A 107,450-nucleotide genomic window follows, 5' to 3' on the forward strand; every position below is an offset into this window, starting at 1 on the left:
TATTAAGCCTTCTAGGGTTCTTTGAGGAGTATATATGATGGTATATATGAAATACCTGGCATATAGTATGTGCTTAGTAAACATTAACTTCATTCCACCCCCTCCTTTGTTCAGTGTGATTGAACCTCAAACAGTTCCCTGAAAAGTTCCCATTAATTGGGGATGAAGAAATCCACCCAGGAATTAAGTGCTTATTTCATCCCCTACATGTGGAAAACACAAGGCTCACAGCACCCTGATTGGTATGGAACTCCACGCTGCCCAAGAATGAGTGCCCCTTAGACCTTGAGCTAACCAGCTGGTGGCAAGGCCCTTGCTTCACACCCTCCCAGGGTACTCAGTAGCTCCACTGGTAACAAAATTTCCCCAAGTGTCATGGGGACGCAAGATGCTTAACTGACATGAGACTAAATCTGGTCTTTATGGTTTGAATTTCATTTTAAAAATTATTTGTCTTGAAGAATACAAATGTAAAGACCATTTCTATCTTCATATGAGTCTCAAATTATAATCTTGATTCTATAATAAATCTTCTTTAGCTTTCAACTGGCATATTCAACCGGAAATGGGAGATACCCATTTCCTCTATAATTTCAAATTGACTTTCATATATAAAAACCCATGAGTTCATAATGATACTTGTTTTTAAAAACTTCATGATTCACCTTTGTAAGTTCAGGCTAGGACATCAGCTCATTGTTTTGAAAACTGATGAAGGGAAGCAATCAAGCATTTGTACTCCTTTCCTGTATGCATTCTATTTCGGGGCCACCAAAGAGATGATGAGGAAAGTCCTTCACAGAAATATTCCTGGTAATAAATTGAGATGGAATGATGGAGTTAGAAAAATTGTCATTTTGCAAGACCTAATGAAATCATAGATCTAGGTAACAATCATCAACTGATGCTGAAACTATCGGGATGGTGGTTTTCAACCTCACCTGCCCCCAAGAGCTGTTACAAGCCTCAGTGTGCAGGCTGCACTCCAGACCAAGTGAATCAGAATGTCTGGGCTGATTGTAAAGCTCCCCAGGTGATTTCAGTGTGCAGCCAAGATTGAGGATCACTCACTAGATGAAAGGGGCATGGGGAAGTTTATAACAGATGGATCAGACTGAAAACACTTCAACCTCCTCACCAATTCTAACGTTGGTATGAGTGGGACAGCCAGACACTGTGTACATTAGCACAATGTCTAATACACAGCACTACCTAGGAGGTGTTCTAGCAAAAGCCTTCTCCCTTACCCCTTACCCCTTTACACACATAATTGAACCTACATGTAGTCAGTCCTTCGGGTCTAATTTTCCAGTTTAGATGAAACACAGGCATAGGAGAAGTTAAATGGCACCATGAAGAGGTAATCAACTGACTCATGAATGTGAGAGATTCAACAGGATAAGTGAATTGGATTTTTCCACAAATAACTGAGGAGGAAAGGCAGAGGGCTAATGTTATAAATTAAAAGAGATTTAAATTACCTATCAACTAAATGCAATGTGTGAGTCTTGTTTGGCAGCTGATTTTTAAAAAATGAATTCACCTTGAAGAAGGAGTCTGATTTAAACAAACAAAATGTTTTTTAAAAAGAAAGGCAGAAAGAAAAAAGAAAAAAACTATGACAATCAGGAAGTTGTGATTCGGCATTAGATTACAATAAAAATAATTATTTTGTGAAGTGTGTGGCTGGACGTGGTTGCTCATACTTGTAATCTCAATGCTTTCGAAGGCCAAAGAGGGAGGGATCAGTTGAGGCCAAGAGTTCAGGACCAGCCTGGGCAACATAGTAAGACCCCATCTCTAAAAAAAAAAATGTTTTTAAAAATTAGTGGGGGAGCCAGGTTTGGTGACTTGGCTCGTGCCTATAATCCCAGCACTGTGGGAGGCTGAGGCAGGAAGACTGTTTAAGCCCAGGAGTTCGAGATCAACCTGGGAAACATAAGGAGACCCCATTTCTACAAAAAAACAAAATACAAATATTAGCTAGGCATGGTGGTGCACACCTGTGGTCCCAATCTTGGGAGGCTGAGGCAGGAGGATTACTTCAGCCTGGGAGTTTGAGGTTACAGCAAGCTATGATTGTGCCACTGACCTCCAGACTGGGCAACAGAGTGAGACCCCATCTGAACAAAAAATTTTTAAAAAAATACTAGCTGGGCATGGTGGCACTTGCCTGTAGTCCTAGCTACCCTGGAGGCTAATGTAGGAAGATGGCTTGAGTCCAGGAGTTCAAGGTTGTAGTAAGCCATGATGTTGCCACTGCACTGCAGCCTGGGTGGAGAGACAGAATAAGACCCTGTCTCTGAAAGAAAATTCTTTTGGTTAAATCTGATAATGGCATGCATGGTAGTTATACATTTTTAAAAGTCCTTATCTATTAGGGATATATGCTAAAACATTTATAAGTAAAGTCATATGTTGTCTAGGATTTGCTTTAAAATACCCTAGGGAGTCGCACCATTACACTCCAGCCTGGGCGTGCTGGAGTGCAACGAGCGAAACTCTGTCTCAAAAAAAAAAAAAAAAAACCCTAGGAAAAGAAGTTGGGTGGAAGTTAGATTATTAGAAATATGTTGGTAATTGTTGAAGCTAAGCTATGAGTATATGGGGGTTCAATATATTGTTATCTCAACTTTTGTGTCCATCTGAAAATTTACATAACAAAAAGTTATATGTACGTGTGTGTGTGTGTGTGTGTGTGTGTGAGAACTACGTGAGGAGCGGTGAGGAACGGTGAATAGCCTTATGTAGCTGATGCAAAATATATAGGAGGTAGGGGAATTTCATGCCCTCAAATTTGCTAACTACTATGTGAAATACAAACGACATCAAAGAAGCACTTTCTGTTCTCAAGGAATATTTTCCTTGAGGAACATGTACCATTGTACAATCAAAGAAAAAAAACTAAATAATGACATGAATCACGTAAGACACCAACATCAAGGGCTACAGTTGGAACTGCTCACTGTTGGGGAGACGCAGTGATTTTGGCTTAAGATAGTGAGTGAGGTATAGTAGAGAGATAGACCTAGATTTAAACCCTGACTCTGCTGTTTCCTGGTTTTGTGACTGCCTGCAAGTCATTTGACCACCTTGAGCCCCAGCCAGTCTCAAAGCCAACGTTACATGTGTTAGATTTTTGTTACATAAGCACTCCAGTTCCAGGTACGTATTTTTATTTCAGTTATTGTTTTATAACAAATCACCCCAAAACTTAGTGGATTCAACCAAAGCCATTTTACGTCCTCATACTTCTGTGGGTTGGGCAGGGCTCAGCTGGACAGTTCTTCTGCTGGCTCTGCTTGGTATCTCATGCAGTTGCAGTCAATGGGTAGCTGGGGCTGGAACCTCCAAGACGATGCTTCACCCATATTGCTAGCACCTTGGAGGTGAGGCCAGGAGCTGGACTGGGCTGGGACATGGTTTGTCTGGGATTTTCTCTCTCTCCATGTGGCCTCTGCAGGTGGGGATCCATACTTTCTTTCTTTCTTTTTTTTTTTTTTGAGACAGAGTTTCACTCTTGTCACCCAGGCTAGCATGCAGTGGCTCGATCTTGGCTCACTGCAACCTGCAACTTCTGCCTCCCAGGTTCAAGTGATTCTCCTGCCTCAGTCTCCTGAGTAACTGGGATTACAGGAGTGCACCACCATGCCTGGCTAATTTATTTTATTTATTTATTTATTAGTAGAGACAGGGTTTCACCATGTTGGCCAGGCTGGTCTAGAACTCCTGACCTCAGGTGATCCACCCTGCTTGGCCTCCCAAAGTGCTGGAATTACAGGAGTGAGGTACCATGCTCAGCCCCATACTTGTTATTTGGCAGCTCAAGATTCTCAAGAGCAAGCAGTAGAAGTTGCCAGACTTTGTCAGGCTGAGGACCAGACCTGACACAGCATCACCTCCACCTTATTCTACTGGTTAAAGCCACTCATGGGGCCAGCCCAGATTTAAGAGGAGGAAACTATGCAAAAGCATGAATACCAGAATGCATGGCTCTTGGGGGCTGCTAACGTAACAGATTACTATACAATACAGATTTTATTTTTGCAAGTTTTAAAAAAAGCATTTAAAAGCCTAGCTATACATGAGACCACTTAGCAGTACTTATGAATACACACTTGAGTCAGATGACATAGAGTCCCAGCTCGGCCACTTTAGTAGCTCTGTGACATGACCAAGCTAATCTCCCTGAGCCACATACGTGGCTCATCTATAGACGTGTCCTTCATAGGGTGATGGTGGAGTTTAAGAGAGATAATGAGGCCAAGAAACTTGCACAAAGTAGGTGTTCTGCAGGTGATAACTGTTGCTATATTGTTAAAAATTGCCATTGTTGTTGCTTATTATTAATTACTGAGACATCTTGCCCTCAATGCAGAGATAAGCGGCTAGTGTAACACATTTCCCATAAACTAAGGAGGCATGAGGCAGCTAATGTAACACACTTCTCATAAACTAAGGAGGCATGTTATTTTTATTATTTTCTTCAATTTCAGTTCACCATTTTACATCTTCATTTTGTCAGTTTTTTTTTTTTTTTTTTTTTTGAGACGGAGTCTCGCTCTGCCGCCCAGGCTGGAGTGCAGTGGCCGGATCTCAGCTCACTGCAAGCTCCGCCTCCCGGGTTCACGCCATTCCCCTGCCTCAGCCTCCCGAGTAGCTGGGACTACAGGCGCCCGCCACGTCGCCCGGCTAGTTTTTTGTATTTTTAGTAGAGACGGAGTTTCACCGTATTAGCCAGGATGGTCTTGATGTGCTGACCTCGTGATCCGCCCGTCTCGGCCTCCCAAAGTGCTGGGATTACAGGCTTGAGCCACCGCGCCCGGCCTCATTTTGTCATTTTTTATCAGTATGTTGTATTAACAGGTTTTAAAGTCATTCTCAAATTTAAATTCGTTGTAGGTTCACATTCGCCAAGCAATTGAGAAAACAAATTCTTAGATCAAATTTGGATTTAAAAACTCCTACCTTCCACAAAGTCATGAAAACACATATTTTAAAGGAGATGGTGATATATCTTGGTTAATTTACACACACATACACACACATCGCAGTTTTTATTGTTGTTGTTATTAAGACAAGATCTTGTTCCCTCATCCAGGCTGGAGTACAGTGGCGTGATCTTGTCTCACTGCAGCCTTGACCTCCTGGGCTCAAGCAATCCTCCCACCTCAGTCTTTCAAGTAGCTGGGACTACAGGCACACACCACAGCTCACAGCTAATTTTTTTGTATTTTTTGTAGAGACAGGGTCTTGCCATATTGCCCAGACTGGTCTCGAACTACTGGGCTCAGGCAATCTGCCCGCCTCAGCCTCCCAAAGCTCTGGGATTACAGGCGCGAACCACCGTGCCTGGTCACTGCAGTTCTCATGTAGAAAAATATGTTTTATCATCACTGTGTCTTTCCATGTAAGTTCAAAGATGTTTCAAATTGGGACTACAACATCAGTACTATGACTTTTTCAGTGAGAAAAAATACCTGTCACTGTTGTCATGGAGTGTTGTGAAGTAAACACTCCCTAGACTTTTGGGCAACTTAGTATTGAGTATAAACTTGAAGACTTTTTGGCATTTTGTGAGCTCATCTGCACGTTAAAACTTTAAAAATAATTGCTTTCGAGTTAAATTCAGCTGTGGTAAAAACTTAGTAAGTTTTAATGGTCTTTGACACTAGAGGTTTTAGTGGAAAATTAGTTCAGAATATTATTAATCAACATGAACAATGTATATTACAGTTTCTTTCTTTCTTCTTCTTCTTCTTCTTCTTTTTTTTTTTTTTGAGAAAGACTCTCCTACTGTCACCCAGACTGGAGTGTAGTGGCATGATCTTGACTCACTGCAGCCTCCACCTCCCGGGTTCAAGTGATTCTCCCACTTCAACCTGCCAAGTAACTGGGACTATAGGCACATGCCACCACACAGGGCTTATGTTTGTATTTTTTGGTAGAGATAGGGTTTCACCACGTTGGCGAGGCTGGTCTCAAACTCCTGGCTTCAAGTGATCCTCTTGCCTCCGCCTCCCAAAGTGCTGGGATGACGGGCATGAGCCACGACATCGCCTACAGTTTCCTTTTTGAAGCCTTGAGTTGTTTATCATTTTTATTCTTCTTAAATGTACTTTGTTACAAATCACCACAGTTGCTTTTGACATGATGGCTAGATAGCCTTTGAGGCTGAGCAGTTGTCTACCACGTAATTCTTGAGGCGGGGCAAGAATACATGTTAAAGCAGGAAGTGTCTTCAGCCAACATATAATTTACAGGGTTATCTAGGAACTCCTTAAAATGGGATTTGTAGGTACTTAAAAGCTTAGTGTGGTGAAAGAGCATAGTCTCTGGGGTTGGACTGACTTGGGCCCTATGAAGCCTTGGGTAAATTATTTGACTTCTTTGAACCTCACTTTCTTCGATTGCAAGCAATACAGACCCATCTCTCAGAGTCATTGTAAAGATTTAATGCGTTAGCAGTGAATACATTGGAACACGTCAAGGATTCATGCTTTAGTGCCTCCTATACTTTGAATTCTGAATTAAACTTTAACCAGCCTGGACAACATGATGAGACTCCATCTCTACAAAAACTATTTTAAAAAATTAGCCAGGCATGGTGGTGCATGCCTGCAGTCCCAGCTACTTGGGAGGCCAAGGTGGGAGGATCACTTGAGCCCAGGAATTGAGGCTGCAGTGAGCTGCGTTCACGCCACTGCACCCCAGGCTGGGCTATGGAGCAAGACTTTGTCTCAAAGTAAAAAAAAAAAAAAAAAGAAAGAATTAAACTTTAAGAAATGATTTTTAGTAAGATGAAAATAGAAACTCAGCTAAAATGTATAATATGAACATTTGTAGAAAATACGGTAGAAGACAATTCAACTTGTGCAACGTCAAGTATGAAGAAATTCACTCAGCAGTGAAATATGCATTTTAAAAATGAGTTTCGTAAAGTCAAAACAAATGAATTTAATTAGATGTGACTGGATTAAAGATGACTGAGGCTTTAATTTATGAACGACTTTCCAAGATAGTATGGCATTTGAAACAGCAATGGTTGGGAGCTATGAACAAAAGGAACCAAGTTTATGAGATATGAGAAGCTGGTTTGGAAATAGCCTTTCGCTTACCTGGCCCTCTTGCTGTTTTTTGTTCACATACTTCCTTCTATTCTGAGGTTCTGAAACAAAAATAAATCATAGGCCCTGCAACAACTGAAGAAACTTTCCAATGCTCTCTAGAAAGGAAACTGACTGGACTTAAGCAAGTACTTCCTGCATGTGCCACACCTATTAAAAATTAAGAAATGACCTTGGTGATATTGTGCTCAGAGGAGTTTTAGAGCAGTGAAATTATTCCGTATGATGCTACAATGATGGTACATGTCAAAATCTGTAAACTGTACAACATTTGTCATTTTGACATTTGTCAAAATCTATAAACTGTACAACACCAAGACTGAGCCTGAATGTAAACTATGCACTTCGGGTGACTATGAGGTGTCAATATAGGTCCATCTATAGTAATTAATGTATCGCCTGATGCATGATATCAATAGTGGGAAAGTTGTGCTTGTGTGGAGACAGTGGGTACATGGAAACCCTCTGTACGTTCTGTTCAAATTTGCTGTGAATTTAAAACTGCTTTAAAAAATGAAGTGTGTTAATTTAAAAATCAACAAATAAACAAATAAATGAAAGTGAGGAACCTACCTCCAGGAGAGGAAATTGACTTTACCTAACCAATGTGCTTCCTTTGTGAGCTGCACCTGTTAAAGATCAAGAAACCACCTCAGTGGTACAGTGCTTAACTACAGAGTGTCCTGACATTTGTTGGTGGGGTTGCAAAAGATGTCATAATGTCATAATGTCACCATTTATTATGGTGTCTGTAAGGTCTATATGAATCACTCAGATGTTGTTAAAAAATGCAAGTATAGGCTGGGCACGGTGGCTCACGCCTGTAATCTCAGCACTTTGGGAGGCTGAGGTGGGTGGATCACCTGAGGTCGGGAGTTCAAGACCAGCCTGACCAACATGAAGAAACCCCGTCTCTACTAAAAATACAAAAATTAGCTGGGCGTGGTGGCGCATGCCTGTAATCCCAGCTACTGGGGAGGCTGAGGCAGGAGAATCACTTAAACCCAAGAGACGGAGGTTGTGGTGAGCCAAGATCAAGCCACTGCACTCCAACCTGAGCAATAAGAGTGAAACTCTGTCTCAAAAAAAAAATGCAAGTATAGGCCTGGCATGGTAACTCACTCCTGTAATCCCAGCACTTTGGGAGTCCAAGGCGGGTGGATCACTTGAGGTCACGAGTTCAAGACCAGCCTGGCCAACATGGCAAAACTCTGTCTCTACTAAAAACACAAAAAGTAGCTGGGTGTGGTGGCGTGTGCCTGTAGTCACAGCTACTCAGAAGGCTGAGGCAAGAGGATTGCTAGAACCTGGGAGGTAGAGGTTGCAATGAGCCAAGATCACGCCACTGTACTCCAGCCTGGGTGACAGAGCAAAGCTTTGTCTCAAAAAAAAAAAAAAAAAAAAAAAATGCAAGTGACCGGGCATGGTGGCTCACGCCTGCAATCCCAGCACTTTGGGAGGCTGAGGTGGGTGGATCACCTGAGGTCAGGAGTTTGAAATCAGCCTGGTCAGCATGGTGAAATCCCATCTCTACTAAAAATACAAAAATTAGCTGGGTGTGATGGCATGTGCCTGTAATCCCAGCTACTTGGGAAGCTGAGGCAGGACAATCTCTTGAACCTGGGAGGCGGAGATTGCAGTGAACCAAGATTGTGCCACTGTACTCTAGCCTGGGCAACAGAGTGAAGTTCTGTCTCAAAAAAAAAAAAAAAAGAGAGAGAGAGAGAAAAGAAAAGAAAGAATTATGCAAGTATAATTCGGTGGTTTTACCATTGGGTCTGAGATTCCGCCTTTTTAACAAGCTCCCAAGTGATGCTTGAAGAATTTAGAGGGCACTGGGCATACATGCGTCCCCTTCCTCACCTAAATTACTGCTATTGAAGTCAAATAAAATATAGAGACAAATCTCTGAATTTAAAACATTGTAATCTGTGCAGGAGGTGGGTTTAAATATATATGTATAAATATATTTTAAAAAACCATTTTATTTGAGAAGCAAGAACTGTAATGTGGGGCATACAGAGAGAGCAGTTGGTCTTCAGTATGCCAGAAGAACAAAAACTTCAGAAGTTTTATAAAAAGGAGAAATGTTACAAATTGTTTTGAAAGTAAGTTTATTGACACTAGTAAAGTTTTGGGGAGCCGGCAAGCTCAGAGATTGGTGAGTGACAGCGATAACTAAAACTACTCTTAGAGTTGTAGCAGACTGTTCAGTAACATGGGTTTCAGATTACAGAAGCCAAGCTAGCAGAGGATTATATCCTAGGTGCAATGCTGTATGCCCTGAGTGCTTTTATTCCCTGGCCTCTCCACCCTGTTTTCGTTGAGTATGACAAGAATGGCCCAATTTGTATAATCAACTTTCATTGGGCCTTTTTTGCATACTTTTGCTGCATACCCAGAGATTCATTATTAAAGAATAGTTCCTTTGGGTCTTGGACACATGATCTGTCCAGCATAGCTCTCCCTTCTCTAAATCTCATTAGTGCTTTGTTGTGGTTCTCTTATGGAACCTAGGAGGTTCTTTTGCTATACTTATGTGTGTATATCTTATACCCCTACTCTGCCCTTCTCCACCTCCACTATCCCCAACCCTCATACTAGATTAAGGCCCCACTATAAAGTGTTCTTATAGATTTCTGTGCTTTTCATTAATAGCAGTTATAAAAAATCTAATTTAGTAATTATATAATTTTTGTGGGTGTCTCCACTACTAAATAAAAAACTTCATGAGGTCAGGGATCCTGTATATATTGCATAACACTGTATCCCCATCATTACCACATTATCTGGCACATAACCGGTGCTCAACGAACTGTAAGGTTCATGAAAAGGGAAACTCTGCATTCCCTGAAGAACCCACCATAGAGCCCTGTATATCATAATCATTTGGCAAATAATTATCAACTTAATGGCAATAATCTTAGGAGATAGTAACCATTTTCTCATTCACTTGTTAATTCCTTCAACAGCAATTTATTGACTAGCCACTGTATGCCAAGCATGATTCTGTCATCAAAGATCTAACAATATCCAGAGAACACAAATGTAAAAACAACTCAACTGCTTCAAGATGAAGTTCTCTTTCCTTGATTTAAAGTGAGTTACTTTTTGGACTAACAGGTTCCCAAGGTCATGCTTATGCCTTTATGAAAGCTTTTAGGTGAGAAAGAGACATGGTCCAGTCTACACTTTTAAATGGTATATTATTAACTCAGGATAGAGAAAGGATGTGAGGAGGGAAGACTAAAAGCAGAGAGACCATTAGAGGATCGTTGCAATCATGCAGTTGAGAGATGGTCTGGACTACAGCAGTGGCAGTGGGGAAGGAGAGACTTGGGTAAATTTGGGAGAGATTTAGGAAATCAAATGAACAGGACACTGTGATCAACTGGATTTGGTAGACGAGGAACATGGAGACTTAAATAACATAAGTCTAGATTTCAAGAAACAGGCCTAGGATGGAGATACAAATCCAGGCACGATCAGCTTGGAGCAACAGGATGGAAGAGATCACCCAGAGACTGTAGAAGAATCTGAAAACATCCCGTTCAGAACAAAGGCTGAGGAAGGCCCCCATCAAGGAAGAGGTAAATTAAGCGTACATTGCAAAGTAGCCTGCAAAGAAGACTGAGTGAATGGCTAGAATGGTAAGAGTAAAAGAAAAGCAAGCACCTGTGAGACAATAAATGTGGTATCAAGGAAGTCGAGAGACGCCGGACACAGTGGTACATACCTGTATTCCCAGCTACCTGGGAGGCTGAGGCAGGAGGATGCCTTAAGCCTAGGTGTTTGGAACTGTACTATTTTTATAACTTTTCTGCAAGTCTACATTGGTTCAAAGTGAAAAAGTTTTAAAAGACTCAGAGCTCCTTACAATTTTCAAGTTTGTTTTATTTTCTCCCATTGGTTAACATACACTGTCAACCTTGACATTTTGGGAAATCTGGAAAAAAGTCTTTAGAAATAGGGGCAGGGAAGGACATAGATTTATTTATTGTCTGAAGACTGTTAGCATTGTGACATGTTTCATCTGGACTTTTTTTCCCCTAGAATTTTTTTTTTTTTTTTTTTGGCAGAGTAGTAATTAAATAATAGTGGACTTTTTTTACATTTATTTTTACTGAATTTTTTTACATTTATTTTTACATTTATTATAGAAGTAATAGGAGACTTTTAAGATGTGACAGCAAAGACATCTCTGTTCCCTTTTTTGCAATACCACAAATGAAAAATAAGGTATGAGACACCTGAAACCTCGGCCCTGATTATGTGGGAAGAAGGGCTAAGCCTGCCCCATGCAGTGGAGGTCGAGGACACTAGGAGAGAAAACCTGCCACTACAGATGTTGGACACAGTCAGCAGAACACAGGGTGGTCTGTAGACCCTGGGCAAAAAATTCCATGACTACTTGTTTGGAGCAACCAGACTGAAGGGCAGAGAGGGCTTGGAGTTTCCTTACCCTTGTGTTAATCACGGGATTGGCAAAGGACACATCATCTTTGAAATCGGCCTTCAGGGCTGAAAAACATCTGTGAGTGACAAGCAGCCCGGACTAATATCTAGCCTGTGAAAAGAGGAAATCCGCAATAATCGTCAAAACAATTATATAACCCTGTACCCTATGCAACTTCTCTGTGAATCAGAGAGGCTTTGGCACCCCCAAGCCCTGCCCTGGCCCTGTTCCCACGCTATAGGATATCCTGCAAGCAGCTCCTTTAAGGAAGTAAGGATTCACCCTGGGAGAAGAGCCCTCTGGATACATGTGAAGGAGAGCCCAGGATGACAGCTGAGGGTGGGCCCAGAGAGCCCCCAGACAGGATCCAAGGGCAGAAGGCTCAGGGGGACCTTCCCTTGAGGATACAAAGTTGATGGCAGACTTCATGTACTTGATTAACAAAAAAAAAAAGTTGCGAAGCAAGCAAAAAGTAAGATGATATGAATCCTGAGGAAAGCAGATAGTTGTATGAGAAATGAAATGCACCCATAGTACCTCACCTAGCACAGCTGTGACTACAGAGATTCATAACAAGGTGAACATCGAATATTGTTCTAACCCAAAATGGTGATAAAATCATCTTAGCAGGATGTGGGAAGAGCAAAATAGGGAGGGAATGTAATTGAGCTAAATCTTCCGGAAATAGATAATATCTAGTTAAACCTCAAAATGGCACCACTTAGAGGTAAGCACCAAAAGAAACATCAAAGTGATGGCCCCTAGGAGCATGATGGGGGCAGGAGCAGGAGACTGCTGGTGTTATACTGAGCTCTGTGGAACTCTTTCACTTCCAACACTATGTGCATGCACCACTTAGATTTTTAAAATTTATAAAAATCTGAGAACTATCTGGAAAGTGGTAGGCAATGTGTCTCCTCTTACAGAACTTTTTCCTCCATATAATTGGAGGAAAAACCCCCAGCAGATTCTCTGATAGATCGGCATTTCATAGACCCATATTCATGCCACTCCTGTGGATCTGAAACACAAGATCTATAGTCCACATAATAATAATCCCATCCTGACCTTTGCCTTGCATCTTCTAAGTTTTGAACTCTGGGGTGTGGCATTTGTTCTCTCCAAAATAACTAGTGAAACTTCAGTGCTTAGCTCTGAAAATTACAGACCTGGGTGGGGAAAAAACCCAACTCAGCAAGGTAAGTAGACAATGTCTCTCTGACCCATTAAAGCTGCAGAAAACTAGGTATGATTTCGCTTCTTAAAATTGTCTTTCCAAATGTTATGTCTAGCAAAGGAAAACTGTATAAAACATCTAGACTTCGAGAATACTATTGTGTCCTATGAAAGTAATCACTAACTGCTACCAAGTCTGTCATCCTGAAGGCTTGTTTAACTCTAAGATGTGCTGTTCTGATAACATTGAAATGAATGCTTTTTCCTTCATTTCCTGCCCATGAAGGGCTATACACATAAGAACTTATTTTGTCGAGCCAGAAGAGAGAGGAAGAGCTCTTTCCTGTTTTCCCGTATGCACAGAGATCATAAAACCTATGCTTCTGTTTAATTTGTTAAGAGTTTAGGAGTTTGTGGTCCATTGAAATGAACATTTCTTACCTGGACACTGCTTCCTTGTCCTAGAGCTGACCATCCCCTCTGGCCTGGCAGCAGAAATTTTCACTCCATCCCTAGATAATATGAGAAATTAGTCCCTTGTCCCACTCAACGCACACCAAGTAACTGCCACCTGCTGGTAGCCCCAACCCCACCAAACAGCGGTTATTCCGCTGTTCTTTCCTACAGCCTCTATTACTCTCTTTTTTTTTTTTCTTTTTTAGACAAAGTCTCCTCTGTTGCCCAGGCTGGAGTGCAGTGGTGCATTCACAGCTCACTGCAGCTTCAATCGCTTGGGCTCGAGATCCTACCACCTCAGTTTCCCAAGTAGCTGGGACCACAGGTGCATGCCATCACGTCCAGCTAATTTTTTGTACTTTTTTGTAGAAACGGGGTTTCGCCATGTTGCCCAGGCTGATCTTGAACTCCTGAGCTCAAGCAATCCGCCCACCTCAGCCTTCTAAAGTGCTGGGATTATAAGCATGAGCCACTGTGCCCAGCCTACCATTTTTTTAATGTTAAGATTTTATTTTCAAGGCTTCTTGTGTTGTAGTGAAAGTAAAAATGGTGTTCCAACCTCAGTGTAATTGGCAGCTGTGACTGGCTATGACTCACACGCCAATCACAGCTATCCACACTACCAGTCTTACGTGAAAACCTGGTAACACTTAAAATTTTGGGGGGTGAATTCTTCAAGCTTGGTGGTGGATTTCCAAGAGGTGCAAATGGAAGAAGGCAGACTACCACTCTTTGGGTGGGTGGGTAGGTATCCTGGCATTTGTATCCCAGGCACTTCAGCTACCAAGCAAATCCATATGAGCAGTAAAACCAATCCTGAACAGTCCCAGCACTTTCCCTTCCCAGACTCCTCTGCTTCCAACATCCTCAGCCCACCTTCTATGCCCCCTGACCCAGACCCTGCCCTAGAGGCTTTCTAGTTCCCACATCCCCAAGCAATAGATGGGAAAGGAAATCTCTTTTCACACAGACCTCAATCTCTGGGAACTGGTACCCAAAAGGAATCGAATTGATTATTGATTGTTGATTGATTGATTGCTTGAGACAGGGTCTCCCTCTGTCACCCAGGCTGAAGTGTGGTGGCATGATGAGGGCTCACTGCAGCCTCAAACTCCCAGGCTCAAGCGATCCTCCTACCTCCACCTTCCAAAGTGCTGGTATTACAGGCACAAGCCACTGCGCCAGACCTAGTTGACCTTTGAGGTGGGATACACTGGGCTCTGTGGGCTAGCCTGGGTCCTGCCAACCCCATCCCATGTTGTTGCCCTACAAAGATTTCCACCACGCCTGCTCATACACAGGCAACCATGGGGAACACAACCCCTAGCGAATAATCTCAGGAACCTGTTTTTACCCAAGATACAATACTCACCTACTTGCGCAGAACCTAGAAACTTGGCTCATTGTGTGGCTGTTTTCTGTGAAATATTTCATGGTTATGAACTGCGGCGAAATCTATTGTCTTGGTATTTAGGTGTATTGGGTTTTGGACTTCCATACTAGTAGGTGAACAGCCCACAGACCTCAGAACCCCAAAGATCAGGGCCAGAATGATTATATTAAACAGTGCATAGAAAAGAAAGGTGTGGCCGAGCACGATGGCTCACGCCTGTAATCCCAGCACTTTGGCAGGCCAAGGTGGAAAGATCGCTTAAGCCCAGGAGTTCGAGAGCAGCCTGGGCAACATGATGAAACCCTTCTTTACCAAAAATAAAAAAATTAGCTGGGCATGGTAGCATGTGCCTGTGGTCCCAGCTACTCAGGAGGCTGAAGTGGGAGGATTGCTTGAGCCCAGGAGGCGGAGGCAACAGTGAGCTGTAATCACCACCACTGCACTCAAGCCTAGGTGACAGAATAAGACCCTGTCAAAAAAATAAAATAAAATTGGTCTGGGTGTGTTTATTTCCATCAAGCTTGAAATGTGCACTTTTCTGTGTAATGCCATGTTTCACATTGTAAAAGCTTAATTTAAAAAGTGAATAATACCTTTCTCTTAGAGTTGTTGTGAGAATATATAAAATAACGGATCTAAAGCAACTTTTTCTTAGTGTAGGAATAAATGCTATTCTTATATTAGTAAGAATATACTATGGCATAAATTCTAATTCTAATAAAAGTATACCATAGAATAAACGCTATTCTTATACTAATCAGAATATACTGTAGGATAAATGCTATTCTTACACTAGTATGAATATATTATAGAATAAATGTTATTCTTATGCCATTATAATAAGAATATACTGTAGAATAAATACCGGTCTTATACTAATAACAATATACTATAGAATCAATGCTATTCTTATACTAAGAACCAGTTGCTTCAGATCTGCTATTTTATGTATTATCACAACAACTCTGAGAGAAAGATATTATTCACTTTTTAAACTAAGCTTTAACAAAGTGAAACATAGCATTACACAGAAAAGTGCACACATCTCAAGCTTGATGAAAGTGAACACACCCAGACCAAAACTTCGAAGCTGCCATGGTGCCCCTCCCCACCACTAACCTTATGCTCTGCTTGCAGGTAACCACCATCCTGACTTCTAACATCACCTACTAGTGTTGCCTGGTTTTGAACTGGTATAAACAGATGATTCACTATACGGTGTACTCTATTAGGTCCAGCTTCTTTCCCTTTAATATTATATTTGTAAGTCACATCCGTGTTGTTGTACTTAGCAGTAATGTGGCATTTACACTGGTGTATCATCTTCTCCTGTATCCATATCAGACAATTTTTCCATTTACTATGGACACTGGGGTTATTTCCATTTGGGAGCCATGATGAAAAGTGTTCTCTTTCATTGTGACACACATACACAAGTACATATTTCTGTTGGCTGTGTACCTTGGAGTTGCTGGCTATGCATATGTTCAATTTTATGTCAAGCACTTTTAGGGGATACTGCCAAATACATCTTCCTAAGTTTTTGTAGCAATTCATATTCCCATCTGCAGTGTATAAGAGTTCCAGTTATTCCATATTCTCACCAACACTTAGTTTTGTCAGCGTTTTAATTTTTTTTAATTTGCTTTTTTTTCAGACAAGGTCTTTGTCACCCAGGCTGGAGTGCAGTGTCACCGTCATGGCTCACTACAGCCTCAACCTCTAGGACTCAAGCTATCTTCCCACCTCAGTCCCCAACTCCCAGGCAGCTGGGACTATAGGCATGTGCCACCACACCCAGCTAACATTTTTAATGTACTCTTTGTAGAGACGGGTGTCTGTACAAGTAGCTTGCTTTGTTTTTTGTTTGTTTGTTTGTTTGTTTGTTTTTCGGAGACAGGATTCCCTTTGTTGCCCAGGCTGGAGCGCAGTAATGCAAATCTGGCTCATTGCAGCCTCAACCTCCTGAAATCAAGCAATTTTCCTGCCTCAGCCTCCTGTGTAGCTGGGAACCACAGGCACATGCCACCATGCTTGGCTAATTTTTAATTTTTTGTAGAGATGCAGTCTCAATTTGTTGACCAGGCTGGGACAAGTTATTTACTGATTAAAAGTTTAGCAATCTCTTTCCACTCTGTGGCTGACTTTATTACTGTCTTAATAGTGTCTTCTCATGAATTGAAGTCTTAATAATGTCTTTTCATGAATTGAAGCTCCTATTTAATAAAGTTGTCCTCTTTATCAACATTTTCCTTTATGGTTAGTGCTTCTATGTCTCATTTAAGAAATACCTGCCTCCTCCAATTCATGAAGATAGTCTCTAGTGTTACCTTCTAGAATATTTCTTTTTTATTTTTTTAAACTGTCTAGCCCTATGTCAAAAGAGTATTTCTAGTTTTACTTTTCACATTTAGATCTCTAATCCACCTGATGTTTGAGTGTGTTGTGAGGGAAGGGTTAAGTTTAATTTTTTTCCATATGGATAGCTAGTTGACCCAATATCATTTGTCGAAAAGTTCATCCTTTCCCCACTGTTCTGTAGTGTGATCTTCGTCATAAGTCAAGTGCACATATATGTGTGGGTCTATTTCTGAATTCTCTCTTCTGTTTCATTGGTCTATTTTCACATTCTTTTGCTGACATCATACCATCTTAATAACTATGACCTTATATTAATATTCACGGTTAGTCTTCCAACTTATTCTTCTTTTCTTTTCTTTTTAGTTTAAAAAAATATGTAGAAATGGAGATTCACTATGTTTTCCAGGCTGGTCTCAAACTCCTGGTCCCAGGCAATATCTCCTGCCTAAGCCCTCCAAAGTGTTGGGATTACTGTGAGCATGGGCGTGAGCCACCATGCCTGGCCAAACTTTATTATCCTCCAAGATGGTCATTGCTATTCTTGATTCTATGGCTTTTCATAAACATTTTACAAATAACTTATCAATGTCTGTCCCACCAAAAGCCTCAAAGTTTTATTGGGCTTTCATGGAATCTATATATCAATTTGGGGAGAATTTATATCTTTATAATGTTGTCATCCAATCCATGAATTTAGTAATATCTCTCTATTTATATGAGTTTTCTTTTATTTTTGTAAATAATATTTTATAGTTAGAATTCTTAAACATCTTTCATAATTTATTTCAAAGCATTGATGTTTTATGATATTACAATGGCACCATCTTTAAAAACTTAATTTCCTAACTGTTATAGTTATGTAGAAATACAATTGATTTTTGAAAATGGACTTTGTATCTAAATTCACGTATTGGTTCTAACAGTTTGTAGCTATCAGATTTTTTACATGTACAATTCTGTCGTGTGAATAATTTAAAAGTTTTATTTCTAAGTTTTCAATTTTATGTTTCTCTTGTTTTTCTTCTTTTTATATTGTAAATTGACAATATAAATTTGATTGATGGGTTCCATGAAGAGGGAGTTGCGTGGGGAAAAAGTTTATGGGGTACAAAATGATGTTAATGATTTATGAATGCAGTGTGAAATAATTTAATCAAGCTAGTTAACATTTCCATCACCTCAAATACTTAACATTTTTTCTATGGCAAGAGCATTTGAAATTTACTTAGCAATTTTGAAATGTACAACACTCTACTATTAACTATATTCACCATGCTGTACAATAGAATGCACAAAAAGAAAAATCTTATTGTCCCTGCTTGAAATACCCTATGACCATCACCTCCCCATTTCCCCATCTTCCAGCTTCTGTCACCACCATTATACTCTCCACTTCTATAAGTTCATTGTTTTAAATTCCACATATAACTGAGAACATGTGGTATTTATCTTTCTGGGCCTGACTTGTTTCACTTAGCGTAATGTTCTCCAATTCTGTCAATGTTGTCACAAATTTCAGAGTTTCCTTCTCTCTCTCTCTCTCTCTCTCTTTCTCGAGATGGAGTCTCACTCACTCCATCACCCAGGCTGGAGTATAGTGGCACAGTCTCAGCTAACCAAAACCTCTGCCTCCCAGGTTCAAGCCATTCCCCTGCCTCAGCCTCCCAAGTAGCTGGGATTACAGGCATATGCCACCACACCCAGCTAATTTTTGTATTTTTAGTAGAGACGGGGTTTCACCATGTTGGTCAGCCTGGTCTCAAACTCCTGACCTCAAGTGATCCGTCTGCCAAAAGTGTTAGAATTACAGGTGTGAGCCATTGTACCCAGCCCAGAATTTCCTTCTTTTTAAAGGCTGAATAGTATTCCATTGTATATATGCAGTACATTTTTAAAAATCCATTCATCTGTTGATGGACTGAGGTTGATTCCATTACTTGGCTATTGTGCATAGTGTTACAATGAACATAGGAGTGCAGATATCCCTTCGACAAACTGATTTTGAGTCATTTGCATTAATACCCTGAAGAGGGATTTCTAAATCACATAATAATTATATTTTTAGTTTTTTTTCTTCTTGGCGAGGGGATCTCCATGCTGTTTTCCATGATGGCTGCACCAATTTACGTTTCCACCAACAGTGTACAAGTGTTCCCTTTGCTCTACATCCTCACCAACACTTATCTTTTGTTTTTTCATTTGAAAACACTCTGTTCTGAGATAAAGTACAGGATGATTAAAAATATAATAATAAATATTCTGACAAGTGAGAGATTATATCTCATTGTGGTTTTACTTTGCATTTCTCTAACAATTAGTGATGCTGAGCACTTTTTCATTATCTGTTGGCTATTTGCATGTCTTCTTTTGAGAAATGTTTTTATCACTGCAATGCAAGGATCAATAAATGTGATATGCCACATTAACAGAATGAAAGACGAAAACCATATAATCATCTATTAGACGCCAAAAATCATTTGATAAAATTTAATATCCTTTTATGATAAAAACTCTCTCTTATCTTCCATTCCCTAGGCAGAGAGTCAGAGCAAAAGAAAGAGAGAGAGAGAGAGAGAGAGAGAGAGAGAGAGAAAGATGACCAAAAAAGTTCACCAAATTAGATGTAGAGGCATATATCTCTTCGAGGATAACCCTGAGTGCAAATTTTTAAAAAAGAAACGTAACTCGGCACAATAAAGGTCATTTATGAGAAGCCCACAGCTAACATCACACTCAAAGCCTTTCCTGTAAGATCTGGAATAAGACAAGGATTTCTACTGTTTTAGTCTGTTTGTGTTGCTCAACAAAATACCTGAGCCCAGGTGATTTATAAAGAAACAAGGTTAATTTGGCTCGTGATTCTGCAGGCTGTGCAAGCTTCTGGTAAGGGCCTCAGGAAGCTTCCACACATGGTGGAAGGTGAAGGGGAGCCAGAATGTGCAGATTACACAATGAGAGAGTGGAAGCAAGAGACAGGGGCAGGAGGTGCCAGGATCTTTTCAACAATCAGCTCTTGGATGAGCACAGTGGCTCATGCCTGTAATCCCAGCACTTTGGGAGTACGAGATGGGAGGATCACTTGAACCAAAGAATTTAAGACCAACCAGCCTGGGTGATAAAGTGAGATTCCATCTCTACAAAAAAATTAAAAAATTAACCAGTCATGGTGTTGTGCGTCTGTGGTTCAAACTACATGGGAGACTGAGGTGGGAGGATCGCTTGAGCCCAGGAGGTCAAAGCTACAGTGAGTTATGATCGCACCACTGCACTCCAGCCTGGGCAACAGAATGTGACCCTGTCTCCAAAAAAAAAGAAAAGTGAATCTATAAACAAAATTTTAAAAAATCAGCTCTTGTGAAAATTAAGAGTGAGAACTGACTCATTATTGCAAAGATAACATTAACTTATTCATAAGGGATCTGTCCCATTATCCAAACACCTCCCACCAGGCCCCACCTTTAACATTGGGAATCAAATTCTAAAATGAGATTTGGTAGTCAAACAAATCATATCAAACGATAGCACCTACTCTCCCTTCTGTTCAACATAGGATTGAAGTCCTTTCTAGAGCAATTAGGCAAGAAAAGAAATAAAAGGCATCCAACTAGGAAAAGAAATGAAATTGTCAATGTTTGTTGATGGCATGATCTTATATATCTTATATATGGAAAACCCTATAGACTTCCGCAAAACAACTGTTGGAACTAATATGTGAATACAGTTGCAGGATACAAAATCAACGCACACAAAAAATCAACAGCTTGCTTTTGATTACTGTCAATATGTTAAAAATTCACAAGAAAAAAAGAAATAATCAGTAGCATTTCTATACACTAACAACAAACTTTCTTGAACCTAGGCTTGTGAAAGAAAAAAGAAGAAATAACAACAAACTATCCAAAAAAAGAAATAACGGGAACAATCACATTCATGATACCTACAAAAAAATTTTTTTAAATTAGGAATAACTTGGCCAGGTAGGTGTTAAAATCCATACTACCCACCATGACCTGTAGATTCAATATAATCCCTATGAAAATCCCAACATCATTTTTTATAGAAATAGAAAAAAATTCTAGCCTGTACTCCCAGCACTTTGGGAGGCCAAGGTAGGAGAACTACTTGAGCCGAGGAGTTCACCTCTACCAAAAAAAAAAAAAAAAAAAAATTAGCCTGGTTTGGCAATGTATACCTGTGGTATCAGCTACTCCAGGGGCTGAGGTAGGAGGATTGTTTGTTTGAGCCCAGGAGTTTGAGGCTGCAGTGAGCCATGATTGTGACACTCACTCCAGCCTGGGAAAAAGAATGACACTCTGTCAAAAAAAAAAAAAAAAAAAAAGCCAAGGCAATCACAAGCAAAAAGAAAAAAAGCTGGAAGTATTTGCTTCAGAGCTCTCTGAAGTTGAAAAAGCTGGAGGTATCACACTGTCTGATTTTAAACTATACTACAAAACTATACTAATTAAAATAGTATGAAATAATCACTTCTCCGTCTTTTGGCTAAGATCAAGTAAGTGTAAAACAGCATGGAATTGGCAAAAAAGAAAAAGACACATCAACCAATGGAACAGAACAGAGAGCCCAGAGATTAATCTAACTGGTTTTCAACAAATATGCCAAGAAGAAAAAGACCACTTTTTAAAATAAATGGTGTAGAGAAAACTGAATTTCCACATGCAGAAAAAGAAAATTGGACCCTTATTTCAACACCATATACAAAAGTTAGTTCAACATGGATTACATACTTAAACATTTCTCTATTAGTTTGCTCAGGAAAATTGCCAACAACAACAAAAAAAGGCAAGAAAGAAAAAAAGAAAAGACATGTTTAAGACCAAGAACCCTAAAACTACTAGAAGAAAACATAGGGGATCAGATGGCAGCCTGAAAGAAAGAAAGAAAGAAAGAAAGATAGAAAGAAAGAAAGAAAGACAGACAGACAGAAAGACAGAAAGAAAGAAAGAGAGAGAGAGAAAGAAAGAAAGAAAGAAAGAAAGAAAGAAAGAAAGAAAGAAAGAAAGAAAGAAAGAAAGAAAGAAAGAAAGAGAAAGAAAGGGAAGGAAGGAAGGAGGAAAGAAAGAAAGAAAGAAAGAAAGAAAGAGAGAGCGAGAGAAAGAAAGAAAGAAAGAAAGAAAACATAGGAGAAATATGCAAAACATTGGTCTGGGTAATGATTTTTTGGATTTGTTCCCAAAAGCACAGAAAACAAAATTAAATATAGACAAATGGTATTAATCAAACTAAAAAGCTTCTTAGTTCATGATGTGTAGCTAAAACAAACAAACTAAAAACCTTCTGCACAGCAAAAGGAAACAATCAACAGAGTAAAGTGATAACCTATGAAATATGAGAAAATATTTGCAAGCCAGACATCTGATGAGGGGTTAATATCCAATAGAAGTAAAGAGCTCAAACAACTCAATAGTAACAAAACAAAACAAAAAAGCAATTAAGACCTGCTTTCTGCTGACCAAGTCTTCTTCCTTACCCCTCCCTAATAAGAAGAAAAAAAGGCAATTAAAAAATGGGTAACCCCTCCTTAATACAGTGGTAAAATTTAAACATTAAAAAAGTTTTGGGACCAGCTTGGTTGCTCACACCTGTAATCCGAGCACTTTCGAAGGCCAAGGTGGGCAGATTGCCTGAGCTCAGGAGTTCAAAACTAGCCTGGGCAACATGATAAAACACTGTCTCTACAAAATAAATAAATGAATTAGCTGGGGTTGAGCCATGTTTGTGCCAACGCACTTGAGCCTGGGAGACAGAGCAAGATCCTGTCTCAAAAAAAAAAAAAAGCTTTAAGTTGTAAAAATGGGTAAGATCAAAAGAGAAGGAAAGAGAAAAGCTTATAAGGAACCTGAATAGACATGTCTATGATGTTTTTAAAGCCATGAACCTTTTTTGGCACAAAGACTTTATCATATGCAGTCACTTCTTTGTAAATGATTTTTTGTAAAGTCATCGGATAAAAAAGAGTGATTTTCCTCACCTGAGTAGATGACAAGAAAATGCTGAAATCAATATATACAATATATAAATCAAATCATCTGTTCTGGCACTGTTAATCTACAAGAAAGTGATTGCACAAAGAACAGTAAGAACATAGACTAGCTTATTGAAGTAGGAAAAGAGAAAAAAAAAGAGCTTCAGAAGTAGGCTTTGCCTCTTGAAAAAATTAAAAATATAAGTCACTGTCTGTGTTGTGCTTGGGAGTTAGCAGCAAAAAAAAAAAAAAAAAAAATTGAAGTCACTGTCTGTGAAAGGAAAAGAAAAAAATGATAAGAGTTTGCATCCATTGAAGCATGTAGAAAAAGAAAACAATTTTTAAAATAAAATAAAATGAGTATAGTTGGGAGCTTAGCAATGGACATACAGAGTGGAGTAATAGACACTGGAGGCTCCAAAAGGTGGGAGATGGGTGAGGAATGAGGGATGAAATCCTACTACTGGGTACGATGTTCACTATTCTGGTGATGAGGATGCTATGCGATATGTTTTACCACTACGCAATATATCCATGCAACAAAACTGCACTTGTACTCCTAAATCCATAAAAACAGAAAATTATCTTGGCTCACACCTCTTTCAAAAAAATAATAAAATAAAAAAATAAACATTTTAAAAAGAGAGAGATAGTAAGAGCAAGCAAGGACATTTAGTCTATACTTTCAAATGGGCTTAATCATTTGAAACAATAAAGTTGTTCATTGAATCTTCATAGAGTATTAAAAAGAAAGCTGCTCTTTGGCAGAATTTCCCACTGAGTTAGTATAGATTACATATGCTCTTGATAAAAGCCACAAATAAAGTTAATTGTTTTTTTTTTTTTCTCTTTAGTATTTGCTTTAAGAGAAAAATCCTAAACTCCTTCAGAGGAAGGAAAAAAGAGATGGTGAGAAATCCTTAAAACTTGTAGGGATTTCCGATGCCAGGAAACCATGAAATACGAGAGTATATTTAGCAATCATGGTGATTTAGCTCATGGTAACTGGCATATGTATCATTATAATTTGCATTGCAGTTATTTAAACTGAGATATTCTTGATCAGGTTGAACACATTGCGAGTAGAAGATCTCTTTTTCCAAGAAATAAGATGGAGAGAGTCTTTGGAGAACGGCCTCACTGAACCGGTAAGTCAGCTTCCTCTGGATTTTGGTAATTTCCTCACTTCTTCCATAATTTCTCAGTGCCCTGGCCATTTTCTGATAAGTCGTGGTCTCCCGATTGTCTTTCCCCCCCGCCCCCCAAAGCTCGGCAAGTTTTCCTTTGTTTTTTTGATACAAACGGAAAGATGCCTTTGGTTTTATCTACCCACTGAATACAAGGTGCCATCTCCGGATTACACAGGGATTCGTGAAGGTATTCAAACAGTCAGAGCTTCTTCTTGCCTTTTCCCCACTTTTGCTGGAGAATAGTGGGTTGTACCAGCTGGTTTTCAGTTACGTTCTGCAGAGATTGATGAATATGATGAATATTTCCTTCAAAATAGAAGACCGCAGCACTATTGATTACCATTCTCCAATTATAGACAGGTTCCTCTGTAGGCAACTCTCCATAGCAGCAGGAATTTCCTTTGACATGAGGACAATGATTGATTAAAGCCAGGTAGTTTTTGTAATCTGGTGAGTACTGAAGATCTCCAGTTGAATGTTGCCTCAGTACCTCAAAAGCATCCTCAAATGCTTGACCCAGCTTGTCTTGTTCAACACACATCATGTTTCATTAATAAATTGACTATTTTGTTCCTTGGCAATTGTGGGAAAACACTTCAACCTTTTATAGACATATTTCATTAATATCAGAATTGTAAATTCAATGGTAGGCTGTCATGAAAATAAAAAATTATTTTCCAGCCTGATGGTTCTTTCCATCAGTGTCCAATGCAGCACCCACTTGCAAACGGTGGAAATAGCCTTCCCCTCCCCTGAAACACAGTCTGCCTCCCACTTGCCTAACCTGTAACCTGCCATTTTAATAACAGTCATGTTTGGCCAATTTTATGATTTTCATTTCCTTTTCTTGCCTTATTGTATTAGCTACGCTCTTCAGTACAAAGTTGAATACAATTGGTAATAGCAAGTATTGTTATCTCATTCTTAATCTCAGGGAATAATTAAATATCACAGTGGCTGTAGATTTTATACCGATAAACTTTATCACATTAAGGAAGTTTCCTTCTATTTTTAGTGTACTGAAGAGTTTTATCATGAATTTTTTTTTTTTTTTTTTTTTTTTTTTTGAGACGGAGTCTGGCTCTGTCGCCCAGGCTGGAGTGCGGTGGCCGGATCTCAGCTCGCTGCAAGCTCCTCTTCCCGGGTTTACACCATTCTCCTGCCTCAGCCTCCGGAGTAGCTGGGACTACAGGCGCCCGCCACCTCGCCCGGCTAGTTTTTTGTATTTTTTAGTAGAGATGGGGTTTCACCGTGTTAGTCAGGATGGTCTCGATCTCCTGACCTCGTGATCCGCCCGTCTTGGCCTCCCAAAGTGCTGGGATTACAGGATTGAGCCACCGCGCCCGGCCTCATGAATTGTTACTGAATTTTGTCAAAAGCTTTTCCTACCTCTATTGAGATAATCATATTATTTTATTCTTTATTCTGTTGATGTAGTATATTAGTTGATAGTCTCGTGTTAACCAATTTATTATTCCTAGAATAAACCTAACTTGATTAATGTGTTGTCTTTTTATATATTGGTGGATTTAGTGTGCTAGTATTTAGTAAAGGATTTTGTACCTATAGTCATAAAAGATATTGGTCTACAATTTTCCTATAGTGTAATGTTTTTGTTAAGTTTTGCTATCAAGCTGTCCTCATAAAAAGAGCTGAAAGTGTCCTTTCTTTTATCTTCTCTGGAAGGGTTTGCCTAAGACTGGTACTGTTTCGGCCAGATGCAGTGGCACACACCTGTAACCCCAATGCTTTGTGAGGCTGAGGTGGGAGGATTGTTTGAGCCCAGGAGTTCAAGACCCACCTGGTCTTTACAAAAAATAAAAAATAAAAATACTTAATGCATCTATAATATCATAGTGAATCTCCATTTCTACAAAAAAAGAAAAAGCTTTTTTAAAAAGGAAAAGAAAAAAGAGCATTAAGTTGGAAGACTAACAGTGAATATCAGTTACTCAGGAGACTGAGTGGGAGGATCACTTGAGCCCAGGAGGTTGAGGCTACAGTGAGCCATGATCAAGCCACTGCACTCCAGCCTGGGTGACAGAATGAGACCTTGTCTCAAAAAACAAAAGAAAACAAAAGAGTGGCATTGTTTCTTTCTTAAATGCCTGTAGAACTCACCAGTGAAACTAAATGGGCCTGAGTTTTCTTTGTGGGAAGGCTTTCATGACCATCGTTTTTGTTATTACAAACACAATTTATTCAGTAGGTATAACACTATTCAAATTTTCTATTTCTTCTTTTAGCAGTTTAATAAATGGTCTCTCAGACACTTAAACCTCTGTGACTCCCAACCTCTGCTAACAAATTGGCAAACATCCCAAGTGGAATCGACTTTACTATAAAGTTAAGCTCCCTCCTTGGTGCTTCCCTTTTTGCTGGTCTCACTGCCTTAATGGCTCTCGGTGCCTTAAACAGATTACATTTTGCCCAGTTTTTCCATGTTTGTATGTCAGGGTATTGTTTTGCCACAAGTTACTATTACTAGGAACAAATTCTTTATTATTCTTTATTATTCTCAATAATTACTCTACCTTTCACAAATGAGAAGACTAAGAGTCAAAGGGGTTAAATTTTTATAAAGTGTCATTTTGGAGATATAAACTTTAAAATTGTATGCTTCTCGGCCGGGCGCGGTGGCTCAAGCCTGTAATCCCAGCACTTTGGGAGGCCGAGACGGGCGGATCACGAGGTCAGGAGATCGAGACCATCCTGGCTAACACGGTGAAACCCCGTCTCTACTAAAACATACAAAAAAAAAAAAAAAAAAAAAAACTAGCCGGGCGAGGTGGCGGGCACCTGTAGTCCCAGCTGCTCAGGAGGCTGAGGCAGGAGAATGGCGTAAACCTGGGAGGCGGAGCTTGCAGTGAGCTGAGATCCGGCCACTGCACTCCAGTCCGGGAGACAGAGCGAGACTCCACCTCAAAAAAAAAAAAAAAAAAAGTATGCTTCTCAAATTGCAAAGGATTAATATGATACAGACCAAGTTATCTGATAGCAACATACTTCAGTTAAAAGTAATGATAAAAATGATGAATTTTTCCATTATATGTTGGGAAACTAAGAAACATACCTCTAAGGTATTCATAGGTTTTCTGTAAGAGAATTGGTTGGAAAAACCTGGAAAGTTGGCAGGTATTGGCTGTTCCTTGATGGTTTTGAGCAAGCTACCTCAATAAAGAGATGATCTCAGGTTAGCATCGGTCTATTTGAAAGCATAGATGAAAATAAATAGGAATCTGCAAAGAAGGGTCCTCTTATAAGCAATGGTGACTAAGAGTCTAGGATGGAAAAGCCAACCAGTTATGTAATCTAGGCAGTGGGAAACAAAGGTATTTTTCACAGCTTTTCTTAAAGGCCTCCCAAGGAGACTTAGCCAGATAGTAGACCAGTGGCAAAAATCAGATGAAGGAATTCAGCTTTCCTCTGGATCTTCTTGGATTGTTTATAAAATATTCATGTTAAAGAACGTGGTCGCCCAGACTGGGCAACATAGTGAGACTCCATCTCTAAAAAAAAAAAAATGTTTTTAATTAGCTGGGGGTGGTGGTGTGTGCCTGTAGTCCCAGTTATTCAGAAGACTGAGGTAGAAAGATCACTTGAGCCGTGGAGACCAAGGTTGCAGTGAGCCATGACTGCACCACTGCCCTTGAGCCTAGGTTACAGAGCAAGACCCTGTCAAAAAAAAAAAAAAAAATTCCCTGCAATCCAAACAAGATGAGCTTTATCTAACTGGCCCTGAATGCCACTGGCAGATGTAATCTCATGAGAGTCAAAATGAGTAAGAGTGTGGCCCTACCTCTGAAAGAGTTTTGTTTTGTTTTTTTTTTTTGTTTTTTTTTTTTTTGAGGTGGAGTCTTGCTCTGTCACCTAGGCTGGAGTGCAGTGGCCGGATCTCAGCTCACTGCAAGCTCCGCCTCCCGGGTTGCCATTCTCCTGCCTCAGCCTCCCGAGTAGCTGGGACTACAGGCGCCCACCACCTCGCCCGGCTATTTTTTTTTTTTGTATTTTTTTAGTAGAGACGGGGTTTCACCATGTTAGCCAGGATGGTCTCGATCTCCTGACCTCGTGATCCGCCCGTCTCGGCCTCCCAAAGTGCTGAGATTACAGGCTTGAGCCACCGCGCCCGGCCAAGAGTTTTGTTTAAAGGAGCTAAATACACCCACTCAAGCCCACATATGAGAAAAGAAGGAAAGAATTTGACAGGGGTCAAATCATGCTGTTTATTGATGATGAATGTTGTATATATTTTCAGAAGGGCCACACCTTTTTGAATGTTGTCATTCTCTATCATAATAAGGATATGATGAGTATAGTTTCCTGCTGTGAAACAAGCCCATGTAAGAGTTAGTAAAATGTAGGCTGTATGTAAAGATCATTAGTGCAGAAAAGATCTGAGAAACTAAAGTTTTAGTTCTCTAGAGGTACAGCAGGTATTATGTTGGATTTGGCCCATACCGCAATAGTGCAACTTTCTGATAGTCTGTCTCTTTTCCAGGCATATGTACACTTACACTTACTACACAACAGAACGTTGTAAATTGTTTTCGTCAAGGACCATAAATCTAAATGTCCCACCCTTTACCCAATGCTGAGATCAGAACTGTTGACCCTTCAATAAATGTAGGTAGAATTGGGACATACCTGAGTGACAGTACTAGATCTTAGCTATCTCAACCATGCTAAAAAGGCAGTATTAACAGAGAGGTTCTGATCTACGGCACATTACTTGTGTCATTCTTTTGTGGCCAAGCCTGACATAAAGAACATGTTCTTTGATCTGCCCAGGGTACATTCTTTTGTGGTGGCACACCTCTTCCATTAATACCCCTAATCAGTTCATGTCAATTGAACAGGGATAAAGCTCCTTCTTAACCTAGACTTGTATATATGACCCAGGCCTGGCCAATTAGCATTCCACCTCTGAATATGATTGGTTCATAGATGGAAATGTGACCTGAGACATAGACATATCAGAGTCATTCCTGGGAACTTTGCTGAGTTATTGAGAATGCTCTTCTCTCTTCTCTTCCATAATGAACTATAACAGCTATGTAAGCCTGGGGCTGCTGGGGACTGCCTTTCCTATCACAGGGAGAGAGCCCACTAGGGAATGAGATCAACCTATAATAAATAAAAGACAAGACATGGGGAGGGAAAATGAGAGAGAGAAAGAGACACATCCATGGTGATGGCATTTGAAACTCTGAATCTAACAATGTCAGACCTTCCCTGGATGGCCAAGATATATGAGCCAATGAATTATTTATTTTTTGTTTGAAGATGATCTTATTTGTATTCGTCATGTCCATCTTGCTTGGAAGACTTTCCCAAGCAAATTGCAGAGGTCATGTCTCACTGTTGAACATAAAGTCTATTTCCATCACAGTGAAGTGATGGGAATGGGCACAGGGCTGGGACAGAGCACCGAAGGTGAAACACACCGTTCTGAACAGACTGATTCAAATAGTGTGGGAGAGAGGTCATGAAAACAGCACAGATCAGCATCCAAATACAACAGCATTAACCTTTATATGCACACACCCGTGAGTTCCTACCTTACCACAAAATCCATTTTCCAAAATATAAATAACTTCAACCTATTATCCTGGCCTTCAAAATGGGTACAGAAAGAATGATCCAACCTATGTTCTAATCATGGGTGAAAATTATTCTTGGAATTTCTGAAACTTGACAGATGTAAGGAGATAGGAAGCAAGAGAGAGAATGAAACATCCAAACTCTGTCAGGACAAAGGAGAAGATTCACAACTCAGGGAACAGTCAAGTCTTCCATTTATATTGAGACTTCATTGTCACTGCTATGATCCCTAGATGACCCGACACTCCAGGAGAACTCAACCCAGGACTCTGCACAGTACAGGACCACTCCCAGCATCCCTGAGGGTCCCTGTCTAAGACACTGGTTTAATGAAGCCATAATCCATGCACTTGATGAGACATTCTCGGGCTGTCTGAACCACTTCTGCCTTCTTCTCATCTGGCTCCTGTTTGCCCACCACAGTCAGGATCTCCAGCAGCTCACTCTCCACCAGCTTTTTGGCCAGCTCAGCATCGGCTGCCAGTAGGTTGTAGGCGATGACGAGGCCCCGGTGTTGGACAGACAGCTGGTCGTGCAGGCAAAGCCGCTGGAGGATCTCCAACCACTGGGTTGTCTGGAGGCAGGAAAAAAGGTAAGGAGGGTGCTAGGTTTGAGTGTGTCCCCAGAGTTCATGTGTTGGAAATGTGGGTCCCCGGTGTGGCAATGTTGGGAGGTGGGGCCTTTAAGAGGTGATTAGGTCATTAAGAGGAATTAATGCTGCTGTCACAGGAATGTGTCAATTCTTGCAGCAGTGAGTTCTCGCTCTCAAGGGACTAGATTAGAAACCATGACAGCCAGTCATGGCCCCAGTTGCCACCTCTTGTGTTTTATCCTTTTCACACATACACATTTCCCCTTCTGCTTCTAAATCATGCTATGACACAGCATAAGACCTTCACCAAAAGCAAATCAGATGATGCTGTCTGATCTTGGACTTCCCAGCCTTCTGAGCTGTGAACCAAAATAAACCTCTTTTCTTTTACCTAGTCTCAGGTATTCTATTATAGCAACAGAAAATGAACTAAAACAAAATAATTAAAGAAATCAGCATAACTTAGCTATGGTCACACATCTGGAAATAGTAGAGGATTCATATTCCACATCCATTTATTTCTTAAGCAGCTTAAGAAGCAAAGGGCCATGGCCGGGCACGGTGGCTCAAGCCTGTAATCCCAGCACTTTGGGAGGCCGAGACGGGTGGATCACGAGGTCAGGAGATTGAGACCATCCTGGTCTACACGGTGAAACCCCGTCTGTACTAAAAAATACAAAAAACTAGCCGGGCGAGATGGCGGGCCCCTGTAGTCCCAGCTACTCGGGAGGCTGAGGCAGGAGAATGGCATAAACCCGGGAGGCAGAGCTTGCAGTGAGCCGAGATCGCGCCACTGCACTCCAGCCTGGGCGACAGAGCGAGACTCCGTCTCAAAAAAAAAAAAAAAAAAGAAGCAAAGGGCCAGACCCACTGCAAACCTGAGAAGAACAGGTATGCAGAGTGTTCAAAAGGAGGATTCTCACCCTGGGCACATGGGCAATGCCTGCTTCTGCCAAACCAGGTGCCCTTTGAGACATCAGCTCCAGACATGCAGACATGCTCTCCCCCAGCCCTGTCTTTAACTGGAATCAACACAAGAGTCTTAAATGTATCCTCACTTCCATTCTTCCTCCATTCCCAGCTATGAAGCAACCCAACTACTATTCTTGGGAAGGTAGGACTCTAGACCCCTCTGATCATCCCAGGAGGCAGAGATAATGCTGAGAATAGAACCAGGAGGCTTTACTCCTGTATCATTCAACAGATATACTTGGGGCAGCAGAGTAGAATGGTCATCAGCATGGGGGTTTGGAGTCAGAGAGGCCAGTGTTCAGGTCCCAGCTCAGCCACTTACCAACTACATGGCCTCAGCTAAGTTATTTAACCTCTATAAGCCTCAGGGTCATCTTCTACACCTATCTCTAACATTGTGGTGATTTAATGAGAAAATACATGGAAAGAGCTTAGCATGGGGGCTGCAGCACAGTAAGTGCTCAACAAGTAGAAGTGGATGCAGGGCAAGTAGGTGATGATTTAAGACACCAACCCAGGCCGGGTGCGGTGGCTCATGCCTGTAATCCCAGCACTTTGGGAGGCTAAGGCAGGTGGAGCATGAGGTCAGGAGTTCAAGACCAGCCTGGCCAACATGGAGAAACCCCCTCTCTACTAAAAACACAAAAATTTGCCAGGCGTGGTGGCACGTGCCTGTAATCCCAGCTACTAGGAAGGCTGAGGCAGAAGAATTGCTTGAACTCAGGAGGTGAAAGTTGCAGTGAGCCAAGATTGTACCACTGCACTCCAACCTAGGCAAAAGAGCAAGACTCTGTCTCAAACAATAAATAAACAAAAATAAAAAAAAATAAAAAAAAAAAACACCAATGCAAAGGTTTTCCCTTGGGCTTCTTTGTACCTGTTACCCTCACCTGGCATTTGTCAGCAGGGCTCGCTTTCCACAAGCACATGGGAAGACAGATGCAGGGGGAAGAAAAGGCAAATTCTTGGCTTTTGAGCATCTAACCCAACTTTTGTAAACTCTGCACTGAATGTCCTATCCCAAGGAAAGAACATGAAAACTTAGCTAGCTGTGGCACGGTTCTAGGCTGGAAAGTTTATATGCTGAAGTATAACTGATAATGGGTCCTGGGCCCATCAGTCCCTGGGATGAGTCACTGAGGGTCAAAGGAAGCAGTGATAGAAACTCAATAAGGATGGGATTCCAGGGCAGGAAGCATAGCCCAGGGCATAGCCCAGATGACATGAGACTGTAGAGATGTCCAGCATCCAACATGGCCATGGGGTGGCACAAAAGATGAGTCTGAGCAGCTTCACAGAGTCCCCAGGAAGCCCCGTGTCGGAACAAAAATGCAGCCAAGATTTCTGAGCCCCACAAGGAAGAACGAAGAAGTGGACAGGAGTGGGTTGGCAATCCTGAAGCGTTCCAATCCCTTCCCAACTAACAGGCTGTGTGGCCTTGGTCTAGTTGCTTTTCTGCACCTCAGTTTCCTCATTTGTTAAATAGGGATGATGATAATAATAATACCCACCTCACAGGGTGGCTTGGATGATTAAATGACTTAATAAATGTAAACACTTAGGGCAACACCTGGCACTCAGTAAGTGCAAGGAGTCACAGAGGGTCCTGTGAGGACCTGCAACAAGAGTTATGTGCCCAGTAACACCAGAAGAGGCTGCTCTAGGGCAGTGGTTTCAAAGTGTGGTCCCCAAGCTGCTAGCATCCCACCCCCAATCTACTAAATCAGAACATGTGGGGAAACTGTTTTAACAAGTTGCCTAGGTGATTCTTAAACACATTACAGTTTTGAGAACCTTGCCTTAGGGAAAGAGGTTGAAGTCCAAAGACCATGCAGGATGAACTACATTCAACAGATACACCCTTGCCAGATGCCAGGACAGCATAACCCCCCTTGGAACTTAGAGAACACACCCGCTGATACATACACACCTTACACTGACTATCTAAAAGAGCCTGCCTTTAAACCAGACATGAACACCTTTGAATTGAGATGTCCACATTTTTCACCACGGGGAGAGATGAGTGCCCACAAACTCTTCAGTTTGGTGAAATAAGGAAAGTTTCGCTGTGCACTCCCACGTTTGTAACTATACAGATATTTCCATTACACTTGCTGCAATGGAAACAGTCTCATAGGAGCTGGTCATTGTGTCCACTTAAGAGAATCTGCAGCTTTTTTGCCAAACCGTAAGCTCCTTATGGCATCCCCACCACAACCATGCTTCTCTTGGGAAGCTCTGGAGCTCCACAGCAGTGATTAGCATTGCTGTTGTTCTTAAGCAATGAGGTATATGCACCTCTAAAGGCAATGGGTGAAACTCCAGTGGGAGGGGTTGAGCTAGCACACTTGGGAAGACCAAATAATGAATGTAAGGCACTGAAGGGAATAGACAGTCCTCTCCTTAGGCAGTAAGAACAGATGCCCAGCGGCTGTGAGAGGTTTCTTTAGGAGCTGGTCTCCCCAGAGGATCATCCAGTGTGGTCTGAGAGTGGGGAGATTCCCTGGAGCCCATCCAACCTTTCCTATCCCCAGGGCCAGATCTTACCACTTGAGTCATCTTGAAGCACAGTTTCTTGTGTGCTGCTGTCAGCATGGCCAGAGCCCCTGCAGCCGCATTCTGCACCTTATCATCATCCTCCCCGCAGAGCAGCACCACCAGCTTCAGCCGGTCGTTCCCATCAGCCAAGAACCTTTCCTGTACCTGTGGGAGGCAGGAACATGGCTCAGAGAAAACTGTCCCCAATCTGCCCAGCCTGAAGAGGGTAAGATGCACCTGAAGTTCTCCAACCCAAGATCCCTCAGTGTTTCCCTCTGAGCCCCTCACTCATGCTACCTCCCCCAAGAAGCCTTCCCAGAGTGGTTGAATGAAGGGGCTACAAATTATTCCAAATAAAGAAAACAAAGAATTCCCCATCTAGTGTGCTTCACCACCTCTGTTCGCATTCAGCCTCCACACCAGGGGAAGGAGGCAGTCACAGATTCCTTCAGGGTAGATGATGCCTGAGGAACCGTATTTCCCATCGCTTTGGGGAAGCTTGGAAGGTTTCTCCCACAATGGATGGGCCTTCAGGGTCTTCCATAAAATGATTTTGCAGGGACTGGGGCAGAAGCAGGGAACAATTAGGTGGTTTGCTCAGTATTAGAAAGCTACAGTGCCGTCTCCACCAGGTGAGAGGTGAGGCTTCCCAAGGATCTGAAAACCAGGAGAAGAGCTTCCAGGGGACCAGTACCCTGACATGTCTCAAAGAGGTATTAACCCCTCACAGCATCTCATCCTCAACCCTCTGCACTACTGTAAAATCTAGGTGGTCAAGTCTCAGAGCATTCTACTGGGCCAGGTTTCTTAGAAGTGGAACTCCAAAAGGGGACCAAGATCACAGCTTCCCAGGTGTGACCCTCTGTCTTCATCTCCCTGAAACTGGAGGAGTGGTCATCGGAGGTGAGAGCATGGCAGAGGTCACCATATATCAGAGGGGTCAGCATGGCCCCTTCTCATGGAATACAGTTGCTTCTGGGAAGCAGCTGCCCTTACATGGACTACATTCCCCCATTTCTCACATCTCGATGTGGTGGTGGCCTAGTTCTCATAGATGAAACACGAGCAGAAGTGATGTGTGTCACTTTTAGGCACCTCTCCCTCTGTCTGTCTCCCCATTCACCATCAGAGTGGAATCCACTCCCAGTGTGGCAGAGGAGAAGGCAGTTCTTGATGATCAAAGGAGCCTGGATCCCTGAGTCAGCTTGAAAGTGAGCCACCCGGCTGGGCGCAGTGGCTCACGCCTGTAATCCCAGCACTTTGGGAGGCCAAGGCGGGCAGATCATGAGGTCAGGAGATCAAGACCATCCTGGCTATCATGGTGAAACCCTGTATCTACTAAAAGTACAAAAAATTATCCAGGGCTGGTGGCATGCACTGGAGTCCCAATTACTCGGGAGGCTGAGGCAGGACAATCGCTTGAACCCAGGAGGCGGAGGTTGCTGTAATTCGAGACCACACCACTACACTCCAGCCTGGGTGACAGAGCCAGACTCCATCTCAGAAAAAAAAAAGTGAGCCACCAAATCCAAACAAGACTTTGACATGGTGAGCAAGAAATGAACTTCTATCCTATTGGGACCACTGGACATTTTGACTTGAGTTGTTGTAGCAGTTGGTGCTCCCATAGGAAAGGTTGCCTCCCTCCTCCCATTACCTCCCTCAACCTCTCAGCCTCCCAATCCCATCTCCCTGGATACACTCTCTGTCTCCCCCATGGCTTCCAGGCCCGCAGCCCAGCCTTAGGCCAGCTCCCTGGTAGACCCTGGTAGCTTCATTTCCCCTGACTTTAATGTTTTTTGTTTTTTTTTTTTTTGTTTTTGAGATGAAGTCTTGCTTTTTCTCCCAGGCTGGAGTGCAGTGGCATGATCTCGGCTCACTGTAACCTCTGCCTCCCAAGTTCAAGCAATTCTCATGTCTCAGCCTCCGGAGTAGCTGGGACTACAAGCACCCACCACCATGCCTGGCTAATGTTTGTACTTTTAGTAAAGACAGGGTTTCACCATATTGGCCAGGCTGGTCTCAAATTCCCGACTTCAAGTGACCCACCGACCTCGGCCTCCCAAAGTGTTGGGATTGCAGGCATGAGCCACTGCACCCGGCCTTTAACAGGCTTTAATGGGTTAGGTTTTCCCCCTAAAACTGTGAGAAGATCTAAGGTTCAGGCATTGAGGGTAAGCAGACTGGGTCTCTCACTAGTCCCTATATGGGGGCCCAGGAGGGCCATTCAGCTTGGCCCTCATGTTAATGAAGGGCCTCAAATTTAGACCCTGCTGTTATATCCGATGAGATTATACCTACAGGCACAGCAGTACTCTGACAGGATGGAAGAAGAAGACATTCACCAGATAGGTATCATTTGTCCCATGACTGGACCATGAGGCCTACAGCATGTTCTGAATTCATTTTATTTTTATAAACGTATAATTATTATGTGATGAGTACAGTTATATTGCATTGCAATTTCTATGGGAACAGTGGTAGTTCATTAAATGCTGACATTTAAGACATCCTGAAATGGTTGATAACTGTATTTGGCATTTCTTCTTTTTTTTATATATGTGGAGTTTCAATAAATGCAAGCAGTCTAGCCTTCCTTGACCTCTGAGAGGCCCTGGTCTCATATCCTGCTTTGTTTTAAGTTTATTTAGGCCTAAGTAACTTAGGGAAATGGTGTCTTCCACCTCATCTAGCCCAGGGTTTGGATTCAAAGCCCTGGCTTTGTATTTTTTCCTTTATGCATATCTGTCTCTCAGGGCCCCGACAGGGAGGGGGACTGTAATCTAGGAAAGATTTAGGGATTCCTGGATTTTCTGCCCAAAATGCTACCTTAATGCCATCATAACAGCCCCCGATCTCACCCCAGGGTCTAACGCTGGCCTGTCTCTCCATGCCTTGATCATGCCCAGGTCTCCGTCCTGAGCCCGTGCCTCACCTCCTTGTGGAGCACCATGTTGCACATGCACTCGGTGGCCGCCTGCCGCAGCTGATCATGATTCTCAAACATGTAGTTCTCGATGTCCGGCAAGGCCCTCTCCTTAAAGATCTTCTGCCTAGGGTAGGAGGGTGGAGGAAGACAGACCCTTGAGTCTTCTGCAGTGACCATGGGGGTTTTCTGGCCATCTAGGGACCATTCTTCCATTCTGGTGCTACCCTTCCCACATCCTCAGCCAGCATGGTTTATGTGGCATCAAACAGCCCCCAGCTCTAGGAGGGGCACCATGGGCCTAAACTAAATGATATAGCATGGCATCCTGGCCACAGCAGTGGGTTCTGGATGTCACCCAAGTGGAAAGCCTCTGTATTATTGCAGTAAAGAAATTCTCTCTCTCTCTCTCTCTCTCTCTCTCTCTCTCTCTCTCTCTCTCTCATCCTGGATGTAGATCCAAGAAGATGTAAAGGCCAGAGCTGCCCTCACAACTATGAGAGAGCAGAAAAGCCCATTGAGAGTTAAAACAATACAGAAAGGAGAGAAGAGACAGAGAGAACAGGAACCTAAGACAGCTTTGTAAGCCCTGCATCAAGCCACACCTGAATCTTGCTACCCCAGACTTCTTATCTACATGAGCCAATAAATTTCCTTTATGCTTAGGCCTATTATAGTTGAGTTTTCTGCTACTGGCAACCAAAAGAATCCCAACCCAGTACATGCTGACATACTCCTGCTTCCACAGAGGAATATATTTTATCCTACTATCCACCTGGATATCTTTTTTTTTTTTTAATACTTTAAATTCTAGGGTACATGTGCACAACGTGTAGGTTTGTTACATAGGTATACATTTGTCATGTTGGTTTGCTGCACCCATCAACTCATCATTTACATTAGGGTATTTCTCCTAATGCTATCCCTCCCCCAGCTCCCCACCCCACAACAGGCCCCAGTGTGTGATGTTCCCTTCCCTGTGTCCATGTGTTCTCATTGTTCAACTCCCACCTATCAGTGAGAACATGCGGTGTTTGGTTTTCTGTCCTTATGATACTTTGCTCAGAAAGATGGTTTCCAGCTTCATCTATGTCCCTGCAAAGGACATGAACTCATCCTTTTTTATGGCTGCATAGTATTCCACAGTGTATATGTGCCACATTTTCTTAATCCAGTCTGTCATTGATGGACTTTTGGGTTGGTTCCAAGTCTTTGCTATTGTGAATGGTGCTGCAATAAACATATGTGTGCATGTGTCTTTTTTTTTTTTTTTTTTGAGATGGAGTCTTGCTCTGTTGCCCAGGCTAGAGTGCAGTGGTGCAATCTCAGTGCACTGCAAGCTCTGCCTCCTGGGTTCACCCCATTCTCCTGCCTCAGCCTCCCGAGTAGCTGGGACTACAGGTGCCCACCACCACGCCCGGCTGATTTTTTTGTATTTTTAGTAGAGACAGGGTTTCACCATGTTAGCCAGAGTGGTCTCGATCTCCTGACTTCGTGATCCACCTGCCTTGGCCTCCCAAAGTTCTGGGATTACAAGTGTGAGCCACCACTCCCAGCCATGCATGTGTCTTTATAGTAGCATGATTTATAATCCTTTGGGTATATACCCGGTAATGGGATTGCTGGGTCAAATGATTTGGATCCTTGAGAGCCAAATCATTAGTGAACTCCCATTCACAACTGCTACAAAGAGAATAAAATACCTAGGAATCCAACTTACAAGGGATGTGAAGGACCTCTTCAAGGAGAACTACAAACCACTGCTCAACAAAATAAAAGAGGACACAAACAAATGGAAGAACATTCCATGCTCATGGATAGGAAGAATCAATATCGTGAAAATGGCCATACTGCCCAAGATAATTTATAGACTCAGTGCCATCCCCAATTCTTCAGAGAATTGGAAAAAACTACTCTAAAGTTCATATGGAACCAAAAAAGAGCAGGCATAGCCAAGACAATCCTAAGCAAAAAGAAAAAAGCTGGAGACATCACTCTATCAGACTTCAAACTATACTACAAGTCTACAGTAACCAAAACAGCATGGTACTGGTACTGAAACAGGTACATAGACCAATGAAACAGAACAGAGGCCTCAGAAACAATACCATACATCTACAACCTTTGACAAACCTGACAAAAACAAGAAATGAGGAAAGGATTCCCTGTTTAATAAATAGTGCTGGCAAAACTGGCTAGCCATATGTAGAAAGCTGAAACTGGATCGCTTCCTTACACCTTATACAAAAATTAACTCAAAATGGATTAAAGACTTAAATGTAAGACCTAAAACCATAAAAACCCTAGAAGAAAACCTAGGTAATACCATTCAGGAAATAAGCATGGGCAAAGACTTCATGACTAAAACACCAAAAGCAATGGCAACAAAAGCCAAAATAGACAAATGGGATCTAATTAAACTAAAGAGCTTCTGCACAGCAAAAGAAACTATCATCAGAGTGAACAGGCATCCTACAGAATGGGAGAAAAATTTTGCAATCTACCCATCTGACAAAGGGCTAATATCCAGAATCTACAAAGAACTTAAACAAATTTACAAGATAAAAACAACCCCATCAAAAACTGGGCAAAGGATACGAACAGACACTTCTCAAAAGAAGATGTTTATGCAGCCAACAGACACATGAGAAAATGCTCATCATCACTGGTTATCAGAGAAATGCAAATCAAAACCACAATGAGATACCATCTCACGCCAGTTAGAATGGTGATCATCACTATTTTAGAAAGAAGTGCTGGCTGGGTGCAGTGGCTCACACCTGTAATCCCAGCACTTTGGAAGACCAAGGCCGGCAGATCACCTGAGGTCATGAGTTTGAGACCAGTTTGGCCAACATGGGGAAACCCTGTCTCTACTGAAAATACAAAAATTAGCTGGGTATGGTGGCACACTCCTGTAGTCCCAGCTACCCTAGAGGCTGAGGCAGGAAAATAGTTTGAGCCCTGGAGGTGGAGGGTGCAGTGAGCTGAGATGGCGCCACTGCACTCCAGCCTGGGCAACAGAGTGATACTCAGTCAAAAAAAAGCCTTATGGTATCTTTTGGCTTTGGTATATTCACTGTGTGGTTTACTAAGTGCTAACTCAAATCCCACACCTTGCCTTTGATGTTGTCTTCTGAAAAGAGCATTCTCAGCACATTATGTGAAATTTCAAAGAAACACTTTTTGAGCCACCTCTCTCCACCCCTGCCACGCTCACCACACTCACCGGAGTTTGTCACTCCGCCCAGACAGGTTGGTGAGGCCTAGGAGAGCCTCATAGTTCTGAAGCCCATCCCTCTGTGTGTCCAAGAGGCTTACAAGGGGCCGCACCACCTCATACACCTGTTGGGGAGGGGTCAAGGGTTTGGTCAGGTGAGGACTTTGTTCCCTGAGTGCCTTACATTTATAGGTGCCCAGCTGCAAAGTTTCCAAAACACTTTCTCATACATTGTCTGATTTAATCCTCACAATGATCCTGACAGGCAGGATTATTTTCTTTATAGACAGGATAACTGAATTTTGGAAAAGGCAATCCTGTTTGTCAGGGGTAGAACCAGGCCTGGAATCCAGGTGATCATTACTACTCCAATGCATCACCCTTCCTGTGACAGTACCATGCTCCTCTCCCAGGCTGGAGGTATAGTGACAAGGGGAAAGGCCTCTAGGAGCAGAGGAGACTCCTCCCATCGCCCTATCCCATCTACCCAAGCACCTACCCGCTCCCCGGGGAAAGCAATGTCCGGATTGGAGACAGCAGCGATCTTTGCTAGAGCGTGTGCTGCTTTCACCTTGCCCACATCTGTGCCCTCCAAAGCCAGGGGAATCAGGGCCTGCAAGAAAGGGCAAGGTCACTACTTAGTCACAGACATCCAGAGGCTTCCCTCCTATCCTCCTGCTCCAGGTGCTCTCTGTCTGTCCCGGTCCAGGAAGACTCTGCCATATAATGAGCCCTTGCACATCATGGAAAACAATTAAATCCTTAATCACATATTCACTCCCCTTGGTTCCCAGTGCACATCCAGGTCTTTGCCCAACTTCCTCCCACCCACCTAAATGTTCCTTCAGCTTTTGGAAAAATAAATAATTCAATCAACAAATTTTTTACTTTCTGCCCAAGCCAAACCCAATCTTTTTGTTTGTTTGTTTGTTTTGTTTTGTTTTTTTGAGACAGAGTTTCACTCTTGCTGCCCAGGCTGGACTGCAATGGCATGATATCGGCTTGTTGCAACCTCTGCCTCCTGGGTTCAAGCAAGTCTCCTGCCTCAGGTTCCTGAGTAGCTGAGATTACAGGCGCACGCTACCATGCCCAGCTAATTTTTGTATTTTTAATAGAGATGGAGTTTCAGCCAAACCCAATCTTAACATCAGACGTCTATTGAGCACCTACCATGAACCAATACTTTCTATATTTTCTCTAATTCTTGTGACAGTCTGCAAAGTGAAAGTGTGATTTTTTTCCCTATTTTACAGATGAAGAAGCTGTGGCTGGGAGATTAAGTATTTTGCCTGAGGTTATGCAGTCAAAAAGGGGCAGAGCAAGAACTCAACTATAAGTCTTCTACATCAAAGTCCAGGGTCTCTATCTTTGCACGGTGCTTCCTTCCAATAGCAAGGAGGATAGATGGGATTCCAAAGTACGTACCATCATAGCATAAAATCAAGCAGAAATTGGCTTGGGGCTATGAGCACAGACAGCACAGATAAGTGGTGGCCGTATTCCAGGAAGTTGAATTGGAGCAGAGGGTACATTATTCTTGGGCTAGGCAAAGAGCATGCACAAAGGCACCTTCTAGGATGGCAAGGACCATGTCCTGCCCAGTTACCTTGCCACCACCTTGAGCCACAATGGTGCCTCGGTCCTTTGGGTTGTCACACAGTGCCAGGAATACCCTGTGGGATCGAGAAGAAAGGAGAACATTTAATGCACCAGCACACCTTCCCAGGCAGCAGCAGCAGCAGCAGCAGCAGGCCAGCCAGTCGGAGCCAGTGAAATCCTGGGATGAAGAGGGAGACCATGGAAAGTGCCATTTGTGTGTCTGTGCCCCAGAATTAGCCACCTTGGGAAGATGACCCCATGGAAATAATTGTCTGGGAAGGAATGAAGGCCAAGTGAGGCTGCAAAGAGCGCCCTTGCTATCCCTATTTAGGGACACAACCACCCAGGAGAAACTTTTCAACATGGATGTGCCCCAGGGCCTCCATGATCTGGCTCTGGCCTCCTCTCTTGTCTCATCTAGCACCAGCCCCTCCTGTGCATTCCCTGCCCCAGACATATTGCAGGAGAACCCCAAATTCACTCATTCTCTCTCCATCCTTGGTGTCATTGCAGATGCTATTCTCTCTGCCTGGAACCTTCCCTCTCCTGTATTTAGGTGGCTCCTTTCCTTCCTTCAGAGCTTGATTGAGTTGTCACATCCCCCAGGAGGCCTTACCAGCTGCCCACCCACTTCCCCGCCAGTCTGGCTGGTTGGGGGACACTGCTTGTGCTCCAACCAGCCCTTTGTGCTTCCCACATCATGGCACCCATTGCATCGGACTGTAGCTGTGATCTTGCCTGCCTCCCTGGCCAGACTGCACAGAGACTGTGCCTTTAATCTCTGGGAACAAGGTAACAAGAAGGAACAGTGGCCTCCTTTCTCCTGATGCAAACTTCCACCTGTGATGCCCACCATATCACTTCTCTTCCTTCCTTTCCTTCTTTCCCTCTTTCTTTCCTTCTTCCTTCCTTTCTTTCTTTTCCCTCTTTCTTTCTTTTCTTTCTTCTTTCTTTCTGTTCTTCTTTCTTTCCTTTCTCTCTCTCCTTCCTTTCTTTCCTTCCTTCCTTCCCTCCTTTCTACCTCTTTCTTTCTTTCTTTTTTCTTTCTTTCTCTCTCTCTTTTTTTATTTCTTCTTTCTCCTTCCTTTCTTCTTTCTTTCTTCTTTTTCCTTCCCTCCTTCCTTTTTTCCTTCCTCCCTCCCTTCCTTCCTCTTCTTTCTTTCCTCCCTCCCTCTTTCTTTCTTTCTTTCTTTCTTTCTTCTTCTTTCTTTTCTTTCCTTCCTTCCTTCCTCCTTCCTTCCTTCCTTCTTTCTTTCTTTCTTTCTTCTTCTTCTTTCTCTTTCTCTTTCTCTCTTTCTTTTCTTTCCTCTGTTGTAGAGAGACAGGACCTTGCTCTGTTGCCCAGGCTGGCGTGCAAAGGTACCATCATCATTCACTGCAGCCTTGAATTCCTGGGCTCAAGTGATCTTCCTGCCTTAGCCTCCCAAGTAGCTGGGAGTACAGGTGCACACCACCAGGCCAGGCTAATTTTAAAATTTTTTGTACAAATGGGGTTTCAATATGTTTCCCAAGCTAGTCTTGAATTCCTGGACTCAAGTAAGCCTCCCACCTCGGCCTCCCAAAGCCCTGGCATTATAGGCATGAGCCACCACCCCGGTCCCATGTCACTTTTCAAAGCTGATCCCCTCAGACCTTTTTCCAGTCTTTCCCAATATCTTATCTCATTTAGGCCCCCAGCATTTCTATCTCCCTGCCCAGCATGCTACACTCCAGGCCCCTCAGCCCTCAGCCCTAGTTCCAAGCCTTGGTCCACTGCAGCCCCACCTGGCCAGCAGCTCCTTGGTCTGGTCGGTGAGGATGGCACTATCTGCTTTCACCATGCAAGCCAGAGCAGAGATGACACCCGCCTTCAGAAGCCGCTTCACCCGCATATCTATAAAGTCCTTTTTGTCCTGGGGAGATGAAAAGATGGCAATGTAAGAGGGTCCTGGGTGCTAGGCCAATCTGAATTGGAACCAAAGATGGTGCATTTCTGAATTCTTGGGGTCGGTTGAATAATGGCCTCCAAAGATGTCCACGGCCTAATCTCTGGAACCTGTGAACGTGGGACCTTACATGGCAAAAGGGATTTTGTAGACACAATTAAGTCAAGGATTTTGAGATGGAGAGGTAAGCCTAGATTTCTGTGTGGGCCCAATATAATCACCAGGATCTTTATCAGAGGGAGGCAGGAAGATCAGAGTTAGCACTAGGAGATGTGACAATGGAATGGAAGTGAGGTCGGAGTGGTTCAAGGTCACCAGCCAAAGCATGTAGGTGGCCTCTAGAAGCTGAAAAAGGCAATAAAATGATTCTCCTTTAGAGCCACCCGAAGAAACCAGCTCTGCTAACACCTTGACTTTAGCCGAGTGAGACTCATTTTAGGACTCTTGACCTCCAGAACTATAAGATTTTTAAAACTGGGCCAGGCGCGATGGCTCACGTCTGTAATCCCAGCACTTTGGGAGGCTGAGGTGGATGGATCACTTAAGCCTGGGAGTTCGAGACCAGCCTGGGCAACATGGCGAAACCCCGTCTCTACTAAAAATACAAAAATTAGCTGGGCATGGTGGAGCATGTCCGTAATCCCAGTTACTCAGGAGGTTGAAGCAGGAGAATTGCTTGAGCCCAGGAAGCGGAGGTTGCAGTGAGCCAAGATTGCACCACTGCACTCCACCTGGGTAACAGAGGGAGACTCAGTCTCAAAAAAAAATACAAAAAAAATGTAAAAATTGTGTTGTTTTAGGTCACAGTGTTTGTGGCAATGTGTTCTAGAAACAATAGGAAACTAAGACACTTCTCCAGATTCCCTCTTCCCAAACAACTGCCAAGGGCTATATAGCACGCTCTGCTGTCGTGTGTCACTGTCTCTTTTCTTCCTTGCCTTCCCTAATCCCAAGACAGAGCCTGAGGAGCTGATATCGTAGAAAACCAGTCCCAAAGGTTCTCCCATTCACAGAGGAATGAAATAAAAGAAGGATAATCCAAAAGACTAAATGATGCATATATTGTTTTTCTTGGAAAAGGCTGGGGTGGGAGGGGAGGTAGAGGGTATAGGCAGGAGAGAAAGGACACAGTGGATGAAGCCGCCCTAACAATAGATTGGGTTTGCTGGAAACCCAAAGTCAACTCAGGGTTAAAGAGTCCCTACAGACAATCCTCAGAGCGGCGAGTGGTGGGGAAGGGGCTGACAACCCTGGGCAAGCCCTGGAAGCCACATTGGAGCTTCACAGCCACAGCACATGCTCTGCACCCTTGCCTGGATGAAACATCATCCAGCTTTCAAAAATGATTCAGAGGCCGGGTGCGGTGACTCACGCCTGGATTCCCAGCACTTTAGGAGGCCGAGGTGGGTGGGTCATTTGAGGTCAGGAGTTCAAGACCAGCCTGGCCAACATGGTGAAACCCTGTCTCTACTAAAAATACAAAAATTAGCTGGGATTGGTGGTGCATGCCTGTAATCCCAGCTACTCAGGAGGCTGAGGCAGGAGAATCACTTGAACCTGGGAGGCAGAGGTTGCAGTGAGCCTAGATCTCACTACTGCAATCCAGCCTGGGTGACAGAGCCAGACTCTGTCTCAAAAAATAAATACAATGAAAATGATTCAGAGAATGAGATGGCAATGTGGAAAACATATTTTTCCAAAATCTGGCACAAAATGATAAATATATTCTGATTGTAACTGTGAAAAGAAAAAAGATACATAGAAAAAAAGCCCCTGGTAGGTAACATAGCGTCAAAATGCCAACAGCAGTCATGTGGAGATGACGTAATCATGAGTGGTTATTCCCTTTTCTCCACATTTTAACTCATTTTGCAGTATGATTATATTACTTTGATCATTAAAAAAAATCTAAATGATTTTATTGGCTGGCTATATCTTGCATATATTCATATGCAAATCACACACAAATCATATCTTCATGTGCAGGGAATTGTTGGAGAGGGGTCCAGGGGATCTGTGACTTCTGGGCTGACCATGCCTCTCCTCTCATGATTCCTACTTAGCACCCATGTCACAAAACCCAGAAATCTGAGAAAATCAAATTGTTATCTGTTGGAGACATGAAATAAAACTGTCTTTAATCCATAAAATCAACAACACAAATTGCAAAGTGTCCATCATAGCTCCGTTTGTTTTCTCAAATTACAAATTGTTGGATTTTTTCAAAATAGAAAATAAAAACAAAGAAAAAGCATGAGCACTATCTGGTGGGAAAGTTTACCATTAACATCTTCAGTGTATGTGTATCCTACCCCCAACCACCCAAACACACACCACGCTGCTCCTGACACCACTCCTTTTGCTGTTCCGCCTCCTTTGGAGGCCTGGTGGCACAGACCAGATCCCTCCCATGTTGCACCTGACCCTACCTTCGGGTGCTCCTCGGGCACATGCTGCTTGGAGAACTTGGCGAGCTGGACAAGCTCCGGGATGACCTCCTTGACATCGTAGCTGTTGGTGCAGTTCACCAGGGTGGTGGCCACCGAGTACAGGATGGTCTTGTCACTGGTCTGGAAGGCACAGGGTTGGGGAGAGGGAAAACAGAAAGGAAACTTTAGGACAAATCTCTGCTTCCAGGATGCTCCCTCACGTGGCCAGCAGGCTGGTGTGGGAGGAGTGCAGCTGGTAGGGCCCATTCTGAGGAAAGACAGCAGTGCAGGAGAGGCTCTGTCCATAAAGGCGGGCAGCAGTGTCTCCTGCACCCTCCAACAGCAGCTCTGACAGTATGAATAGGAGCTGTCTCACAAAGATCCTCAGTTTGTGCCTATTCCAAAAGCCCAGTCTAACACTTTCCCATCCAACTGGAGATGGGGCAGGAGCTGAACATTCTCCAGTCCTGGCGAAAATGTCTCCCAAACTTTCTTCCTTTACTGGTAGAAAAGAGCCAGAGAGTTGGCCCGGCAGACAAGGAAAGGAGTCTAGGAGGGTCTGGGAGGGGAGGGCAGGTTCCCAGAAAGGCCAGGCACAGCCTCTTTTATTTATTTATTTTCTTGAGGCAAGGTCTCTCTCTGTCACCCAGGCTGTAGTGCAGAGGTGCAATTCTAGCTCACTGCAGCCTCCATCTCCCAAGGCTCAAGCAATCCTCCCACCTCAGCCTCCCGAGTAGCTGGGATTACAGGTATGTGCCACCACGCCTGGCTAATTTTTTAATTTTTTGTAGAGATGGGGTTTCACTATGTTGCCTAGGCTGGTCCCGAACTCCGCTGAGCTCAAGCCATCCACCCGCCTCAGCCTCCCAAAGTGCTGGGATTACAGGCGCGTGCTACGATGTCCCACTTTTTTATTTTATTATTATTATTTTTTAGCTGCCTCAGGTCCTTCAAGACGTCACCTCCTGAGGACCCCAGGTGTGGGGAAAACAGAGGTCAGCCTGTTACTGTGTCTATATAGAAAGAAGTAGATTTAAGAGACTCCATTTGGTTCTGTATTTGAGATGCTGTTAATCTGTGACCCTACCCCCAACCTTGTCCTTGCAAGAGACATGTGCTGTGGTGACTTAAGGTTTAAAGGATTTTGGGCTGTGCAGAATGTGCTTTGTTAAACAAGTGCCTAAAGGCTGCTTGCTGGTTAAAGGTCATCACCATTCTCTTAACCTCAATTAAGAGAAAAACATTGGCCGGGCGCGGTGGCTCAAGCCTGTAATCCCAGCACTTTGGGAGGCCGAGACGGGCGGATCACGAGGTCAGGAGATCGATACCATCCTGGCTAACACGGTGAAACCCCGTCTCTACTAAAAAAATACAAAAAACTAGCCGGGCTAGGTGGCAGGCGCCTGTAGTCCCAGCTACTCGGGAGGCTGAGGCAGGAGAATGGCGTGAACCCCGGAGGCGGAGCTTGAAGTGAGCTGAGATCCGGCCACTGCACTCCAGTCTGGGCGACAGAGCCAGACTCCGTCTCAAAAAAAAAAAAAAAAAAAAAGAGAAAAACATTTGTCTCCTGCCCGTCCCTGGGCAATGGAACATCTCCGTGTAAAACCCATTGTGTGCTTTGTTTACTGAGCAAAGAGAAAATCGCCTTTAGGAATAAGGTGGGATTTGCTGGAGCAATACTGCTAACAGGTTTATAGAGATGTTTGCATATGCATCTCAAGGCACAGCATTTTCCTTGAACTTATTCAGGTCACAAAGATCTTTATCTATATGTCTTACTGCTGATTTTCTCCCTAAAATGATCCTATTGTCCTGCCACTCCCTTATCTTTTTGATGGTAAAGATAATTATCAATAAATACTAAGGGAACTCAGAGACCGGTGCTGGCGTGGGTCCTCTGTAAGCTGAGCGCTGGTCCCCTGGGCCCTGCTTTTCTTTCTCTATACCTTGTCTCTGTGTCTTATTTCTTTTCTCAAGTCTCTCGTTCCACCTAACGAGAAACACCCACAAGTGTGGAGGGGCAGGCCACCCCTTCACCAGGAAAACAAACTGCCCTCTTGTGCATCTTCTCACTCTGGAAGACATTAGGAGTTGGGAGTCCATTTTACAGTCAGGTAAAATGAGGGCCAGAAAAGGGGAAATAACCGATCAGGTTTACACAGGGGTAAGGAGTAGAGCCAGGGGGAAGACTGGGATCCAATCCCTGTGGGTCTGGACCCAGCAGACCTTTCCTGAGGTTTGTGGCCAGGCCAGACTCCTCCACACTTGCCTTGGCCAGCTCAAACATGGCCTGCAGGGCAGGGATGTCCTGGACAAAGTCGTCCTTCACATCAGCGTCCAGCGTGAGGTAGGCCAGGCCCTCCACTGCCCAGCGCCGGGTCCGGGTGTCTATGGACGTATTGCACAGCCATCTGGAAGTGAGGAGGGAGCACACGTGGGAAGGGGCCCAGGGCTCAGGTCAAGAGGGTGAGGCGATTTCAGGGTGGTGAACCGGGGATGAGGTCCCTTTCACACTTCACTGGAGCACACCCCAGAGACTCCTGCCCGGAAGGCACGTGAGGAGGTGCAGGGCCTGGGAAACACAGCCCCCTTACTTGCGACACTGTTTGGCCAGCTTTTCTGTCGACCCTTCCGCAAACTGCCTGAGACCGTAGTCTGTGCCGCCTGCGGAGCCAAGCTTACAGAGTCCCTGTGGAGGAGAGGAGACAGCAGACACATGCAGGGTCAGAGACACCAAGGCTTGCGGATGAAGCCCTGCTCAAACAGGTTTCTATGGGCAGAACACTTCGCCCCTCTTTCTTTGCTTGGATCCACCTCTGTGCAGACTGTAAAACTCAGCTCAGGTGTCACCTCTGCTGAGATACTTTCCCTGGTGCTCTGGGTTAGGGTAGAGGCCCATCGAGTTGCCAGTTCTTGCCCTCCATTTTGACCTCCACCATTTTGGCCCCACAGATGTATTGTGCCTGCCATTTTGAAAAAAACAGCAAGACCAAGTTAACCACATCTGAAGCTTCAATGGGGAACCTTATTATGGCACGGAAACTGGCAGCGAAATTCTATCTTCTGGGTAGATAACAGATTCAGATGTGCAAAATTCTACCCAGAGAAAATTGGACTTTTCTTAGGGGGGCAATTTCATAAAAGTCATTTTTGTCAGAAGCTAAAATTTGTTTTTAAAAAATTGATGCTGACTGCAGTTGCTCACGCCTGTAATCCCAGCACTTTGGGAGGTCAAGGCGGGTGGATCTCTTAGGCCAGGAGTTTGAGACCAGCCTGGCCAACATGGTGAAACCCATCTCTACTAAAAATACAAAAATTAGCCAGGTGTGCTGGCAGGCACCTGTAATCCCAGCTACTAGGGAGACTGAGGCAGGAGAATCATTTGAACCCAGGAGGTGGAGGTTGCAGTGAGCCAAGATCATGCCACTGGACTCCAGCCTGGGTGACAGAGGGAGACTCTGTCTCAAAACATAACAACAATAACAATAATAATAACTTCAGGCCAGGCACAGTGGCTCACGCCTGTAATCCCAGCACTTTGGGAGGCCCGGGGGTTGGATCACCTGAGGTCAGGAGTTCAAGACCAGAATGGCCAACATGGCAAAATCCCGTCTCTACTAAAAATACAAAAATTAGCTGGGTGTGGTGGCACACATCTATAATTCCAACTACTCTGGGGGCTGAGACACAAGAGTCAGTTGAGCCTGGGAGGTGGAGGTTGCAGTGAGCTGAGATTACACCACTACACTCCAGCCTAGGTGACAGAGTGAGACTTCATCTCAAAAAAAAAAACGTAAAATGAAAGTGGAAAAAAAAATGCCTTATAGAAACTGATTAAGGAAACTGACTTTTCAGAATTTGCTCTGAAAATGCATCCTGGACACAAGCTCATCAGTGTTCATGCTGTTCGTAAGCAGGGAGACGAACGTCCTCAGGGTTAAGCAGCAGAGATCACCGTTCTGAATCTATAACCTCACAAGCGCCCTGAATATGCCCTGTTCTGCAGGGGTCTGTGACTGGGTCTGGTGCCCCCTTGAACCTGGTCTCCCCAAGGACAGTGGCCTCAACTCATTCATTTCGGTGTCCCTGGTGCCTGGCATGGCTCCTGGTACCGAGTAGGAGGGTGGTACCGAGCCCACTCACCACCAGTGTGCGGATCTTGATCTTCTCATTTTTGGTGGTCTTGTAGATCTGTTTGAGCAGTGACACTCCATTGGTGATGATGAAGGTGGCACGGCTGAGCTTGGTGGAGGCATGGATGAGGGCCTCCACGGCCACCAGCTGGTCCGTCTCGCGCTCTGAGCCACATAGTGCCACCATCATCTCCATCACACCTTTCAGTCCCAGCAGCTGGTTGCCCAGGTCAAAGGGGCCCTGCAGGATCCCTGACACCGTCTGGATGGCATTCAAATTCTTGTCCATGTCCTGGGGGTCAAACTTGCCCCTAAAACAAAGCCAAGGGTGGTCAAGAGAACTGGTCCAAGAGATTGGAAAGAGTGTGAGATTTGGAGGCAGACGGATTTGGATTTGCGTCCTGGCTCCACCACTCATGTGCTGTGTGATACTGGGCAATTCAGCGAACCTCTCTGAGCCTCAGCTCCTGTAAACTGAGGATAGTACTACTGGTTCTCAGAATTGTGGTGAGGATAAATGACATAACAGATGTGTCACAGGGTGTGCCTCTGGGAAATACACTCTGACTCAGGGATTAACATGCAGGAAGTTTATTTGAGAGAGCTCTTGGGAAGAGAAGGAAGCAGGACTGGGGCAGAGGGAGGCATTTTGCAGTCAACACAAAGCCTCAGCCTCCAAGAAGTTCTGGAGCTGGAACATCCTTCACAGTTGTTCCAAGTTGGAGTGAGTTCTTCTTTTTTTGAGGCTGAGTCTTGCTCTGTTGCTGGAGTGCACTGGTACCATCATAGCTCTTTGTGACCTCAAACCCCTAAGCTCAAGCAATCCTCCCACCTCAGCCTCCTGAGCAGTTGGGACTACAGGTGCACACCATCATGCTCAGATAATTGTTTAAATTTTTGGTAGAGATGGGATTTGCTGTGTTGCCCAAGCTGATCTGAAACACCTGGCCTCAGGTGATCTTTTCACCTGGCCTCCCAAAGCACTGCTATTATAGGTCTGAGTCACCTCAACTAGCCTGGGGCGAGTCTTTGCACACTGGCTTCCCTAGAGAGGGTGAAACAGCTCTCCCCAACTGAGGCAAGTCCCAAAGAGAGATAACAGCTGAGAGCTGTCAGTTGACAGCCTTTCCAGCAGCTGCTGTGTCTGGGAAGACAGTACAGCATCGACAACAACACAAAAAGGCCTAGCATGATGCCCTTCACACTGCATCTCACTGTGACATGGCCTGGGCCGGTCACTCCCCTCTGGTGATCTGGTCTCAGTCCGTCCCCTATCAGTGAGCATGTGGGTTAGATATCCAGGAACGTTCTGCCTTGCTTTCAGAATCTATTACATCTACTCTAGGGGAGAATCTCTGTGTGGGAATGTCAGAGGTGACATGCCTTCTGATGCTTCTCATCTGCCCAGGTTGGTGCATTGTTGGAAGCAGGGCAGATATGCACAGTGGAAATGCAGCTGTGTATAAATGCAAGAAGGCAGCATGGACTGGTCAGGAGAACTCCACACCGAGAGTCCAAGACCTGGGCTCTGGTCCCATGTCTGCCTCTGATTGTTGGAGGATCTCGGGCAAGTTCCCCTGGGGAAGAGGAGTCGGCTTTGGAAGCTCTGAGAGCCCCTCCAGCTTGAGCATCCCATGTCCTGTGCCTCATCTCTCCACTCAGTGCCCAGGGAACCAGCATCCTTCGTAATTAGTTGGGGTCTGACCTTTGAGCTGGCACTGGGTCCCCACGCAGCCCCCGCCCCTGATGAAGCAGGGTGTATTCCACTCTTGCTAGGGGCAGGCTGGGGTACCATTTGATGAAGGCAGTGACCCCTCCTCTCAGCATTCCACAGGCTGACAGGAGAGGGCTTCAATCAACCAGCCCAAATAAGAACTAGCTGCATGACAAGTAATGGAAGTCAATTGGGGACCTCATGAGGGACTCAAGAAGTCAGCAGGAAAAGTTGAAACTGAGATAGAGAAAGAGAGAAGCCTTAAAAAGAGATCAGTGAACCAAAGTCAGGGTGAGTGGAAGCCATGGGGTAGAGAAGGAGTTGGCAAATCCAAGAAGTTGAGAATAGCTTTCACATTATTTTATTTTATTTGAGACAAGGTCTCACTCTGTTACCAAGGCTGGAGTGCAGTAGTGCATTCAGGGCTCATTGCAGCCTTGACCTCCTGGGCTCAAGTGATCCTCCTACCTCGGCCTCCCAAGTAACTGGAACTACAGGGGTGCACCACCACGCTTAGCTAATTTTTAATTTTTTTTATTTTTAGAGATGGGGTCTCTACGTTGCCCGGGCTGGTCTCGAACTCCTGGCCTCAGGTGACTCTCTCACATCAGCCTCCCAAAGTGCTAGGATTACAGGCGTAAACCACCACACCTGGCCAGCAGCTTTTTGCATTTTTTTTTCTTTTTATGATGGAGTCTTGCTCTGTCACCCAGGTTGGAGTGCAGTGGTGGTACAATCTTGGCTCACTACAACCTCCACCTCCTAGATTCAAGTGATTCTTCTGCCTCAGCCTCCCTAGTAGCTGGGATCACAGGCATGTGCCACCATACCCGGCTAATTTTTGGTATTTTTAGTAGAGATGGGGTTTCACCATGTTGGTCAGGCTGATCTTGAACTTCTGACCTCAGGTGATCCACATGCCTCGGCCTCCCAAAGTGCTGGGATTAGAGGTGTGAGCCACTGCACCCAGCCAGCTTTTTGTATTTTAAAGGATTTTAAAAAATATGTTGACAGAGACTTTTATGTCCCACAAAGACTAAAATATTTACTCTCTGGCCCTTCGTAGAAAAGGTTTGTTGACCTCTGGAATATAGAAAGGAAAAGCAGAGTACAGTCAACGTCTTCACCCACGTAAGACTCACCTGGAGTGTTTTTTTTTTTTTTTTTTTTTTTTTGAGACGGAGTCTTGCTCTGTCGCCCAGGCTGGAGTGCAGTGGCCAGATATCGGCTCACTGCAAGCTCCGCCTCCCAGGTTTACGCCATTCTCCCGCCTCAGCCTCCCGAGTAGCTGGGACTACAGGCGTCCGTCACCTCGCCCGGCTAGTTTTTTGCACTTTTTAGTAGAGACGGGGTTTCACCGTGTTAGCCAGGATGGTCTCGATCTCCTGACCTCGTGATCCGCCCGTCTCGGCCTCCCAAAGTGCTGGGATTACAGGCTTGAGCCACCGCGCCTGGCCTGGAGTGTTTTTAAGCATGCAGCTTCCTGAGCCACACCCCAAACTACTGAGTCAAGAGGGAATATCTCAGAAATCTGAATAATTTACAAGTCTTGGAATCACTGCAATAAAGAATTAAAAGGTCATGCACTGGAGTCACACTGATGCTGGAGCGCCAGTAAGGAGACCCAGGAACTGCAGCTGCTGAGGGCCCTAACCCCTGTCTAACTCTGCAAAGCCACACAGTTCTTAGTCTTGAAAGAACCGGGTCTCCCTCCTTGACAAGCTGGCATTTGTTCCTTTCAACCACAGAGGCCAGTGGTCGGTTTAAAATATGTCTGTGGCTGGGCAAGGTAGTTGATGCCTGTAATCCCAGCACTTTGGGAGGCTGAGGCAGGAAGATTGCTTGAGCTTTGGAGTTCAAGACCAGCCTGGGAAACACAGTGAAACAAAAAAATACAAAAATTAGCCAGGCATGGTAGTGCACACTTGTAGTCTCAGCTACTCGGGAGGCTGAGGCAGAGGAAGGAGGATCGCTTGAGCCCAGCAGGCTGATGCTGCAGTGAGCCATGATCATGCCACTGTACTCCAGCCTGGGGGACAGAGTGAGACCCTGTCTCAACAAATAAATAAAATATATCCAAAAATATGTTGACACTCCTCCCTGCAAAAAGTGAAACCTAATTTTTTCCCCTTAAATGTAGGCCAAACTTACTGACTTGCTTCTAATGAATAGAATGTGATGGAAGTGATGACATGTGTCTTTTTTTTTTTTTTTTTTTTTTGAGACGGAGTCTCGCTGTGTCGCCCAGGCTGGAGTGTAGTGGCCGGATCTCAGCTCACTGCAAGCTCCGCCTCCCGGGTTCCCACCATTCTCCCGCCTCAGCCCCCGAGTAGCTGGGACTACGGCTAGTTTTTTTTTGTATTTTTAGTAGAGACGGGGTTTCACCATGTTACCCAGGAGGGTCTCGATCTCCTGACCTCGTGATCCACCCGCCTCGGCCTCCCAAAGTGCTGGGATTACAGGCTTGAGCCACCGCGCCCGGCCGACATGTGTCTTCTGAGGCTAGAGAAGATATCTCTCTGCGGCCTTGCTCCCTCTTGGATCTCTTACTGTGGGACAAGCCAGTGGCATGCAGTGAAGACGCTTCAGCAGCCTCTGGAGAGGTCTGCAGCGAGAGGAACCCAGGCCTCCCACCAACAGCCGGCACCAATGTGCCAGCTGTGTAAGTCCATCATCTTGGAAGCATTTTCTAGCCCCCGTCAAGCCTTCAGATGGCTGCAGCCCCAGCCAGCACATGACTGTAACTTCATGAAAGACCATAAGCCAGAGCCACCCAGCCAAACCACTCCCAAATTTCTGTTCTTGTGTGAGATAATAAAACATTATTGTTTTTAGCTACTAAATTTTGAGATAATTTGTTACATAGCCGTAGATAACTAAGACAGAGCCTGACCCTGTGAGGCCTCCAGGAAACTTACATGATGTATTCCTCGCAGATCTTGCGGAAGTGATCGCGCTCCGGGTCACAGCGCAGGTCATCGTAGAGCTTGTTGATGAGGATAGAGGCCAACATGCGGGTGTTGTCAGTCAGGGGCAGGCAGGATGGCAGATCTGGAACCTGCCCCACGACCTTCAGGATCTTCCTCAGACCTGCAGGGTAGACAGTGGCAAGCCTAAGATTCCTGCTGGGCTCCATCCTCACAAACACACCCCTCACTCAGTGACATGTTATCACCAGCTTCTCTCCAGCCCTGTCTGTAGAACACATGTAGTTCATCCAGAATGAAGGGCCCCAGAATGGGGTCAAGGGACCCAGGTTCTACACCTGACACTGCCCCCACCTTGACCAATTCACCTCCCTCTAGGGGCCTCTATTTTCATATGTACAAAATCAGGACTAGTTGATCTCAGAGAACTCTACCAATGCTGACATTCCACAGGTTGATGTATAGACTTCTCCAAATACTATTTCATATTCTCTTCCTCAAGCCTCAGCTTCTTCATTTGTAAAATGAGAACAATACTACCTACCTCATAAAGTTTGAGGGCTCAATGAGATAACGTATGGAAACCCTGCTGTCAATCTAGACACATCACTATCACTCAACAAATGTTTATTATTGAGTGTGTAATTATTATTTATTTAGTAAATGCCATATTTACATTTATTACGATGATATCTTCTCATCTCTTCTGTTGAAAAATCTTCAATGGCTTCCTATTACCATCAGGCAAATTCAACAGTCATGTCTTTGTTGAATAAATGAGCACCTTTGGGGTACTGGCTACCAAAATAAATGATACGATCCTGACCTCCAAAAGCTCACAATACAATGGGAAAACTGACATATGAAGATTACAATGAGATGTGATAAGTATAGAAGGGTAGCACTGAAAATGGGGTCATTCACTTCAACAAAATAATATCTGCAATTTATTCGGAGCACTTATTACATGCCAAGAGCTTATACACATTAACTTCGTCTAATCCTAACAATACCCCTACTAGTTAGAAATCATTCTTCCCATCTTTCAGAGGAGAAAAACAAGCCTTAGAGAAGTCAAGTAAGTTGCCCAGTGACATAGCAAGGACACACTCCCAAACATGTCTGATTTCAAAGCCTGTGATGTAAGCCGTCACACTATATTGCCTCTGGGGCAACAGACAGGTGGATTTCAGAGCCAGGTTTTAGAGGTAGCTTGGGGCTGGTCAGACCTTGGGTAGTATAAGGAAGTAGGAGAAAGAACATTCCGGGTAAAAGCTGGGAGGCATGAAACTCTAGATGTTAGGAGGGAATTAAAAGTGCCTGCGACCAGCCTGGGCAACATGGCAAAACCCCGCCTCTACTAAAAATACAAAAAAATTAGCTGGGCGCAGTGGCGGGTGCCTGTAGTCCCGGCTACTTGGGAGGCTGAGGCAGGAGAATCGCTTGAACTCGGGAGGCAAAGGTTGCAGTGAGCCGAGATCATGCCATTGCACTCCAGCCTGGGCAACAAGGGCAAAACTCTGTCTCAAAAAAAAAAAGTGCCAGAGGTGGCTTGGTGGCTCATGCCTATAATTCTAGCACTTTGGTTAGGTCGAGGTGGGAGGATCACTTGAGTCCAGGAGTTTGAGACCAGCCCGGGCAACATAGCCCATCTCCACACATGAAAGAAAAAGAAAAAGAAAGTGCCTGGCAGTAAATTTTGTGTAACCTACATTTTACCACTTAAAGGAAAACTTCTGTTTCCTCCCTAAACTCCCTAAACTGCTTCTACTCTTAGAGCTTACTTCTGACACCAGATGGGTATCCTACAATTCAACTCTGATACTATCTATTTGGGGTTAGCACAGACCCCACAGGTGAAGGGCTCAATCCCACAAGATTACCCTCCAGATGCCAGCAATCCAAGTTGCCACCTGTGCTTCTGACTGGCCAAGTATAAATCAGAGACTCCCATGATCCTCTCCCTCGGGTTTGATAATTTGCTAGAATGGCTCACAGAACTCAGAAAACCAGTTCAGTTACTCGATTACCAATCTATTATTTAAAAACAACAACAACAAAAACAAAAACTCAGGAACAGCCAGATGGAAGAGATGCAGAGGGCAAGGGATTGGCAAGGGGCGTGGCACTTCCATGCCCTCTCCAGGTAGCACCTCACCAGCACCTCCATGTGTTCACCAACTTGGGAGCACTTTAAGCCCCTTTGGTTAGGGATTTTTTTTTAAAACAGAGGCTTCATTATGTAGGCACAGTTGATTAAATCATTGGTTAGTAGTGATGCATCCCACCTCCAGCCCCTCTCCCCTCCCTGGAGGTAAGGGGTAGGGGCTGAAAGTTCCAATCCTGTGATTGCATGGTTGTTTCCCCTGGCAACTGGCCCCCATTCTGACATTCTGAGGTCATCTAGGGGATCCCAGCCACCAGCTATTACATGAGCATACAAAAAGATACTTATCACTTCAGAGGTTAGCTGTGTGCCAGGAAACAGCAGCAGAGACCACATATGTATATTTCTTATTATGTCACAACCACACATTTAAAAAGTGCTCAACAGGGCTGGGGAGTAACAGGAAGTGCCTGATGAGCCAACCCAGAGTCCCCAGCCTGGGTCCCAAAAGCCTCCCTCAAATGCACCTCTCCAATGCCATCTCCCACTCTCCCCTTCCATTCTTGCCCACGCCTTGAGCATCTCGTTTCTCTTCTGTTCAAACACTCCAGACCTTCTTCCTGTCAATCGTTGCCCCTTCCCTCACCCAAAAGCTCACTTCAGGTTTGACATCCTGACGGCTCCTTTACCGTACCTCCCAGCCCAGTTTGCACAACACGTAACACCCCAACATTGCAGCTTTGTATTCGAAGATTGGAATTTTTAAATCCACATTATTTTTACCCAAGTGCTATCCATGTTAGTGCCCTTTGCAAAAAGAATAGAATAAAAAATATTGCTCTCCACCTGTCCCAACCCATAACAAGTGGATGAGCCTAGATCCTGCTGCAGAGAGAGAAGGTCTGTTGTTAACGCTCACGTTTCATGATATACGTGTAGAAGACCAGAATGAGGCAGGGAGGAAGTGGGGTTTGGGCGTTTAGCAGTAGAGTAATGTGCTGAAGTCTAAGCACTTGCACATGCACTTTGCTGAGGTCTGTAAAAATCAAACAAGGGAAGTGCAATATCAAAAGATTTTTTTTAAGCTGGGAAATGCTGATCTGAATCTTTTAGAACAAGGGATAGTCTGTGCGCCATAAAATCTTTGGAAGAATTTACCATAGCAGATCATAAAACCACAGGTATGATTCCTTAACAATCAAAGAAGTTGACTGAGGAGAGGGGTAACACCTCGGAGCTGACAAATTGAGTGACTGTCTGCTAGAACATGTGAAAAGAAAATAAAATCTTGGCCCGGTGACGTGGCTCACACCTGTAATTCCAGCACTTTGGGAGGCCGAGGCGGGAGGATCATTTGAACCCAGGATTCTGAGACCAGCCTAGGCAACACAGCAAAACCACATCTTCACAAAACGTAAAAAAAAAAAATTAGCTGGGCATGATGGTGCATGCCTGTGGTCCCAGCTACTCGGGAGGCTGAGGGGGAGGAGGATCGCTGCAGCCCAGGAATTTGAGGTTGCAGTGACTATGATCACGCCACTGCACTCTAACCTGAGCAACAGAATGAGACCCTGTCTCTAAAAAAAAAAAATAAATAAATTTAAAACCTGAAATGAAATCTTGGGATGTCCCCAATTCCCTAAACCAAAGGAAAAAAAATTAAGCTGAAAGCTGAGTCATGCGAGAAACTGCCTTTCCTTTTATTCCTAAGCAGACAGCTACTGATAAAAAATTAAATATCTACACAGGTTTAGTAAATTACTCTAGAGCTTAAATATGTCCACTCTGTGTTCACCTTATCTTATGTACAGTGGTCATTTACTGAGCAGGAGACAAATACGTAATTGACTATTTCCCTGCCTCCTCTTTCTCTTCCAACGTATGCATTCATATAATGTGAACATACCCTTTCTCTTTCCCCTCCAGGCTGCTTTTCCCCTTGAAATATTGAAGCCCTTAAAATCATAAATGGAGAAAGGCTCAGACCACAGACTGTTTCTGTGATTCTGTGTTTCCTCTCTGCGGGGCATGTACGTAACCTTGGCAAAATAAACTTCTAAATTGATTGAGAGCTGTCTCAGATACTTTTGAGTTTACAAACATTCTCACTGTGCTTTATGTAAAGTATACTTGATACAATTTCCTCCCTTTTGTAAGGCCTGTGAAGTATTTTACCAACCATGAGACTTCTGGAATTTTACCCTGCGGTTGGTGGAGTCCTTGTCCCCATTTGCTGGGTAGCTCCACCCACATGTTTTGGGGATGTGTTTGGGCACTTCCTGGGCGTGTTCAGGCTCTGAATTCAGAGCCTTGACCTGCACCTTCACAGGCCCACTGGTGATCCTGATGTGTCAACGCGTTTTCTCACCTTTTCAGTTAGGACTGAAGACCCCTTCAAGAGCCTCACATCTTCCATTTTCTCTTTAGTGCCCTGGTGCCCACTTAAAAGGCTTGAGCAAGCCCCAAACCCTCCCCTCTTCTCACCGTTATCCACCACATAGATGGTGCGTGAGTTGTCGTGAATGGCAAGGTCCTTCCTGGGGACATTCTTATTGAGCAGGTTCAGCGCCTGATCCCTGCCCTGGCCAGATACCTTCTTGCTGACTAGCATGTCCAGCAGGTGGCTGGTGATCTGTTTCAGGTCCTTCTTGGTGTCTGAAAAACAAGAGGACAGGGGTAAGTAGAAAGGGGTAGGAAATCTCACATGTATGTGACCAGGAAGAGCAGCAGCTTCTAGACTCTGGAAATACTGAATCCACTACTTCCTGAATATGTGAATTCCCGGGAGAGTATAGTATTGCCCATCTCACCTGAAAAAAGGGAGAGAAATCCCTAGACAACACCTGCAAACGGTCCTCCAGCCACCCTGAACACTGACTTCTACAACAGCTCATTCCATCCTTGAACAGTTTGGATTCTTAGAAAGTTCTTCAGTACCAGCAGTGACTGGCAGAGCTCCAGGGATGCTTTATGTGGTTTTTAATAAACTGATTTAATAAAATACTTTTCAGAAAGGGAATTTATACTCTTTAGAGACATTTCACTCCCCACAGATTCAGGCATGCTAGGTGCCTGAATTCAAGCTTTTGCCTGTGACACCAGGACTTCCTGCTCACTGGTAGATTTTTTTTTTTTTTTTTTTTTTTTTTGAGACGGAGTCTCGCTCTGTCGCCCGGACTGGAGTGCAGTGGCCGGATCTCAGCTCACTGCAAGCCCCGCCTCCCGGGTTTATGCCATTCTCCTGCCTCAGCCTCCCGAGTAGCTGGGACCACAGGTGCCCGCCACCTCGCCCGGCTGGTTTTTTGTATTTTTTAGTAGAGACGGGGTTTCACTGTGTTAGCCAGGATGGTCTCGATCTCCTGACCTCGTGATCTGCCCGTCTCGGCCTCCCAAAGTGCCACTGGTAGATCTTAAAAGGCAAATGCCTTTTTCTGATTTTGCCCTCCCTGAGACTTAGAGATTTTTGTTCTCATTCTAGGATGAAGCCCAGAGGCAGGCAAACCGAAAAGCAAACCTCTCCAAACCATGTCAGATAAATAATTGATGAAGGAATACAGCTCCATCGCCTAAAGAAGGAAAGATGTAAGTAGATGTGACAGCTCATCTTCAGACAAAGGCATGTCATGAGAGTGAGATAACAGGCTCCTTCTGTGAGACTCCAGAGGGCAGACTTTGGGCCAGAGGCAGATGGAAGCTACATGGGGATAGAGTGGAAATCAATATGTGGGAGAATTTTGTAGCAGGGATGTTCAACCCAAGGAAGTCATAGAAGATTGTGAATTGGTGTCTCCCTGGGAAACACGACTCTCAGTATAAATGCTCTTGGGTAATCTCCTCCCACACTGGCCATGGGCTGCTCACATGACCTGTGGCACAACCAGAGGCTTACATGGCACTTGCACTTTGGGGCTTGTCCATTAGAATCCAGCCACCATGTTCTATAGAAACCCAAGCTGGCCACTAGCAAGGCCACAGGGTCAACATTTCCAGTTAACTGCCAGCCACACAAGCAGGGCCATCTTGGATCTTCCAAAAATTCTAGCTGAGAAAAGGAAAGTGACTAGCTGACCATTATAATAATAGTAAGTCAGAGTCACATCCAGAATCCAGGAATTCAGGGCTGGGCACAGTGACCTGTAATCACAACATTTTGGGAGGTCACAACAGGAAGATCACTTGAGGCCAGGGGTTTGAGACCAGCCTGGGCAAGAAAGTGAGACCCTGTCTCTATGAAAAATTTAAAAATTAGCTAGGCGTGGTGGCATGAGCCTGTGGTCCTAGTGACTCCAGAAGCTGATGTGGGAGGATTGAGCCCAGAGGTTTGAGGCTGCAGTGAGCTGTGACTGCATTACTACAGTCCAGCCTGAGTGATAGATAAGACTCTGTCTTTAAAAAAAAAAAAAAAAAAAAGCCTCTTATAAACAAATAAGAAAAACATTAAAAAATAGGTAACAACGTGAACAAACCATCCAAAGATAAAGGAATCCAAATGGCTAACAAAGATACAGAAAAATGATCAATCTCATGAGTAATTTATTTTGAATCAAGCAAGATAATTTTAATCTACATCCAAGGCAAATATCCTTAAGAAGGATAGCATTCAAATCTGATGAGAATGTGTTGAAATGGGGACTCTCATCATTGCTTGGTGAGAGTATAGATTGATGCAGCCTCTCAGAAAGGAATTAGAGAGCAAGATGTAGAAAGAACATTAGTTATGCTCATAGCCTTTGACCTAGTGCTCCATTTCTAGGAATTTGACCCCAGGAAATAATTATAAATGTGGCCAGGCATGGTGGCTCACGCCTGTAATCCCAGTACTTTGGGAGGCAGAGGCGGGCAGATCACCTGAACTCAGGAGTTTGAGACCAGCCAGGACAACATGGCGAAACCCTGTCTCTACTAAAAATACAAAAATTAGCCAGGCATGGTAGTGTGCTCCTGTAATCTCAGCTATTCGGGAGGCTGAGGCAGGAGAATCACTTAAACCCGGGAGGTGGAGGTTGCAATGAGCTGAGATCATGCCACTTCACTCCAGCCTGGGTGACAGAGCAAGACTTCATCTCAAAAATAATAATAATAATGCATAAATAAATAAATAAAAATTATAAATGCAAGCATAGATGCAAAAATGGCTCCTAGAGAGTTTTGTATAAACATGCAAATTGGAAATAATTGAAATCTCCAATAATATAGAGCTGATTGGTGAATTACCCATACAAGGGAAGATTATGATGTTCTTGAAAATAAAGTTTTCTGAGTGAACCTGGCCAGAGCAACATTTTCTAAGTTGATGCCTAGGACCTGGATGTGCAGGGAGAAGCATGAGTCTGTATGTGCATATGCAGGAAACAAATGTAAAATTAATTATTAAAATCAAAGGAATCCTTTTAAAGAATATTAAATGGTATGCAATATTAATATAATGCTCAATGAAGAAAAGAACATGTAACTATTCATAGCAGAATTCCGATTTTGTTAGATATTGATATGGATGGTTTAAAAAAAAAGACAGGAAAGATACATATGGTAATGGTAATAGTGATTATCTAAATGGGCAATTATAGGCATTTATTCTCATTTTTATATAGGTCTATATTTTCCCAAATGTCTTCAATAAGTCTCTGTTACTTTTTTAAAGTTGTGGTAAAATTTACATAACATAAAATTTACCATTGTAACCATTTTTAAGTGTACAGTTCAATGGCATTAAGTAGATTCACACCATTGTGCAAACACCACAATCTATTCACAGAATTATTTTCATCTTGCAAAACTGAAAGTCCATCCCCATTAGACAATAACCCCCCATTTCTCCTCCTCCAACCCCTGCCAAACACTGTTCTACTTTCTATCTCCATGAATTTGACTACTCAAGTATCTCATATGAGTGGATCCATGCAGTATTTGTCCTTTTGTGGCTGGCTTATTTCACTAGCATAATGTCCTCAATGTTCATAGACATTGTAGCATGTGTCAAATTTTCCTGTCTTTTTAAGGCTATTACTCCATTGTATGTATATACCATATTTTTCTCATCCAGTAACCTGCCAATGGACACTCGAGTTGTATCCGTCTTTTAGCTATTGTGAATACTGCAGCTATGCCTGTTGCTTTTATAATCAGGAAATACATATGACAGGCCAGGTGCAGTGGCTCATGCCTGTAATCCCAGCACTTTGGGAGGCCAAGCTGGACAGATCACCTGAGGTCAGGAGTTTGAGACCAGCCTGGCGAACATGATGAAACCCTGTCTCTAATAAAAATACAAAAATTAGGCGGGCATGGTCGTGTGTGCCTGTAGTACCAGATACTCAGGAGGCTGAGGCAGGAGAGGTGCTTGAACCCAGGAGGTGGAGGTTGCAGTGAGTCTAGATCACCCCACTGCACTCCAGCCTGGGTGACAGAGTAAGATTCCATCTCAAAAAAGGAAAAGAAAAGACATAAAACCAAGCCATCCCCACATACAGGGAATGCCCAGTCTGAGGTGGCAACTGACTCTTTCTTTCCCCATCCCCTTGAACTAAAACTAAAGAATATTTCCTACCTAGAACCAGGGCCTCCTCCTTCCCTCGATGCTCCCGCTTGTCCTCCCCAGACAGGGAGTCAATGATGGCTTGGAGCAGATTGCAGACAGCCAGAGACATCTCCTCATTCTCCACCGCCATGAGGCTACAGATTCGGTCTATCCGCACTGCATGCAGAATCACTGTGGCCTAGAACCCCAGCAAGAAGCATGGTCAGCTGCCTTGCCCTTCAATTCCAGCTGCCATGCAGGTTAGAGAGGGTGTGATAATCCTCCCCACCCCATCCCATGCAGTAGAGAAATCAGCCCAGGCAGCCATTGCCTCATGGGGCTCCCTGGTCCTGGAAACCTCTTGACACAAGCCATGCCCATCTCCAGAGGTAAGAGCTGTGCCATCCAATACAGTGGCCAGTGGCCACATGGGGCTGTTGAGCTCTTGCACTGTGGCAAGACCATATGGAGATGTGCTATAGTGTAAAATACACACTGGGTTTCAAAGACTTAGCATGAGAAAATGTAAAGTATCATAGCCTTTGCATTCACCACTTCTGCATTAAGCACTTTCAATAACTTGTCTTTGCTTAGTTAAACCCATTTCTAACTCAAAGGGAAAAAGAGACTGGAACACCCTTTGGCTTTGGCTGTGGCTTGTTCCACTGATGCCAGCCACAGCCCTGACCATGCATCACCCTCCAGATCCTTGGACCAGCAGCCATCTGCTCCACATGCCCTACAGCCAGGAGCTCACCCTGGCTCGGTGGCCGCTGCACATGCCCGACAGGGTCCGCACTGCAGCCAGCACCAGCTCAGGCTTCTTAGTGTCCAGAAGCTGCAGTAGTAAGGCTACCCCATTGTTCTGGAAGATCTTCTCAGCTCCTGCTTCCTCACGGCCTAGGACAATGAGATTGTTGGCAGCCTGAAGGAGGAAGAGGCAATGAGGGTTACGAGGGAGGTATGGCCACCCAGGCCTGTACCATGGGCCGTACAACAGCCAGTGCAAAGACTGGATCTTCAGAACACTGTTCTATTATCTCACCTTGTAATCCTCCTCCTGGAAACACAGCCCAAGAACATAATTCAAGAAAAAAAGCCAGGTAACTTGCATCAAGACCAACTGGATGAGATATATTGCAGTCATTAAAGTCATGAATAAAAAGACTAAGAGCAATGGAAAAAGCATTGGTATGCAGAATCAGAATCATATGTTTACTCCAATTGCACTTATGCTAAAATAAAGATGTGTATAATGCTTATAGAGAAGGACTAGAAAAATGGTGGAGAAATGTAGTGTTTTTACACGGAGAATCATGTCCTTAAACATTTCGTTGATTTCCCTGTTCAGAGGAATCTGAAGTTCCCAGGAAGTGAGCAGCAGAAACACTAGATGAAAGCCCTGGGTTTGAGTTCTGATTCTGCTCCCTGGTAGCTGTATGAGCTCAGGTGAGTCACGGCACTTCTCTGGACCCCAGACTCCTCATCTGTAAATTTAGGCAGTTGAGCAAGCAGGTTCCCAAGTCTCTTCCCACCGAAAGCCTTCCAAATTAAGGATGCATGAACCTTAAAAGGCTCCAGGTCTCAAGCAGGACCTGAGAACCCAGAGCTGAGAAACACGGGAGGTGGAAGAAGGTGAGGAGGTGGGCAAAGAGATGTTGAGTTGGGTGCTGGGGAGAGGGCTGAATAGAGAATTTCAGGCAAGCATGCCCAGAACCATCACTATCAGCTAAGGGCTTTGCACTTTTCAAAAAAAAAAAAACTTGTTTTATCTATAACAACTCATTATGTTCTCACAAGAGTTTGTTAGGAAAGATATTTGCCTAGTTTATGGATTTATTGACCACAAAACTAACAAAAATTCCCTGGACATTGTCTCTCAAGTTCTTACAGATGTAAAACACTCAAATGTTCAATTTTTTTCTTTTGCAGAAGCACTAGAAGGGAACATAAAAAAAAACACAAGGTAACAAGTTTGGTTAAGAGGACGATTATGTCTGTAAATATTTAAATTTTTCAGAAAGATTTCTTTACAATATTTTTTAATAAAATAAAACGTGATTTTAACAGGCTGTTATTTCTTACGGCTGAAGTTACAATGAGGCAAATGAGGTACTTGCCTTGGGTGCAAAATTTAAAGGGACACCAAAGAACTCAATAATCAAATAATAATCAATGCTATATTTTTAAAAATCAAAATCAATGCCAAAAATAATCCATGATGAATAAAACATCAAAATTTCAAATAAAGACAGGATCCAACCCTGCTGCATGACCCTCCTCACTGGATTCACCCAAATCTCAGTCTTTCTTATGGTTTACACTGTGTTCCAATGTGATTAACCTTTGGCCAATTTTCCTTCCTGGGCTACAAAGACAGGCCTCCGGTCCCCCTTCCCCCTCAGAATGATGTCACTGTCCAGACTGGCGGGTCCTTCTGCTGGCTGGATGATACTGGCCAGCACTTACCTTTTCCCGCTTATCAGCCTCACTGTTTTCGTCCAAGAGGATCTCAAACATCTTCTGTACCCTCAAGTCTGTGGAGAACTGCACTCGGAGCTAAGGAGAGAGGAGAGAGGAAGGAGTGGGGAAGGAGGCAGGCGGGGTCCACGTCATTTCAGCTCCACATTCAGTTCATCTCAGTAAATATCAGGGCGTCTACTCTGGGCTCCCACACATACATTTATTCATGTATTCATTCGACAAACACTTACCGGATAACTATGATGAATGAATAAATACAGTCGAATTGTGGACAAAATCAAGTCCTTGCCCCTGAAGGCTTACCATCTGGTTACATTTGTTATCCCATTGAGACATCGCAACAGTCTGGGAAGGCCTAAAGGGTCTTCAGCCCAGTTTTAGAGTCTAGTAAACCATTTGCTATTAGACATTTAAATAGGGATAAAACAGAAATATAGCTCCATACTCAGAATCCTGAAGCAGCTTTCTTTCTTTTCTTTTTAACATACCTGAAGTGTAGATGAAGCAGCTTTCAAGCTCTGTTTCAAGCAAATCGAACTCATTTTGTTGGGATATCTAGTTCCTCACAGTCCCCACTCCAACCCCACTGCTCTGGGTGTTTCATAAAGTGACTGAACTGATCAACATCCTCCACCTCGCCAGCTTGTTTTGAACCTCCTGCTACTTTGTTCTGGGGGTCCACAGTACTCCCACCTACTTCTGAGCTCATTTTTTAATTTTTTTTTTTTTCTGATATGGAGTCTCGCTCTGTCACCCAGGCTGGAGTGCAATGGCGCAATCTCGGCTCACTGTAACCTCTGCCTCCCAGATTCAAGTGATTCTCCTGTCTCAGCCTCCTAAGTAGTTGAAATTACAGGCATGTGCCACCACGTCCAGCTAATTTTTATATTTTTAGTAGAGACGGGGTTTCACCATGCTGGCCAGGCTGCTTTCGAACTCCTGATGCCAAGTGATTCACCCACCTTGGCCTCCCAAAGTGTTGGGATTACAGGCGTGAGCCACCCCACCCAGCCTATTTTTAATTTATTTTTAATTTTTGATAGGAACAGCATCTCTCCCTGTGTTGCCCAGGCTGGTCTCCAACTCCTGGGCTCAAGTGATCCTCCCACCTTGGCCTCCCAAAGTGCTGGGATTACAGGCATGAGCCACCGCATCCAGCCCTGTGCTCATTTCCTTTGGGGATGCAGAGAGGTCTTTCCTTCGCCTATCCCTCTCTGAATCTCTCCTTAGTTTGTATTTCCTTAGTCCTTGAGTCTGCACCCTGGATAGCATGCTGTGGTCCTACCACAGGGCTTCTCCAGATGTGTAGAAGTTACTGAGTCTTGGAGCAAGGGGCTGAGTGATCGATTACCTTGCCATTCTTACAGAGAGGAAACCAACACCCCAACAGATGCCCCACAAAACTAGCAGCTGAGCCAGGACTAGGGTTCAGGATTTCTCACCTCTGGTCCAGGTTCTCCCTACGCTACTCCATTTCCTAAAAAATATTTTATGCTCCTGGTTCACATCGTAATCCCAGCACTTTGGGAGGCTGAGGTGGGTGGGTCACATAAGGCCAGGAGTTCGAGACCAGTCTGGCCAACATGGTGAAATCCCATCTCTATCAAAAACACAAAAATTAGCCAGGTGTGGTGGTGCATATCTGTAATTCCAGGTACTCGGGAGGCTGAAGCACAAGAATTGCTTAAACCCAGGAGGCAGAGGTTGGAGTGAGCAGCTGAGATCATGCCACTGTACTCCAGCCTGGGCAACAAAGTGAGAGTCTGTCTCCAAAAAAACAATCACGCTCCTAATGGGGCCTGGCTCTCCTCTATCCCTCATCGATGTCCTCAATTCCCAGGTATTTTATAATACTTAGAAAGAGAGATAGATCATGTTGCAGATATGCTAAGTTATAATAATATTTCTAAGTCTCCATCTGGAAATTTTTTTTTTTTTGGGGGGAGGTGTGAGGGACAGAGTCTCTCTCTGCCACCCAGGCTGAAGTGCAATGGCACATGATCTCAGCTCACTGCAACCTCTGCCTCCCAGGTTCAAGCAATTTTCCTGCCTCAGCCTCTTGAGTAGCTGGGATTACAGGCACCCCCACCCATACAGATATTTTTTGTATTTTAAATAGAGACGGGTTTCGCCAGTTGTCCAGGCTGGTCTCAAACTACCTGACCTCAGGTGATCTGTCCGCCTTGGCCTCCCAAAGTGTTGGGATTATAGGCATGAGCCACTGCACCAGGCCCCATCTGGAATTTAAAAGACCTGTGTTCTAGCCTTGGCTGGCTTGTGCCCTCAAACAGGCATCACAGATAGAAGCACCTGCTTAGCTGTTCTGTGCAGCCTGAGTATGCCACTTGCTGTCTCTGTCTCAGAGTGTGGAGGTAGGGCTAGCCCTTCCCTGATGACCCACCTCCCTAACCCATTCCTACTAGGAATGAAGAGAGGGACTGGGCAGCCAAGGGTTGTGGGAAGAGGCCCAGCTCACCTTCTCCTGAATGTTGGTGTTGAGTCTCCTCAGCGTCTCCTGGAAGTTCTGGTTCCGTGGCTCGAGGGTGGCACAACGCTGCACGTCCTTAAAGGCCTGGTCCAGCTTCCCCAGGTGCTCCAGTGCCTGGCATCGCCGATACAGAGCCTTGATGTCTGAGGAGTTGATGTCAATGGCTATCGAGGGGAGACGGAGGATGAGGGCCTTAGGGAGCCAGACTATAGACCACCAGCCCCACTGCCCCAACTCCAGGAAGCATGCTCTTGCTGGGCTTCTGTGTCTTGCCTGGAGATTATCCACCCATGTGGATTCTCTGGCCCATACCTCCCCTTTGTTAGACAGACAGTAAGAGCCACAGAGTTTCAAGGTGGGAAGAGAGCTTGAGGGTCATGTCATCCAATTCCTAATGTTCCAGTCTCTGCTACAGGATCCCTGCCAGGGGCTTAACCAATCAGTGCTTGCATACCTCCAGCAATGGGGAGCTCCCTCCTTCTCAAGACAGCCAGGCAGGCCTGGTGCAGTGACTCACGCCTGTAATTCCAACAGTTTGGGAGGCCAAGGTGGGCAGATCACGAGGTCAGGAGTTTGAGACCAGCCTGGCCAACATGGTGAAACTTTGTCTCTACTAAAAATACAAAAACTAGCCAGGCATGGTGGCATGCATCTGTAATCCCAGCTACTTGGGAGGCTGAGACAGGAGAATTGCTTGAACCTGGGAGGCAGAGGTTTCAGTGAGCTGAGATCGTGCCATTGCACTGTAGTCTGGGCAACAGAGCAAGACTCCATCTCAAAAAAAAAGAAAAAGACAGCCAGCCAGCTTAATCAGAAAACCTTGCCCTCTCCATACCTGAAATGTGTTCCCTGTAACATTGCCCAGCCCTGGAGCCCCTGAGATGAAATCCAATCCTTCTTCCTTGTGACAGCCTTTTAGGAATTTGAAGGCAGCTCTCTGTCCCACCTGCGAGTTGCCTTTTCTGGGCTAAATATTGCCGCTTCCCTGAACTGCTCTTCAGAGGATATGTTTCCAGTCCCTTTTGCAGCTTGTTCTCTCCCTTCTGAAGTCACTCCATACTCACTGTTTCTTCCCCCAAAATGGTAACTAGATTAAAACCCAGGCCATGCAGAGGAGAATGTGACAGGGCAAGCTTGGGGGTGGGAGGGACTCACCTCTGGAGGCATCTGAAGCTGCCTGGACATAGCTCTCCTGAGGAAAGGGGAAGGAGAAGGAGACTCGGTTAATGTGGGCCCAATGCAGAGATGGCCAGAGAGTGTCCCCACTGTGAGGGGAGAGGGTTTGCTGGGGGAGCTGCAGGCTGTCAGAGGCCCAGGGCATGCTCCTTGTAGGCATGGCAAAGAGGACAGGCTTTGACATCAGGCAAACCCAGGTTTGAATCTCAGCTCTGCTACTACTTGAGAGAGCTTGATCAAGTTAATGAAGCCCTCTGGATCCGAGTTTCTTATCTGCAATAGGGGGAGGACAACAACAGCTATCTCATAGCCATTAGTAAGATGCCATGAATAACATATGAAAGCACCTGGCGTTGGGCTGATTCTGCTCTGGATGAATTTCTGTCTTTCCAGGGCATGGGTCAGGGGAGACACCCTTCTCTAACCCCAGGCATCCAGCGGAGCCGGCTGCCATGAAGGGCAATTCCTATCAGGGTGAAGGGGCTGCCACTCAGCCCCAAGGCCCCTCTGCCTCACTCCCGCCCCGTGCCCTGCCCTGCCCTGCCCCAGACCGTTTTCAGGCCACAGGCTGCCCGGTTCCGATAAAGTGTGGCCAGCAGGGCCTTGTCCTTGGTCAGCTTCAGGGCCTGGCTGTAGCTCTTTGTGGCAGCCTTGTAGTCCTGGAGCTGGAAATGCCGGTTCCCTTCCTCCTTCAGCTGTACCGCTTCCACCTCTGCCATCTGCCGGGACAGGAGCAGCTCCGTCTGGTCAGCCCCTCACTCCAGACCCAGGCTGGGCTCCTGGCCTGAGGTCCGGAGCTCCAGGGTCCCCTCACACCAGAGAGGATGGTGGGGATTCTGCTTGGAAGGGATCCACCCCCAAAATCCCCAAATCTATTGTCCCATGAGGACATTAAAGCATCTGCTCAGAGCTTGGCCCAAGTTGAGAGTCCCTGTGCCTCACTCTCTGTCCCTCCCAGCCTGAGCAAGTGAAGCCACTCAGTTGGTGCCAAAGGCCTGAACTCTCGTCGCAGGTCTTAGAAGTACGCCGTCTCCCTCCCCAGTCCAAGGCACACCCCAGGCCCCTGCTCACTTTCTCAGTGAGGACAATACTTTCGATCTGCCCTCCTGTGATGCTGCTCCCCTGAGCACTCCTGCGTCAACCTCCAGCCAGCCAGCCTCAGTCTGCCCCTCCCAGCCCCCACCCAAGAGATTTTCTTGCCTCAGCCAGTGGCTCTGGACCATATTTGGCCACAGGGGCAGGTGCCCCTGGAGTCTGTCACTGATACTCAGGGCCCTCCCCCTCCCCAGACTGGTCAGTCATGACCACGTGGAGGTGCTGACCAGCCTCTACCCAAGCACTCCACTCTGGGGTGTCCTGCGGGGGCTCAGGCACTCGCACCCAAAAGAGTGACAGAAAGATCCAGAAGGGACAGGAACCCCCCAGCAGACTCCCTCCCTGGGCACAGCTCTAAAGCCCCTTTCCACCTCTCTCTCAGATAAACAGCGTCCTCTCCTTCCCTTCAACCACTGCTATTTTTGGGAGCAGAGTGACAGCTGAGGGGCTGACAGACTGGGACACACAGCAGGTGCCCAGATCCCAGACCAACTGGAGACTTCCAGAAATACCTTTCTGGAGGGAGGGGGAAGGAACAGAGGAAGAAAGTTCCTTCCCTTTTCCACTTCTGTGCAACACCTCAACCCACGCTGCTTTCACGTGTTCCAAATGTCTTTGCTTTTCAGAAAGACCGGCAGGACTTGCTAACTCAGTTTAGTGTGAGTGAGTGGTTCATTAGTTTGGGTCCTCATGTGGTCTCCTGTTCCTCCCCCTGTGTATGGAGTGGATATATTCAGCCTACCTCTCCCATCCGACTGGGAACCCCCAGAGAGTGGGTTTTGTGTATCCCCCATCAGGCTGCGATCTCTTAGGGCAAGGGCTGGGTCAGACTGCGAATTCCCCTGAGACCAAGGGTCCCCCTACCCAACTGGGAACTCTCCTGGGACACACTGAGGCTCCCTCCTCAGAAGGGGGTCTTCCTGGGACAAGAACTATGTATTCACCATTACAGAGGAGTCTCTCCTGAGGCGGGAATGTTTCTCCTTAGCTAACTGGGAGTTCCTGAAGCAAATTTATGACATTGTCCCTACTTGGACCAAGAACTCTTCTGCCTTTCAGTGCCCCAAGCCTGGGCTGTGAGCTCCCTTCTGGAAGGTAAAGACAGCATCCCATGTAGCTTGTCCCCCAACCCCCTTCCCTCACAGGTTCTGTCACAGTCGGTGTCCAAAGTGTGTTTCCTGAATGGAACGAATGGATGAATGAATGAACGAGTGGTGTCTTCATGCTGATGATTTCCTCCACTCATCTCTCGTCCCTCTCCCCTCCACCGCACACATATCTTCAAACTTACCTGACCAGAGCTGCGAAAGATTGGTCTGAAGAAAATCCCAGGTGGAACCACTGACACTGGATTCTATTCCCAGACCTGTGACCTTGGACACACAGCTTTGTGACCTTGGACAAGTTCTACTGCCCTGCTGGACACAAAGCCCAGCCCTAACACATGTTTGTTGAATGAGCAAATAAATGAATGAATAGATGGATGAATTTTCTGCCTTCATGTTACGGCAAGCCCTGGGCCCCTTTGTGGGGCAAGCCTTCTGTAGCAATGAGGTAATAGGATAAGGGATCCTGACATTGGCAGAGACCTGCGGTTCTGTGACTTTAGGTCCAAGGGATCTTATATTCAAATACTGATTCAGAAATTCATTCCACAAGCATTTCTTAAACATCTTTTTTGTTGTTGTTGCTGTTGTTTGAGACAGAGTCTTGCTCTGTTGCCCAGGCTGGAGTGCAGTGGCGTGATCTCGGCTCACTGCAACCTCCACCTTCCGGGTTCAAGAGATTCTCCTGCCTCAGCCTCATGAGTAGCTGGGATTACAGGCATCCACGACCACGCCTAGCTAATTTCTATATTTTTAGTAGAGATGGGATTTCACCATGTTGGGCAGGCTGGTCTCAAACTCCTGACCTCAAGTGATCTGCCCGCCTTGACCTCCCAAAGTGCTGGGATTACAGGTGTGAGCCACCATAACTCCCAGTCTCATTTCTTTTTTTTTCTTTTTCTTTTCTTTTTTTTTTTTTTTTTTTTGAGACAGAGTCTTCCTTTTGTCGCCCAGGCTGGAGTGCATGGCACAATCTCGGCTCACTGCAACCTCCACCTCCTGGGTTCAAGCAATTCTCCTGCCTCAGCCTCCCGAGTAGCTGGGATTACAGGCACGTGCCACCACGCCCAGCTAATTTTTGTATTTTTAGTAGAGACAGGGTTTCACCATGTTGGCCAGGCTGGTCTCGAACTCCTGACCTTGTGATCTGCTCACCTTGGCCTCCCAAAGTGTTGGGATTACAGGCGTGAGCCAACATACCTCCCAGTCTCATTTCTTTTTCTTTTTTTTTTCCTTTTTCCTTTTTTTTTGACGGAGTCTTCCTCTGTCGCCCAGGCTGGAGTGCATGGCACAATCTCAGCTCACTGCAACCTCCACCTCCTAGGTTCAAGCAATTCTCCTGCCTCAGCCTCCCAAGAAGCTGGGACTACAGGTGTGTGCCACTACGCCTAGCTAATTTTTGTATTTTTAGTAGAGACAGGGTTTCATCATGTTGGCCAGGCTGGTCTCGAACTCCTGACCTCGTGATCTGTCTGCCTAGGCCTCTCAAAGTGCTGAGATTACAGGCGTGAGCCACCGCACTCGGCCCGCATTTCTTAAACATTTATTATGTGCAAGGAATTGTGAAGCATAGAACACTCATGAGGGCAAGGATTTGTGTCTATGTTGTTCCCTCACATATTCCAAGAGTTTGTAATGATGTGGGGCACAGTGGCTCATGCTTGAACCCCAGAGATGGAGGTTGCAGTGAGCCGAGATCACGCCACTGCACACCAGCTTTGGCAACAGAGCAAGATTCTGTCTCAAAGAAGAATAAAAAAAGAAAAAGAAGGTGCTCAATGTTATTTGTTGAATGAATGAATGAAATAATTCCATGGATCTGTGATTCTGTGATTTCTTTTTTTTTTTTTTTTTTTTTGAGACAGGATCTCACTGTCACAAGTGGAATGCAGTGGCATGATCACAGCTGACTGCAGCCTTGACCTGCCAGGTTAGGTTCAAGCAATTCACCCATCTCAGCCTCCTGAGTAGCTGGGACTACAGGTGCATGCCACCTGGCTATTTTTTAAACTTTTTGTAGAGACAAGATCTCACTATGTTGTCCAGTCTGGTCTGAAACTCCCGGGCTCAAGTGATACTCTCACCTCGGCCTCCCAAAGTGCTGAGATTACAGGCATGAGCCACTGTGCCCAGCTGGATCTGTGCTTTCTAAATGTGAGGAATGCTGGGCGCGGTGGCTCAAGCCTGTAATCCCAGCACTTTGGGAGGCCGAGACGAGCAGATCACGAGGTCAGGAGATCGAGACCATCCTGGCTAACACGGTGAAACCCCGTCTCTACTAAAAAATACAAAAAACTAGCCGGGCGAGGTGGCGGGCGCCTGTAGTCCCAGCTACTCTGGAGGCTGAGGCAGGAGAATGGCGTAAACCCGGGAGGCGGACCTTGCAGTGAGCTGAGATCTGGCCACTGCACTCCAGCCCGTGCGACAGAGCGAGACTCTGCCTCAAAAAAAAAAATGTGAAGAATACCAGGATGTTTTGAAAACATACAACAGGGAAGTACAACATCATTTCAAAGGTTTCCCTGTGTAAGTGATAAATGAGTTAGTATACATAGAACTCCTATAAAAATGTCTGGCAGAGAGTAGGTGCTCAATACATTTATTGGATGAATGAATAAATATTCAAGGCAAGACCTAAATAACGAGGAACTGTTCCTGTATTAGTCTGCTCTGGCTGCCATAGTAAAAAAGCACAGACCAGGAGCCTTCAATAACAGAAATTTATTTTCTCACAGCCCTGGAGTAAAGAAATCCAAGGTCAAGGTACCATAAGGGTTGGTTTCTGATGAGGCCTCTCTTCCTGGATGCAAACAGCCACCTTCTCCCTGTGTCCTCCTATGGCCTCATCTTTGTGTGTGCTCAGGGAGGCAGTGGGGGTGGGAGGGACAGAGAGAGAGCACTCCGGAGTCTCTTCCTCTTTTCACAAGGGCACCAGTTCTGTTTGATTAGGGTCCTACCCATACAAACTCACTTATTAACCTTTATTATGTCCTTACAGGGCCCATCTCCAGGCCAGGCATGGTGGCTCACGCCTGTAATCCCAGCACTTTGGAAGCCCTAAGACAGGAAGATCATTTGAGACCAAGAGTTCGAGACCAGCTTAGGCAACATAGTGACAGTCTTGTCTCTACAAAAATTTTAAAAAGTTAGCCGAGTGTCAGGTACAGTGGCACAGTACCTGTTGTCCTAGCTACTCAGAACACTGAGGTAAGAAGAGCACTTGAGACTGGGAGTTTGAAGATGTGTGAGCTATGATCACACTACTACACTCTAATCTGGGCAACAGAGTGAGACCCCGTCTCTAAAAAATAAATAATAATAATAATAGAGCCTATATCCAAATACAGCCACATTCGGAGTTAGGGCTTCAATATATAAATTAGGGCAGAGGTGTCCAATCTTTTGGCTTTCCTGGGCCACATCGGAAAAAGGATTGCCTTGGGCCACACATAAAATACACTAATGATAGCTGATGAGCTGAAAAAAAAAATCGAAAGAAAATCTCATAATGTTTTAAGAAAGCTTACAAATTTGGGTTGGGCTGCATTCAGAGCCGTCCTGGGCTGCATGCAGGCTGTGGACCAGGGATTGGATAAGCTTTAATTAGGGGAAGGGCACAATTCACTCCCTAACAGTTCCAGACAGAAAAAACTGCATGTGCAAAATCACTGATGCAGGAAGAGCCATGCCTTGTAAGAACTCAGAAAAAGCCAGCAAGATTTAACCTAAAGAGAGGGGTGGCTGGACGTAGCAAGGCTGAATGGACCATTATAAGGAGTTTTCTTTTTTCCTGCACGTAAGGGAGCCATTGCGGGGTTTGAGGGTGAAGAGTAACAGGCCAGATTTTTTTATCTGAAAAGATAACCCTGGCTGCATGGTGGAGAATGGGTGGAAAGAGGCAGGAGTGGAGACAGGAGGGTTCATCGGGAGGCTGTTGTAGTGGTCCAGGCAGGCGATGATGGGGACTCTGACCAGAGTGGGGCGGTGGAGATGGGGTGAGCAGATCCAAGCTGTGTTCATGAGGATGACTCGGCAGAGCTTGAGACTGCCCGAGCAGTAGAGGGAGAGAGAGGAGAGCTGGCAAGGGAGATCCTTCGTTTCAGGCAAGAGAGCTCAAGTTCATTGCTGTCTGCTTCAGTTCCTCATCTGTAATATGGGGAAAAAAGGGTTACAAGAATTAAATGAGTTATGTGGAAAAAGCACTTAGAACAATTCCTGATTCATTGATGTCATTATCACGGTTATTGCTTTACAGGGTTGATGACTGTAGAAATGGTTTGCTTTTTTTTTTTTTTTTTTTGAGACGCAGTCTCGCTCTGTCGCTCAGGCTGAAGTGCAGTGGCCGGATCTCAGCTCACTGCAAGCTCCGCCTCTCGGGTTTACGCCATTCTCCCGCCTCAGCCTCCCGAGTAGCTGGGACTACAGGCGCCCGCCACCTCGCCCGGCTAGTTTTTTGTATTTTTAGTAGAGACGGGGTTTCACCATGTTAGCCAGGATGGTCTCGATCTCCTGACCTCGTGATCCGCCCGTCTCGGCCTCCCAAAGTGCTGGGATTACAGGCTTGAGCCACCGCGCCCGGCAATGGTTTGCTTTTGTACTCAAGTATTAATTGAGTTGATCCATTTTATTTATTTATTTATTTATTTATTGAGACAGAGTCTTGCTCTGTCATCCAGGCTGGAATGCAGTGGTAAGAGCTTGGCTCACTGCAACTTCTGCCGCCTGGGTTCAAGCGAATCTACCACCTCAGCCTCTCAAATAGCTAGGACCACAGGCGCATGCCACCATGCCTGGTTAATCTTTCTGTATTTTTAGTAGAGACCTGGTTTCACCATGTTGGCCAGGCTGATCTCGAACTCCTGGACTCAAGTGATCGGCTCCCCTCGGCCTCTCAAAGTGCGGGGATTACAGGCATGAGCCACCACGCCCAGCCTTAACTTGACCCATTTTTTAAAAGGATACTAATTTCTAGGCCAGGCATGGTGGCTCACACTTGTAATCCCAGCACTTTGGGATGCTGAGGCTGGGGAGTTGGGGAGTCTCTGCCTGAGTTCAGGAGTTTGAGACCAGCCCGGGCAACATAGTGAGAATTCGTCTTTAAAAAAATGAAGAAAAATAACCGGGCAGGGTGTCGTGTGCCTGTAGTCCAGGCTACTCGGGAGGCTGAGGTGGGAGGATCGCTGAGTCCGAAAGTTCAAGACTGCAGTGAGCCGTGATGGCGCCACAGCCCTCCAGTCTGGGCGAAGGAGTGAAACCTTGTCTCAAAATAAAATAAAATTAAAATGGGACTAGAATTCCTGTTGTGAAGAGTCAAAAGTTGACTGTGTCCTCTAAGACCCTGGGAAAAAATAAATGTGAAGGCTGCTGAGGGGCGGGAGGAGCACCAGGTAAACCCATTTCTAATCCCTGAGGCCGTGCGCAGCGGGACGCTTCTCCTCCCCAACAGCAGAGGGCGATGTGGCCGGCGGCGATCCCGCCCAACCACGGAGATGGCGCTCTGTCTGCCAGGCTCTTTCTCCTCCACGTGGGGACGCAGGATGGCGGCGGCAGTGGCGGTGGGTGTGCGTGGATGGGGGCGGGGGGCGTCGCAGCGGGGCGCTAGGGCCCGGGTCCCTGAGGCCGGAGGGAAGCGAAGTGGGGCTCTTCCGGGCGGGCGACGAGACTGACTCCCGCCCCGCTTTCTCGCGCAGGACGAGTCGGTGGCGCGCGATGTGCAGCGGTTGCTAGTGCAGTTCCAGGATGAGGGCGGGCAGCTGCTGGGCTCCCCGTTCGACGTGCCCGTGGACATCACCCCGGACAGGCTGCAGCTCGTGTGCAACGCGCTACTGGCCCAGGTGAGCGGCTGGCCAGGGCGGTCTCGCATCTCCACCCCCGGCGGGTGCGGTGGGGGAATCAGATGACCGAGGGTCTGCGGTTCATGGTCCCCCCCCAACGGACTGTGGTGACCCACCTGGCGTGAGTTCCCACCTATGTCAGAGATGGAATCAGTGGCAAAGCGCTTTAGGCGCCAACCATCGAGGTCCACCTGCGGGGACGGGCCTAGCTTTGAACGCATTGGATACTGTATTTCATTGATTCCTTGTCACAGTCCCCCAAGATGGGACACATTTAATATCTCCATTTTACAGCGTGGCCCGGTAATTATTTGCACGATGCTGTGTAGTAGGTAGCAGATTTGGAATTGGAACCCAAAACTATCCGAATACTCCTGCCTTTTTTTTTTTTTTTGAAACGGAGTCTTGCTGTGTTGCTAGGCTGGCAAGCTGGAGTGCAGTGGTGTGATCTCGGCTCACTGCAACCTTTGCCTTCCGGGTTCAAGCGATTCTCGTGTCTCAGCCTCCCAAGTAGGTGGGACCACAGGTGCGCACCACCACTCCCAGCTAATTAGTAGAGACGGGGTTTCACCACTTTTGCCAGGATGGTCTCCATCTTTTGACCTCGTAATCTGCCCGCCTTGGCCTCCAAAGTGCTGGGGATTACTGGCGTAAGCCACCGCGCCTGGCCTTTGCTTTTAAACTTTAAGCCAGTGTGTTTACTGAAGAGCTGCCCTGGGGACAGAGAAGGTCCTTAAAATTGCAGTTCCTGGACTCCATCCCAGGCTTACTAAACCAAACTCTAGGCTGAAGCAGAAAGTCTACATTTTTTAACAGGCTTTTTGGGTGCTTTTTACACAAATACAGTGTGGTGTGGTAGTTTGGGAAACACTGCATAATGCTATATGTTAATCCTATCTTGGACCTAAAGAACCTGAATTAATCATTGGTAATAGGACATCGAACAAATTACTTAGTTGTTCTGAGCCTCTGCTTTTGAAACTGTCAGTGGGAATATTAGTATCTACTTCCCAGGGTTGTTATGAGATGCAGATAAAGAATTTCAGGCCGGGTGCGGTGACTCATGCCTATAATCCCAGCACTTTGGGAAGCTGAGGTGGGCAGATCACTAGAGGTCAGGAGTTCGAGACCAGCTTAGCCAATATAGCGAAAACAGTCTCTACTGAAAATACAAAAATTAGTCAGGCATGGTGGCAGGCGCCTGTAGTCCCAGTTCCTCAGGAGACTGAAGCAGGAGAATTGCTTGAACCCGTGAGGCGGAGGTTGCAGTGAGCTGAGATTTCACCATTGCACTCCAGCCTGGGCGACAGAGCGAGACTCCATCTCAAAAACAAAAAGAAAAAAGAATTTCCAAGTGCTGTGTAAGTGTCCTACAACTGCTGTTCAGTGATTTAAAAGGTCTTGCTCGGCTGGGCACAGTGGCTCACACCTGTAATCCCAGCACTTTGGGAGGCCAAGGCAGGTGCATCAGTTGAAGTCAGGAGTTTGAGACCAGCCTGGCCAACGTAGTGAAACCCTGTATCCACTAAAAATGTAAAATAGCCGGGCGTGGTGATGGGCACCTGTAATCCCAGCTACTCGGGAGGCTGAGGCAGGAGACTCTTAAACCCAGGAGGCAGAGGTTGCAGTGAGTGGAGATTGCGCCACTGCACTCCAGCCTGGGTGACAGAGTGAGACTCTTGTTTCGAAAATAAATAAATAAATAAAAGGTCTTGCTCAATGGGCAATGATGGGGGTATCCCCAGCACAGTGGCTGAAAAGAAGAAGCTTCGCCTCCCACAGCTCAGTGGGGAGCATCGCTGGCAGATGGTGCCCCTGCACATCCTTTGATGAAGGGTTGCCCTTTACCATTGTCCTTCAGGAGGATCCCCTGCCACTGGCTTTCTTTGTCCACGATGCTGAGATCGTCTCCTCACTGGGGAAGACGTTGGAGTCCCAGGCAGTGGAGACTGAGAAGGTCCTAGACATCATCTACCAGCCACAGGCTATCTTCAGAGTCCGGGCCGTGACTCGCTGCACCAGCTCCTTGGATGGTCACAGTGAGGCAGTCATTTCTGTGGCCTTTAGCCCCACGGGAAAGTAAGGACAGCTGCAGATTCATGGAGGGGGTATGTGGGGGTGCAGCCTCTGCCTGGTGTGGGGAGGGTCCCCCAGAGTTGTAATTGATGGGGCCTCAGGGCTGCCTACTATAGACCCAAGCTCTGGACTCAGCTTGCCATTAAGGGACTTCCTCAGTAGGGCATGGTCCCCAAAGGCTAAGGACCCCTGCCTTGGACAAACCTTTCCTGGACTTGATTTCTCAAGATCTGAGCTGTGTGACTTGTATAAATCACTTAACCTTTCTGAGTTAATTTTTCATCTGTGAAACTGGGATTAGTTGCTTATCTCAAACTTAGGAAGGCAATGAGAACTTCAAAAGCTGGTTATAGCTGTGGAGAGGAAAGAAATGGCCTCCTGGGCTATTCTCCCAGAGGGCGGCATCATTATTGTCTTTCTCCTTTTCAGGGTCGAGGAAAGAGTCCAGTTCCATATTCTGTTCACAGAAAGTGATTGAATAGGTGGCAGGAATGCACATATGCAGTATCAAGCATCCTCTGTTCTTCCTCAGGTACCTGGCCAGTGGCTCTGGTGACACCACCGTGCGCTTCTGGGATCTCAGCACAGAGACACCACATTTCACATGCAAGGGTCAGTATGCAATTAGCCATTTAGGGGATCTTCTTTTTTTTTTTGAGACAGGGTCTTGCTCTGTCAACCACGTTGGAGTACAGTGGTGCAGTCACAGCTAACTTGAACTCCTGGGCTCAAGCCTCGAACTCCTGGGCTAAAGCAGTCCCCCTACTTCAGGCTCCAGGGTAGCTGGGGCGACAGGCACTTGCCACCACACCTGGCTCGTTTTTTGTTTTCATAGAGATGAGGGTCTCACTTTGCAGATTACAGCCCCTTAATATCCAGTTGGCGGCTGTCTGTTCCTAGGTAGAGACCATGTCCTTGAGCGCAGCCAGCTACTTAGACACAAGCAGAAACTGCACCAAGGAGTCGATATGGGACGTGGGGAAAGGCTGACTGACTGGTAGCAAGGAGAACCTGATTTAAGTCCTGCCTCTGCCACAGTGGTTTTCAAACTTGAGCACCAGTCAGAATCACCTCACCTTGGGGGCTTGTTAAAATACACATTGCTGGCCGGGCACAGTGGCTCACGCTTGTAATCCCAGCACTTTGGGCGGCTGAGTCGGGCAGATCACAAGGTCAGGAGATTGAGACCATCCTGGCTAACACGGTGAAACCCTGTCTTACTAAAAATACAAAAAAATTAGTCGGGTGTGGTGTTGGGCACCTGTAGTCCCAGCTGCTTGGAAGGCTGAGGCAGAACGTCGTGAACCTGGGAGGCGGAGCTTGCAATGAGCCAAGATGGCACCACTGCACTCCAGCCTGAGTGAGAGTGTGAGACTCCATCTCAAAAAAATACAGATTGCTGGCCAGGCGTGGTGGTTCATACCTGTAATCCCGGCACTTTGGGAGGCCAAAGCAGGCAGATCACTTGAGGTCAGGAGTTCAAGACCAGCCTGACAGTGAAACCCCATTTCTACTAAAACTACAAAAATGAGCCAGGCATGGTGGCATGTGCTTGTAATCCCAGCTACTCGGGAGGCTGAGGTGGAAGAATCGCTTGAATCTAGGAGGTGGAGGTTGCAGTGAGCTGAGATGGCACCACTGCACACCAGCCTGGGCAACAGAGTGCGACTCCATAAAAAAAAAAAAAAAGAAAACAAAAAAAATACAGATTGCTGGGTCCCACCCCCAGAGTTTTGGTTCTATTGGGCCTGGGTTAGGGCCTGGGAATTTGTGTTTCTAACAAGTTCCCAGGAGATGCTGATGCTGCTGCTCTCGGGACCACACTTGAAGAACCACTGCTATACCACAGATTGGTTGAGTGAACTTGTGTGTGTAGGGCATGTTCCCTTTCTAAGCTTCAGTCTTCTCGTCTGGAAAATGGGGATGATATGTCTTGCTTTGCTCCATACCTTAGAACCCTTGTAAGAATAACAAGGGATGACATGTACGAAAACACTTCATAGTATGTGTCACATAAGGAATCATTAGAGAGTGATGGTGTTATCCGTGCAGCAAGATGCAGAGCTCTAATACTTGGGGTGCATTCTTTCCATTCTCTGAAAGCCTCATCACTCCTTTTGTTAGATCATTCATTTATTCAAATGACTAAGGAGTACCTGGCACCTGCCAGGCACTGCTGGGCACTGGGGATAAAGACAGATGTAGTCCCTTATTTCTCCTTCCTCTGCTTTCTTAGGACACAGACACTGGGTCCTTAGTATATCGTGGTCTCCAGACGGCAAGAAGCTGGCCTCAGGCTGCAAGAATGGCCAGGTAGGTGGTGCTCAGGTTAACTAGGCAGAGACTCAAGGGCGCCTTCCCTAGGGGACAGTTCAGAATCAGGTTCAGGAGTCTTTAGGGAGGGTTGGGTGGGAAGTGGTAGGCAGGGATTTTTGGTGGAGCCAGAGACCTGTTGGGGAGGATTATTCAGTGAATTTCTGTCCTTCAGATTCTCCTCTGGGACCCAAGCACAGGGAAGCAGGTGGGCAGGACCCTCGCTGGCCACAGCAAGTGGATCACAGGCCTGAGCTGGGAGCCCCTCCATGCGTAAGTGACACTGATGGAGCTGGGACAAATGAGTCAGGGGATCAAAGACATCCCCTTTCCCTGCCCAATGCATAGAAGTTTTACGTGAGGGGACGAGATGGGCATGACTCGAATGACCATGATGGCTTGGCAGGTATGGGAGAAGGGTATTCCAGGTACAGACCTGCGTTGCTGCTTGGGAGAAGCTGCTCATCACAGGATCTGCTCGTTGCAACCACCTTGCAGTGCAGCCAGGTCTTGGTGTCAGAAAGCTGTAAAGAGATTGTCCATGGCCTTTGAGTTGGGAATGGGGAGGTGCCATGGGCAGACAGATGTTGCCAGGTCACAGATGAGGTCACATCTCCCTTCTCTGCAGGAACCCTGAGTGCCGCTATGTGGCCAGCAGCTCCAAAGATGGCAGTGTGCGGATCTGGGACACAACTGCAGGCCGCTGTGAGCGCATCCTCACCGGGCACACCCAATCGGTCACCTGTCTCCGGTGGGGAGGGGACGGGCTTCTCTACTCTGCCTCCCAGGACCGCACCATCAAAGTCTGGAGGGCTCATGATGTAAGCACTGGGAGGGTTCAGTAACCAGTCCAGAAAATCTCAAGTCACAAGATGCTGGCACTCAGAACAACCTTGACATCTGCGAGTTCAGTGTTTCCCAGATGTGTGCTGGCAGCCCCTGGTCAAGGGAGGTGTTTTGGGAATGAGGAGTTCTGTGGTTGGTGCTGCACCATAGTGTAGATTGCAGAGTCCCCGTGAGATCGTCACACTCTGGAAATTCCTCCTGTAGGACACCTGTTGAGCTTTGTCACATCTACCATATCCCAAATGTATTGGACTGGAGCTGTTTACTCTGACATACCTAACTCCTGTTCCGTGAAACATTTTAATGATCTGGACTCCATTTTACAAGTGGGGAGAGACTTGACCCCAGAGGGGTGATCACAATGCATGAGTGAAGATGATTCTTAGTCCTGTACCACCATCTCCTGGAGCTAATCTCCTACGGGTGGGGAGGAGTGTGTGTGTCTGACCTGACTCGCTCTGCCCTAGGGTGTGCTGTGCCGGACTCTGCAAGGCCACGGCCACTGGGTGAACACCATGGCCCTCAGCACTGACTATGCCCTGCGCACTGGGGCCTTTGAACCTGCTGAGGCCTCAGTTAATGCCCAAGACCTCCAAGGATCCTGTGAGTGATTGGGAGAAGGAAGATCTGGGGCTGTTTGGAAAGGCACCAGTTCTCTAGCTTAATGGGGACTGTTTGCTCTTTGTATCAGATTTTCTAATCAGCCTTCTTCCTCATCTCCTCTTCTCTCCTCCGGTACCTGGACACAGTGCAGGAGTTGAAGGAGAGGGCTCTGAGCCGATACAACCTCGTGCGGGTGAGTGTGTGCCAGCCACATGCACCCCCAGCTCTGTACCAGTCCTTAGCCAATCACTAAAACCCTCTCAGACCCTTCTCCGTTCTAGACTCAGCTCAGAATGTACCTGTTCCAAAAAGTTGTTCTTCATAATCCTAGTTTGCAGTCCTAAAATATTAATATGCTAGAGATCATTTTATTTCATTTTCTGTTTAGTTTATTTGCTTACCTATTTATTATATTTCCAACATGCTTTTTTATTTTAGTTTATTGTTTTATTTAAGATTGTTTACACATTCACGTTAAAAAAATACAAAAAGGTAGATCACAAAGTCTCCCATCTCTATTGTAGCATCCAGTACTACCAATATCGTGAATCACCTTCCAGAGATTTAATATACACATACACGTGTCTGTATACAGTATATATGTATAAGCACACACACATACGTACATACATAAAATCCTGCTCCTTTTAACACATTATTTTGTGCCTTGCTTTTTCTGTAATTGTGTATCTTAAAAATTTTTTTCTACGTGCATGTAGTTTCTTTTTTTTTTTTCTTTTTTTTTTTTTTTTGAGACAGAGTCTCGCTCTGTCGCCCAGGCTGGAGTGCAGTGGCCGGATCTCAGCTGACTGCAAGCTCCACCTCCCGGGTTCCCGCTATTCTCCTGCCTCAGCCTCCCGAGTAGCTGGGACTACAGGCGCCCATCACCACGCCTGGCTAGTTTTTTGTATTTTTTTTTAGTAGAGACGGGGTTTCACCGTGTTAGCCAGGATGGTCTCAATCTCCTGACCTCGTGATCCGCCTGTCTCGGCCTCCCAAAGTGCTGGGATTACAGGCTTGAGCCACTGCGCCCGGCCTACATGCATGTAGTTTCTTTTGCCTTTTGGATGAAGTGACTCGCCTGGGATCACGTGTGAGTGAGTGGCCAACCCAGTCCTCATTGCTTCTAGTGCTGGCCTCTCTCTGTCCCTGGCATGGAGTAATCAGGGTGTATGTTTGCTGCCAAAGTCGGGCCCTCCTCCTTCTTTGTGAGACCACACCCAACACAGTGTGCTGTCTGCCTCCCCTAGGGACAGGGTCCAGAGAGGCTGGTGTCTGGCTCAGACGACTTCACCTTATTCCTATGGTCCCCAGCAGAGGACAAAAAACCTCTCACTCGGATGACAGGACACCAAGCTCTCATCAACCAAGTGCTCTTCTCTCCTGACTCCCGCATCGTGGCTAGTGCCTCCTTCGACAAGTCCATCAAGCTGTGGGATGGCAGGACGGGCAAGTGAGTGGGGGTGGGTACTGCCCCTCTGTAAGGAGAGAATAGTGGGAGGGGCTTGGCACTGCCACTTACTAGCTGTGTGGCCTTGGCAGGTGTTTGGATTTTCTTTTTTTTTTTTTTTTTGAGACGGAGTCTTGCTCTGCCGCCCAGGCTGGAGTGCAGTGGCTGGCTCTCAGCTCACTGCAAGCTCCGCCTCCCGGGTTGACGCCATTCTCCTGTCTCAGCCTCCCGAGTAGCTGGGACTACAGGCGCCCGCCTCGTCGCCCGGCTAGTTTTTTTGTATTTTTTAGTAGAGACGGGGTTTCACCGTATTAGCCAGGATGGTCTCGATCTCCTGACCTCGTGATCCGCCCGTCTGGGCCTCCCAAAGTGCTGGGATTACAGGCTTGAGCCACCGCGCCCGGCCAATGTTTGGATTTTCTAAGCCACTGTTTCCTCTTCGGTAATATGCAGACCCCCTACCTCTCAGCTTTGTTACAAGGGTTTTTTTGTTTGTTTTAGAGATGAGTTTCACTCTCACCTGGTGTTCAAGTGGCTGGAGTGCAATGGCACGATCTTGGTCATTACAACCTCTGCTTCCTGGGTTCAAGTGATTCTCCTGCCTCAGCCTCCCAAGTAGCTGGGATTACAGGCCTCTGCCACTGTGCCTGGCTGATTTTTGTATTCTTAGTTGAGACAGGGTTTCACCATGTTGACCAGGCTGGTCTTGAACTCCTGAGCTCAAATGATCCAACTGCTTCGGCCTCCCAAAGTGCTGGGATTACAGGTGTGAACCACCATGCCTGGCCTAGTTACAAGGATTTAATGAGATAGTATGTTTGGGACCCGCACTAAATGGTCACTAAAAATGCTAGTTCAGGCCACGTGCGGTGGCTCATGCTTGTAATCCCAGGACTTTGGGAGGCCGAGGCAGGCGGATCACCTGAGTTCAGGAGTTTGAGACCAGGCTGACCAACATGGCAAAACCCTGTCTCTACTATAAATACAAAAATTAACCAGGTGTGGTGGCACATTCCTATAATCCCAGCTACCCCCGAGGCTGAGGCAGGAGAATCATTTGAACCTGGGAGATGCAGATTGCAGTGAGCCGAGATCACACCACTGCACTCCAGCCTGGGCAACAGAGTGAGACTCTGTCCCAAAAAAACAAAATAAGCTAGTTTATGTCTTAGGAGAGAAGTGATCTTAGAGCTAGCTGAAGGGGTAGGGCTGTAGCCCTGGAGGAGGTGAAGTGGTGGTAGGTAGGCTTGTGGTACAATTGTTACTTGGCCCTCCTCAAAGTGTGGGCCACAGACCAGCGGCATCAGCATCACATAGGAGCTTGATAGAAATGCAGAGTCCTGGCCCCAACTCAGACCCTGTGGATCTGATTCTTCATTTTATTTAATAAAGTTACCAGGTGACTCTGCTACACACTCTAGTGTGGGAACCCTTGGTGTGATGAGGCACAATGCCCTTGGGGTTAATCAGATCAGAGGAGAGGCAAAGGCAGAGGCAAGGGGAGAAAAAGAGCCAGGGACACCTTGTTGGGGCTCAAGGGGGACCTCTGCATCAGTCACTGTGTTTTCACACAGCAACCCTTTAACATAGGTAATTGGGTTCCTTTTTAAAATAAGGAAACTGAGTCTCAGAGAGGCCTGATGGTTTGTCCAAAGAGAAACAGCTAGACCGTGTTGATGTGAAAGTTCAGGTGGGCCTGGCCCACTGTTACTCCATGCTGCCTGTCAGCAGGCACCTGCTGCTTAGGGGGATGTCAGGCAGATGGGCTAAGCAGATGGCCACGTTGGAGTCTAAGGCATGCAAAGTTGTGCAGGTATGGAGGGCAAGCAAGAGGCATGCTAGAAGCTACTCATGTGCAGAAGTTTTACAAATTGTAATGACTGGTAATGATTAAAATGGTCTGGGATGGGGACCAGGCAGTATGATTTTGTAAAAGTTCCCAGGTATTTCTAACAAATAGCCAAGGTTGAGAACCGTGACCGTGAGCATAGGGGACCCTTTAGATGTGTTGGAAGATCTAACTCAGACTAAGATCCATCATCGTCTTCTGGACCAGGTACCTGGCTTCCCTACGCGGCCACGTGGCTGCCGTGTACCAGATTGCATGGTCAGCTGACAGCCGGCTCCTGGTCAGCGGCAGCAGTGACAGCACACTGAAGGTGTGGGATGTGAAGGCCCAGAAGCTGGCCATGGACCTGCCTGGCCATGCGGATGAGGTGGGGCCAACCCTCGGGCAGAGGAGGGGTTGGGATTGGAGCCTGGCTGTCTCCCTCTCACCACCTCACCTGCCTTCCTCCTCTGCCTCCCTCCTCTGCCTCCCTTTAGGTATATGCTGTTGACTGGAGTCCAGATGGCCAGAGAGTGGCAAGTGGTGGGAAGGACAAATGCCTGCGGATGTGAGTGTGGGGGAGGTGATGGTTGGTGTGCTTGGCCCTCCTGACCCTAAGCCAGTCCCTCTTTGCACACTTTCCGTTATGGCATAGAATTCCACAGCGCCCTCCAGGTGCTCAGACTGTCATGAGGAGGTGTGTGGAGCCAGGCTGTCAGTGGGCAGGTGGGAGGGCAACCGGAATAACAGAGGCCATAGGATACCCTCTTAGAGGGTGCGTCCAGGTCTTTCTGTCACTGGACTTCAGAGTCCCAAAACCTGAGTTCAAATCCTAGTTCTGCCAATGAGTAATTACAGAGAACTTGGTTAATCAGTCTCTTGGGAATTATCAAACCTTCATAGGATCAAAAATAGGGTAAGCACTGGAAGCTAAAGTGTCGTGTGCTTATAAGGGATTGTGACTGTTTGGTGGTGGGCATCCCAGGGGCCAGGCCCTGGGTGGAGGTCCTGGCGGCAGCAGACAGTGGGTGGGCAGCCTGAGTTTGGGTGGCCAGAGCAGAGACGGTCGCCTGGCTCTTGGTGAGTCTGAGGGTGGACCACAGGCCATCCGTCAGTTGACACTGGGATTATATGACAGCCTCCCTTTCCTGAAGTGGAATCTCCATCCTGACACCCTTCCCTTCTCCACAGATGGAGGAGATGAGAAAGCCTGCAGTTCTCTGACCCCCACCTGGACTCGGCCTGTGCCAGCCGCCTTTCCTGCCAGAGAACAAAGACTCGGATGGCAGCGCACACACCCTTCCCACCAGTGGGGACCTGAGAATGCGTGTGGCCTGCTGTCCTCGACAGACCCGAGTGGGGTCTTCCCACAGATCCCCTGCTTGTGGCACACCCCAGAGCCAGAAATCGAAGGTCACAGGAAGCTGTCACCGAACTTGGCCTGTGTCCGCTACTCTATACCTTACTGGTACAGACGGGGGTGGTGGGCGGCCAGGCTCTATGAGTGGGCCACTAGTGTCAACTCTGTACAGGGTCAGACCCCAGGTTCTATGACCAAATAAATAACTTATGTTTTGTGTGTTGGGTTCTAATTCCTTGTCTTAGAATCCCCAGGACTCTATGAAGGACTGTGCTAAATCAGATTGTCCAGCCCCCTCCCTTGCACTGGACTACGCCAAAACCACACTGACCAGGCACTTGCCTTTCCTGTCTTTCCCTGTGTTGGTAAGAGAGAGGCCAGTTGTGATAGTGGCCAAGGAGAATCTAAGGGTGTATTGTGCACTGCAGTAGGCACCGGCCATATGTGGCTGCTGGCATGAAATAGAAGTGCAGTTCCTCTGCCACACGGGGTAAGGCCTCCAGTATTGGAGAGCACATAGAAAGGTTTTCGTCATTAAGAGGGTTCTGCTAGCCAGCCCTGTTCTAGGGGACACGTCTGCCTTCCCATAGCACGCTGCCTGAGGCCCTGCCAGGCACCACGCACTTCCCTGGGCCCTCAGGATAGAGCGGGGAAGGTGATGGTTCTTCCAGAGGATTCCCTCAGATGGGGAGGCAGCAGTAAGCTCTGAGCCAAAGTGGGTATGGTTGATAACAGAGGATAGTTCTCTGCCACATGAGAACTTTCAAGTAGTGAAAGGAATTCCCATCAGGACTCAGACCGCAGGCCGAGATGTTGCCCTGAATGCACCCTGCCTCCGCTTTCTCCTGCATCCCATGCTAAGCTGGGTCATGGTATGAACTACTCAGATTGGATTTCCAAACCATCCTTGTATAAACTGCTCAGAACTAGCATATTGCTCCTTACCTTCCTCCACCCTTTGTGCTTTTGGGTTTTGTGCGTCACCTAGCTGTGGTGCTTGGCCTCCACTTTGCACATCTCTGCAGTGAGGCTACATGAGAAGCGAACAAAGCTATCAGCCACTGAGCTCCTTGGTGTCAGGTGCTTGTCTGCTGTGCCCTCAGACTGTACCAAGCCTGGAAAGTTCTCAAGCCCCCAAACTTTTGATGAGGAAACAACACAAGAAGCTTAAATGATTAGCCCGCGCCCTCACGTCCAGTAAGAGGAAGAGCTGGGATTAAACCAGGCCCTTCCCCAAAGCTTATTGTGTACTTTGTACCACATCCCTTCCTCCAGAGCTCAAGCTAGTTTGACAGCTCATGGGCCACCACTTCTGTCCATGACAGCTATTTCTGTTTTCTTCTGGTGTAAGAGGCTTTTAGTCTTACAGCACCAGTCTCCCTGCCCCTGTCCCCCGCCCCACTGGGGAAGGGGTGATGGCAGCATCCTATTGCCTAGCTGCCTGTTTTCCATCTCCCTACTCATGTAGAGTCCGTCCTGGTGGAAGCTAGGAGGTGGGTGTCAGCCAGCCGATCTGAGGCTGGCTGCAGCATAAAGCAGATTTTAGGGTGCTGGATGGCCTGCAGTTCTTTAATAAGGGACCTGGACCCAGCCCAGATTTGGGGGAGGACAGAGTCTAGCAGCTGTGGGCAGTGGCTGAGCCTGGCCACTGGGATGTCTCCAGGTGAATGGGGCCCCTATCTATCTAGCCTTGGCCCCAGCCCAGGGGTGGGGTTCCCATACCACTCTGCCAGGCCCTTGGGCCCGCATGGTGCTGGTGGTACGGTAAGTCTCATGGTTCTGGTTCCTAAGGGCCCGGGGCCAAAGCTGAAAGTTGGTGAGGGGTGTCCTGGGGCCCTCCCTGTTAATAGGGAAATAGGTATTCCAGATCCTCCAGCCTCCGCATCTTCACCAGCCTGATGGACACGATCTTTCGCTGGGGTTCCTTGCGCCGCACGGTGATCTGGATGGGGTCGTTCTCAGGGAAGCTGCTGAAGTCAGTGGGCAGGGTTGCAAACTGAAGTGAAACAAGAAAACCCTTCAGAATTCCTTCCCAGATCTGAGCCTGGCTCTCTTTCTCTATCACCTCCTTTTTTTTTCTGTCTGCTAACTCAGACCTATTCTAAACAGCCTTTATCCAACCTAGCCATTGATGCAGGAAACAGGTACAAAGATGCATGACTCAAGCCTGTGCCTCCTCAGTTATGGGATGTTTCCAACCAAAGGGCTGTGTGTACTCAGGCCTCGATACCCCTGTACGCCTACCCACAGCCGGCTGTTCCCTTCGTCCCCCTTTAGCCTCTTGTCTTCTCTGTTTCTTTCAATGCCCTTGACATCCCAGCCTACTCATAATTATTGGCATTGAGTTGCAGAGTCTAAAAACCAATGGCTTTGGAAGGGGAACATTATAGTGATGTTGAAAAATACGTTCGTTGAAAAATAGGATGTTGAAAAATGCATTCCTAGTGGGCCCCAGAGTGGCTTAATCTGTAAACCTCCCAGAAGCATGCATCCCGGAATTGATGCTTCTTGATCCAGGCAGAAGGAAAGCTAGCCAGATGAGACATGTGGGTATAGGGGTGTTCCCAACCTCCAAAGCCCTGGTTCCCTGGTTTGGGACTTCTCTCCACCCCCAAGGCCCCTCTTTTCCCAGAGCTTACTTTGTAGGGCTTGCACCACTTCCCCACCCCAGCTGTGTTGGCTGCACGGACAGTGAGGCAGTAACATGTGTTAGGCTTCAGCTCCATCAGCTTGACAGTGGTACCCAAGATCTTGTTGAAGATCCATGGATGATTCTTTGCCTTGGGCAACTCATTCTCCTGTGTCTCGGCCACCTCCTGTAACAGGACCTGGTAGAAACTGACCGGCTGCTTGCCCAAGGCGTAGGTCCAGGAAATCTAGGGGAAGAGAGAGCCCCAAGGCTTCCTCATATCTGTCCTGTCCTTCCTGTCCCCTCTCCCTCCCAACTGGGGTCAGGATGTCCCACGCCCATCCCCTGCTCCTGCTGGGACCCAGGCAAGTCAGATGGAAGGTGCAAGGTACTGCAGCACTGAGTGTGGCAGCCCTGCCCCGCAGCATGTGCTACTCTCCTGGGCAGCCCCGCCCACTCGTTCCGTATTTCTTCTACACCAGGGTTCCCAACCCTTGGGTCATGGACTGATAGCAGATATCCTGTGCAGAACTGGATAGCACAGCAGGAGGAGATGAGTGGGTGAGCAAGCGAAGCTTCATCTACATTTACAGCTGCTCCCCATGGCTCACAGTACCGCCTGAGCTCCGCCTCCTGTCAGATCAGCAGCGGCATTAGATATTCACAGGCGAGTGAACCTATTGTGAATTGTATGGGAGGGATCTAAGTTGAATGCTCCTCATGAGAATCTAATACCTGATGATCTGTGACTCTCCCATCACCCCCAAATGGGACCCTCTCGTTGCAGGAAAACAAGCTCAGGGATCCCACAGTTTCTACATAATGGTGAGTTGTATAATTATTTCATTATATATTACAATGTAATAATAATAGAAATAAAATACACAATAAATGTAATATGCTGAATCACCCTGAAACCATCTCCCCAACCTGATCCATGGAAAAATTATCTTCCATGAAACCAGTCCCTGGTGCCAAAAAGGTTGGGAACCGCTGTTCTAGACTCTGTCAGCTGACCTTAGAGATCTTCTTAACAACTAGGTCCAGAGAGGGCAAGTGACTGGTCCATCATCACACAGCAATTAAGTGACAGCCAGGGTTCAAACCCATAGCCCCAGAGCCCATACACTTTGTACTACAATGGTTGCTAAGCCTGGTTAAGCATATCAGGGAGGATTTATAACTGCAGATTTCTGGGCCTGCTGCCTCCTGTCTGGTTTCTCCTCCATCTAGGCCAGTGGTTGTCAAACTTGGTGTGCATTAGAATACCCCGGAGGACTTATTAAAAGATAGATTGCTGGCCTCCGCCCCAAAAGTTTCTGACTCAGGAGGCCCAAATGTGATGGAGGGAGGTGAGAATTTAAATTTCTAACGATTTGCTGAGTGATGCTGACACTGTCCATCTGGAGAGCACTTTGAGAAACACTGCTGTGGGCCATCCAACAGTGGAATTCCAGGCATCTTCCCAAGATACAGCTCGAATTGCTTTCATCATCTGATGTGAAGCTTTGTACAAAGCTGTTCCCTGTTAGTTACAGAAAAATCTATAAAGCATCCTAACAATGGAGTACTCTGGAAGATGACCCCAGACTAACATTCCCCATCCTGACTCCTGTCTTCACTTCCCATAGTGTAGGACGGTGTTGTTCAGCATGTAGCCTACGGACTGGCAGCACCAGCATCCTCCGCGAATCTGTTACTAATGCAAATTATTAGCCTTCACCCCATACCCTCTAGGGAGGAGGCCTAGGAATCCCGAGGAGCCTCACTTGATCCCAGCTCCTCATCCAGGGCTTCTCACGCTTTCCTGTTCCTACAGATCACCTGCCATCTTGTTCACATTGAGATTTCCTCCCATATTTTCCTGTGAGCTTTTGCTAGGGTCCGCCCCTCCAGGGAATGCCTTCCCTCCTCCACCTCTAGATGTTTACGTGCTACCTCTGCTTCCCAGTTCAGATGTTACCAAAACCCACCAAGCTTATTCCTGCATCTGGAAGTAATGTATGTTTCCTCTGAATTCCTAGTGGCACTTGGTCTGAACTTTTCCTACAGCACTGAACCCTTTCTGTCTTGCACTGGAGATTTTACAGACACGTCCTCTCCCTTCCTAAACCATGAACTTGAGGTCGAGATGCAGGTGGCAGGCACCTTTTCACTACCCACGGAGCTCAGCTCAGTGCCTGGCACAATAAGCCTCTGCTGAACGCATGAGCAAGGGAAACGCACCACAGCTGTGGAAGTGTTGACAGTGTGCTCAAAGATGAAGGGGGTGTCCGGCAGGTCCACAACCACAGAAGATTCCGAGTGCGTTGAGGAGGTTTCTGTCTCCAACTCAGGGTTGTCAAGGTCCAGCAGGCCCCTCGTGGCCATTTGGCACTTAGATGGGCATGGGCAGGGGCCGAGGGCCAGGTCCTCCTTTTCTGTATTCTTGGCCATCGGGGAGAAGCTGAGTTTGTTCAGCTCCCCCTCCAGCATCCCTGCAAAGAAGCTGCTGTTGGGCTGGGTCACAGCTAATTTGATGGGGTTCAGCAAGGTGGATGAGAAGGCAGAGATGCTGGTGTCATCAGAGCTGCAATCTGAATCATCTACTGGCATCGGCTTCCTGGAGCAAGACGGGAGACAGGTAAGTCAGATGAAGGAGGCCACCCCAGCCCGTTCCACCTGAGGGCTCCTGAGGACAGGCCTTGGGCCTGACTTACCAGTATGCCCAGCTATTTGCAAACAGCTTGGAACAGCCTCATTGCTCTATAGCATTGCATCAGACTCACCAGGGCACTTACTAAAAATGCAGACTTTTAGTCTCTGGTCCCCAGTTAGCATGGGACTAGGGAATCTGCATCTTTAACAAGATTCTGGCTGGGCACGCCGGCTCACGCCTATAATCCCAGCACTTTGGGAGGCCAAGGCGGGCGGATTACTTGAGGTCAGGAGTTAGAGACAAGCCTGGCCAACATGGTGAAACCCTGTCTCCACCAAAAACACAAAAATTAGCTGAGTGTGGTGGTGGGCGCCTGTAATCCCAGCTACTTGGGAGTCTGAGGCAGGAGAATTGCTTGAACCTGGGGGGTCGGAAGTTGCAGTGAGCTGAGATCACACCACTGCACTCCAGCCTGGGCGACAGAGTGAAACTCTGTCTCAAAAAAAAAATCCTTAGAAAATCCTGATGCAAGTGTTCTGAAAATTACAATTTAAAAAACACGCTAAAATGGCAAGTCCTCCCTCCAAATGGGGTGCAAATGCCCCAGGGAATAACCACAAAGATCTACTGGGGTATGGAAGTAATACATTCAATTTCACTAATGTTTATTAACTATTGTTTAAATTTTGAAGGAATCACTAATATTTACTTACATTTTAGTAGCATTTAATAATACCTATTAATATCTAGCATGTAAAATTAACAGGAATACAAATACACATACGGGCCAGGTGTGGTGGTTCACACCTGTAATCTCAGCACTTTGGGAGGCCATGGCGGGTTTATTACCTGACGTCAGGAGTACAAGAGCAGCCTGGCCAACATGGTGAAACCTTGTCTCTACTAAAAATACAAAAAATTAGCTGGGTATGGTGGCGGGTGCCTATAATTCCAGTTACTTGTAAGGCTGAGGCAGGAGGATCGCTTGAGCCCGGTAGGTGGAGGGTGCAGTGAGCTGAGATCGTGCCACTGCACTCCAGCCTGGGCAACAGAGCAAGACCTCGTCTCAGAAATAAATAAAATAAAACAAATGTACATATGTTGGGGTGGATGCTCAAAAACTTTTTTCTTCCACTCTGAATTTTTAAAAATTATGAAGTATTTTAGACTTATACAAAAATATTAAGAATATTATATTAAACCTCCATTTACTCCTCATCTAGCTTTATTTTAAATTGTGTATTTACTATTCAATGTGTGTCTCTATAGGTTTCTTACACATTTATGTTATCTCTAGGCAAGATCTATTATTTTTCACGTTTGTAGATGTATAAATAAAATATATTATTCAGCACATATCCATCTGCAACTTGCTTTTTTCACTCGACTTTGTGCTGACATTCATCTATATTGACACATGTAGCTCTGGTTCAGTCATTTTTACTGTTATATGATTTTCCATTACACGGATATTTGTTTTTGTTTCGTTTTTTTGAGACAGGGTCTCCCTCTGCTGCCCAGGCTGGAGTGCAGTGGCGCAAACTCCTGAGCTCAAGCCATCCATCCACCTTATCCTGAGTAGCTGGGACTACAGATGCACATCACTATGTCTAGCTAGTTTTTGTATTTTTCTGTAGACGCAGGGTTTTGCCATGTTGCCCAGGCTGATCTCGAACTCCTGGGTTCAAGTTATCCTCCCAAAGCGCTTGGATTATAGGTATCAGCCACTTTGCCCGGCCTATATGGATATTTGTTTTGTTATCAATTATTTGCTATTACAAAGAAAAACCTTGTACATGATCCCCATCACTTAATTTTTTTTGTTTTTACTCTCTTTGTTTTTTTTTTTTTTTTTTTTTGAGCCAGATTCTTGCTCTGTCACCCAGGCTGGAGTACGCTGGTGTGACCTTGAGTCACTGCAACTTCTGCCTCCCTGGCTTAAGCGATTCTCCTGCCTCAGCCTTCCCAGTATCTGGGATTACAGGCCCATGCCGCCACATCTGGCCAACTTTTGTATTTTTAGTAGAGATGGGGTTTTACCATGTTGGCCAGGCTGGTCTCAAACTCCTGACCTCAGGTGATTTGCCCACCTCAGCCTCCCAAAGTGCTGGGATTACAGGCATGAGCCACTGCCCCCAGACAAATAAAAATATATATATATTTTTTAACTGATGAAGAATATCAAGCCAAAAAGTTTGGCTTTCAAATCTTTTTTTTACCTTTACCCAAAGTAAAATACACTTTCCATGGTAACTTAGTACGTACAGGTATATATACACCTATAACTAAAACAAACATTTCGCAGACCAATACTTACTCTGTGTGCAATGGGCTCTGGAATTTCCAATTATATTATAGTTTATTTATTTATTTATTTGTTTGTTTGTTTGTTTGTTTTTGGGACAGAGTCTCACTCTGTCGGCCAGGCTGGAGTGCAGTGGTGTGATCTCAGCTCACTGCAACCTCCCCTCCTGGGTTTGAGCGATTCTTCTGCCTCAGCCTCTCAAGTAGCTGGGACTACAGGTGCGACCACCATGCCCAGCTAATTTTTGTATTTTTAGTAGAGAAGGGGTTTCACCATGTTGGCCAGGATAGTCTTGATCTCTTGATCTCGTGGTCCGCCTGCCTTGGCCTTCGAAAGTGCTGGGATTACAGGCGTGAGCCACTGCACCTGGCCAGTTTATTTTTATCATAGTGGTCTTCACCAACTAAAAGGACTTCTTGACCCATTAATAGGTCACAATCCACAGTTTGTGGATCCCTTACTCCCAGCCAGCCTCCCACGTCTTGGTTGATGAATGGGCCAAGTTTTTCCTCCCTGAGTTCCAGCCTCATCAGCCTCCTCCTGAGAAATCCTGATTAGCCCAGACCCCCTATGCTAGCCCTTGGTGGACATTTGGAATAAATGATTCCCCCACCAAGGTCTTTTGTAGACTGAAGAGTCTGGGTATTAGGCTGCTAGGCACTGGCTACATGCTGAACATCTCCTCCTCCTGATGTTCACAATAGCTCTGCTGGATGGGTGTTAGCCCCATTTGGCAAATGAGAGGTTGAAGGTCCCTGATCTTTTTTTTTTTTTTTTAAATACAGAGTCTTGCTCTGTCTCCCAGACCTGTGGCCGGAGTGCAATGGCAGAGTCTTGGCTCGCTGCAACCTCCACCTCCCAGGTTCAAAGGATTCTCCTGCCTCAGCCTTTCGAGTAGCTGGGACTACAGATGCGTGCCACCACGCCCAGCTAATTTTTGTATTTTTAGTAGAGATGAGGTTTCATCATGTTGGCCAGGCTGGTCTCAAATGCCTGACTTCACCGCCCGCCTCAGCCTCTCAAAGTGCTGGGTTTACAGGTGTGAGCCACCCCATCTGGCCTCCGATCTTAATTAACTTGTCTAAGACCATAAATCTCTAAGTGGCAGAAGTTGGATTTGAATTTGGGCTTCGAGCCCAAGATTCCCAGTATACCATGAAGTTTCCTACAAGTATCCATCACTTTAGCCATACCTGCTCGCTTATGGGCACTTTCAGGAACGGACACCACATCCCTCTCATAGAATCAAGACCAGCTATGTAGTGTGTGGGGCCCAGTGCAAATTGAAGTACACTGAGCCCCTTATTCAAAGATTATGAATTTGAAGATAGTAACAGCAAAGTGTTAAACTAAGCACAAGCCCCTTGTAAGTGCAGGGCCACGTGTGCATAGGTCTGTACAGGTCACTCGCCCATAAAAATACCCTGCATGAGGCCAGGCACGATGGCTCACGCCTGTAATTCCAGCACTTTGGAGGCGGGTGGATCATGAGGTCAGGAGATCGAGACCATCCCGGCTAACACGGTGAAACCCCGTCTCTACTAAAAATACAAAAAATTAGCCGGGCGTGTGGTGGGCACCTGTAATCCCAGCTGCTCAGGAGGCTGAGGCGGGAGAATGGCGTGAACGCACGAGGCGGAGCTTGCAGTGAGCTGAGATCACGCCACTGCACTCCAGCCTGGGCAACAGAGCGAGACTCTGTCTCAAAAAAAAAAAAAAAGAAAATAAAAGAAAAGAAAAATACCCTGCATGTAATTCCCCCAGCCCACATCACCCTGCACCACCACCCCTTCACTGGCTAACTCCTTTCTTTCCTTGGAGACTCAGCTCAAATATCACTTCCTTCAAGAAGCCTCCCTCAACTGCACCCAGTCTCAAGCTATACTAAGCCCCTCTGGTCCCTCAAGGCATCCTGTCCTGGCACTTACCAGACTATGCTGTATAATTCTCGTTATTGCATGATCCCCGTCCTTTCAACCCTGACCTCCACACGTCAGACTGGGAGCTCCTTAAAGGCAGGGACTGTGCTTTCCAGCTGTACGTTCCTAGAACTTCAACACTGGGCCAGACACCTTGCAGGTGCTCAAAGAGTTTTGTGGAATGAAGTAGAGGAAACCCAGACTTGGTGAGGAGGAATAGCAAAACCCAGTCCGAAGGAAGGCAGGCTACTGGGGAACAGTCAGGTAGATGAAGTTACCAAACAGGGAGAGTTGAGGAAGAGGAGCCATGGAGGTGTTGGGGGTTTGGTGATGGTGAGGACCACAGCCAGACAATGCAAGACAAGAGCACTGTCAACAAAACTGACTAATCCAGGAAGGCCTCCTGGGGTGGGAGCGCCATATGCCTCCAAGAAGTGATTTGGGGCTTAGGAATACACACATAGATCCAACCTGCTCACACACTGTTCTCTGGGAGTCAAGGAACTGGGTTGTGACAAGTCATGGAAGTACAGCTTCTTTAAGTCTCTCTGCCCAGCCCCCGGCTCCAGCCTTTCTTAGAAACTATAGGCACAGTGGCTCACACCTACAATCCCAACACTGTGGGAAGCTGAGGCGGGAGGATTGCTTGAGCCCAGAAGTTCAAGACCAGCCTGGACATGGTGAAACCCTGTTTCCACACACAAAAAAAAGAAAATGAAAATTAGCCAGGTGTGGTGGTGGCTCATAAATAGTCCCTCTTACTTGAGAGGCTGAGGTGGGAGGACCACTTGAGCTCAAGAAGTCAAGGCTACAGTGAGCCGAGATTGCACTGCTGCACTCCAGCCTGGGTGACAAAGCAAGACCCTGTAAAAAGAAAAAGAAAAAAAGAAAAAGAAAAAGAGAGAGAGAGAGAGAGAGAGGAAAAGACCAGATTTGTGTCTTACGGTAGGTTGATGGTATCATCCTCCAAGAAGTTGACCAAATTGCCCTTTGAGGAAAGTGGGAGTCCTTTGGTAGTGACGGTCTGGTTCATAGACTTGGGGTTTGGAAAGGGTTTTGGCAGTTGGTCGAGGGCATTCATCATGTTGAAGTTTTCTTTCTTCAGTACAGCCTCCTCCCCATCTCCCACTTGATGGAGTGCCTCTGATGCCATCTGGTTTGTTTGGGATGACAGCCGTCACTGTGCAGGACAACCCAGCTGACCAGAAGCAGAGAGAAACTGTGGTGGCAGTGGCCCACCTTTAGTCTGGGCAGGATGTGGGTGCAACAAGCTGACTTCATAATCATCACAGAGTGTAACAATTACGGACCAGCCTCCCCCCTTGATTTGAGGCTACTGCTGTCCAGCTAGCTATGTGGCTGGCCAGACCGAGGGCCAGTGTGACTGAGAAGCAGCATCATGAGAGGGGTAAAACCAAGGAACAGACTGCATGAGCCCTTGGGCCCCTTCCAGCTCTAATACTCCATGGTGAGAGCAGCTCTGCCCTTCTCTGAAGATCTCAAAATGCCTGACACCTGTGCCCTTCAGCACCGCCCTGCGAAGGAGAAGAAGGATGGTGAGAGACGGGCACGGGATGTAGAGGATGGCGGTGTGGCTCTGAGAGATAGGCAGTATTGGAAAGTGTCTATTGGGGAGGGAAACTTTGTCCGTAGATGCTAAGGCTCTCTGTCCTGAAACCACAGGCGGCAGACTCCACTGTGCCCAGTAGGTTAGGGAAAGGGAAAGCCCAGACGGTTCATAGGGGTTCATGGCTCACATATGATCAGACTTCACTGCTAGAATTCTAAATGTGCTACACCGACACTCCCAAGTACCTTCCTGTGTGGCAGGACAATGGTGGCTGTTGCAGCAGGATACAGAGATGGGCCACACGTGATCTCTGCTCTCAGAGAAACCATGTTACAGTAGGAAAACATGTACACAGCTTCATGGGTGGGGAGGGGAGCTGTTAGAAAGCACTGGCTCTGCAGTCAGATGTGGATGTGAAGTCCAGCCCTGTGCTGCCTAGCTGGGTGACCTTTGGCAAGTGACTTAACCTCACCGAACCTCAGTTTCTTCATTGGTGAAACAGGGATAAAAAATAGCGCCTTCCTCATAGATTTGTGATGAGATAACCATGTACAGTTTTATTTCTTCCTGTGGATGAGGCAAAGAACATTTAAAAATGCCAAATAATATATTTTTGTGTGTGTTATATAAAACTAAGGTTTTCTGCCTTAAAAAATACATAAATAAAAAATAAAGGCCAGGCACGATGGCTCACACCTGTAATTCCTGCACTTTGGGAAACCAAGGCAGGAGGACTGTTTGAGCCCAGGAGTTCCAGACCTGCCTGGGCAATACGGTAAAACACCGTCTTGTAGAGGTGAAACCTCTACAAAAAAAATACAATAATTAGTTGGGCAATGCGGCGCGTGACTGTAGTCCCAGCTACTCAGGAGGCTGAGGCAGGAGGATCGCTTGAACCCAGGAGGTGGAGGCTGCAATGAACTGAGATCTCACCAGGGCACTCCAGCCTGGGCGGCCGACCGACACCCTGTATTAACCAAAACAAAACAAACTTTTGAAAAACAGACGCAGGTGCCCCTGGGTGCTTTGCTGCTTCTTGGCACCTGTGGTATAATCTGTAATGATGTGATTTCTGCGATTCCTTTTCATTGTCTGTCCCTCACTCACAGGTAAGCTCCCTGGGGTTAAAGGCGGGTCGTCTTGGGTCACATTTTGTCCCCAGCGTTTGGAACGGAAATTGGCACACAGAAGGCTTTTTTTTTTTTTTTTGAGACGGAGTCTCGCTCTGTCACCCAGGCTGGAGTGCAGTGGCCAGATCTCAGCTCACTGCAAGCTCCGCCTCCCGGGTTCACGCCATTCTCCTGCCTCAGCCTCCAGAGTGGCTGGGACTACAGGCTTCGCCACCTCGCCCGGCTAGTTTTTTGTATTTTTAGTAGAGACGGGGTTTCACCGCGTTAGCCAGGATGGTCTCGATCTCCTGACCTCGTGATCCGCTCGTCTCGGCCTCCCAAAGTGCTGGGATTACAGGCTTGAGCCACCGCGCCCGGCCACAGAAGGCTCTTTAGAAGGCCGATGTGTGTGCTGCGTTAGAAGGTAGAGGCCGAATGTGGCCGTGGGTGGCGTGTTGAGCGCAGAGCGGGTCGTGGGCGGTGGAGCGGGGCGCGCCGCGGGCTGGGTGTGGGGGGCGCAGCGGCTCTGCCCCGCGCGGCCCGCAGATGGCGCTGCAGGCCAGGTCCTCGCCGCGCGCCAGCCTGGAACCCGGAAGCGGCAGCGCGGCGCCACCGGGGTGGCGGGCTCTGGGAGCTGGAATCCCGGCGGATCCCGGGAGGGCGGATAACCCCCAGCCCTACCCTTGGTGCCGCCTCCTCCTCCCTCCTTCCTCCTCCTGCAGCCAGCGCGCCTGTGTCCTCTCTAGGAAGGGGTGGAAGAGGGGCGTCTGGAGAGGACCCCGCGAATGCCCACGTGACTGGCAGTCCTCCTTGGGGCTGTTCCGGCCTGCAGGGAACATGGGCGTACTCAGAGTCGGACTGTGCCCTGGCCTCACCCAGGAGATGATCCAACTTCTCAGAAGCCGCAGGATCAAGACAGGTGACCGGGTGTGCGCGTTCCAGAGAGCCGCGCGGGCCGCGCACAGCCTGGGCAGGCCCCGGGGGCTGGCACACTGCCCTGGCATACCTGCAGGGCGCTTCCCCTCCATTCCTAGAGGGCCACGCTTCTGGAGAGTCTCAGGAATGGTGGTCGTGGGGAGCTAAGCTCTAAAGCAGGGTGGAGGATTCCTACTGTGTGCAGGGCACCGCGCCAGCTCTTGCAGCTTTGTGATCACACTGGCCTCCTGAGAAGGCCTGCTGAGAGGTAGAATTGACACCCCATTTGACAGATGAGGAAGAACCAAGTGTGGGAGGGCCCCAGCCTCTCTGCCAATCCGCTATACGTGTTTTGTTTTCAGTGGTGGACCTGGTTTCTGCAGACCTGGAGGAGGTAGCTCAGAAATGCGGCTTGTCTTACAAGGTGGGCTCCGTATCTCCACACTCCAAACCTGAGTGTCTTTAAAAGTCCATCGCAAGCCAGCTGGGCGCGGTGGCTCACGCCTGTAATCCCAGCATTTTGGGAGGCCGAGGCGGGCGGGCCATTTGAAGTCAGAAGTCAGGAGCTCCAGATCATCCTGGCCAACATGGTGAAACCCCGTCTCTACTAAAAATACAAAAATTAGCTGGGTGTGGTGGCATACGCCTACAATCCCAGCTACTTGGGTGGCTGAGGAAGGAGAATCGTTTGAGCCCAGGAGGCAGAGGTTGCAGTGAGCCAAGATCATGCTACTGCACTCCAGTCTGGGCAACAGAGTGAGACTCTGTCTAAAACAACAACAAAAGTCCATCTCAAGCCAAAGGGAGCAGAGGGGTCTCAGATATTGAGAAGTGGAGTGAATGAGACCCTGGGATGCCAGCTTCTATGGGCAATTCATTGCTGAGCAGTCTGGGCCCCTTTGGCAGGCCCTGGTTGCCCTGAGGCGGGTGCTGCTGGCTCAGTTCTCAGCTTTCCCCTTGAATGGCGCTGATCTCTATGAGGAACTGAAGACCTCCACTGCCATCCTGTCCACCGGCATTGGCAGGTTTGTATGTGTACTTGGGGAAGAAGGAGAGAGGCAGGAAGATGGGGCTGCCTCTCAGCTCTGCTTTTGATGCTTGAGTAGACAGGAATTTTTTTTTTTTTTTTTAAGCAATAATGGATGGGAAGGAAAGGGGTCAGGACTTCTGAGTTCTTATCCTATAACAGGGTTGTGGGGTTTCTCAGCCTTGGCACTTGATATTTAGGGACAGGTACTTATTTGTTGGGGGTTGGAGGCTGTCCTGTGCATTGTAGGATGTTTAGCAGCATCCCTGGTCTCTACCCACTAGATGCTAGTAGCACCACCCTTGCTCCAGTTGTGACCATCAAAAATGTCTCCCGACATGGCTAAATGTCCCCTGGGAGGCACAATTACCTCTGGTTGAGAAGCACTGTCCTATAACACAAGATGTCAGTATCTCATTATTTTCACCATCTTCTCTGGCCCTAATTCTTGTTTTCCTTAAGGATATGGCAAGAGAGAACATTTATTGAGTGCCTACTATGTGCAGGCATTGCCTGTATGTTCTAGGTAATCTCTTCAGTGACTCTGCCAGTTAGAGATTATTAACCCTAGTTGAGTTTAGCCTAAGAGGAGCAAGTGGCAAAGGCGAGGCTCAAGCCCGGGAGTATGTGGCCCAGAACTTGAATCCTTCACCACATCTGCAGCAGTAGGGAACAGGAGAGTTCAGATAAAGGAGGAGTTGCAGGCCAGGTGCAGTGCTCATGCCTGTAATCCCAGCACTTTGGGAGGCTGAGGTGGCAGATCACTGGAGGCCAGGAGTTTGAGACCTGCCTGGCCTACCTGCCTGCCCAAAATGATTAAATCCCGTCTCTACTAAAAATACAAAAATTAGTCAGACGTGGTGGCAGGCACCTGTAGTCCCAGCTACTTGGGAGGCTGCGGCAGGAGAATCGCTTGAATCTGGGAGGTGGAGGTTGCAGAAAGCTGAGATCGCACCACTGCACTCCAGCTTTGGTGACAGAGCGAGACTCTGTCTCAAAAAAAAGGAGCAGTTATATTCTGCCACGTTGTTTGGTGGGTTGGGGAAGAGTTGCAAAGATGACAGATGTTTGCTGGCCAAGTGAGTCTTGACCTTTTTCCTGGTCCCTTTGTTCAGAAATTGATGAATAATTGCCACCACAAAAGTCTTTGGATTGGTTTGGCCCTTTCTGTTTTCTTAACACATTCTCTTGGCAGGGTTCGTGCAGCATGGTGCTTGCTTTCCCTGGTTGGGGGTCTGAGTCTGTGATCCATCAAGCACTGGCTAAGGGCCTGCTGGGTGCTTGGTATGGGCAGATGATACACACGAATGAGACAAGGCCTCTGCCCTTAAGGCCTCTAGTTGGGTGTAGGGGAAAAGCAAGTGAATACAAGAGAGGTGTAAGCACCGAGGGAGGCAGCGGTGAGGAGGAAGTGGTGAACAGGAAGCCGATTGGCCTTGGGCTTAGGGAGTTTATAAATCCAATAGATATGGAGGGCGCACTCAAGTGGTAAGCTGGGAGGATTGCAGCTGCCTCAGGTCCCTGCAGGGTGATCCTGGAGTGGGTTCAGGAATGCTCTGAAGAAGGCAGAACTTGGGCATGGAGGAACAGATGGACTTTTGCTGAATGCTTTCTATGAACGAGGCACTGCACTGAGCACTTCACGGTACATTATTTCATTTATTCATCACAACCACCAATGAACATGTTACTGTTTAAATCATCATTCTAGGCTGGGCGAGGTGGCTCACGCCTTTAATCCCAGCGCTTTGGGAGGCAGACGCGGGTGGATCACGAGGTCAGGAGATCGAGACCATCCTGGCTAACACAGTGAAACCCTGTCTCTATTAAAACTACAAAAAATTAGCCAGGCGTGGTGGCGGGCCCGTGTAATCCCAGCTACTCCGGAGGCTGAGGCAGGAGAATGGCATGAACCCTGGAGGTGGAGCTTGCAGTGAGCTGAGATCTGGCCACTGCACTCCAGCCTGGGTGACAGAGCAAGACTCTGTCTCAAAAAATAAATAAATACATAAATAAATAAAAAATAAATCATCATTCTAAAGGCAAATAAATTAGGACTCAGGTTAAATGACTTGCTCAAGATTGTGCAGTTAGCAAATGGCAGACCAGTTATTTAAGGTCATGCCTGTCACACTCCTAAGTCTTTAAGAACGTGCCTCTTAACTCATCTGCTGGGCTGCCTCCCTGGAGGCGGGAGGCCATTGTGAAAGCAGGGTTATAGGCAGTGGGGTAGAGGTGTGCAGGGTGGAAGGGTGGCAGAGGCCAAGCAGGGCCCTGGCAGTGCTGGCCTGGGGTGCATGAGTCCAATCTAGGACCTGTTGGTCCTAGTGGGAGACCTGTTGAAGAGGAACTGTGACAAGGCCTACTATCAGGAGGAATATATTATGAAGAATCAAAGTTGACTCACCAGGTTTCTAGCCTTCTCTTCTCTTCTCTTCTCTTCTCTTCTCTTCTCTTCTCTTGTCTTTCCTTTCTGACTGAGTTTCACTCTGTCACCAGGCTGGAGTACAGTGATGCGATCTTAGCTCACTGCAACCTCCGCCTCCCGGGTTCAAGTGATTCTCCTGCCTCAGCCTCCCGAATAGCTGGGATGACAGGTGCATGCCACCACACCGGGCTAATTTTTTGTATTTTTATTAGTGATCGGCTTTCGCCATGTTGGCCAGGATGGTCTCGATCTTCTGACCTCGTGATCTGCCCACCTTGGCCTCTCAAAGTGCTGGGATTACAGGCATGAGCTACCATGCCCGGTCTCTAGCCTTTCTAACGGTGTGCTATGGACAGTTAATGGTGTAACTTTAAAACTTGGGAGGAGAGGAGTTCTGTAGTCAGAAGTTTGAGAAATGCCTGACTAATCCAAATTAAACAGGTTTCTCTGTTGGAGGCTGCCTCAGAGCCTTTAGTGCTGAGGTGCAGTGATTCCTTACAAGGTATTATAGCATGTAACGTACCTTGGGAAAAGCTATATTGATGAGGGAGATTGATTATTCCTTACAGGCCAGAGCTAGGTCTGTTCATCCCAGAGTCCCCTCATTTTAGAATAAGACTGTCAGGAAATATGAGGCATTGAGGTGGTGTGTGAATGGATGACTGAAAGAATGGCTAAAAGGCAGTTCAGAGGGAAAGGCAGAGGATAAGTCCCAGAAATACCTGTATTCTAGTCAGTGGTAAAACCCAGGTGTACTTCTGCTTTACGGGGCAAGACAGGGGTCTCTCCCTATTGACATGCTGAGTTAGAGGTGATAGGGACATATTGGTAGGAAGTTCCTCTGGGCAGTAGGAGAGGCATGGAATGGAAACTCAGGTGAGAAGCTGGCTAGAAGGGGATTTGGGAATAGCTTATACAGACTGATCTTCACAGCCAAGGATGTGGTTGATTCTTGACTAGAGTCAGCACCAGTTGTTCAACCCCAGCTACACGTTGGAATTCATCTGGGAAACTTCAAGAGAGAGATTCATGCTCTGGTCCCAACTCTAGAAATTCTAACTTAATTAGTCTAGGCCAGTGGTTCCCAAACTTGTGTGCCCATTGGAATCACCTAAGGACTCTTTTAAATATTATAAAGTCCAAGACTCCCCCAGACTAATTAATCTCATTCACTGTGAGTAGGACACAGGCATCAGTATTTTTTAATTTTTTAATTTGTTTTTTAGAGACAGGATCTTGCTCTGTTCCCCAGGCAGGAGTGCAGGGGTGTACAATCATAGCTCACTGCAGCCTTGAACTCCTGGACTCAAGCAGTCCTCCTGCCTCAGCCTCCCAAGTAGCAGGGACTACAGGTGCTCACCTTCATGCCTGGCTAATTAAAAATAATTTTTTTTTTGTAGAGACAGGGGTCTTGCTATGTTGTCCAGACTGATCTCAAATTCCTGGGCTCAAGCAACCCTCCTACCTTGGCCTCCCAAGTGCTGAGATGACAGGTGTGAGCCACCATGCCTGGCCAGGCATCAGTATGTTTTTTGAAGCTCCCAGGTGAATCCAGTGTGCAGACAACTTTGGGTACTGCTGATATAGGCATTTTTTTAAAAAAACTCCCCTGATTTTATTTTATTTTAATTTTATTTATTTATTTATTTATTTTTTGAGACGGAGTCTCGCTCTTTTGCCCAGGCTGGAGTGCAGTGGCCGGATCTCAGCTCACTGCAAGCTCCGCCTCCCGGGTTCACACCATTCTCCTGCCTCAGCCTCCCGAGTAGCCGGGACTACAGGCTCCCGCCACGTCGCCCGGCTAGTTTTTTTTTTTTTTTGTATTTTTTTTTTAGTGGAGACGGGGTTTCACCATGTTAGCCAGGATGGTCTCGATCTCCTGACCTCGTGATCCACCCGTCTCGGCCTCCCAAAGTGCTGGGATTACAGGCTTGAGCCACCGCGCCCGGCCTCTCCCCTGATTTTAATGTGCAGGCAGGATTGAGACTAACTACTCTAGTCTAATGGTTCTGAAACTTGAGCGTGCATCAAAATCACCTGGAGGCCTTGTTGAAACCCAAGTTTCAAGTATGGGCTGCATTCCCAGAGTTTCTGATTCAGTAGGTCTCGGGGAGGGGAGCTGTGAATTTGGATCATCTGATGTCAGGAGTTTAATACCAGCCTGGCCAACGTGGTGAAACCTCGTCTCTACTAAAAATACAAAAATTAGCTGGGTGTGGTGGCGGGTGGCTGTAATCCCAGCTACTCCGGAGGCTGAGACAGGAGAATCACTTGAATCTGGGAGGCGAAAGTTGCAGTGAGTGGATATTGTGCCACTGCACTTCAGCCTGAGTGACAGAGTGCAACTGTCTCAAAAAAAAAACAAAACAAACAAAAACACAATACCATTTATAGTTGCTTCGGAGAAAATGAAATACTTGAGTATAAGTCTAACAAAGCATGTGTAGAATCTGCCTGCTGAAAAATTTTAAATTGCTGATGAAAGAGATCAAAGATGACTCAGATAAATGGATGACATGTACTTTGTTCATGGATTGGGAAACTGAACATAATGAAGATTTCAATTGTCCCCAAGTTGATCTGTAATTTAATGCAATTTCTATTAAAATCCCAGCAAGGGTTTTTTTGTTTTGTTTTGTTTTGTTTTATAGACATAGGCAAGCTTATTCTAATAATTACGGAAAGACCAATTTTACTTAGATTAGCTAAAACAATTTGGAAAAAGGACAGTTGGAGGAATCAGTCTACCCAGGGTTAAGACTTGCTATATATAGCTGCACAATTAAGCCTAGTGTGGTATTGGCCAAGGGACAGATGGACACAGATCAATGGAACAGAGTAGAGAACCCAGAAACAGACCTCCACAAGTATATACAACTAATTTTTTTTTTTTTTTTTTTTTGAGACAG

At 46.2% G+C, this 107,450-nt stretch overlaps 4 protein-coding genes and 1 pseudogene across 8 annotated transcripts in view; 2 read left to right on the plus strand and 3 right to left on the minus strand.

Annotated features, from left to right (window-relative positions):
• Positions 1 to 23,926: 23,926 nt before the first annotated feature.
• On the minus strand, positions 23,927 to 24,688 carry LOC117066550 (annotated as a pseudogene).
• A 3,652-nt stretch (positions 24,689 to 28,340) lies between these two features.
• Positions 28,341 to 70,926, minus strand: UNC45B (unc-45 myosin chaperone B). Of its 2 annotated transcripts, none has more exons than XM_033184171.1 (20): positions 70,691 to 70,926; positions 70,042 to 70,209; positions 69,470 to 69,506; positions 68,303 to 68,478; positions 65,812 to 65,901; positions 64,100 to 64,267; positions 63,373 to 63,541; positions 59,310 to 59,480; positions 54,710 to 54,881; positions 50,088 to 50,388; positions 48,539 to 48,633; positions 48,214 to 48,355; positions 45,945 to 46,085; positions 43,355 to 43,482; positions 41,598 to 41,664; positions 40,491 to 40,604; positions 40,001 to 40,116; positions 36,781 to 36,898; positions 33,855 to 34,010; positions 28,341 to 30,317 (listed from the first exon to the last, which is right to left on the minus strand). In XM_033184171.1, exons 2-20 carry the CDS (start codon positions 70,207 to 70,209, stop codon positions 30,057 to 30,059), a joined length of 2,790 nt encoding a protein of 929 aa, XP_033040062.1. In that variant the 5' UTR covers positions 70,691 to 70,926; the 3' UTR covers positions 28,341 to 30,056. The 2 variants fall into 2 exon arrangements, with proteins under 2 accessions (XP_033040062.1, XP_033040061.1); XM_033184170.1 differs by lacking the exon at positions 70,691 to 70,926 and adding an exon at positions 70,562 to 70,680.
• A 6,226-nt stretch (positions 70,927 to 77,152) lies between these two features.
• On the plus strand, positions 77,153 to 88,930 carry NLE1 (notchless homolog 1). 2 transcript variants are annotated; one of them, XM_033184173.1, is made up of 13 exons: positions 77,153 to 77,246; positions 77,382 to 77,525; positions 79,387 to 79,633; positions 80,134 to 80,213; positions 81,838 to 81,914; positions 82,090 to 82,187; positions 82,543 to 82,735; positions 83,228 to 83,363; positions 83,510 to 83,556; positions 84,614 to 84,816; positions 86,870 to 87,029; positions 87,139 to 87,209; positions 87,833 to 88,220. In XM_033184173.1, exons 8-13 carry the CDS (start codon positions 83,276 to 83,278, stop codon positions 87,843 to 87,845), a joined length of 582 nt encoding a protein of 193 aa, XP_033040064.1. In that variant the 5' UTR covers positions 77,153 to 77,246; positions 77,382 to 77,525; positions 79,387 to 79,633; positions 80,134 to 80,213; positions 81,838 to 81,914; positions 82,090 to 82,187; positions 82,543 to 82,735; positions 83,228 to 83,275; the 3' UTR covers positions 87,846 to 88,220. The 2 variants fall into 2 exon arrangements, with proteins under 2 accessions (XP_033040064.1, XP_033040063.1); XM_033184172.1 differs by having other exon boundaries at positions 77,159 to 77,246; positions 79,387 to 79,604; positions 87,833 to 88,930.
• Positions 88,931 to 89,549: 619 nt separating this feature from the next.
• Positions 89,550 to 98,759, minus strand: FNDC8 (fibronectin type III domain containing 8). The gene is made up of 4 exons (XM_033184174.1): positions 98,437 to 98,759; positions 92,857 to 93,232; positions 90,641 to 90,877; positions 89,550 to 89,997 (listed from the first exon to the last, which is right to left on the minus strand). Exons 1-4 carry the CDS (start codon positions 98,643 to 98,645, stop codon positions 89,845 to 89,847), a joined length of 975 nt encoding a protein of 324 aa, XP_033040065.1. The 5' UTR covers positions 98,646 to 98,759; the 3' UTR covers positions 89,550 to 89,844.
• Positions 98,760 to 100,555: 1,796 nt separating this feature from the next.
• Positions 100,556 to 107,450, plus strand: part of RAD51D (RAD51 paralog D) — a 19,023-nt gene continuing 12,128 nt past the window's right edge. For all 3 annotated transcript variants that reach the window (XM_033184175.1, XM_033184177.1, XM_033184176.1), the window contains exons 1-3: positions 100,556 to 101,090; positions 101,449 to 101,510; positions 101,993 to 102,111. In XM_033184175.1, coding sequence (XP_033040066.1) covers positions 100,718 to 101,090; positions 101,449 to 101,510; positions 101,993 to 102,111 — 554 coding nt within the window. In that variant the 5' untranslated portion in view covers positions 100,556 to 100,717. The remainder of the gene's footprint in view (positions 101,091 to 101,448; positions 101,511 to 101,992; positions 102,112 to 107,450) is intronic.

Source organism: Trachypithecus francoisi, unplaced genomic scaffold (genome assembly GCF_009764315.1).
Source record: "Trachypithecus francoisi isolate TF-2019V2 unplaced genomic scaffold, Tfra_2.0 Lachesis_group20, whole genome shotgun sequence".
In the NCBI taxonomy this organism is placed as follows: domain Eukaryota; kingdom Metazoa; phylum Chordata; class Mammalia; order Primates; family Cercopithecidae; genus Trachypithecus; species Trachypithecus francoisi.

Excerpts from the sequence above, each read along its gene's own strand:
- UNC45B (XM_033184171.1), bottom strand. The coding sequence starts at position 70,209 with ATGGCAGAGGTGGAAGCGGTACAGCTGAAGGAGGAAGGGAACCGGCAT. Across the intron at positions 50,389-54,709 it reads ATCTGCGAGGAATACATCAT|GGGCAAGTTTGACCCCCAGG; the intron begins GTAAGTTTCCTG and ends GCTTTGTTTTAG. Across the intron at positions 36,899-40,000 it reads GGGCGGAGTGACAAACTCCG|GCAGAAGATCTTTAAGGAGA; the intron begins GTGAGTGTGGTG and ends CTCCTACCCTAG.
- NLE1 (XM_033184172.1), top strand. The coding sequence starts at position 77,181 with ATGGCGCTCTGTCTGCCAGGCTCTTTCTCCTCCACGTGGGGACGCAGG. Across the intron at positions 80,214-81,837 it reads ACCACATTTCACATGCAAGG|GACACAGACACTGGGTCCTT; the intron begins GTCAGTATGCAA and ends CTGCTTTCTTAG. Across the intron at positions 83,364-83,509 it reads CCAAGACCTCCAAGGATCCT|TGCAGGAGTTGAAGGAGAGG; the intron begins GTGAGTGATTGG and ends ACCTGGACACAG.
- FNDC8 (XM_033184174.1), bottom strand. The coding sequence starts at position 98,645 with ATGGCATCAGAGGCACTCCATCAAGTGGGAGATGGGGAGGAGGCTGTA. Across the intron at positions 93,233-98,436 it reads GATGATACCATCAACCTACC|GAAGCCGATGCCAGTAGATG; the intron begins GTAAGACACAAA and ends GTCTTGCTCCAG. Across the intron at positions 90,878-92,856 it reads TCAACACTTCCACAGCTGTG|ATTTCCTGGACCTACGCCTT; the intron begins GTGCGTTTCCCT and ends CTCTTCCCCTAG.